The sequence below is a fragment of the Monodon monoceros genome, unplaced genomic scaffold, assembly GCF_005190385.1.
Source record: "Monodon monoceros isolate NGI ecotype Baffin Bay Population unplaced genomic scaffold, NGI_Narwhal_1 Super_Scaffold_20, whole genome shotgun sequence".
Taxonomy (NCBI): domain Eukaryota; kingdom Metazoa; phylum Chordata; class Mammalia; order Artiodactyla; family Monodontidae; genus Monodon; species Monodon monoceros.
This window is the reverse complement of record NW_021703777.1, coordinates 114,765,183-114,909,361: the sequence shown is the minus strand read 5'-3', so window position 1 is coordinate 114,909,361 and position 144,179 is coordinate 114,765,183. Positions and strand designations below refer to the sequence as shown.

At 38.4% G+C, this 144,179-nt stretch overlaps 2 protein-coding genes, 1 long non-coding RNA gene and 1 other non-coding gene across 11 annotated transcripts in view; 1 reads left to right on the top strand and 3 right to left on the bottom strand.

Annotated features, from left to right (window-relative positions):
• METTL14 (methyltransferase like 14) overlaps positions 1 to 19,746 on the bottom strand; it is a 64,317-nt gene extending 44,571 nt beyond the window's left edge. For 7 of the 8 annotated variants that reach the window (XR_003795532.1, XR_003795531.1, XR_003795533.1 and 4 more), the window contains exons 1-7: positions 19,548 to 19,746; positions 15,377 to 15,465; positions 11,488 to 11,575; positions 10,020 to 10,100; positions 9,572 to 9,659; positions 4,648 to 4,738; positions 3,300 to 3,441 (exon numbers count right to left, since the gene is read on the bottom strand). Coding sequence is in view for 4 of the 8 variants with exons in the window: in XM_029234795.1 (XP_029090628.1) it covers positions 3,300 to 3,441; positions 4,648 to 4,738; positions 9,572 to 9,659; positions 10,020 to 10,100; positions 11,488 to 11,575; positions 15,377 to 15,465; positions 19,548 to 19,613 (645 nt within the window). In the remaining 4 variants the exon portion in view is untranslated. The remainder of the gene's footprint in view (positions 1 to 3,299; positions 3,442 to 4,647; positions 4,739 to 9,571; positions 9,660 to 10,019; positions 10,101 to 11,487; positions 11,576 to 15,376; positions 15,466 to 19,547) is intronic. The other variant, XM_029234796.1, reaches the window with a different exon arrangement.
• A 39,537-nt stretch (positions 19,747 to 59,283) lies between these two features.
• On the top strand, positions 59,284 to 123,958 carry PRSS12 (serine protease 12). Its single transcript, XM_029235493.1, has 13 exons — positions 59,284 to 59,743; positions 73,319 to 73,457; positions 76,528 to 76,706; positions 80,668 to 80,818; positions 89,522 to 89,700; positions 91,461 to 91,602; positions 94,868 to 95,064; positions 99,218 to 99,359; positions 105,706 to 105,911; positions 109,478 to 109,556; positions 110,279 to 110,401; positions 121,211 to 121,491; positions 123,252 to 123,958. Exons 1-13 carry the CDS (start codon positions 59,284 to 59,286, stop codon positions 123,557 to 123,559), a joined length of 2,586 nt encoding a protein of 861 aa, XP_029091326.1. The 3' UTR covers positions 123,560 to 123,958.
• A 1,999-nt stretch (positions 123,959 to 125,957) lies between these two features.
• LOC114902832 lies at positions 125,958 to 127,035 on the bottom strand. Its single transcript, XR_003795606.1, has 3 exons — positions 126,634 to 127,035; positions 126,341 to 126,383; positions 125,958 to 126,108 (listed from the first exon to the last, which is right to left on the bottom strand). It is a non-coding gene; the product is annotated as an uncharacterized LOC114902832 (long non-coding RNA).
• LOC114903277 lies at positions 126,453 to 126,583 on the bottom strand. Its single transcript, XR_003795671.1, has one exon. It is a non-coding gene; the product is annotated as a small nucleolar RNA SNORA24 (small nucleolar RNA).
• Positions 127,036 to 144,179: the final 17,144 nt, after the last annotated feature.

Below are 144,179 nucleotides of genomic sequence, written 5' to 3'. Positions count from 1 at the left end.
TAACCACATAATCTATAATTTATCTAGGTAAAAATACATTATTTGACAGTGATAATGGAAAAAAAATTACAATAGGCATAAACCTATTCAGTTTTATACTTCCGACTTTAAGTCTTGATATATCTCATCTAATATTCTCATAGGAATATGAATTAAAATAAATATGTAATACGCACACACACATAATATTCCTACAAACGTCTATACATGGTATAGCTAAAGATAAGTGATGGCACACATCAGTGAAGAACATTAAGCAAATTACTCTCTTGACATTACAATTATAAATGCTAAATGTTGGTATTTTAAGAAAGTGCTTATATTCTTTTTGTTTTTTGTTTTTGCGGTACGCGGGCCTCTCACTGTTGTGGCCTCTCCCGTTGCGGAGCACAGGCTCCAGACGCGCAGGCTCAGCGGCCATGGCTCACGGGCCCAGCCGCTCCGCAGCATGTGGGATCTTACCAGACCGGGGCACAAACCCATGTCCCCTGCATCGGCAAGCAGACTCTCAACCACTGCGCCACCAGGGAAGCCTGAAAATGCTTATATTCTTAAACAAAACACACTGGCCTCTACTGACTCTCTAATGTGAAAAAGAATACCTGTGAAACCCGAATGCTTTTCTTATTTATACTTTATTTATATTAGCTACTGGCACTTTCTTTAAGGTATTATCACATAAACGTTAAGAGCTTAGGGCTCTGGGGCCAGACAAAACTTTTCAATATACATATAAAATGGAATTCCTTTATTTCAAAAACTCTGTTAGTTTATCATATATAATTGAAGCTCCTGTACCTTCACTGACCAAACCTTAGAGATTCGCTAGAGAAAATAAAGTTCAACCTAACCACTAATCATAGACATAATAAGATTAATTTTTCAATTTTCTTTTGACTAAATTGACAAAGATTGTTTTATATTATTAACCAATTTTGATGAGGATATGGTGAAATAGATATTTCTTAAACACTACTGGAAGGAATGTAAATTTGTGCAACCTATCTGGAGAAATTCTCAGCAATATCAAGAGCATTACATCTTTAACCTTAAGTTTTGGGGATACTATATACTGTATACTTTTCTGTTTCAACAATAAACACAGATTACACTTATCAGAGGAGAGGAAAAACTTTTGTAAAGTAAAATAAAATAAAAATAAAATAAATAAAATTGCCAGAGGTACTGAAGCTGAAAGGAAAAGCTTCAAGGAAGAAAAACTGAAGTTATTACATCTTGAAAAATAAGTAATATTAACAAGTTAATAATTATTAACTCGGAAGATGTGCAAGGATTCAAAGCAGTTCTCTATGAAACACCAGTCTAGAATTTCAGTCCTTTCCCTTCCCTACCTCTCTTCTGTGTTCAGTGCTCCTGATCACACTCTCCTCCTCGAAATTCCCTATTCCCTTGGTTTCCGTGACATTCATACTCTCTTGGTTCACCTCATTCATCTTTCACCCATTCTTTTCACATCTCTTTTATAATGTGCCTCTTAAATGTAAGTTTCCTGAGGATTTACAGTAAATCCACACTGTTTCTTAATTGAGACACTATCTCAAGACAAATTCATTTATTCTCATAGGTTTAATGTGCTAACCCTTTAAAATCTGTATTTTGAGATGATCAAATCTGTCTTTTAAGTTTCATAATCTTATTACAACCTCTACTTGAATGTCTCACATACACCTCTTAATCAACATATTCAGTATAATCTAATCGCTCTAATCCTGCTACTACTCTTAAATTGACTCTCTCAGCTGGTGATCTCAACCCATTTATCCCAAGATTCAAACTCTTGACTCATCCTTTACTCTTCCCGTATTCCCAATCACTAGATCTCGCCAGAAGTATCTACAAAACATTACTGAATTTATCACCTCCTTTCTATTCTTATTACCATCACCCTAAATCAGGGTCCCTTCATCTCCTAACTAGACTACTGCAACAGTCTTCTATCTGCTCTCCCCTCTCCAGACTTCATTTTCTCTAGTCTATCCTCCTCTACACACTAATCTGACCATTTTACTAAACTGGTTAAAGCCCTTCAAAGACTCCTTAATGCCTTTAGGCATTAAGCTAAGCTTCTAAGAAGACATCATCTCAAGACAGTCCCAATCTGTGTTCCAACATCAACCTGCATACAGACCTCCCTCACCCGTCTCTTTGCCTCCATCCCTCCTGCTCTTGCTGTTCCTTCTGCTTGGAATCCCAAATCCACCCTTTTCTTCAGCTGGCCAATTCCAGCTAATCTATCCATACATACTGTTCATGTGTCATCTCCTCTTTGTTTATGTCCCCCAGCTTCCTCAGCTTGGTCAGTTTTTCTCAGATCACCTTATGCAATCCTCTATTATTGAACTAACAATATGATAACGCAATTATCTGTTTAGGTCATTGTTTATTTTATCCCATTAAACTGTGTGCCCCTTAAGGCCAAATACTAAGTCTTATTCATCTTTCAATCTCCAGTACCTAGTTGCCTAGTACAAAGTGGTGCTGAATAAATATTTGTTATTTTTGTTATTGATCAGTAGAAACAGGTTACTTTATGTAACTAACTGAAGCTATCAGCTTGTTCAATCTTATTCAGGAAAATATAACATCACAATTATATAATACTGAATTATATCACAATTATATAATACATATGTCCCTTAAATCTATTATACTGTAAGTTCTTTAAAGAGTAGAAATTATGTTCATATGTGTGTGTCTGTGTGTGTGTGTGTACGTATACTCTGATGTTTACTAAAACTAACCAAATATGGAATGTTATCAACCAATCTGTTTTTAGACTTATTTCTAGCTATACATTCAAGGACTCTAAGACTGGAATTTTGAGTCTTCCACAGACGATTTACTCACTACCTGCTCAACTTCTGCCTCAAAAAGACAAATCAGGGCTTCCCTGGTGACGCAGTGGTTGAGAGTCCGCCTGCCGATGCAGGGGACACGGGTTCGTGCCCCCATCCGGAAAGATCCCACATGCCGCGGAGCGGCTGGGCCCGTGAGCCATGGCCGCTGAGCCTGCGCTTCTGGAGTCTGTGCTCCGCAACAGGAGAGGCCACAACAGTGAGAGGCCCGCATACCAAAAAAAAAAAAAAAAAAGACAAATCAGACTAAAGATATAATAATATTTGTTAATGTACCTTAGACCTTCAGCCATAACATATATTATAAATCTATATTTACAACTTCCTAAAAAAGTAGGGATATTTATAATATTACTTTCTGATCAGACATATATTTATTTGAAAAATAAATAATTCATTACAATGTAGAAAGTTTGATCATACATCATCCCAAGTCCAGCATTTTTCATTAGCAGTGATGCCAGTCTCTCTGTAATATTCTTCTAAAGGGGGTTCAAGAAGAATCACATCAAATTTGGGTGTTAGTTCTCTGATGTCAAAGGCTTCTATATCTGCTTGTAAGTACCTATTTGATTAAAGCATAAAATGTAAGAGATTTTCAAATACTTTACAATGGTAATGAAAGAAATTTCTTAAATATTTCCTAAACACTATTTACAAAGTCACCATGAGCTAATTACTGAATACCTTTTTATGGAGGAGTATCCTTCCTCAGTACAGACAGTAAACCATCTACCAGTGCTCTTCCAGAGGACATGGATACACTCACACCACAAAGTAAAATCACAGTCCCACACAAACATCCAAAATACAAACTTCTCTCATTTCTTATATTGAAAATCCATACTCAGATGAGTGTCTGAGCCCCTTTCCATTATCATCTTAATATTCCAAAGAATACCATATTACTTTTTCCACAATTGTTAAGTTAGAAAAACTATTTGTTAGTAAGTTTTAAATTCCTCCCTCTAAAAAAGTTTCTAAAAATGGACATAATTTTCTTTCCTTAGTTTGTGCCTTAGTAATATTGTTTAACAGTTTTTTCTAGCTACTTAGTATAAATTACTACTAGCCTTTACTTAATGGTTATTTCCACATAGTATGAAAGTATTTTAAATATAAAATACTTTAAATGTAAGAGTGTTTTTAAATAGGATGCATATTAGTCTACTAAAATTTTTGCCACAAACTCAGACGTCTTTGCAGTTCTTCTAATCATTAACAGTATACATTTTAGCAAACTGTTAAATGTACAAAATGTTCAAAGTAAGCTAAATGTGAAATAAAGAGAGTCTCCAATTTCAAAGACCTTAAACACATTTTTTTAGGGAAGCATTAGTCTGTTTAGCAAAGGTTAAAATGAATTTTTGTATTCCAAAATGTTAATAGCATCTCTGGTTGCTGAGTTATAATTAACTTTCATTTTCTTACTTTCCCTAAGTTTTCTAACTTTCTTCAATAAATAATTTTTGAGAAGAAAAGTCATTTAAAAACATTTTAAGATAATCAGGAATACAACAAATATGATTTTCTAAGAAAAAAATTTAAATTAGTAATTTAAAGTAAATTGTCTAGAAAACTGAAAATAAATTAAATGAGAACCTACTGTGTACTCAGCACTGGAGTTTCAAACTAATATATTTTACTATACAGAAGAAAGAGAATGTGTTAACCTTACAAAGATAGTAAATTTTTTTCAAACAGAAAAGGGGTTACATGATAAAAAGACTAACATTTTAAGCCTGAGTTGGGAACAAAAAACCCCACTTACATAGGAGGAGTGTTAGATTTAGCTATTAACTCATCCTTCAGCCTGATGAGCTCCCTCAGTTTAGGGTATTCTTCAAATCTGTCAGCCAAACCTGAAGAGGAAACATAGTAAATTCCAAATTTCAATACAAATGAGTATCAATGCATTCAAACGTGACGAGCCTGCTCAGAACAAAACAACACACAACCACCTCTTCATCCTCACATCCTTTTAGAAAAGTCTGAGGACTTTTAAACAATTCATATATACATTTTATATACCTAATGACCCTAATCCCACATGCAGGCAAACTCCCAGATGTTCTAAAGCCCAGATCAAGTCAATTAACCATTTAATTTCTCAAATTTATTAAATTAACTAACCTGCTTATAGCATCAAATTAACTAACCTGCTTATAGCATCAAATTTTGCCATTCTGTTCTCAGGAAAAGAAAAATTTTTCTTTCAATCATGCTTTTTGCATTTTCTTTTTACTCAAAAGTCTTTCTCCCAAAGAATCTAGTGATTGTTAAAATTTTTGCTTAGTTTCTTAGACAGTTATCCAAAGCAGAGAAAATGAGGATTTCTCTTCTTTACTACTGATGATCTTAAGTGGCTACACTTTATGGACACAATCCCAGAACAAATCTAGTTAAAAAGATAACGAGTCCCTAACAGTCATTAGTGCACACCTCATTCACTCTGATTACTTATCTAAATTGTACTACCAATTCCAAGGTAAGTCACTTTCTCTAAGAATATTTCCTATATCAATATTTATAGTTTTAAAGATCTCACTCCACATTATTATAAACCAAATCCTCAGATACATTTTCAAGCTTAGGACCTTGAAAAACATCTCCAAGTTCCATAAAGGTTAAAAACAGGAGACTTGTTCCCATGTCCTCAAAAATATTTAAATCTCTGAGCCTCAGAAGAGCTTTTAGGTAAAACAACATAATAACTGTTTAAACAACTGTAGGAGTAAGTAGGGCTTGAATATCGAAGATTCCTAAAAGTTTTTATTTTGTTTTTTCTTTCTTCCCTACAAGAAGCATATTCATGACAATATAAATTATATAAACATCTTAAGTTGAAAACCAGAAGTACATTTTAATAACTTTAATACCAAAGAGTAAATAAGTGAAAGATTTTATAAAGCCTCCTCAATCAGTGGTTACAGATCAAATGAAACAAGTTTGAAGATTTTAGTACAGTCAGGTTTCAATCACAATAGAGTCAGCTCTCAATCATCTACAAAACAGGTACACCTTTTTCTCAATCCATAATAGTTTCCTAAGTACATTTTCTTTGCCTTGGAGAAATAAGTATCTTAAAAGCAGAAAGTCTGACAATGAAATTTGGTTATATCAATATAACTTATCATAACTTCGAGGAGAAAAACAGCTTTTTGAAGTATAATTGATAAATAAAAACCTTATATATTAAACCTATATTTAACGTATGCAATTCGATGAGTTTGTACATATGCATACACCTGTGAAACCATCACCACAATCAAGGTAAGACATATCAATAACCTCCAAAAGTTTCTTTGTGTTCCTCTGGTTTTAGTGTGTGTGCATGTGCATGTGTGTGTGGTAAGAACACTTAAGTAAGATGAAATCTACCCTCTTAAATTTTTTTAAGTATTGCTGACTATAGTCAACAGTACTGCTGACTACAGACAATCTGCTGCACAACAGATCTACAGAAAAAATTTATCTTGCATAACTGAAATTTTATACCAATTGAACAACAACTCCCCATTTTCCTCTCTCTCTAGACCCTGTCAATCACTCCTGCATTCTCTGCTTCTATGAGACTGACTACTCCAGGTACCTCATAAAAGTGTATGTATTTATATACACATACTATTTTAGGTACCTCTGTAAGTGCATGCATATCTGTCATCCTATGACTGGCCTACTTCACTTACCATTATCATAACTTTTTGTGCTACATCTAAATTTTGCCTGTGAAAACATTAAAATCAGTTTCTACATGTTGCTTACAAACAAGAAAGGAAAAAATAAATTGGATTACATCAAAATTAAAATTTTTGTGTTGCAAATGGTACCAACAAGAAAGTATAAAGACGGGAATTCCCTGGCGGTCCGGTGGTTAGGACTCTGCGCTCTCACTGCCAAGGGCGTGGGTTCAATCTCTGGTCGGGGAACTAAGATCCTGCAAGCCGCAGTGTGGCCAAAAGAAAGACAACCCACAGAATGGGAGAAAATATTTGCAGATCATACATCCGATAAGGGACTTGTACTGAGAATATACAAAGAACTCTTACAATGTAATAATAAAAAGACAAATTACCAATTAAAAAATAAGCAGGGTTTAGACACCTCTCTAAAGTAGGTATTTAAGTGGAAAAATATGCATAGGAAAAGATTCTTAATATCATTAGTCACTAAGGCAATGTAGATCAAAACCACAATGAAATACTACTTTATACCACTAGGACTGCTATAATTAAAAAGACATAATAAAATGTCAAGGGTGGTAAGAAACTGGAAGCCTCACATACTGTTGGTAGGAATGTAAATGGTACAACTGCTCTGAAAAACATTTGGGCAGTTCCTCAAAAAGTTAAACATAGAATTACCACATGACACAGCAATTCCACTCCCAGGTATATACCGAAGAGAAATGAAAGCATACATTTACACAAAAACTTTACATGAATATTCATAGCAGCAGAGTTTATAACAATCAAAAAGTGGAAACAACACAAATGAATAAATGAAATGTGGTATGTACATACAATGGAATATTTGGCAATAAAAAGAAATGAAGTACTGATAATATGCTGCAACACCAATGGTCCCTGAAAACATTATGTTAAGTGAAAAAAGCCCAGTCACGAAATATCACATGTTGTATGAGTCCAATTATATGAAATGTCTAGAATAGGCAAACTGATAGACAATAGTCAATTAATGATTACTTAAGGCTGAGGGGCAACTGTGGGAGAAGGAATGGGAATTGACTGCTAATGAGTACTGAATTTCTTTAGGGGAGATGAAAATGTTCTAAGGATGTGGAGAAAGGGGACTTGTACACTGTTGGTAGGAATGTAAATCAGTGCAGCCACTGTGGAAAACAGTATGGAGGTTTCTCAAAAATCTAAAAATAGAACTACCACATGATCCAGCAACTCCATTTCTGGGTATATATCTGAAGAAAATGAAAACACTAATTCAAAAAGATACACGCACCCCAGTGTTCTTAGCAGCATTATTTACAATAGCCAAGAAATGGAAGCAACCTAAGCGTCCAGCAAAGGTAAATGGATAAAGACAATGTGCCATATATATACACACACACACACACACACACAATGTGGTGTACACACACATACACACACACACACACACACACACACTTATTACTCAGCCATAAAAAAAATGTGAAATTTTGCCTTTTGCAACAACATGGATGGATTGGAGGGTATTATGCTTAGTGAAATAAGTCAGAGAGAGAAAGACAAATACTGTATATTATCACTTATACGTGGAATCTAAAAAATAAAACTAGTGAATATAACAAAAAAGAAACAGACTCACAGATAAAGAGAACAATCTAGTGGTTACCAGGGGGAGAAGGAAGTGGGGAGAGCAAAATAGGGGGAGGGGATTAAGAAGTACAAACTTCTACGCATATAATAAATAAGCTACAAGGATATATTGTACAGCAGAGAAAATACAGCCAATATTTTATAATAACTATAAATGAAATATAATCTTTAAAAATTGTAAACCACTATTTGTACACCTAGAACTTATATAATATTGTAAATCAACGATACCTCAATTTTTAAAAAAAGTTCTAAAATTAGACTGTGGCAATGGTTGCACAAATCTATAGATATTCTTAAAAAAATCAATTATATTCTTTAAATGGGTGCACTGTATGGTACATGAATTCTCTCAGTCAAGCTGTTTTTAAAAATGTAGGGATAATGCCTTTGGTAAGCTTATCGGTAGACTGGACACAGCTGAGAAAAGATTCTGAGCTTGACGATATCTCAATAGAAACCTCAAAAATTGAAAAGTAAATAGAACAAAAATTGGAAAAAGAAAGCCAGACTATCTAAGGAATGTGGGACAACTACAAAAGGTAAAATGTGTAATGGAAATATAAGAAGGAGAAAAAACAGAAAGAGGAACAGAAGAAATATTTGAAATAATAATGACTGAGAATTTTCCCAAAATAATGTCAGACATCAAACCCCAGACACAGGAAGCTCAGAGAGTACCAAAGAGGATAAATGCAAAAAAAACCCAAAGCAAACAAAACCCAGCTATACCTACACATATCATTTTCAAACTACAGAAAATCAAAGCTAACGAAAAAATTCTGAAAGAAACCAGAAAAAAAAAAAACCAAACCTACTGAGGAACAAAGTTAAGAATTATACCCAACTTCTCAGAAACAAGCAAGAACAGGGTGAAGTAAAATACTTAAAGTGTTGAAAGAAAGAAAACACCAATCTAGAATTCTGTACTTTGCAAAATTAATCTTTCAAAAGTAAAGGAAAAATAAAGACTTTCTCAGGCAAACAAAAATTCAGGGGATTTGTTGCCAACAGGCCTGCCTTGCAAGAAATGTTAAAAGAAATTCTTTAGACAAAAGGAAAATAATGTAAGTCAGAGAATCAGATTTACATAAAGAAAGGAAGAGCATCGAAGGAGTGAATGAAGGCAAAATAAAAATGAGGGATAGTTACAGAACCAAAATGAAGGAAAGATGGAAGGAGGAAGGAAAAAAGTAACACTGCTTGATGGAAAAAGAGAGTGTACTAGAAGTACTAAGAATGGAAAGGGGAAGCCAAGCCAGGAAAAATAATTTTGTTAGAAATAAACCACAAAATGGATAAATTACATGCATGTAATCAACAGCTAGCAATAGCATATTCCCAACAAATCTGACATACCTACATCTCTGATGAAATTTTGAGGTCTATGTCCGGTGTCTACAAAATGTTGGCAGTAATCATTATGGGGATTTAAACTCTGTGTTCCCTAAAGAAAACATCAAAATTAAACAAACAGCATTCACTCTGAGGGCAGATACACTAACTCTGTACTTTATTTTTTATTATGAGGCCATACAAAATATAAGTTAATTGACATTAAAAAAAACAGAAAACATCACTATTAAAATAATAGTATTACAATTCAGTATCTACAGACATCAATAAAGCATTATCTCATCCTAAATGGGCAAGCATCAGAAGAATATTTCATGAATAATTTTAAATGACCTTTATTTTATAATAATGATCCCTCAGTAACTGAAAAAATCTTGAAAACAAGTATTTAAAATCTTTTCAGGCATAGAGCTGAAATGTGAAGTTATGGACGTGAAAATTATTTTTTTACCTTAAGAAAAGTACTAGAATCTTTGTAAATCTCTTCTTCATATGGCAAATTCTCTTCCTCCTGTTGCAGTTCTAATTCATCCTTGGAAAAGGAAGTATACATTTTATATATAAGAGGAGTATCTTACATATTACGATATCTCGAGTATTAAGACTCATATAAATATTTTCTTTCCCTAAGACACAATAAAGTTTTCAAATTACTGTTAAAGTCAAATATCGAAGTCAGGACTTCCCTGGTGGTCCAGTGGTTAAGAATCTGCCTTCCAACACAGGGGACACGGGTTGGATCCCTGGTCAGGGAACTAAGATCCCACATGCCGTGGGGGAACTAAGATCCCACGTGCCGCGGGGCAAGTAAGCCCGTGCACGCGGCCGACAGCTAGAGAGAAGCCCACAGGTGGCAATGAAGAGCCCACATGCCACAACTAAGGCCTGATGCAGCCAAATAAATAAATATATAAAATACAAATTAAAAAAAATTTTTTTAATCTAAAAAAAACTTGAAGTTTTTGCTTTCTCATCATTAGCTGTAACTAGTTATGCTTATAATATATAAAATAAATATTTATTTTTCATTCTCTTCAGTAATAATTGTCTATAACTACTAATTTTGTTGACTAAGTTATCTAGGATTATTTATCTCTGATATAATACCTTAAATATTAGAATTTAGCTCAAATCATGAAAGATATGACCACCAATGGGGCAATTTTATTTCTACTAGATCAAACCATATGAAACTGCTATTTTATAAGTCAAAAATGTTAAAATATCAGAAACTGTATATGGTTTGACCTAATATAATCACAAATAGTTAAGTTATAAGAGGATATACCAAATGCAACCAATACACAAGAGAATATCTATGAAATTAGATAATTATACCTAAAGATTTACTGAAACTATTTATTCTCTTCTCTATTGAATATAGTTGTATGACAATTAATTTGAAAAAAATGGAGGTAGGTTTTTTTGTCCTTAACTTTCTTCTCAACTACATATTGTAATTACAAGTTGAGAAGCTGGGTTTTTGCCTTGGGCCTCTGTCAGAAATGGTTCTACACTGCTGTCTAGCCCATGAGTTCTCAAAATATTTTAATTGTACTACCCTATATTGTTAACATGGAATAATGCAACTCAAAGAAGACAGTATTGTAGCCTCTCGAAATATGATTGAATTATCCAAAGTTTCTGATACATCTACCTCCTTACTCTTATTTAAGAATGCTATTGCCTAGTGCTTACTAGGCATTATGCTAAGTGCTTCATATACATCACCTAATTTAATCCACATGCTTCTTGTGTTAAACTGATATAAATGTCTTAAATTTACCTAATTACATCAACAATTATTCAGTATTCTGTCAAAATTCAGCTTGTCAAATTTTGTTTTCCTGGGTAAGACTCTATGGACTGTAAGGACTTATTTTCTTCTTGACCATAAAATTGTCCCATTCTCTACTTGCCTTATATTCTTCCATTTTGTCTTCATCTGTCTCTCCTTCATCCTGATACTTACGTTTTGCATTTGGAGCAGAGGTATCATAGGAAGCCCTGAAAATTAAAACTGAAATATCACTCACAAATACATACAAGATGTATAAATGTGTCCATTAATAATATTAAAGAACCGGTTATAAAAACAGAACAAGGCAAATTTTTCCTGACTAAACAGTATCTATTCACCCAGTTTATAAATCTTAAAAGTAACACAACCTGACGAATAATCTGTACTTTTTTTTGAGAAAGTAAACAAATAAGAAACTAAGATTTTATAAGGTATGCATGGCAAAAAGAAACTTCTACATTATGTATCATTCTAATGTGTCTTGAGCAAAACTGATGTTCTATAAAGGATCATAAAAGACTACTACAAGCAACTATATGCCAATAAAATGGACAACCCGGAAGAAATGGACACATTTTTAGAAAGGTAAAAAATTCCCAGACTGAACCAGGAAGAAACAGAAAATATAAACAGACCAATCACAAGTAATAAAATTGAAACTGTAATTAAAAATCTTCCATCAAACAAAAGTCCAGGAACAGATGACTTCACAGGTGAATTCTATCAAACATTTAGAGACGAGCTAACACCTATCCTTCTCAAGCTCTTCCAAAAACTACAGACAGAGGAACACTCCGAAACTCTATTAATCTCTATTAAAAGGATCATACACCATGATCAAGTGGGATTTATCCCAGTAATGCAAGGATTCTTCAATATATGCAAATCAATCAATGTGATACACCATATCAACAAATTAAAGAATAAAAACCATATGATCATCTCAATAGATGCAGAAAAACTTCGACAAAAATTTGACAAAATTAACACCCATTTAAGATAAAAACTCTCCAGAAAATGGGCATATAGGGCACCTACCTCAACATAATAAAGGACATATATGACAAACCCACAGCAAACATCATTCTCAATGGTGAAAAGCTGAAAGCATTTCCTCTAAGATCAGGAACAAGACAAGGATGTCCACTCTCACCACTATTATTCAACATAGTTGTGGAAGTCCTAGCCACGGCAATCAGAAAAGAAAAAGAAATAAAAGGAATACAAATTGGAGGGACTTCCCTGGTGGCACCAGTGGTTAAGAATCCACCTGCCAATGCAGGGGACACGGGTTCGAGCCCTGGGCCGGGAAGATCCCACATGCCGCGGAGCAACTAGGCCCATGTGCCACAACTACTGAGCCTGCGCTCTAGAGCCCACGAGCCACAACTAATGAAGCCCACATGCCTAGAGCCCATGCTCCGCAACAAGAGAAGCCACCGCAATAAGAAGCCCACGCACCGCAATGAAGAGTAGCCCCTGCTCGCTGGAACTAGAGAAAGCCTGTGCACAGCAACAAAGACCCAACACAGTGAAAAATAAATAAATATTTTTTTAAAAAAAGGAATACAAATTGGAAAAGAAGAAGTAAAACCATTGCTGCTTGCAGATGACATGATGATACACACAGAAAAATCCTACAGATGCCACCAGAAAACTGCTAGAGCTAATCAATGAATTTGGTACAGGATACCAAATTAATGCACAGAAATCTCTTGCATTCCTATACACTAACTACAGGAGATAAGAAAAATAAATTAAGGAAACAATCCCATTTACCAATGCAACAAAAAGAATAAAATACCTAGGAATAAACCTACCTAATGAGGCAAAAGACCTGTACTCAGAAAACTATAAAACACTGATGAAAGAAATCAAATATGACACTAACAGATGGAGAGATATACCATGTTCTTGGATCTGAAGAATCAATATTGTGAAAATGACTATATTGCCCAAAGCAATCTACAGATTCAATGCAATCCCTATCAAATTACTAAAGGCATTTTTCACAGAATCAAAACAAAGAATTTTACAAGTTATATGGAAACAGAAATGGCGCCATACAGCCAAAGCAATATTGAGAAAGAAAAACAGAGCTGGAGGAACCAGGCTCCCAACTTCAGACTCTACTACAAAGCTATAGTAATCAAGACAGTATGGTACTGACACAAAAAAAGAAATATAGGTCAGTGGAACAGGATATAAAGCCCAGAGATAAACCCCCCACACCTATGGTCAACTTATCTTTGATAAAGGAGGCAAGAATATACAATGGAGAAAAGTCAGCCTCTTCACTAAGTGGTGCTGGGAAAACTGGACAGCTACATATAAAAGAATGAAATCAGAACACTACCTAACACCACACACAAAAATAAACTCAAAATGGATTAAAGACCTAAATGTAAGACTGGACACCAAAAAACTCTTAGAGGAAAATGTAGGAAAAACACTCTTTGACATAAATCACAGCAAGATCTTTTTTGACCCACCTCCTAGAGTAATAAAAATAAAAACAAATGGGACCTAATGAAACTTTAAAGCTTTTGCACAGCAAAGGAAACCATAAACAAGATGAAAAGACAACCCTCAGAATGGGAGAAAATATTTGCAAATGAAGCAACTGACAAAGGATTAATCTCCAAAATATACAAACAGCTCATGCAGCTCAATATCAAAAAAACAGATAACCCAATCGAAAAATGGGTGGAAGACCTAAATAGACATTTCACCAAAGAAGACATACAGGTGGCCAAGAGGCACATGAAAAGATGCTCAGCATCACTAATTATTAGAGAAATGCAAATCAAAACAACAATGAGGTATCACCTCACACCAGTCAGAAAGGTCACCATCAAAAAAACCTATGAACAGTAAATGCTGGAGAGGGTGTGGAGAAAAGGGAACCCTCTGGCACTGTTGGTAGAAATGTAATTTGATACAGCCACTATGGAGAACAATATGGACATTCATTAAAAAACTACAAACAGAAGTACCATATGACCCAGCAATCCCACTACTGGGCATATACCCTGAGAAAACCATAATTCAAAAAGACACATGTACCCCAATGTTCATTACAGCACTATTTACAATAGCCAGGACATAGAAGCAACCTAAATGTCCAACAACAGAGGAATGGATAAAGAAGATGTGGTATATGTATACAATGGAATATTACTCAGCCATAAAAAGGAACGAAATTGGGTCACTTGCAGAGATGTGGGTCGACTTAGAGTCTGTCATACAGAGTGAAGTAAGTCAGAAAGAGAAAAACAAATATCATATATTAACACATATATGCGAAATCTAGAAAATGGTACAGATGAACCTATTTGTAGGGCAGGAATAGAGACAAAGTAGTAGAGAACAGATGAGTGGACACAGGGGGCAGAGGGAAGGGGAGGGTGGGATGAACTGGGAGATTAGGACTGACATATATTCACCACCATGTGTAAAATAGCTAGTGGGAACCTGCTGTATAGCACAGGGAGTTCAGCTTGGTGCTCTGTGATGACCTAGATGGGTGGGATAGCAGGGGGTGGGAGGGAGATCCAAGAGGGAGGGGATATATGTATACATATAGCTGATTCACTTCACTGTACAGCAGAAATTAACACAACATTGTGAAATAATTATACGCCAATAAAAAAAAAACTGATAACTACAATACTGAAGAATTCTAAATGCTTTATGAACTATCAAGTCAATACCACTTTTAGGGCAAAATGTGTTTTTTTTAATAAGGATTTTTTAAATAAAATTATAGATGGTATATAAGCTAATTCCTAGCCTAACATTCCATTTTCTAACTACTTTATAAATGAAAACTTACTGTATTCAGATAATAAGTATTTCATAATTCATGAGCTAACATAAAAACCAATGTTTCCTAAATCTGTATGCTGATACTTATAACAACACACTTCATACCTAGGATCATTGTTTATTAAAACAGTGATCCTTTCACAAATACTAACATGTCACTAAAAAAATATTCAACTGACCTGCAAGTTTCTCTTGTTTCAGCAATTTCCCTCTGCTCATCTTTGCTATTTAACACAGCACCAATACTGTCAGCACTTTCAGCTCCCAACTGAGAAAAGGCAAAAACCAAAAATTAGATGACAGTGTACTGAATAGCCTTCCTAGTCATTTGTAGCAGCATTTAATACAGCAAGTATTTAAAAAAAAAAAAAAAAAAAAAAACCCGTAACTACTGCAGCAGGCAAATGGACAAATTACCTTGCAGGAAAAACAGAAAACACCTTGGAGCAAAACCATGTTAATTAAGAATGATTTTGCCAGCTGAAAAGTATTTTATGCTTTCAGTTATTTTGAAATTACAACAATTAACTTGAGCCAATCCTCTACTTTTAAAGCAAATAATAAAACACAATTTAGCAGCAGTAGCAATAACAAAACAACAAAAAAAGCAGCTAACATAGTGTTTATAGTGTGATATGCACTATGTTAAACACTCTGCATCCATCAGCTCACGTATTGTACCTTATTTATTCCATGCCGTAATAAATACCTTTTCAGTTTTATTCAAGCCAAGTCTTTATAATGATTATAGGCACAATACTAAACTTTACAAAAACCTGAAAAATAGTGATGCAAGTTCGGGTTGGCAGTTCGGGAAATTTTGCAAAATACAACAAATGTAAACAAATCACTAGTTGAAATAGGCCTGGCTACATAGTATGGAATCAATTCATGGAAAACTTTAAAAGCCAAACCAAGAAGTATAGAATGCAATTTACAGGCCATGAGGAACCACTTAATATTTTTAAGCACACGAAGGCATGAGGAAATCTGCATTAAATAATCCCTTAGCTCAAGAAAGGTGAGAAGGCACACTACAATATTAGAGCTGCAAGTCCCCAGCCTTGATCTTAAACAATTACCACTGCCTCTTTAGACTACCCACTTCATGGCTCCCCTAAGGTTTCCCCAATGATAAATCTCTTCCAATATATCAACTGTTCCTGATATTTTAACTCTTCCATAAAATCTTCCTGACCCCTATTCTCTTTAGTCAGAAAACACATTCATTCCCATAGGTGGAATGCTTTATAACCTTCTTCCCAAGACTGAGTCGGACTCCCTTCAAATCTCAGATGAGTACATTTCTTCTGAGGGTCCTTCCATGAACACTATATACAGAATAGGTAGCCTCCTTTCCATTGTTTTTACCTCCTCATTTCCTCATTCCGATCATAGCACTTAATACACCCTTTTTGTTTTACTTTTATTTGTTTCACAGTCGCTATCATAACTTCCAATTTTTTATTTGTACAATTCAATTACTTTATCAGTTTACTTTTGTTTACTTCTCCCCCACTGAAATGTTAGCTCACTGAGGGGAAGAACTCTGTCCTGTTGATATCTGTATGTGCAGCAGCTACTATAACATCTGACTTATAGTACATGCTTATAAATATGTGAATAAACCAATGATTTTCTACCAAGGTGTAAATTAGAATACAATGTTTTACAAGAGGAATGCTTTAAATCAAATTGTGCTTACATATATAATTGTCTTCTCATGCTCCAACATTTTTAAAAAATTGTGGAATGACTGGACTAATAGACTTCCCATTGTGGTAGCACTAAATACATTATTTGAATAACTATGACAATTTGGAATCATTTGAAAGCATGTATAATTTTTTGAAACAAAGCTACAAGTTAAATAAAAACAGGTGTAAACCGTTGATGATAGCATCAATTGCCACAATCGTGGTCTGGGCCTATATACTGCATCCGATATCTTCATCCAGCAGCCAAGTCAGTCAAGCAAATTATACACACTTGAGCTGTGCTCTACTCTGACAGATCATCAATCAACAAAAATTTATTAAAAACTTACTTAGGGCAAGAAACAAAGTTAGGATAGAAGATTAAGCCAACAGGAATTAAATGCAAAGACGCTGCACGCAAACTGTTTATATTCTGTATGATGGTTAATAATATACAGTAGTGGGCGCAACAGTAAGGAAAATGGATGCTCAGAGGGAGAAGAGTCTAAGCCAGGGAGATCACAATAGGTTTCATCACAAAATTCTGACCTGGACTGTCACAGAGGATAGACAGAAATCAGAAAGAAAGGACAACTTTTAAAAATCATAAAGTATGTACTGCACAAATCACGTTCTGGAGAGTAATAAACCAGTCTGTCTTGTTCATACAGAGAAAAGTAAGTGAAAGAAAGGCTGCTAAAGTGGAAGTCTGTCATTGATTTTATTGTACATCCTTACTTAGGTGGAAAGGTTCCTATCCAACTGTACTAGGAGGCAGCCAGGTGTATTGCAAAGGCCTAAAACTGCAGCTTGCAAATGTAAAAGGTTTGTGGCCTTCAGCATGTAACAAATTTCCTGAGCTTTATTTTCTTCATCTATAAGACACAGATAGCATCTGACTGGTATGATCAAATATAATGTATGTACAAGCTTGGCAGAGTCTTGACACACAGAAAGGACTTAATAAATGGCAGCCATTATTAAATTCTGTGCAGTAAGTAAGCTCTCTGAGGGTAGGACCACCTATTATTATTCATAGCTGAATTGCCAATGTCTACAAAAGCTCCTGGCACATAGTAAGACACTCAACCAATCATTGTTTACGACTATTTTCAGTCAAACAGACGTCTGAATTCAAAACTAAAGAGTAAGAATCTTGGTGGTAACAAAGAGCTGCTGAACATTTTTGAAGATAACATAATAGAAACTGGGAAAAGGAAGGCTTGGAAAAGATACTTGATTTGTCCAAAATCACTATGCCAGGAACAGATCTGATTCCGAACGCCCCCTTTGTTTTTGGCCACGCGTTTGTGGGATCTTAGTTGCCAACCACGGATTGAACCCGGGCCACAGCAGTGAAAGCGCTGAGTTCTAACCACTGGACCACCAGGGAACTCCCTAAACGCCCACACTTTTAACACTGTACCATAAATCTTTTCATCCAATCATAAAAGAGGATAAGTCTCAGATTTCCATGTACTAAAACGAAAACTTATTACTGAAAAAAATAACAGTAAGATGCCTCATCAAAACCTGTGAGCATTTCCCCCATCCCTTTTACCGGTCTGAGTGGTAGAAAGTAAAACACAGCCTCTAACTTTAATTAAGCAGAGGTGTGCATCTGCATTTTCTGCATGTGTACTCTACTAATCAAGTGTTAACTTACTCATACACAAGAAGGAGTGAGGCCAAGATCTGGAGAGACAAACCTGGGTTTAACTTTCTTGCCCAGAGGTGAAGGAGCCAGGGCAAAAATTAACCTCTGGAGCCAATGTTTCATTATCCGATAAGTGAAGACAATATTACCTATTTCAGAGATTTGTTGTGATCGATACAGATTAAGAATTCAAACATTAGCTGCGAGTGAGGACGAGGATACCGTACACGGCAGGGTCGACAGCAATACGCATCATGCAGAATCTAAAATTTACACTCAGGCTTCTACCAATGCAGTCGTTAGACACTATCCCAGAGAAAATACCGTAAACCTGACCCACAATGAAGCCCCAATCTCAAGAATCGGGAGCTGACTACAAAGAAAGGCAAGACACAAACGACCATTTAAAAACTGAACAGAGGGGGGTTGCCCTGGTGGCGCAGTGGTTGAGAGTCCGCCTGCCGATGCAGGGGACACGGGTTCGTACCCCGGTCCGGGAAGACCCCACATGCCGCGGAGCGGCTGGTCCCGTGAGCCATGGCCGCTGAGCCTGCGCGTCCAGAGCCTGTGCTGCGCAACGGGAGAGAGACCACAACAGTGAGAGGCCCGCGTACCGCAAATAAATAAATAAATAAATAAATAAAAGTGAACAGAAATTCTGGAGGATAACAAGTCACTTTTCTTTGCGTGAACTGCGGTAACTTATACAGAAAGACCACTGTATTCTCATCATTGAGCACCACTCGGCGGCCATTCCATAACGGTTGCTGAAGACCAAGCGTGGCGTTCGGTTCAGCACCACAATGACCGCGAGGTAAAACAGGAAAAGATTCGGGGTACCCCGGGGGTTGGGAACAAGAGGGTAGGTGGGCGCAGGGATTAAGGTCGCGGGACCAGAAAGGACTGCACCGTGGCCAGTAAGGAGACAGAAAAGGGAGGAGGAGGTAACAGGCCGGCTGCGCACGCGCATTCGCGATCCCTCCCTGGTCCCCGGACCTGCTGCGCGAGAAGCTGTCGCCGTAACTTCTGCCGCTCCCGGATCTCCTGCAAGCGGCTGTCCATGTCCCAACTCTTGTTTTCCACTGCCTCGAAAACTTGGCAATGAGCGGACGAACCCCCGCCCAATTTTTCTTCGGAGACTGTGGAACACAAAATCCTCCGGGAGCTTCTAGCAGCGTGTACCCAGTGCTTTTTCCTCAATAGGTGTTTCCGGCGCGGCCGGAATTTGGCTCCACCGCTCCCGGAAGTCCCGCCTCCTTATGGACGCCTGCGATTTGACGCTGCCTAGAAGAGGCCCAATGAGGGTCCTGCGAGAGGCGTCTGTGGAGGCTTCGGCGGTCCAGAGCTGGGGCTGTTGGAGCTGTGGTGGCGAATCGCTGACCCCTCACTTTCCCCTTCCTGGGACTTGAGGCTCCCTTGGTCTTTCAGCACTGTTGCCACGTGGTGGGCCGTTTTGTTGATTCCCTTTTCCATTAGTTCCCCAGTTGCCAGTTCTGACGTTTTAATCATTGCCAGATACCCGTTTTTTCGTGAAAGCACTAACACGGGTCAGATTTCGGGGTTTGAACCCTGGACTGTCGTTTACTAGCTGAGTGGCCTTGTCTAGATAATCAACCTCTGTGAGCCTTTAATAAGAGTGCCTACCTCACAGAGTTGTGAAGATGGAAAGAATAAACACAGCCAAACACATCCCACCATGCAAGTGTTCATTAAGCTTTTTATTATTACTTTCCACTTGAGGCAGGGAACGGCAACTGCATCTGCCCGTGCTCTTCTCCACAACTTACTAGCCCTTGAGAAGTTTCCTATTTTACCATAATGCATTTTATGGATTCTTTAGAGAGGTGGGAGGGTGATAGTAAAATTTGTCTTGGTTCATGTCCTAGAGGTCAGAGGCTACGGGGGCCCTTTTTGTGCTTGTGCATTTGTCTTAGTTGGAAATAACCCTGAGATATGAAAACAAATAGCCTACTGATGCTTGTGGCGGGGGGGGCTCAGTGATGATTCTCCTTTCTTCGTAGGAAGGCAACAAGGACCAAAGTTGGTTTTTTTTTTTACATCTTTATTGGAGTATAATTGCTTTACAATGGTGTGCTAGTTTCTGCTTCATAACAAAGTGAATCAGTCACACACACATATGTTCCCATATCCCTTCCCCCTCGCGTCTCCCTCCCTCCCTCCCTCCCAGGACCAAAGTCTCAAGTTATTACCATTATACACCATATTTGTCATCTTATTCCAAATTCAAAGTAGCAGAAGTAGACTAAGACGTCATGTTGCCCCAAGTTTAATTGGAAGTTGTGGCACATACTTACGAAGATTAGTAACGAGTCTGTTCTTTGAGAGAGGATTTAATTTTTGAAAATAGTATTAAATCCTCCAGATCAAAAGCAGGTGGGTCAGGCTAGGCCAAAAGTGGGCAGACTAGGCTCTTACTAATTGTCATGTCTTTCTCAAGAACTAGCTCTGAAAGGCAATTTCAAAAGAGGAGTCCTAAAAATCCCTTGAGTAATGGCAGCACTGTTTGAAAAAGTATGTTAACTTCCAAGGGGCCTATACTGTAAAAGACAATACTAATTTGTACATATGAATTAAAGTGTGTTTCTTTAACAGTCAGCTGCATCACCTGCCAGTCAGGTAAGCTGAGTACTGATTTGAACTATTTTTCAGTGATGTGAATAGACATTTTGTTCACTCAAAAATTTATTATAGGGCTTCCCTGGTGGCGCAGTGGTTGAGAGTCCACCTGCCGATGCAGGGGACACGGGTTCGTGCCCTGGTCTGGGAAGATCCCACATGCCGCGGAGCGACTGGGCCCGTGAGCCATGACCGCTGAGCCTGCGCGTCCGGAGCCTGTGCTCCGCAACGGGAGAGGCCACAACAGTGAGAGACCCGCATACCGCAAAAAAAAAAAAAAAAAAAAAAATTATATTTATTGAGCATTTTATATGGCAGACACTGTGATGGACCCTTGAGTCTATCAAAGACCAAAAACCAAATCAGTTAGTTTTTCTTTAGGGAGTTTACTACCTAAAGGAGGAAACAAATTTTTTCCTGGTAAAGTGTAGTGCAGGTGCTAGTGGTATTTAAGCCCCATACTCACCTGAACTCTGCTCTGTGACGATGGTTGGGCTGGGAGTTTGCAAACTGTAGTTCCCAGGTTTCCTTGTCAGACAGCTTCCTGTAAGATTCTGGTAAGAATTCTGCACAGGCAGAAAATCAGAAGGTGGAACATGGGAAAGCTATTGTTCCTTAGTTCTCTTCCTCTCTGTTTCTGGTATCCAGGGCAGTGTCTGTGCCCTTTACAAAGTCCAGCACCAGCTGCAGCAACCCCTCCTTGGTGGTCCTGTTTTCCCTTTCCCTACACTCACGTGGCATCCCCAAAAGAGCATTTGCTCTTGGGCTCTGATAATACCACCTCCACCCTCTGTTCTACCAGCTCTAGGACTAGTAGCCACTTCCTGCAGTTAGGAATTTCTGATTTAATCTCACCTTCCCCTTTATGCTCTTTTAGCCGTCAACATTTCTCCATAGCAAATGCTGTCTGTTTAGAATTCCTTATTTGATTTCTGTTTTCTTGCCTGGGACCTGTACTGATGAAGATGCAAATGTGAACTACCTTTAGTATTTACAAAGTCTTTCGAATGCAGCAGAGGGTTGTCCCGGTTTCCACAAAGAAAGGGATATAACTCTGAAATCTGTCTCCCAACCAATGAATTTTAAAATACCAGACCACACCTGTGGAGTACTGTACATGCCTATCAGTAACATTTGTTCATCACAGCAACATAAGGACCATTAGGGAATGTGTGTGGTGGGGAGAAGGGGGAGAAGAAATTTAGAAAGTCCCCACATATAATTCATATTCTTTGAAAAAGCAATTTAACTTCTAGGCACTTATTTTGAGGAAGTAATGAGAGATCCACGTAACAATGAATGCATCTCCCCTGTTGAGCTGCATCCCATAGGCCTACAAGTCTTGTGCTTGCCCAGCTTCAAGACTAAGAAAGAGCCCAGAGTCAGCAACAGAGACATCAATGCATGGGGGAGACTACACGTCTGAAGCAAAGTCCTGGAGCAAAACCCCACCGGGTGCGGTGGAGGGCAGGCAGAACAAGGTGGCCGTCTTTGCTGTGGGGAAGGGAGGGAGATTACCAGTTACAGGGGAAATAGATGTCAGGTGGGCTCATTAGTTACCAGGGAAACCAGTAGAGGCGAATGCCCCTCCCCGCCTTTGATAAGAAGGCTAGCTGGGGCCTGGAGCAAGTACAAAGGAAGGTCAATCATGTGAGTAGGCTGTAGATGCAGCAGGCGCTGGTTGAGCAGGGGACACACAGAGAGCAAGAGAACAGCCATCTTGAGTGGCCTGACCATACATTCCCCCTAAGTTCCTTGAGAATGACTCTTCCAAATCTATGTTTCCAACTGCCTATTATCCATCTTACTAAAGTGTCCCTCACAATCTCAAAGTTAACATGGATATAACCTGAATTTGTCAGCCACCCCCATCTTCTCAAAAATAATTTTTAAATTCTACTCCTAAGGTGTTTCCTATTTCAGTGAATGGGATCAGTATCCACCCATTTTCCTAAATAAAAAGCACTCTACCTCTTCTTCAGCCTCCTTATCTACTCTGTGCCTGTAGTTCCACCCTTAACCTCAACCCTCACACACACACACACACACACACACACACACACACACACACCATTCTTCATTTCTGCAAACACAACTTCTGATGATACATATCCTGATTCATATCCTAATTTCGCTACCAGTTTCCAGCCTATCAGATTCTTCCTAGAGATTTGTGGAAAATTATAATTTTATCACTTCCAACTCTGCTCAAAATTTTTACATGTCTCTTCAATGTTTGGGGCAGTGCCGTCCAAGAGAACTTCTGTGTGAATATGTCTTCATTTCTTTGGGATAAATGCCTAGAGTGCAATTACTGTGTCATGTGGTAGTTGCATGTTTACTTTTTTTGTTTTTGTTTTTTTAACTGCCAGACTTTTCCAGAGCATATGTATCATTTTATATTCCCACAAGCAATGTGTAAGTGATCCAGTTTCTCCACATCCTTGTGTGCATTTATTATTTTACCTATTCTGATATTTTTTATACATACACACACACACAGTGTGGCTTACATAGCAATTTGATGAAGCATAGAACATTGCAGACACATTCCTTGTTTTGAAATGAAAAAACTTTCTGATGTTACTAAAAGCATCTCGTGGTTTTAATTTGCACTTCCCTAATGAATAATGATGTTGAACATCATTTTATTTCTTTATTTGCCATTACATACCTTTTCTGGTGAAATATCTCTTCATGTCTCTTACCCATTTAGTACCTGGACTGTTTGCTGTGTTTTAAGAGTTCTTTGTATGTTCTAGATATTAGTCCTTTGTTGCATACACAGTTTTCAAATTTTTTCTCCCAATCTGTAGCTTGTCTTTTTGTCCTCTTAACAGAGTCTTTCACAAAGTGAAAGTTTTAATTTTGATGAAGTCTAAATTTTATTTTTATGGATCGTACTTGTGGTATAAAGTAATAGGTAACATTTTTTTGCATGGAAATAAGCATCCTCTCCCTCACTTCCCTTGTCCAAATCATTGGCACATCCTGTAAGAAACAATTCTAAAATATAACCTAAATATGTCTACTTTTTCTCCATTTTTACAACTATCTCCCAGGTTCAAATCACCATCATCACTCAATTTATTTTCCTTCTTCCCTTCCTTCCCTATTTTAAAACTGTAAATTAGATCATGTGATTCCTTAACTTAAAATTCTCCAAAAGTTTCCCATTAGGCTTAGAGTGAAATCCAAATTCTGCTACAGCCTATGAGAACTTACCTCATCTGGCCTGCCCATCTCTGACCTCACCCCAGTATACGAACCTCTGATCTTCCTGCACCTCACCCTAGTGCCCTAAACTGCAGCCAAACTCTTTTCTGTTTGTCTCTCAAATACAACAAGCTTCATCCTACTTTTGGCCCCAGCATCTACAGGTCCCTCTTCCAATGTTTGTAGGACTAGCTTTTCCTCATTAGGTCTCTCCACAGTCAACTGCTCCAAGGTGCCTTCACTGATGGCCTTATTGAATGAAGCCTGTGTTTCTTTTATCACTTTGTGTTATTACTCTGTTTCACTATTATTATCTTTTTGCACTTGACCAGGTGAAGTTATTTGTTTACTTCATCTACCCCTACTTAAAGGTGAGCAGTGGCCCACCTTTATCAGAGCAGTGGCCTTCCCTTTCATATTCACCACATCTCAAACACCAAGCACATAGGGGTCATTCAAATACTATTTATTAAATGTTTAATATTTCCATTTTCTCTTTGAGTATTCAACTATTGGTAGATTCAGTATGTCCTCAGAAGGGACTATTTATAATATAATGTTTCTAATTAATTACAGAAACAAAGAAGGTGAGTTCTGGTTTCTGATAATTTCCACTCATGCTATCTACCACTAAGTCATGTCCTTTATTCATGTTTCATGAAGTAAATTAAAAATGTAGAACAATATATAACTCAAACATATCTTGATTCTAACTGCAAGACAGGATACTGTTATTGTGTTTCACAAGTTTCAGAAAACATGGAAATTTTTATCCTTTGACTTCACCAGTAATTCTATGATTTAAGCTAGGCAAGTCTGAACAGGTCTTTACTGCTTAGTGTCTTGCTGTGTTAAAAGGATATAACACAAGCTTACCTCATCAAGATGCTATGTAAAACAGTTTCTATTTATTCCAAGTACTGTATGATTTTGTGTCTATATTTGTGTGGAACAGCACATTTATTACACAATGGCATCAAAAGAGTTATGCCACAAAGCATGCCACATTCTTAGAGATACTAGTGGGATTATATTACATCTGTTAAATTAATTTTGGGGATTGTGTTGCAACTAAATCTAACGATAAATTTGGAATTTAGCTAGGCTGAAAAATTGTCTCGGATCATTTTAAATTGTGTTTTTAGAATAAGACTCAGTTATCTCAGGATAGCCTCAAAACTTTAGTAGAAAATCAGTGAAATATATCTTATAAACTTATAATTTTATAAAGTTTGTGTGTGTGTTTATTACATAATTAGAACATTGAAGACACACTCCTTATTTTGAAATGGAAAAACTTTCTGATATTATTAGTATTCATTTACTTGAAACCCTGTGGAACTCAACACAGTAATAGAACACAGGGATAGAAAAAAAACTGTCAACTTATCCAAGATGTAAGTCTGATTCTGAAAGGATTTTCAAAGAAGCTGAAACTTGAAATATACTCTACAGTTTCATAAAATGCATTGTGTAGAATTTTTAAAAGAATTTTAAAATGTCAAGAGTCTTTTAGTCACCTTAATGTAACTAGCAGTAATATTGTAATAGAATTCAGCAAAATAACAAATGTAATTTAATTTATAAAAGTAGAATTTTTATCTATAAATGTAAAGTAGGCTTTTAAAATTCTGGAGCCATGAAGATGAACTAGCTTTATGACTTGGATCAAGTGATCTAACCATCTTGTATCCCAGGTTCCTCAACTGTAATTCAAAGGGAATGAAATAATTCAGTGGTTCTCAAAGATTTTGGTCAAGGACCCCTTTACTCTCTTAAAACTGAGGACCTTAACGAGCTCAATTTATGTTTGTGAGGATTTATCAATCATTATTTACAATATTAGAAATTAAGACTGAGAAAAACTTAAGAATTTTTAAATAACTATTTCACTATATGTTAGCATAAACAATATATTTTATGAAAAATAACTATATTTTCCAAAACAAAAGATTTTTTTTGAGAAGAGTGGCATTGTTTTACATTATAAAAAACTTGTTTAATGTCTGACTTAAAGAATCGCTGGATTCTTATATTTTTTCCTGCATTAATTTTTCTGTCATATGTTGTTTTGGCTAAAGCATATGAAGAAAATCTGGCCTCATGCAGACATATGGAAAGGGTTTAAGCCTCTAAAACTTTAATATTCTTTTAAGATAACTATGGATATTTTTCTTCATACTGCATGGAAACTTGACATGTGATCATTTTTAAAGCCTAGTTGCTATGTGAAATCTGAAATCATAGCAATGAATTTTTCATATCAAAGAGTAATAATAACTTTTTGGAGAATGGCTTGAAAAATGAATAGAAATTATGCCACCCTTTAGCATACCACTGAAGAGTGATGTGATGAGAGCTTTTTATTCCTTTATCTTTATTTGACTACTTTTCATTATTGAATAATTCTTTCATTGTTTTAAAACATATTTATTTTTGGTGAATTTTCTTAAGGCTAGATAATAGTTAAATAATCTCTCTATATAGATGGGTAGTTAAATAGGTAGACAGTAAAATGACAAATACTGAATAACGTTAATTTAATCAGAAATTCTGTGAGTCTCTCTCAACTGAAAGATAGAAGTAGATTGGTGGGAGAGGAGAGAAGTTAGAACAGTGTTAGTGGCTAAGTACAGTCACAGTAATAGTAATAATAGAATAATTCTCTGATTCAATTCTACCGGCAGAATCATGGGAACCTAACTCCTAAATCTTTTGTTCAGGATCGAGAAGTGCCCAAAATGTCTCTTAGATCTATTTACAGTCTGAGTCTTCTTAGTCCTCTCTTAGCAGCCTCCCTTTCTGCTGCTGATAATGACCTCCTGGGTCCTATATCACCAGATCTCTGATCATCTGTTCTTCCCTGAATTGAAGAAACACCCTGCTCCTCATCTGTCTGTGCCACTAGGACATAATGTAACTCTCCTCAAAATGACGTTATTCCATTCTTCGTTTTATTTTGAGAGTTTCTTTCCATCTGACACTCTGGCTGAGAGGTTAAAGGTTAGATCCTGTTCTCTAATGATTTAGGGACCTTACACCTGAGCCAGGGAACAGCTACCAAAAGTAGCTAAGCCAGGGGCTTCCCTGGTGGTGCAGTGATCGAGAGTCAGCCTGCCGATGCAGGGGACATGCCCCGGTCCAGGAAGATCCCACATGCCACGGAGCGGCTGGGCCCGTGAGCCATGCCCGCTGAGCCTGCGCGTCCGGAGCCTGTGCTCCGCAACGGGAGAGGTCACAGCAGTGAGAGGCCCGCGTACCGAAAAAAAAAAAAAAAAAAAAAAAAAAAAAAAAGTAGCTAAGCCAGCCATTGCCCTTCTCAAGAATTTTACAGTTCTTCAAGGAAGTAGACCCAGCAAGTCCACCTGCTTTCACCATAAAAGTAGCTAGTGGATACACAAGTGGTACATGCTTTGGACCTCATTCTGGGAAACTTCCTGCCCAGAATTTTGTTCTACCTTGCTCTCTCTCTTGATTTTATTTTCTCTCAGTCTCAGATACTCCTGTGCCTGCATTCTCTCACTCTCTCTAGCCCAATTATTACTTGCTTAGTCATAAGCAAGTAAATTTGATCCATGCTCCAAAGGTTTAAACACTTCTCTGTGTCTCAGAATCATCTGAGAATATTTACAAAAGTTTTATTCTAAGGCTGTGTCTACCTCTTTTGAGATACAAAGGCTGTGTGTATGTGCCTGGAAGAGGAAGGAGGTGATGACAGGGAATGGTGACCTACAGATGAAGAGAGCTAGGCATTAGGAATGGAAGTTTGGTTGAAGGAAAAGTTGCCCTTTTCTCTCTCTTACATTGTTCTGGCCAATTATTCCCCATCCCATTGCCTCTTCAGGGCCTAAAAACAGTGGCATCAGCTCAGTGCCAGCCCAGGGTAATGACATGGTAGCATATAACAGCTAATGCAGGCAAGCTGGCAATGCCCTGAGCATTCATTCTACCCCTTCATCCCCTTCACCCCAACTCTTCGGCCAGATAATTACAGCTGAAGGAAACAGTTGCTGGAAAGAGCAGTGCCCAGGTTGGTAAACGTGTTAGAAGGTCTCCTAAGGGATAGGATTGCCTGGTAGATCATGGAAAGTATGGCAATGGGAGTGGTCAGTCCACATTGCAACATCAAAGACAAAGAAAACATTTTAGAAGATTTCTGAGAGACAATGCATATCACCTATAAAGAAACAAAAATCAGATTGACATCAGCCTTTCATTATCAACTCTAGATGCAGGAAGAGACAATGCATATCACCTATAAAGAAACAAAAATCAGATTGACATCAGCCTTTCATTATCAACTCTAGATGCAGGAAGATAATGTAGTAATATTTTCTTTCAAAGGATTTTAGCAAAACAACTTTTAACCTAGATTTTCACTTCTAGGTAAACTACATTTTGTTTGTTTTTTCCCAAGATTTTTTTTTTAACATCTTTATTGGGGTAGAATTGCTTTACAATGTTATGTTACTTTCTGCTGTACAATGTAGGTAAACTACATTTATGTGTAAGGGCTTGATAATACAAGGAGGCAAAAGTTTATCCCTCAAAATTCTTCTTTGAGAGCACTCTTGGAAGAAATACTCCATCAAGAGAGAAATAAATCCTAGAGAAAACAACTATATATTTATATTTATATTTAAAGGTGAACAGTAAGTTAATTAAGCATTGACTCAAGGAAAAGAACACAAAATAAACACTTAAAATATATTCATACCAATTCAGAACAAAAGTGCTAGATGGCACCAATATGGCCTGGTGAAGGGCTGGGCCAGAACAGAAAGAAATGGGCTGATTGGGGCTTCCCTGGTGGCGCAGTGGTTGAGAGTCCGCCTGCCGATGCAGGGGACACGGGTTGGTGCCCCGGTCCGGGAAGATCCCACATGCCGTGGAGCGGCTGGGCCCGGGAGCCATGGCCGCTGAGCCTGCGCGTCCGGAGCCTGTGCTCCGCAACGGGAGAGGCCACAACAGTGAGAGGCCCGTGTACCGCAAAAAAGAAAAAGAAAAAAAAAAAGAAAAGAAATGGGCTGATGCTAAGGTCCTTATCTTGTTTGAGGCAAGACATATTTGTTGATAAGCTTAACCAGTTTATAGGAAAAATTGATTCTAACCCTTTGGGTTTTAGGAAGAGATAATAAAGAACAAAAATAACACAATACATAACTTTTAAATTAGCAAAAGATAATATGCATTATCCTACAGGAAGTAGGAAAGGAAGAAAAGGATATGGCAATTGCAAAACTCTAAGTAAGGGATCAGAAAAGATTCCAAATATTACAATAATTTAAATCAATGTCAGTGGGTTAAATTTACAGATTACAAGGCAGAAATGTTCAGATTGGATTAAAAATATAACAATTTCTGAAAAAAAATATATTTCCTAAAAGAGACTCTTTTTTTTTCTCAGAGAGATACATGGGTGAGCTTTGTATCCTCATTGGCATCGGCAGCACTGTCCTCCCTCATTACTGGACATCAAGAACCTACAGCCAGATCTTCACCATATCTGTTTTCAAGATCATTGCCAAAGCTTCCTAGAAAGCTTGGTGTTGAGGTTAAGCTTTACATCAGAAAATTTCTCTTCAGAGCTCTTCTAATAGCATGTCAATCAGTGTATATAAGGCCCTCAAGCTCTGGGAAACAATGAGGAAAAGTGCCACAAAAGCTGTCAAACACATCAATGAAACTATTGGGACTGCCTAGTAAACAAGGGGCTGAGTGTTATGAATAGGAGATTGACAAACTGATGACAAATTGGCACTGAGAAGGAATTTAAATAGAAAAATTGTCAAACTAGGCATTCCCCTTGCTGTCAAGGCTGAAACTGCTGAAAAAGGGACTCCCTCTCCTATCTCATTACCAACTTATCTGGCCATTCAGATGTCATCTAGTCAGTTCCAGTTTTCAGTGTGCTCAAGAATGGATCTTACCAGCAACAAGCTCACATGCAGCATTTCATAATCCTTCCCTATCGGTGCTGCAAACTTCAGATAATCCACATGCACCAGAGCTGAGGTCTAACAAAACAAAAGAATGTCATCAAAGAGGAATAAGGAAAGATGCTGCCAATTCGGGGCATAGGGGTTTTTCTCTAAATGCCCTAGAGAATGGTGAAGCCCTGGAGCTGCTAAAGAATATCATTGGAAAGGCTGCATACATGGATAAAGTCGTTGACATAGATGAAAGTACCTCTGGTTCTTCCAGGGTTGGAAATAGCACCTGGATTTCAAGTCCTCTGTTAACTCTAGCTGGCATATCATATCTGACTAGTTATCAAACATGTACAAGTTTTTCATCAAGGATTATTTGGTGGTGTAGTGCTGTTATGTATTTAACATCCTTTTGACAAGGATGACTGGGAAACTTGAAAGAAGTTCCCCAGCATACAGTTTTCCAGGTGGTAGGAGTTGATCTCATAGTGACAAACCCAAAGCTAATTTCCAAGGTTATGATGAGAAGTCATGCCATTGCATCCTTTTTTTTAAAAAAATAAATTTATTCATTTATTTTTGGCTGTATTGGGTCTTCATTGCTGCGTGTGGGCTTTTCTCTAGCTGCGGCTAGCGGGGCCTACTCTTGGTTGCAGTGCATGGGCTGCTCACTGCGGTGGCTTCTCTTGTGGAGCACGGGCTCTAGGCGCGTGGGCTTCAGTAGTTGTGGCACATGGTCTCAGTAGTTGTGGCTCGCGGGCTCCAGAGCACAGACTCAGTAGTTGTGGCACATGGGCCCTAGAGCGCAGGCTCAGTAGCTGTGGCCCACAGGCCCTAGAGCGGAGGTTCAGTAGTTGTGGCTCACGGGCTCTAGAGCACAGGCTCAGTAGTTGTGGCACATGGGCTTAGTTGCTCCACGGCATCTTCCCAGACCAGGGCTCAAACCCATGTCCCTGCATTGGCAGGCAGATTCTTAACCACTGCGCCACCAGGGAAGTCCCATGCCATTGCCTTCTGCTCACAGTGAACCAGATCAGCTCTGCAACTGAGTCTTTTCAGGTGTGGTATTTGGTTCAGTCCAAAAGGTAAATTCTCATTGTTTCCCATAATTCTATAGATACTGAGATATTATTATTGTCAACATGGACAAAACAAGACCATCCCTGTTCCAATCTAAGTGCTTGGCCAAGTACAATCAGGCAACAAAGAAACCAAAAATTCCTTAGATAAGCATTACTAAGCTGAGGAGGACCTCTGCTGCTATTCTAAAAGCAGGCAGCCCAAGATAGTATAAATACCTCTTTTGCCCATTTACCTTTTGATATGCCCACTGCTAAACTGGAAACTAAGCTTGCATCTGGAACATGTTGGAAGTATATAGATTTTGTGTCTGGCTCAGTATTGTTATGTTATCTCATCTTTCTCCATGAAGCTATATACTTACAAGGTAGACCTTAAGGTCTTTGTAAGCAAGACCTCCTGTGGCTTTATGTGGTGAGAAAAAATTCAGTAACATACCTGAAATATTTTATAAAGGTCATATGTTAAGGGATAGAAAAAGAGATATCAGGTAAATATGAACAAATCTCTTTAAAAGAAGCCATGATAGCAAAATAGAATTTAAGGCTAAAGTTAATCTTTAAATAATCATATACCAGTAAACTGTAATTATATGAGTATATTAGCAACAAACAATACGGCTTTGAATTATATAAGGAAGCAGAAAGCACTACCGAGAGAAATTCATAAGTCAATTTAAGCTGGAGATTTTGTCATCCCTCTAAAAAAACTGATTGAAGAAGCTTTCAAAAAAATCAAAATTATACAAAATTATAACATGATTTATAAACTGAAATGAAGATGTAGAATCTTACACTCAACAGAGTATACATATTATTTTCAAATACATATGGAACATCCACAAAAATTAACCAGGATTAAGTCATAAAGATAGCTTTATATATTTCAAAGAATCCATGAAATATAGATTATTTTCTTTCATCATTTAACAATTTAATTAGGAATAAATACTAAAAAGGTGTCTGGAAAAAAATCCTATAATTCTAGGAACTAAAAATGATTAATAGCCCCTGGATTAAAAAGAAGAGGAAAAAATTTAAGGGAAATTTAAAAATTCTTTTTGGTGAATGAATAACTTTAAATACATTTATCAGAAAACACAAAAGATTGAGAAAAATAAAGAAAGAATTAAGCTCAAAGAACTGGAAAAGGAAACAATAGAAAACATATAGAAATAAGAAGGGAGGAGATAATACAAATGAGGAAAAATCAATAAGAAAGAAAGAAATCAATAGAGATGATAAACAATCAAAACCTATTTCTCTGAAAAGATAAAGTACAAATATCTGACAAAGCTGATCAACCAAATAAAAGAGAGTATAAATTAAATTTAACCCCCAAAAGAGAATTAACTATAGAAATAATAGAGATTTTAAAAACAACAAAAACTATACAACAATAATATCAAAAATCTAAATAAAAATATAATTTTCAGGGAAAAAAGTTGCCTGAGAAGAAATAGAAAACATGGATAATGTGCTAACCATGAAAGAGATTTCTATGTGGTAATCATTTCATGATGTATTTAAGTTGAATCATTATGCTGTATACCTTAAACTTACAGTGCTGTATGTCAATTATATCCCAGCAAAACTGGAAGAAAAAGAAATGAATGCACTGTACCCTGTTTCCACGTGACTCAATCTTGAATCAAAATCTCCCACAAGGGCTTCCCTGGTGGCGCAGTGGTTGAGAGTCCGCCTGCCGATGCAGGGGACACGAGTTCGTGTCCCGGTCCGGGAAGATCCCACATGCCGCGGAGTGGCTGGGCCCGTGAGCCATGGCCACTGAGCCTGCGCGTCCAGAGCCTGTGCTCCGCAATGGGAGAGGCCACAACAGTGAGAGGCCGAGAGGCCACAACAGTGAGAGGCCGCGTACAGCAAAAAAAAAAAAAATCTCCCACAAGTGAATCTTATTGTCAGACCTTAAATCACATTCAGAATTCTAACTGTCAGGGAATTTGAAACATGTAGATTTTACTTTCAGTTTCTGCATGTTATAAAATGTTTAGAATGAGATTGAAAAATTAATCCATAGGATCATACAATTTTTTGAGTTCTTCAAAACTTTCAAAGTAAAGATAATTCCAACTGATATAAAGTGTTCCAGAAAAAAGAAAATGAGGGAAAGCTGTGCAACTCATTTTAGGTCTCAATTCAAATTAACTTATTAATTATAATCTTCAGACCAATACTAGATTAGATCAGTACAAGAAAATAATCTATTAGCCCATTTCACTTATGAACAAAATGTGAGACCCTAAATCAATATTAGTTGAGTTCAACAGTGTTTTAATAAATAAAACATGGTGATGTAAATTTCATTCTAGAAACGTAAGGAGGTTCATCACCAGAAAAGATAGCAATACAATTTAGTACATTAATGACCTAAAAGGGAAAAAATTACTTCAGCATACGCAGAAAGAATATTTGGTAAAGTTTAAAACTTATTTATATTTTTAAGTGTTAAAAAATTAGGAATGAAAGATACTTCCCTTAACTTGATAAAAGCTTTTAACAAAAACCTATGAAAAGATTATGACACATTATGAACAGGGAAGAGAGGCTTGTTATCACAGGTCCCATAGTGAGGAGTTCTTAGCAAATACAATAAGACAAGAAAAAAGTAGTAGATGTATAAGGATAGGATAGAATGGATAAGTCTGTCACTGCAGATTATGGGGTGATCTTCTATTAGAAGACCTAATTGAATCAATAGGCAAACTATTAGAACTAATAGGAGAGGGACTTCCCTGGTGGCACAGTGGTTGGGAATCCACCTGCCAATGCAGTGGACACGGGTTTGAGTCCTGGTCTGGGAAGATCCCACATGCCACAGAGCAACTAAGCCCATGCGCCACAAATACTGAGCCTGCGCTCTACAGCCCGTGGGCCACAACTACTGAGCCCGTGTGCCACAACTACTGAAGCCTACTCTCCTAGAGCCCGTGCTCTGCAACAATAGAAGCCACCTCAATGAGAAGCCCATGCACTGCAACAAAGAGTAGCCCCCGCTCAATGAGAAAGCCTGTGCACAGCAACGAAGACCCAGTGCAACCAAAAATAAATAAATAAATAAATTAATTAATTAAAATTTATTTTTAAAAAAAGAACTAATAGAGTTCAGAAAGATTGTGCAGATGCAGGATCAATAATAGGCAACAATAATAATAGCAAATACGAAGTAACATGTAAGCACTTACTAAGTACTATATAAGAAACTTTATAAATATTTTACTTATACTAATGTATTTAGGTTTCATGTAAATATCAAAACAGTCTTCTGTATTAGCAGCACCCAACTAGAAATAAGTATGGAGAATATGGCTTCACTCACATTAGCAACAAAAACTACAATGTACATAAGATATAACCTAGTGAAGAAGTACTAATCCTTTACAAAGTACTTTTCAAATTGTATTAAATGACATAAAATAAGATTTAGGTAAAAAGAGAAAAGTAACATGTTCATGGACGGGAAAAACTACACTGTAGAAATATCATTCTCCATAAATTAACTTATAAATTCAATGCAGTTTTGATGAAAATTTTAGCAGGGTTTTGTGAGGAACTAGAAAAATAGTTTCTGTGCATGGAAGAATAATGGACTAAAGAAAGGGAACTTGTCTTATTGGATATATTAAGACACCTTATAAAACCATAGCAATAAAAACAGTATGGTACTAGTATAGGAACAGATAAAAAAAAATAGATGCAACAGAATACAAAAGCAATGGACAGTGCCTGTTATATATGAGGATGTGGAATGTAGCAGAAATTAGCATCACAAATCAGAGGGGAAAAGAGGGATTATTTAGTATATGGCTCAATACATAGGGAAAAGTAAATTTATTTATTTATTTATTTATTTTACATCTTTATTGGAGTATAATTGCTTTACAATGGTGTGTCAGCTTCTGCTCCATAACAAAGTGAATCAGCCATACATATACACATGTTCCCACATCTCTTCCCTCTTGCATCTCCCTCCCTCCCACCCTCCCTATCCCACCCCTCTAGGTGGTCACAAAGCACTGAGCTGATCTCCCTGTGCTATGCAGCTGCTTTCCACCAGCTGAAAAGTAAATTTAGATTCTTACCTCACTCCAAATACAGAAATAAATTCCAAATAGATTAAAAACCTAATTATAAAAGGCAGTATATAAAGTAATAAAATATATGAGGCTATCTTTGTGAACTTAGGATGGGAAAGGATGTTTAAACAAGACTAAAAAAGTATAAACTTTAAGAGTGGGTGGTAGAAATTGATGGATGTGTTCATATTAAAATTAAGTATTTCTGTATGAAGAGGATATGATAGACAAACTTAACAGGCTGGTGGCAGATTAAAAGATGTTTTCAGAATTTAAATCTGAAAACTGATTATTAACAAATAGAGTACAAAAGGAACTACTAAAATCTACAGGGAAACAATAATTGGACAGGAGTAAAAATAGACAATTCATGGAAGAGGAATTCTAAATAGCCAAAATGTGTATGAAGAGATGCTCAACTTCACATGAAGTCAGAGAAATTCAAATTAAGTCAACATAGTATTGGGAAAAATTTTAAAGTCAGCTAATACCAAATGTTGGCTAGAATGAGGAGGCATGAGAAACTTTATGCACTATTGGTGGGAGAGCAAACTCATAACACTGAGGGAAATTAATTAGCCATATATTCAGTATACATCATTCCTTCATCTGGGTTTATACTGTGTACAAGTTTTTAAGGGGACATTTATGAGGTAAATATCATTGCATTATTTGTGTTATCAAGAAGTTACAAGAAGCCTTGATATCTGTCCCTAGAGAAATGAATAACCAGAATGTGTGGTGTATACATGCAATGGAATACAGTACAGCAATAAGAAGTAGTTAATCATTTTAAGCAATATAGATAGATCTTAGAAATATAGAATGAATTCTATAGGGCAAAACAATTTATGTACATTCAAAACATACATGCATAGGGCTTCCCTGGTGGCGCAGTGGTTGAGAGTCCGCCTGCTGATGCAGGGGACGCGGGTTCGTGCCCCGGTCTGGGAAGATCCCACATGCCGCGGAGCGGCTGCGCCGCGCAGGCATGAGCCTGCGCGTCCGCAGCCTCTGCTCCGCAACAGGAGAGGCCACAACAGAGAGAGGCCCGCGTATCGGGGAAAAAAAAAAATACACGCATAGAAAATAATATATTATTTCTCAGGGTTATATTTTCAGATGCCTAAGGACATATATTGAATATACTATTGTAAACATCTCTGATGGGAAGGACAATGTAAATGAGAATGGGTAGGACAAAGGGGAAAGAATAATGAAATAAAATGAGAAGTGTGTTGCATGGACTTATAATAGCAGAAAATGAAATCTGTGTATTTGAGAGCCATATGACTCATGGATAATTAGCATATTTGTCCTAATTTGGGAGAGGAATAAGTAATGTTCCAAGCAAAAGGATGCACATGTTTAAAAACAGATTCTTGGAAGATTTGAGTGGTCTTATGTAGAAGACAGATGGATATCTGATTAGTATAAATTCTTGCTTTAAATATATTCCTCCATCAAAAGTGTTAGAAATTAATCTGAAATTTGCCTCCAGCAATCAGTCTGGGAAAGGAGTAGAAATTTGAAAATGTGATTTTTTAGTATTCGAAGAGAATTGCTCTGTAAACTGGAAAATGCAAAATACTCTGTAAAAAGTTTACGTTTTGTTGAGTTTCATGTAATCTGTCAGGTAGTAGTTTAAAAAGCATCAGTTTGTTTTCTTCTGATGGTATTATCTCATTCCACATACTCATTGACTAAACCTTTTATTCATCAATAAAATTTTCCCTATCATTTATTCTTGTGTGAACAATATACTACAAATTATAGCTTGTAGATGCTGCTCTGTCATGCTTAGCATATTGCATTATTCAATTGCTTTGGTATTCTTGGTATTAATCTTAGACTCTTTAATGTCTCCTGGGTATAGTGTCACTTCTGTCCACATTGTACTTAATAAATCATAGCCATGTCCTCTATATAATGAAATGAAGGTTAAATTCTATGGACTGTAATATTCAAAGAGCGCTACTTTTTGATAGTCCAACCTCATTTAGAAGCTTTCATGGATGTTTTTCTTGGTTAAATAGAAAGTGTTCAATATAACCATCTTTTCCTACGACTGTTTCACATTTTAGAAATAATATGATTTTCATTATCAATATTTTAAACAATATTCTCTAATCAGAGTTAAATATCTCTACTAAAATGTCTTGGAGCTTGTCAAAAATATTCCTATTAATGTTATATATATGTATATATATTTCTTATTGTTTCAGAATTTTGTGATTCTTATTCAATATTTCATATTCTTTTCTAACTCACTGAAAAGTGGGTCAGTGTACAAATGTTCTGAGCATATTAATGTTCTTCTTTCTAATGTTTTTCATGCCCTGGCAACATAAAATATGATAATATTTATAAAACACCCAGAGAAAGCCCTGTGAAGCTGCTTGTAGCCAGAGGTAACTGCCCTGCCCTGGACGTCTTGCCCCCACCACCCTGAAGCTGAAGGGGGAGCTATTTCCTACACACTTAACACCTATTTGTGCTCCAGCAACCCAATTGGAAAGCTCTGAATTAATGCTTTGAAATTTTTCAAAAGAAAGAACTTCTTTTCCAGCCTCCAGAGGTAAGATTAGTTCTAGAACATAGTGAGACCTCCTCTTTTATACAGAAAGAAGGAATAAAAGATAAGTTGTATGGCCCTTCAAAGAGTAGGGAAGACTCAGGGAAAATATCTGGAGACTACTTACTAGTAGTAGTAGTAGTAATGATTTATATTTGGAATCAGGACATCAATGTCTGTCTAGATTTATTAGTATTTAATGGACGCTAGCAATGGGGCAGGCATAGAAAGGTGACAGGCAAGCAGGAGAGGACACTTGGAGTAGCAATGGGGTGGACGAAAGGAGACTACGTTGCAGCTGAGACAAGGCCACTTGAGAACAATGATCCACAAACTGCTCAGTCTTTTTGTTGTTGTTGTTGTTTTTGCGGTACGCGGGCCTCTCACTGTTGTGGCCTCTCCCGTTGCAGAGCACAGGCTCCAGACGCGCAGGCTCAGCGGCCATGGCTCACGCGCCCAGCCGCTCCGCGGCATGTGGGATCTTCCCGGACCGGGGCACGAACCCGCGTCCCCTGCATCAGCAGGTGGACTCTCAACCACTGCGCCACCAGGGAAGCCCTGGTTTTGTTATTTTTAAAACTTCATATTTTGAAATAATTGGAAATTTACCTAAAAGTTTCAGAAATGTATGCAAACATCCCATATACCTACAGTTTTTGAGCACTTCCTTACTGACACATCAAAGTATTTCAGGCTTGTACTTTGCTAATCCTGACCCTGAAATAGACAATATTCCAAGGATCTTGGTCCCTTTTATAAGGTAATGGAATTTAAAATCAGGATCTGGGCACTACATGTTTTCTTTTTTGTGTTTTTTAAATGAATATAATGACGTGGCATAAGATGGAGATGAGTGCATGGATTTGTAAGTCAAAGCACAAGCTTCCAGTTTTGAGCAGCTGTGCTGCCAGATGTGTAACCTAGGGGCATTATCCTCTCTGATGTTTGGTTTCCTCATCTTTAAAAAAAATAGTAACAACAAAAACAATAATGATAACAAAGAAGAGAAGGATAATGATATATGGTTATTGTAATCTGATGGGTACTGTTTTAAGTTCTTATATAAATACACGTAATTTTCAAACAATATTATTATTATAACCATTTTACAGATGAGATAAATGAGGATCATAATAAAATATTTGTATCGTGAGGTTATGAGGATCATATAAAATGAAGTATGTGAAAGTCCTATGTAAAAAGCACTACAAATGTATATGATAGTTATTTATGTGAATATTTATACAGTTGACCCTTGAACGACATGGATTTGAACTGTTCGGGTTCGCTCATATGCTGATTTTCTTCAACAGTAAATACTACATTACTACACAATACAAAGCTGGTTTCATCTGGGGATCTGGAACCTCGGATTCAGAGGAACAGCATAGTTGGAGGGCCAACTATAAATTATACACAGTTTCGGACTAAATCCCCACGTTGTTCAAAAGTCAACTGTATATGTATACATATAATCACTCGATTACTTATTGAGTCAATCGGTGAGCATCTACTAAGTACCATACGCAATGTTTATGCTGAGTATAAAATAAAACAATATATATGTATTAAGTTTAACATTATATATACATATTTATATGTTTATAACCCCATGGAATATTTCTTTTAAAGTGCTGTTCAGGGCTTCCCTGGTGGCACAGTAGTTGAGAGTCCGCCTGCCGTTGCAGGGGACACGGGTGCGTGCCCCGGTCTGGGAAGATCCCACATGCCGCGGAGCGGCTGGGCCCGTGAGCCATGGCCGCTGAGCCTGCGCGTCCGGAGACTGTGCTCCGCAGCGGGAGAGGCCACAACAGTGAGAGGCCCGCGTACCGCAAAAAGAAAAATAAATAAATAAAATAAAGTGCTGTTCAACAGAAATATAATGTAAGCCAAAGATGTAATTTTGAATTTCCCAGTAGCCATAGTAAAATGGCTTTATTAAAGGACTAATTAATTTTAATTACATATTTTATTTCATCTAATATATCCAAGATATTGTCATTCTTACATGTAAATCAGTTATTAATGATATATTTTACACTTTCTATATTGTCTTCAAAATCCATTGTGTATTTTATACTTAGCACATCTCAGTTAGAACAAGCCACATCTTAAGTTTACAATAGTCACATGTATCTAGGGGCATCCATTGGACATCTAGGGTCTAGAATAATATACAAAAAACTGGGTGGGAGATGGGAGAAGGAAAGAGATTTATCTTTTACTATATATACTTTTGTAATTTTGATTCTTGTGTTCTGTGTACTTGTTGCCTACACAAAGAAAATTGAAAAAATGAATTAATAAATTAAAAGCATCATGTTTTTATCTGTGCATGTGTGTGCATTCTTCCATGTCAGTGGTTTTCAACTGGAGGTGATTCCCCCCTCCCCAGGGGACATTTGACAATGTCTGGAGATATTTTGGGTAGGTGGGTGGGGACTACTGGCATCTAGTGAGTAGATGTCAGGAGTGCTATTATATATCCTACTATGTGTGGCAGGGGTCCCCAATCCCCGGATGGCAGACCAGGCCACAGAGCAGGAGGTGAGCAGCAGGCGAGGGAGCGAAGCTTCATCTGCCCTCCCCATCGCTCGCATTACCACCTGAACCATCCTCCCCCGACATCCCCCCACCCCATTCGCGGAAAAATTGTCTTCCACGAAACCGGCCCCTGGTGCCAAAATGGTTGGGGACCACTGATGTATGGAATAGTCCACATCCCCCAATTAAGGATTATATGACCCCAAATGTCAATAGTGTTGAGGCTGAGAAACTCCATTCTATGTATGTGCTTTAAAAAGTAAAAATTTTGTTACTAGGCATTATCAAGGCCCTGGGTATGCAAAGACGGTTCACACATAGCACCTGCACCTCAGTGGCTCACAGTCTAGTGAGGGAGAGAGAGTAGGCAAATAATTTCAGGAATGTGATCAATTCTAGAATAGAGTGGAAACAAGGCATTAAGCAAGAGTTAAAGTATCTGTAAACATATTCACTAACTAGAATGCCACTTGTTTGAAACATCAATTTGGATTGAATAGTTGAAGTTGAAACATCAATTCCAGAAGTTATTTCCCACCAAATCCTCTAGGTTGACAGTGTAGTACTTTATTCAAAGGCTTTAATGTGCCTCTGTACCAATCTACTATCCATAAAAGATGTCTGAGAAGAGCCCTTAATTTGGTTATAACATCTGTTATTATATTTCTGTGCTGAGTACCACATTTTGGAACTTTAAATGGACTCTAATATATTTTTAAAATAACGTGTAAGTCATGAACTAATTTTGTTGCTGTCTGAAAGAGATGGCTATATTTTATAAGAACAACAGTTCAAGGGATTATCATGTTTTGCATATCTTCTCCCACGAACATCTCCATTTTACTGAGAGGCTCACAAGTTCAACCATATTTCATCACCAATCAAAGAAACCAAAGCTCAGACTCTGAAATCCATGGGCTTTGTTTAGGTTTTCTTAAACCTTAGGGCTGTCATATTTTTGCTTTGGTTTAGTTTTTCACTAGTGAGCTCACAAAGTACTGTACGTATCTGTTTGAAAGTCAGAAGAAATCTTGTGTCCTTCTCACTGCCTGCAAGCTACCAACACAAGAGGCTGCACAGGGCAGTGGTGAAGGGCAAGTGCTTTGGCATCTGGTAAGACCTGGGTCACCTCTTAAGGTGCAGCACATTACTTAACCTCACCAAACCTCGGTATCCTCATGTAAAATGGCTATCATGCAAGGGTTGCCAGATTGATTAAACTGAGATAGCATATTAAATTCATTTATCATTGCTAAGAATTAATCACGTTATGGGAACTGTTACTGTCCAAATGGCACAAAACAAAAAGCAGACAAAAAGCCACAAGTCAGAATAGAGTGCATGTGATTTCTCCACTAGAATTTATTCATGTATTCATAGTCATCATTTGCCTAAAAAATAAGTGATTCCCTATCTTTTTAGTTGACACCTTAATTAAACGGAGAAATTTGAGTACTGATTCGGCACTCTGGGTTGAATTGGTCCACATTTGTGTTCATTATTCATTTCTTGCTACCTTTCACCACTGTGCTGTTAGAACACAGTACTAACTCCTGTTTTTTGATGTCTGCCTCTTCCCAGCTAAGTTCACATTGTCTATTTAAAACCCAACTTTTTTTGAAAATCTCCCTTGTGCCCTCATTATCACACTAACTAAAGCTCCCTAAATAGTAACCTAAATCTCTTTAGCAACAAGCCCATCCTCAGTTGCTTGAAGAAATACACTGCAGCTCTACAGAGTTCATTTATAGACAGAGACAAAAGGCTTCTTCCTGATTGTAATTTCAACAGACCTAGTGAATGTAATGTTACTGTGGTAAAACATGCAGCTGCATTTTTTCACGCTTTCTAGAAAAGTCGAGATAAAATCTTATAGTCACACCACTCATATTTTATAATTTAAATCTCAGAGAGGTTTTGTTTCATTCAAAAAGCTGAAATTGTAAATTTCATTTTGTTTGTGTGAAAAGTTATACTGTAATTAATTAATTTTATAGAAAATCTTATATTTCTCTTCTATTATGTTAAAATATCCACTGGATGCTTAATTGAAAGATGCAATAGTTTTCTTAATCTTTTAATATGTTGATATTTTACACTACCCTATTTTAATGATAGCAAAAAATTAATGACCGACTTAGATATTAGAGAAGGTTAAATAACAAAGAATATAGGTAATTTCATTGTTTTTCTTATGATCAATATTAATAATGATAATATTAATTGAGTAGAGCATAAATAAAAGGCAAAATAATTATCTAGTAGCCTAATGACTTGAGACAGATAATTAAGGTTTCAATCCATCAAGGGAGATGAAGAAACCTCCAAGGTTAGCAGGTTTTTTGTAGAGAGGGAGGGCCTGGTTTCTGTTTTTCCCTTTGCCCCACAGAGGAAGATGAGAAACTGATCCAGGCTTCTTTCATCTTTCTTCCTCTGTTTTTCCCTTTATTCCATTCCTGAGGGGAAAATTTCAGAGCTGGTATGTCCATTATACATGTAACAGATCCCAAAAGAGCGATTTTTTTTTTTTTTAATGATAGAGCTTATATAGGAATGAGGAAAATACAAACGGTGTAGGGATAGAAAAATTTCAGGCTGAGTAAGCTATGGAGAAAAAAAATATCACAGATATGGACATGGGAAGAGACAAAGAGAACATTCAGGGGGAAAGTGGCTGAGGGGAGAACAATTGGGAATGTAGATGTTTAAAAATTACCATAGAAAATCTAAAGCATCAAGTGGATCATTTTATTTTTTCCCCAAAGAATGTGCTCAAGTTGATTCTTTATCCAGGTCTGGAAGGCTGTGAGAGAAAGTCGTTGGCCACATACCCAGCAGAATTTGAGCTGTTCAACAAACTACTCATCAGAAGCATCTGTCTCAACCTGTGACTTGCCTTCGCCCCGTACCTGGTCTAGAATTTTAACCTCTTCTCTCATTCCTTTAGGTGACACACCAAAGTGGATGGTTATCTTAAAAAGCTACAATTAAGACTGCTGGAGGTGGAGAAGAGGCCCTGAGGGTTCTTTTAGTCTAGCACAAAGGAATGTATCAAATCAACAGCAGGCAAACACTGAGGGCCTGATGTTGTCCATAAGACAGTGTTTGTGATAAGGGACTTGCAGGGAGAGGAGAGTTTGCAGCTTGTACACCTCTGGGTACGAATGGCTGGAAAGTGCCAGACCTGGGAATGCAGGCCCCGGGATCCCGTTCAGGAGGCATACTCCTACAGAGGGCAGAGAGTGCCCAAAGTGAAGAATATGGAAAAACAAGAAGTACAGGGTTTAGTTATTTCTTTCTAACTTATCTATTTTCTATAGGGCTTAACTTGGTTTGCTGTCAGTTAACAACCAAGATTGGAATGGACCTCGGTGGGGTCCTTACTGTCTTGAGCAGGCTGGTACGAAAAAGTAGGGATTACACTGCTCTCCTTCCTAAAATTTACTGTCTGGAATAGGAATAGTGTCTGGGGGCAGTTTTGAGAATCCTGAGCTAAGAATCCTGGGCTAATGCCTTCAGGGGTTACAGACTCACCAAACAGTCTCCCAGAACTGATTGGGATGAAAACTGATCGATTCCAACCTAAATCAAGGGCAATCATTCGGGTGAGTTGACTAGCCATTGAAACTTAGGGCAGAGTCGTGAGGAATTCTAACATGTGGTCTAATATTTTTAAAATGAAGGCCATTGTTTTAATCAACATTGTGGACGAGAGTCCTCTGAAAGGATATTTATAGGGAAAAAAAATGGACCGTGATTTTTTTTTTTTTTTTTTTTTTTTTGCGGTATGCGGGCCTCTCACTGTTGTGGCCTCTCCCATTGCGGAGCACGGGCTCCGGACGCGCAGGCTCAGCGGCCATGGCTCACGGGCCCAGCCGCTCTGCGGCACGTGGGATCTTCCTGGGCTGGGGCACGAACCCGCGTGCCCTGCATCGGCAGGCAGACTCTCAACCACTGCGCCATCAGGGAAGCCACTTGATTTTTTTTTTAATAGATTTATTTATTTTATTTATTTACTGTTGGCTGCGTTGGGTCTTCGTTGCTGTGCGCGGGCTTTCTCTAGTTGACACGAGCGGGGCTACTCTTCATTGCAGTGCACATGTTTTCATTGGGCTGGCTTCTCTTTTTGCAGAGCATGGCCTCTAGGTGTGCGGGCTTCATTCATTGTGGCACACAGGCTCAGTACTTATGGCACACGGGCTTAGTTGCTCCTCAGCATGTGGGATCTTCCCCGACCAGGAATCGAACCCATGTCCTGTGCCTTGGCAGGCAGATTCTTAACCACTGTGCCACCAGGGAAGTCCCTGGACCTTGATTAATTGGCAACATTAAATAGGTGGAGAAGAGGATGAAGACAGTCATAGATTCGTTCATCTATTCCTTCAAGAAATTAGTCATGAAGCCTCTATGGGAACTGTGCGAAACACCAGGGATTTTGTGGAGAGCAAAAGCGACAGGGTTCCTGCCTTATATGGAGCTTACCCTCCAGCGTGTGGAGTCAGATGACAAACATAGTAAAAGACAAAGATCACTTCAGATAGTAATAGGTGCTATGGAGGAAGGAGAACAGTTTAATGGGATGAAAAGTGACCTGGGGGGAGGTTGACGGTGAGTGTTTTAGGTACGGAGGGCAGAGACTCCCTGGGCAGGTAGATTTGATTGAGATCTAAGAGTTGAAGAGTGGCCCTGTGAAGACCCAGAGGAAGGGCATTCTTTGAAGAGGGAGTAGCAAGTACAAGAGGCCTGACATAGCAATGAACTTGATACACTGGTGGACAAAATCAACAACACCAACAATAAAAACAAAACAAAAAACAGTGTGGCCAAAGAAAGTAAACAAAGGACAAAAAGTCCAAGACAAAGTTAGTAGGATAGGCCACAAGGAAACAGTTCCTTTTAATCACAAAGAGAATTTAAAAGGAAGATTAAAGTAGAGGACAATTTAGATCCTGAGAAGACTCAGGAAAAATAAAAATCCATTAAAACAGCATTTTTGAGGATATAGAGAAAAGACAGTAACCCTGGGTGTAATGCCCCTATACTAGTAAAGACAAGATCTAAAACCTGGTTGACACTCAGTATCAGAAAGCTTTGGTTTACAAATGTGTGCTCCAGAAGGAAAGGCAAAACCCTCACTGCTGCTGTTGGCAGCAGGTAAGGATCAGTGATCAACCCAAACTACAATGTTGTAGCTGCCACAGTTGGTATTTGAAATCCAGCGGGAAATGGAGATGATTACCACTGATATCTTCATTAAACAACAACAAACTACATAGGTAAAATTTAATGGCCTAAGTGCTTTGGATTTTTAATAAAGTAAAAATGTTAAAACTCCTGTGTGAGAACCCCCAAAATTATCAGTGCATAATTTACTCCTTAGAGGTAATATTTCATTTGTTTTATGTTTCAAAGGCTTAACAGCACTTTAATTTGGTCTGAATTCCTTTGTCTACCAATTTGAAAGGCAAAGAAAGTTCACTTCTTTCCCAAAGAAGCTGAGATTTTAATTAACTACACATTATTTACTGGACTTTGGGGCCCCAAATACAGACTGGATGAGATTTTTTAAAGGTTAGCATGTTCTCGAGGATCTGTAGCAACTTTTCCTGACCAGTTCTACTTCAGCCTGGATTGTGAAACTGCATCTTGATTCAGCATGCTTTGGTAGGAAAAAACTGTTAGCCTTTCAATAATATGGGACAAACACTGAGCTTAGACAAAGGGGACAAAAATGAAACAGAAAATGTACCATCTGTTGAGTGGCCATGAAGTAGCCAACACAGCACTTTTCATATCCCTGCACAACAGCACTCTGGGGTGGCACTGTCACCCCCAGATGCAACTTGGAGAGAAACTAGCAAACGTCTGAGCTATTAAATGGCTGAGGAGAATTTGCTATAACATCCTTTGGTTGACAGTCTATGTGCTGTCCACCAGACAATATGGTATCCCCTATTTAGATGTAACAGTGACGATAAGAAGAATTTGTTTACTAATGTTAAGAAAAAATCCAGCTTATGAATGGTCATCTTAATTGTAACACACCCCTTTTCTGATGGAAAAGTTACCTATTAGAAATTTGCCCAGCAAAGTGGTAAGAATCTGCCTGCCAATGCAGGGGACACGGGTTCAAGCCCTGGTCCAGGAAGATCCCACATGCCGCGGAGCAACTAAGCCCATGCGCCAGAACTACTAAGCCTGCGCTCTAGAGCCTGTGAACCACAACTACTGAAGCCCGTGTGCCTAGAGCCCGTGCTCCGCAACAAGAGAAGTCACCTTAGTAAGAGAAGTCACCGCAATGAGAAGCCTGTGCACCGCAACGAAGAGTAGCTCCCGCTCGCTGCAACTAGAGAAAAGCCCGCATGCAGCAACGAAGACCCAACGCAGCCAAAATAAAGAAAATTTAAAAATTAATTATTAATTTAAAAAAAAGAGAGAACTAGATAAGAAACTGGATATAGAGTCAGTGAAAAATATTTATTGAGAAACTTGTAGTAAGTAATGAGGATCCGGAAATGAATAAGATCCAATAGCTCACTCAAGAGCTTTCTTAAGGAGAGCACAAATCCATCCAACCACTTGAGTAAAAGTCCTCACTATGAAAAAGTCAGTATATCTTTTTTTTTTTTTTTTTTTGCGGTATGCGGGCCTCTCACTGTTGTGGCCTCTCCCGTTGCGGAGCACAGACACCAGACGCGCAGGCTCAGCGACCATGGCTCACGGGCCCAGCCGCTCCGCGGCATGTGGAATCTTCCCAGACTGGGGCACGAACCCATGTCCCCTACATCAGCAGGCGGACTCTCAACCACTGCGCCACCAGGGAAACCCAAGTCAGTATATCTTTAAGTGATCATTTGGATGCCACTAAATTGGTGTACATTAAAGATCCTTGTATTACCTTTTGTGCTCTTTCTTTCTAAATATTTATCAAACATTTTGAAAATGAAAGAATATAGAAAGTTATAAAGTATAACATCATAGCTTCAAATTATAGTTACACATACTATTATGTATCACAATCAAAAATAAAAATCATGGCATTATCTATATTCTTAAAACTGATGTTATTGTTCAGGTTTTTCTGTTGATGTTCAGGGTTTTAAACATTTTAATATCTTCAAGAGATCTATGTCTTAACAGGTTTCTTCCTTCTGCCTTTATTATTATATGCCCTGTTGAGCTAGTTAAGTTCCAAAGGTTAAAATTATTCAAAGTTATTGTTGAGTGTCTGAGATAATTTACCTAAAACATTTCTGAAGACAAGCATTCCACAAGACACATGCCATTACATTAACAGCCGTTCTGTCACAGAAGGAAACCTTACTAATTAACTTCTTATTTCAGGCTCCCAGATGGAACCCAGCATCTTCCATAAAGTTGCCTTTGCTTAGACTCAGCTGTGAGCTGCAACAGAACTGATACTGTGTGCCAGGTATTGCTTTTCTTGTTGACTGTCTGACCATATTTCATTTTTCTGATGACCATTTGATAGCAAGGAACATTTAGTCACATGTAGAGCCTTTGTACACTGGGTAGAGGTTTTCTAAGCCTTCTAAAAATAAAGACTAGTCTCGAGTAGCATTATATTTTTATTTATTATTATTATTTTATTTATTTATTTTTGGCTGCGTTGGGTCTTCGTTGCTGCACACGGGCTTCCGCTAGTTGCGGAGAGCGGGGGCTACTCTTCGTTGCGGTGCACGTGCTTCTCACTGTGGTGGCTTCTCTTGTTGGGGAGCACAGGCTCTAGGCATGCGGGCTCTAGAGCACAGGCTCAGTAGTTGTGGTGCACGGGCTTAGTTGCTCCGCGGCATGGGATCCTCCTGGACCAGGGCTCGAACCCATGTCCCGGCACTGGCAGGAGGATTCTTAACCACTGCACCACCAGAGAAGCCCACAGAGTAGCATCATATTTTTAATGCCCTGAGTTTGTTTTACTACACAACTCAGCTATAATTACTGCGTATGAGTCTCTGTTTCAAAACTGTATCTATCTTTCAGTCCCCAAATGAGGGCAAAATGTCCTTCACAATGTAACTGTTTCATGGAAGGGTGGGGGCAAAATAAATTCTTTCTGATTTCAGTTCCACTAGAAAATTTTGTTTCCAGTTGTTATAACAGTGTTATACATAAATAAGCCTTTTGATGCTTTAGGGTTTTTTTTTTTAATGAGGGTGTGTAGGAAAGCAACAGTAAAGTACATAGCTTAATTGCTTAGACAAGAAACTCTGTTGCATTACAAAATGCCGGGAGTTGTTTTACAGATGGTGAATATAATTTAGCTGAAAAGGTTTGTAATCTTCTCATCAAATTAAACCATGGCTATTTTTGTTTTGTCTTATCTTTCTTTTTCTTTAGCAATATTCTAATATGGACAGCCTTACATGTGATACAATTGCAGGAGGCATCTTCTTTATCCAAATTCCTGCTCTCCTGGGACTCAGTTCAGGGGATGCCTGAAAGCCCATAATTCCTTTGACCATGCATTCTTTTGTCCCTGTTGAAAAGTTAATAACTCCAGACTGGCTGACACATTAAGTCTTATCAGGCAGCTGGTACACTTGGGAGTCTTTTACTAGGAGCCTAGATACCTGATTCATTGATACAATCTTTTTTTTTCTTGCAAACAGATAAAAAACAAGACTAGTCTGCTTATAATGTAGCATGGGAGATGCAATTCTGGGGAAATTAAGACAACTTTGCTTACAGCTGACCCTATGTTTCATGTAAAGTGATTGTTTAATTGACAATGCACTCCCAAAATATTTAGCATTTGGAAAATTCATGTAGTCACACTACAAATAAGTATCTGTTTAAATTCCCTGTCAACAGATCAATTTTGCAGAATGTAACTATGGTAGCCAGCCTCAAAGGCGGCGCCCAGCAATCTCCACTTCCTGGAACTCACACCCGTCCTGCACTGCACCAGGGTTAGTTTACTTTGTGAGCAATAGAATATGGCAGAAGTGATGGTATGTCAGTTCTGAGATTAGGTTATAAGAGCCTTTGTGATTTCTGTTTTGGTCACTCTTGTTCTCTTGGATCACTGGCCCCAGGGGAAGCCAATACCATGCTGTGAGTGGCCTTATAGAGAATTCCATGTGGTGATGAACTGAGGCCTCCAACCAACAACCTATGAGTGAGCTTGGAAGCAGATCCTTTAGCCCACCCAGGTCTTCAGATGACTGCAGCCCCATCACCACTTGGACTGCAACTTCATAAGACACCTTGAGTCAGAACCACCCAGCTTAGCCACTCGCAGATTCCTGACTCCCAGAAACTCTGTGGGGTAATAAATGCTTGTTGTTTTAAGCCACTAAGTTGTGGGACAAAAACTTATGTCGCTATAGATACTAACATAATTACCCATAATTACCCATTCATCATTAGTCTCCAGAATTCATAGGCTTGAAATACCTATGGAATATCATAATTTAGCATAAAACTCCTGCCAGATAAAAACGTATAAACTAGGTGTAGTAAACTCAAATGCTCAAAAAGTCCAGGCAGGACTTCCCTGGTGGCACAGTGGTTAAGAATCCACATGCCAATGCAGGGGACATGGGTTCAATCCCTGGTCTGGGAAGATCCCACATGTCGCGGAGCAACTAAGCCCGTGAGCCACAACTACTGAGCCTGCACTCTGGAGCCTGCGAGCCACAACTACTGAAGCCCACGCACCTAGAGCCCGTGCTCCACAACAAGAGAAGCCACTGCAATGAGAAGCCCGCGCACCGCAACAAAGAGTAGCCCTCACTCGCCACAACTAGAGAAAGCCCACGCACAGCAACGAAAACCCAATGCAGCCAAAAATAAATAAATAAAATAAATTTATTAAAAAAAAAAAAAAGTCCAGGCAAGCAGTGATCAATGGTGAATTGAGGACTGTTCCCTAAGTCTAAGGATGGAAACAGCAACAGACATTTGTTACCATGTGGGAATTAGGGTTGCAATGTTGCCAGATCTTTTGATTTTTCAAGGTATACATAAGTTGATCTCTTCCCAAGCTCCCAGATAATTAGTTCAAGCTAATCACAGTAAGTCTATCTTCCAGTCAGTGAATGTTTCAGGAACAGGCATGTGACCCAATAATGGTCTATAAGGTGTGAGGGGAAATCTCCTCAGAAGCTTCTGGGAAAGATTACTTCGCTCCTGAAAAAGAGGCACAGAAAGAGCAAGTCTCTTTTCTTCTTCTGAACATGGACTCTATCTAGATGTAATGTCCTGTTCTTTGCTGGCAGTCTGAAGATGAAGCCAACCCTAAGATGACCAAGTAGAGAGATACAGAGCCTGGCACCTCAAAGACATGGTTAGGCACTGAAGCAATCAACCTGGATTGGTTGGTATTTCCTATTGTATGAGATCATATAATCCTTTAAAATATCTGATTTTAAGCCAGTTTGATTTGAAGTGTCTTTTACTTGCAGCCAAAAGCTTTCTAATAGATACACAAGGGAGGTGGGTAGTCCTTAATTTTATGGATGAGCTACTGATTTTAAATAATGCATAAAGTTCAATTATTAAAATGATTCTCTACCAAACAAAATATTGATATATCTGGATGGCATGTCAATCTTGTTGGCTGCTAGTTTGTGACATCTCTTGGAGACAATACACTACCACATTATAAAAAAATTTTAAAAGCTTGTTTGCATTTTATTTGAGGATCTCACTTGTTCACTGTTTATTGGCTGACATTTTTAAAAAATTAACTTAAATTTTTTACAGCAGTTTTAGGTTTGCAGCAAAATGGAGGGGAAGGTACACCGATTTCCCAAATATCCTCTGCACCACTCATGCATAGCCTCCTCCATTATCAACATACCCCACCAGAGTGATTATATTTGCTACAGTTGATGAACCTACATTGACACATCATCATCACCGAAAGTCCATAGTTTGCATTACAGTTTGCTCTTGGTGTCGTACATTCTATGTGTTTGGACAAATGTATAAGGACATGTATCCATCATTATAGTATCATACAAAGTATTTTTACTGTCCTAAAAATTCTCTGAGTTCTGCCTGTTCCTTCCTGTCCCCACACCTCAACCACTGGCAACCACTGATCTTTTTACTGTCTCAATAGTTTTGCCTTTTCCAGAATGTCATACAGTTGAAATCATATAGTATACAGTCTTTTCATCTTTTCAGATAGGCTTCTTTCACTTAGGTGATATGCATTTAAGATCCCTCCATGCCTTTTCATACTGAGTAATTCTTTTTAGTGCTGAATAATTCTCCACTGCCTATTGGCTGCCATTTAAGGGCCAATCACTGTGGAATGCATAATTCTTTCCATTGGGGATTTTTTAATGTAGACAAATCTGGAACAATGTGTTTGTGATTGTAGAAATTCTGTGTGTACAGCATGCCAGGCTAACACATATTGCAAGAGCAGAATTTGGTTAGGGAAGATTTAATAGTTTGAACAGGGCTTTAAAGGATATGTGGGATTTTGTCAGACTGACAAAGAGTTTAGGTAACTTTGTTGTATAAGAGCCAGAAATTATGTGGCTGTTGAAAAGTTAATGCAATCATAGTGTGGTATTTGAAACAAGGGCGACATTTTTTTTTTCCACTGAAATCTGCAATGGGCAAATAATATCTGAGGTACTGTTTTTTGGGTTTTATTTTTTGCGGTACGCGGGCCTCTCACTGCTGTGGCCTCTCCCGTTGCAGAGCACAGGCTCCGGACGCGCAGGCTCAGCGGACACGGCTCACGGGCCCAGCCGCTCCGCGGCATGTGGGATCTTCCCGGACCGGGGCACGAACCCGTGTCCCCTGCATCAGCAGGCGGACTCTCAACCACTGTGCCACCAGGGAAGCCCTGAAGTACGGTTTTTAATTCTATGAGCTGCAGTTTACTGCCACACTTGTCCTGATAACTGTCTTCACATACTTAAATGATAGTCATTTGCTCATTGTCCAGCACTTAACAAACTGCTTCTAATTCTTACAACTTTGTAAAATAGAATTATCTCCATATTACAGACAGGCAAACTATATTTTAAAAGAGGTTAGCAGTGACTGATGGATGACGGGAAGCCAGGATCCCTGAATCCCATCTCCACTCCCCCCTCCCCCCCCAGGCCCCACCCCCCCATCCTCAGGCAATGAGTTCCCCAGAGGGCATTTATGCATAGTATGCAAGCCCAGGCAAGTGTGGACTTTTACAATTAGTGAAGGCTTTGATCCCAAACCCCAAAGCAGTTTCCTAGCAGTAGGCCAATGACCACACAGCTAAACAGCTTCTCTCCCTCCCTTTCTGCCCCAACCTATGCCCAAATCTCAACTTTATGGTCCTTAAGATTCCAGTGATGAAGTAGAAAAAACACTAAGCAAAAGGAGGGAAAATAGGGCATTGTTCGTCTATGCTTATACAGACTTATATTTATATCTCCCATGATAATACTATTAAGGGAGTCTAGCAGTGTGAATCAATTGCTGTTCTTGGATCTGCACACTCCCAATCAGGACGTCTCTTTCTTTTCATTTTTGTTTTTTTTAATGTTTATTTATTTGGTTGCACTTGGTCATGTTGCGGTTTACTGGCTCCTTAGTTGTGGCATGCAAACTCTTGGCTGTGGAACGCATGTGGGATCTAGTTCCCTGACCAGGGATCGAACCCAGGCCCCCTGTACTGGGAGTGTGGGGTCTTAATTGCTGCACCACCAGGGAAGTCTCAGGACGGCTCTTTCTTGAAGGTGAAAAGAAGGGGCAGAGAAAGGAGTCTTTAGTGCCCCCTGAAGCTAATGAATAATTTAACAGGGATTTGAACCCAGATCTGCTGGACTCTAAATTGACACCAAATCAATAGGAGAGTAGAACCAGAATCATAGCTGGATAAAGTAGGTTTCCACCTGGAGGCAACTTCTGGCTTAGTAGATGGGGAGATTTTCCTAACAATTTGGATTTTCTAGAGGTGCAGCGTGCTAGCTTCCAAGTAGAAATTTCCTTCACCCATAGTTTTCAAGAAATACTTGGAAGTACAATTGTCAGGATGTTCAGAAAAGGATTCCTGCATTTGACAGAAAGTTGGAGCTCTAAGTCCTTTTCAACACGAAGATTCAGTGCTTCCCAGATCACAGGCAAGCAGTTCTAGCCAGGCTTTTCTTTCAATCTGTTTACTTTTTTCATCTGTGGCCACAGCCCACCTGCAACTGAGGGATTTGAAAACCACTCATTATCCTTAGGCAGACTCCTCATGAAAAGTGTTTTAACTCAAAATAGCTAGTAGTTCATTGGCTTTCAGGTACCAAACCTGTTGAGAGGAGGAGAAAACCCATCAGCGAGAACTAGTACTCAAGTGAGCAGAGCTGGGGCAGCCGCGTGTTTGTCATCCTTCTTAAATGGGGTGCGGCAAGAGGCAGAAGCATGATAGGGAGGGGATTTCCTGCTTCACTGAGGCAGGCTTTCACAGGGTGACTTAATATTGGGGGTTAAGAATTCAAAGGCAGGGCTTGCCTGGTGGTTCAGTGGTTGAGAATCTGCCTGCCAATGCTGGGGACACGGGTTCAAGTCCTAGTCCGGAAAGATCCTACATGCCACGGAACAACTAAGCCCGTGTGCCCGTGTACTGAGCCTGTGCTCTAGAGCCCGCGAGCCACAACGACTGAGTCTGTGTGCTGCAAGTACTGAAGCCCGCGTGCCTAGAGCCCGTGCTCCGCAACAAGAGAAGCTACCTCATTGAGAAGCCCGTGCACCTCAACGAAGAATAGCCCCCGCTCGCCACAATTAGAGAAAGCCCATGCACAGCAACGAAGACCCAACATAGCCAAAAATAAATTAATTAATTAAAAAAAAAAGAATTCAAAGGCAGTTACTGAGGCTAATCTACCATGTTGCAGTTGGCACTTTCTGAGTACTCTGTTTAACAGTTCACATGTATTATCTCAACTACCCCTCCCAGAGATCTATCCTGCAAACGGGATTGCCATCCCCTTTTCACAGATGTTGAGCCTTTGGCTTAGAGCACTAAGGGAACTCACCTAAGATCCCATAGTGAATAGGAGCTAGAGCCAGCGTGACCCCCAGTTTGATTTCAAGGCCAAATTAACCTTTTTTCTTTTCTGTTTTTGGGAGCTATCTATATATTTACATCTATATTCATCATATACAGTATGTATAATTTGGGTAAGCCTGGAACTGAATCTGTAGAATTAATTTCCATATAGGGATTACACCAAGGTTAGAAGAGTTTTTAAAAATAAATGGAGGGCTTCCCTGGTGGCGCAGTGGTTAGGAGTACGCCTGCCAATGTAGGGGAAAACATGTTCAAACCCTGGTCTGGGAAGATCCCACATGCCATGGAGCAACTAAGCCTGTGAGTCACAACTACTGAGCCTGTGTGCCACAACTACTGAAGCCTGTGTGCCTAAAGCCGGTGCTCCGCAGCATGAGAAGCCACTGCAATGAGAAGCCCACGCACTGCAACTAAGAGTAGCCTCTGCTCGCCGCAACTAGAGAAAAGCCCACGCACAGCAATGAAGACCCCATGCAGCCAAATATAAATAAATAATTTTTTTAAAAAAAGAAAACAAAAAAGTTTTATAAAATTTTTTATTTATAAAACAAAAAAGTTTTATAAAATTTCATTTTGAAAAATGAGAAAAATAGAGATAAAATGCCTCTTAGAAGCATTATGAATACGATGAGTCAAGCAGAACTTTTCTTTTGCTCTTGGACACTGTATGTAAGGTCAACAGCCCTTACACATGGTTATATATGGTTAAATATAGAACACCTGTTGCAGTTGTGGGTCCTCAGACATCTTCATGGTGGAGGGCTGGCAAAGAAGAGTGTGGCTGATATATGGCAGAGGTGTAAACTTTACCTCTGCTGCCAGAGACGTCCTGCCAACAGAGGCCCTCGGCCCAAATCACTGTACCATTCATTTAGCAATTCATTTCTTATTTTCTGGATCTTTCTTTTATTTTCTTGTACTTTTAACCAAATACTATATGTTCTTTACTGTATTCCCTGCCACAAAGACCTGATAATGTCTTATCATTTTAAATTTCCCACAGTCCCTAGACAGGGACTTATATTATTGCTATTATTTAATATATTTTTTCTTTTATGTGATACAGCAATGCTCAGTGTTCTTTTAACAACTTTTTTTTGCACTTGGAATTGTCCAAGTAAATACTGCTTCTTTGCCATATGTTTGAACGCTCTTAGCTTTTCCAAATACCGGCAGTACCCAAATTGTACATGGAACTTTTCCAAAAGTTATTTGATGTATTGGTTTTGGAACTCTGTAAAAATAAAATGTACAATATATTGGTTGTATTTCTAAATCAAACTACACTATTCAGCCCATCATGTATGTAAAGTAAAAGGATCCCCCCAAACCACCATAAAATCAAATGTTCTTACTGTAACGTAGTCACCACAGGAAAGTATATGCACATGTATTCATGCCCCACCTCCACCCCTCAAGGCTGCAACTCCTCCCTGCTGTGATATGGGCTGGGAGACTCTCCTCTTCACTCCCATTTTTAGGTTTTAGGCTGACAAGCTGGGGAGAGTTGAACTCTTGGGCCCCGTATCACCGAGGTTGCTTGATGGAATTGGAGGTTGCAGAGGTGAAAAGAGAGATTGGGGGGCCTCGTGGGGCTTTCTAAGTGTTGTGATGGGAAATGCCTGCAAGATGTCACTTGTTTCTTTCTTTTCCCTCTCCTTGCTCCTTTGTTGTTGCTGAAGGGGTTGGAAAGCAGAGAAAGAATTGGCAGTGGGGTTCTCGCAGTTGTAACACAATGGAGTTGAGTTGCCTCCCCTTCACCTTTGGCTTTGATGTGTGGGACAGAGGGTCAGGAGCGTCTGAGGAGGGAGTTGTGGCTAGGTGGCACCTAATCGAGGTAGAAGGAGGGGACTTCTTCCCATTCCCCCAACACACATGATGTGACGGAGGTGGGAGGGAGAAATGCATTTCAGGGATTGGATGGAGAATTGGAAATCCCAAACATCTGCATGTTGGTAGCAGCGAGGAGAAATGAGAGAAGAGATTAGCAGAGGAGGGGAGTAATATGTAAAGAGCAGGTCTGTTTAAGTCATACTCTGCCTGTAAAGTAGAGGACGAAACCCAAATTGAGGCCCCTGACTTCACAGTCCAATTACAGACGTGCCATTTTATATTCTCAGAAAGATATGCTCTAAAATTGAAGCGATTAAATCCAGGTGTGGAATTTTCTGTGGGTAACTCCACTTTGTATGTGTCAGCTTTATAATCTGTTAAATGTTAAGTAGACCTTGGAAAATCTTCAGCTCCTCTTAGGTGTATAGGAAGCTGGAGGAGAGGCCAGACCAGGGTCCCTCCTCTTTGGAACTCAGTTCCAACCATCTTCTCTTCTACTTCTTTCTCGTTATTTTCCTCTCTCCAAGGTACACAGGTGTGTCAGAATTGGGTCTGCCTCCAGACCCCCAGGAAGTGTGAAAGCCACAGGTGTAGGAGCCATGCAGGGAAGGGAGGGCAGCAGGGTCTAAGCAAGCCAGCCAGAATCCCAAGATGAGCCTTCCCTGGGCCATGATGTGAGTGGCAGAAGGTGGAGAGCCAGTTTTGAAGGAAAAGTGTGACTCCTTTTAGAATTGTCACCTATTATATCAAGAATCTGTGATTGGTGAACTCTGTCGACCCTACTAAAATAAGTAAATCAACCTCCCCCAAAGAAGGATTTTTACCTTCACTCTCTTCCCCAAGTACAGTTTTAACTATGCTTTTGGAGTCAGAAAACTATTAGTTTAAAAATATATATAATAATAATAATGGGGTTTCCCTGGTGGCGCAGTGGTTGAGAGTCTGCCTGCCAATTCAGGGGACACGGGTTCGTGCCCCAGTCCGGGAAGATCCCACATGCCGCGGAGCGGCTGGGCCCATGAGCCATGGCCACTAAGCCTGCGCGTCCGGAGCCTGTGCTCCGCAACGGGAGAGGCCACAACAGTGAGAGGCCCGCGTATCACAAAAAAAAAAAAAAGAAAAGAAAAGAAATAGTGGGTAAAAATATCTTGAATAAAGATTTGATAAATACATTCCTGGATTCCTAATACCATTCACTTGCCCACTTCTCTCTGAAGTTAAATCAAATGTTTCATTAATAGGAGTGAACAAAATTAAAAAAAAAACAACAGATGATTCCAAAAGGTTAAACTAAGATAGATTATTATTTGAGCTGGGGGAAGGAAATTAATTCAGTTTCTAACTGAAATCTAGGTTTTAACAATAATCGTTTAAGTCATGCTCAAATTTTCTTCACAGTGCAGTATATACTATGGGACAGTAGTTCTACCCCGCACTGAAGCCAGAAAGTAAAATATTGCCTTCTTTACGGCCTTGCATTTTCTTGTTTAACTTAAGTGTCAGGAACAACTGATAGGGGAAATCCTAAGACATCCAGCTCCAGTGATTTTTTTTTTTCAGTGATTTTTAAAAAATTCTAAACCAACTTTTTTTTTTTTTTTTGGCGGCGGGGAGCAGTTGAAAGGGCTTTGCTAAGGTCGAGCTAACAGCTACAAAATTGCCGGCAGGCAGAGTCTACTTTGGAGAGGCGAAAGAGTAGGCTTAACTCAAGTCCCTTGCCGGGCAAAAACGAAGCAGGTGTTAGAGGGATGGCCTTTTTGGATAGGATGGAGACCCAGACGGATGAAGCCTTCTCTGGTTAGAAAGGAAATTTGGTATTAAGAGGGCCTCACGGAACCCCAATAATAACCAAACAACTGGTGTTTTTCAGGGCACCGGGTGGAAAGTGGGTGGCAGGAAGTAGAAAGGCTCAAGTTGCTTTCCCTGCGTCGGTTCAGGAACTTAATTTCAGCAAATGTTTACTGGAGCCTAATAAGTGTTGGCCACGGTGTTAAGCACTGGGATATAAAGTGGAACAGAACGTGGTCTTGTCCTTGAGGAGCTCACAGCTCAGGAAAATGGCTTCAGCATTCCAAGTAGGCTTTGATAACTTTCACCCCGGGACTTATCAAGGGAAAGTTGCAGGTAAACCCATCCACACTTTTAACGATTTCAGAATAGAGGAAACGAGGCGCGGCAAGGCGGTGGAGGAGAGATGGCTGCAGGGGCTGGTGGCTGGCTTGGCAGCCGCCAGACGCGGGGCTCTGGTGGTGTCGCCTGCTGGCAAGGAGCGGGCAAGACCGTCCCCCTCGTTGGCACCCTCGGGCTTTGCTCGGGCACACTGAGGCCGCAGCGGTGCCAGCAGCTGGTCCGGCCCGGCCGGGCGGGCTGACAGCCGGGAGCCAGGCAGCGGCCGCGCGGAGGTCCGGCTCCTGGGCGAGACTGAGCGCCCCGTGCCGGCAGCCAGGGGGCAGAGTTCCCGGGCCCGTGTCACTGCAGGCTACCTGGGGCTCCGGCCCCGCCACTGTGCGCCGGGTCCGCGTCTTCTCTTGGCGGGTCCTCTCCACCAGCCGGGGCTCCGCGGAACACAGGATTTCCCCGCCGGCGATCGCTCCCGAGGCGCAGGAGCAGAGGCACGGCCGGGGATCCGCGGCGGGAGGCGAGGTGGGGAGGGGAAGGCGGACCGCGCGCGGGGGACGGGAGGGGGCTGGAGTAGGGGATTCCAGGGACGCGCAGCCCCGCCCTCGCCCCCTCCTCTCCTACCCTTCAGAACCCGCGGAGCAGGGGGAGTATGGAGCAAACGCCGCTGCTCTGGCACCATGACGCTCGCCCGCTTCGCGGTGGCTCTGATTTTCGGGGCGCTTCCCGGAGTGGTCAGCTTTGATCCGGTCCTCAGTTATCCTCTGGGTCCCCAGTACCCTTATTACCTTCCTACCCAGCAGCGTCCACAGAGGACGCCTCTGCCGCGCGTCCCGCGCCCCCCGGCGGCGCTCCGGACCCCGCGCCTGCAAGCCCTCCACGCCCGGCACACGCCCGGGCCGCGCGCCGGGGACTGCCCCGCCGGCGAGCCCTGGGTCAACGTGACGGACTTCGGCGCCTCTTGTCTGCGCTGGGCAGAGGTGCCACCGTTCCTCGAGCGGTTGCCCCCGGCGGGCTGGGCTCAACTGCGAGGGCAGAGCCACAACTTTTGCCGGAGCCCCGACGGCACGGGCAGACCCTGGTGCTTCTATGGGAACGCCCACGGCAAGGTGGACTGGGGCTACTGCGACTGCAGACATGGTGAGTGGCCTCGGGGCAGCGGCGGCGACTTGGACTGGCGGGGAGCCACCCTAGCTAGGAGAGGGCATTAGGTGTTCCTTGAAGAGAGTGAGAGGGGGTGCGATTGAGGGTTTGCCTCTCAGTGTGACGGTGGGCTGCCACTGAGTTACCATCCAAGTACCTTGGTACCTTGACTTTGAATTAGTAAGGCGGGCTTCGTGTGTGAAGTGATAGTTTCTCTGGAAGCTGCTGCGCTCTGGGTTCCTGGATAAGGTCCTGTCTCTGCCGTGTATGTGTGTGTGTGTGTGTGTGTGTGTGGCCGCGCGCATGTGTTGGGAGGATGTGTGTTTTCTGGATCATCTTGCCTTCAGAATGTTACCATATTTACGTAGAAGAGGCAAAGCAAAGGAGGCGATAGTTTCTAATTACTTGTTTTGGAAAGGGAAATATTAAATCTAATATGACAATCAATAACCTTCCCCCCCCCACACCCGATTTGGGAAAACGTGGTAAAATTTCTGCCTTACTCCCACCATTGACATATATTTGAAAAAGTTTGGCAAAATTTCCTGGCCAAAATACAACTTGTCAAAATGATGTTCATGTTCTGGGGCACAGTGTGATAAATATCATCAGTGAGTGAAGAAAAAAGAAAGGGAAAAGAGATCGGAATAGTAACTATCTTGGGGAAGAAGCAACTTGATATAGTCAAGTGCGGTTTTCAAGAGTGCCAGTATTCAGCTGTATATGTTGTTTGTGGAAAATCGGGATCAACTGGTAAAGAGATAAAGTTGGTAAGATGTTTTGGTTTTGTGGTAATAAAAGCATCACATTAATAGATTTAATGTAAGTGAATAATCGGCCTTTGAACAGTGCTTTGTTTTGAGTTGGTGTTTTGTTTAACATTAGGGCTTTTTTTTTTCTCTAATAGTTGTGGGAAAAAAACCTTCAAAGTTTGGATTTTCTTTAAAAATTCTTTTTTTTTGGCAGCTCTCCATCCGAGCTGTGGGGCAGTGGTTTCACTAATTGTGATTCTGAGATATGTTGTACTTTGTACCTTTTGGAGGTAATTTGGAGGTTAACTTTCACAGGGCCATTCTTTCCCTTCAGAAATTTTTATTTATCTGTGCCTTCAATTGCATTAGTGCTTTGAGTTAAAGGAAAGTGATAGGAAGGTTAAGATCAATTATCCTTTATCCTAGAGAATGAAGTCATCGCTATACTTGTGTTTCACAGACAGAATGCCAATGTGGCTGTAAAAAATTTGAGGTGATATCAAGCAGAGAGCCCTAGCATTGTTTCACTCTTTACTGTGAGAGATTATTTGTAGTAAAATCTCATGTTTAGCAAACACTGACCGTTTTTTCATCTTTCTATTATTATATTTCATATTTCCTATTGTATATACATAGACATAAATAAGTGTATTTCAGAGTTAAAACACTAGATCTATTGTGCTTTCTGACACATAATTCTTTTCACTTTATATTCCAAATGAGGAGAGTAGCTTGTTCATTGATTCTCCCCACCCCCTTGTGTTGAAGAGAAATTTAAACCTAACAGCAACACACTCTTTATGATTCCTTTGTGTTCATAGTCAATTCTCACTAGACAGAACTCTGAACACTGCGTAATAGTGTGTGTACTTCCTGGAGTAAAGTGGTTGAACACAAGAGAAACAAAAGAAAACACCCAAGATGGGAGATAAATTCTCTCCCCGCCCCACAACCCCCCAAAAAAAAAGAAAAAGAAAAAAAAAACCAGGACAGCAATCTGCTGGCTATGTAATAATTTAATTACTCTCACAGGCTTAGTCTTGCTAACCCATTCTGTCATTTACTCCTCACATTCTGATTGGATGTAACTCATACCTTCAAAATGACTGGCATATTCTGAACCTATGACTTTTTTCGTTCCACATTTCAGTTAAGAGTGTGAACAAAGCTGTCATGGAGTGGTGAAAAGAATATGGAATTGTGCTTTAGAAAACACTGGTGTCCGCTTTGGCTCTGCCAGTAGCTATGCAGTGTTGAGTAAGACTCAACCCCCAGAGCTTTAGTTTCCTTATCCGGAGGAAGGCAGCTTTGAAACAGATTTATTCAAAAGACTTTCCCAGCACTGAGTATGTACCAAAACACCCCGGCCTGATAATAACAGGTAGGATTTATTGAGCATTCACTCTTTGTTGGATGCTGAGCTAAGCATTTTATATATTAGTTTTCTCATTTAATTCTTTAAAAAAAACCAAAACTATTTATTTATTTGGCTGCGCCGAGTCTTGGCTGTGGCACACGGGATCTTCGTTGTGGCATGCGGGATTTTTTTTTTTTTTTTTAGTTGCGGCATGTGGGCTTCTTATTTGTAGCATGCACGTGGTTTCTAGTTCCCCGGCCAGGGATCGAACCTGGGCCCCTTGCATTGGGAGCGCAGAGTCTTACCCACTGGACCACCAAGGAAGTCCCTCATTTAATTCTTATAGCAACATTATAAGATAGTGCACATTTCACTCCACAGCTCATTTTATTCTTTAATTATATAAACATGTAGAAATATCTGTACTGTCTAATGATCCTATTCTTGTAGTTTAAAGACTAGTTTAAAAAGAAAGAGCAAGGAAATTATGTTTGGTCCAATGTACATGATTTCCAGTCTCTTCTGACATGAGAATATCCAGGTTTTTCTTTTTCTTTTCTTTCTTTCTTTTTTTTAACCAAAAAAAAAAAAAAAAGGACAAAAGGAAAGAAAATTAATTGTAATGAAATCCCTCCTTTAAAAAATAAACTGGGGCTTCCCTGGTGGCGCAGTGGTTGGGAGTCCGCCTGCCGATGCAGGGGACACGGGTTCGTGCCCCGGCCTGGGAGGATCCCACATGCCGCGGAGCGGCTGGGCCCGTGAGCCATGCCCGCTGAGCCTGCGCGTCCGGAGCCTGTGCTCCGCAACGGAAGAGGTCACAGCGGTGAGAGGCCCGCGTACCACAAAAAACAAAACAAAACAAAACAAAACTGGAGGCTAGAGTCGTGTACCTGTTTGCATCAAGAGTAATGAGGAAGTTGGTGCCCCTGAGGTGGAGAGTTGGTTGAAACCAAGTTGAAGGGGTGGCAGGGGGATATCAGGTGAGCCAGGGCAGGGCGTGGACACTCCAGTGGCTCAAATATCTGAGAACAAGAAAGATGATGCCTGGGCCCTGGTGGTGTGAAACTTGCAAATTAGTAACAAAGAATCATTTGGGGGATTCACCCTGTATCAGCCCTGGGGTTAGTTCTTACAATGGGCATTAGAATCACGTGGAGGCTTATTCAAATGCAGATACCTGGGCTCTAGCCTTCAGAGACCCTGATTAAGTAAGCTAAGGAATTCGGCTCAAGAATGTGCATTTCTAATGAGCAGTCAAGGTGATTTGGAGGCTGAAGACCCTTTGTCACAGTCAGGGAAAACCTTGGGAGGGCATCAGGACCCACCTAAGCTGTGTAGCGGTGGGTGATCATGTCAGCTGAGTCTACCATTCTGTGACTTAATCCCGCTAGATTTAGGATCAAGCGTAAGGCAAGCCTATGGTAACTTTTTGTGTGGTTTTAGAAAATGGTTTTGTTTGACCAGTGTGGGATAATAACAAATTAGTTCACCAGAATATGATTATTAACTGAATGTGAGCCAGATTATTTTCACATTTCTATAGGAAGAATTAACAGGCAACTGATTCCCCCCAACAGTACCTTGCAATAATTTGGAGCTTCCTGACTAGAAAGAGGGATCCCTTTTCCAGTCTCCAGTTGGTGTGGCGGGTGGGGCAACTTGCTTGCACTGTGCTAGGAGCTCCTCTTTGTTACAAGCAGCCAAGTGGAACTCAACCATAGGTGACCGATGACTGATGGGTAAAATAGGTATAATAAACGATAATGTTCTAATGATTGAGATTTTGAAACAGGAGGGAAGGGGCAGGGCACAACCTTTAAAAGAATGACGTAGCCACAGGACATGACAAAAACTGGGTAGACCAACTAGGTCCAAGATGGCGGAAGATTTGACTTCCAGTGGACCTTGAGCCTCATTATATGCTCACTGTAATATATTAGCATGCTAAATGACACACCCACCCATGCCTCGGCAGTTCTGAGGCTGATCAAAGATCAAAAAGTGAGCAGTGGCCCAATTCCTGGAAATCCCATCCTCCCACTCATTAGCCTATGAAATTACCCAGCCCATAAAAACTAACCACGCCATATTTCAGGGCTTCTCACCCCCTGAGATGGCCCACATTCTATCTGTGGAATGTGTTTCTCTCTAAATAAATCCACTTCTTATCTATTACTTTGTCTCTCACTGAATTCTTTCTGCACTAGACGTCAAGAACCTGAGCTGTGTGATATCAATTAAAAGACCATGGGTTCAAGTCCCAGTCTGGGTTTTGGCCGGGTTTGAGTCCCAGCACGTGGGTTCAAGTCCCAATCTGAGTTGAATGGTTTCAATTTTACCAGAAAGAGCGATTCATAGATCTGACTTTTTGTCGTGTCATGCAGGTTAGTTCACCCAAATCTCCTGATTCAGAGAGAGATAGCGGACTTGTGGGATGTTACAGGCTGTACTCTTTGAAGTCCATCTGGTGTTTGAAGTGAAGGTTAATTTAAAAAGTTGGTAGAAAGCAGTCCCTTTTTAAACTTTTTTAATGCTGCGTCTTGATTCTACGTAGCAGGCGCTGAAAAACATTTATTAGCAATAACAGATTTGATACATTTCCTGTCTGGATTTTAAATATTGAGCTCACTCTGCTTTTCAGGCTAAGGCAGATATAAAATACTTTGATCTGGGGCATTATCTGACTTTTTACTAGTGTGAATTTTTTTTTTTTAAGAAGAAAATTAGATATCCACTTACTACTGCCTTTTATGAGAGATTATCCTGGACTCACAAATACTCTCTCTGCATATATATGCAGTCCTTGGTGTGTTTGTGTGTGTGTGTGTGTGTGTGTGAAGTTAACTTTTGCAAAAGTAATTTGGTTTATAACTGGGAAGGCAAACCTAAATATCAAACAATAAGGTATTACTCAGAGATCTCTTTATTTAATGGATACTCTGCAGCTCCTAAAGTGATAATCACAAAGATTGTCTATAAAAAATGGAAAAATGCTCACAATAATGTTAAGTGGAAACTATGGATACAAAATTTATATACATTATGACTAACTGAAAACAAGGATGGCTGTGAAAAGTTTGGAAGAGGAAATAGATGATAATTACGAACTTGGGTATGAGTGTGGCTTGGATCAGTTAAGGTGGTTTTGGTGGCAAAGAATAGAAAACCCAATTCAAAATGACTGAAGAAATAAGATTTGTTGTTCATATTACAAGAAGTCAGGCTCCAACATGGTACAGCTCTATTTCTCTGCTACTCTTGATTCCTTTATTTTCAAAGTGTGGCTTTTATCCTTAGGCTAATGGTTATTCCAGATTTCATATCGAGATAGAACAACTTGAAGAAGAAAGATAGAGCCCCCTCTTCATGTATGTCCCATTGAAAATGCAAGAAGACCTTCCCAGAATTCCACCGCCCCCCCCAGACTTCCTCCCGTATTTCATTGGCCAGACCTTCCTGGCACTATCTGGGAAGGAAAATGCAATTACCTTGCTTGCCTAGATTAGTCAGAATTGACCTCTGAACACATGGGGACAATACTGGCAGGGAGAAGCAGGTAGTTATTGGGGAGAACCAACAGTCTGCCAAGAAGTGTGGTTGAGGTTTGTCCTTGTTGGCCTGCACCCCTCAGGCCTGCAAGCCCTGTACTTGCCCAGCCTCCTGACCGAAGAAAGGGCCCAGAGTCAGCGACAGAGACATCCATGGTTTAATGGATGGGGGATCTTACATCTCTGAAGTAAGGTCCTGGAGCAACATCCCACCATGTGCAGCAGGGGGTGGGCAGGACATGGCAGCAGTCTTTGCTACAGGTGTGTGTGTGTGTACGTGTGTGTGTTGTGTATGTGTGTGTGTGTGTGTATAGGGGGCTGGGGGGTGGGAGGAGTAGGGGTGAGGGGGGGGGATGAGGGGGTAGAGAGGGAGGTTACCAGTTACAGAGGGAATTCACATCAGGTTGGCTCATTGGTTACCAGGGAAACCAGCAGGGGAGCACGCCCCTCACCACCCCTTTGATAAGCTAAAACAGTCTCTAGCTGGAGCTGAGGCAAGTGTGTAGGCGTTTACTGTTAGGCTCTATGATTAAGAGGGAAGGTCAGTCACGTGAGTAGGGTGTGGGTGAAGCAGGGAGTGGTTGAGCAGGGGATGTACAGAGAGCAGGAGAGCTGCCGTCTTGGGTGGCCTGACCATACAGTCCTTATACAGGTATCCCCCACTTTGTGAAAGTTTGCTTTATGTCACTTCACTTTTACAGAAGACCTACATTAGTACCTGTTTCTGCTAGAAAAGAAATCCAAAGAGAATTTTTGCTCGTATGAAAGAGCAAAAGGTGAAAGGTGAAAATTGAAAAGAGCGTTCAGTGTTTGTTTTGCAGTGAGCCATTATAGAGGCAGCGCACACCCAGAGCAGTGAGAGTGGCGCCCCTAAGCTCCTTCTCCAGGAACTACGCTCAGTATCTCAGCATCAGGCTGCCGTCAGGCTTTGAGCTGTGTCTGTGAGCATGTGTGCTTTTTCTCAATTTATTTTGTGCATCTCTTAGCAAGATATGTCGTAAGGTTAGTTACTTCTTGGCTTTATGTCATTTTGGCTTACAAAAGGTTTCATAGGAAAATTCTACTTTTGGATAGCGGGGAAAACCTGCATTGGGGAAACTTAATGCAATTAGAAAATAGTTATAAGTAATGTAAAAAATTACACCGTGAAATGCTTCACGCATTTTTTTGGCCATATGTAGATGAATAACATTTAGACATTGATTTAATTGGTAGAGCATATTTACTTGTTTTAAGATGCTATTTGCAGCTCTAGCAATTTATGTCTGAAATGAATAATTCCATTGTTAAGAATATGGATGTTGGTTCAGTTGTTAGGTAATTTAACATTACCTAATTAATTTAATTCTAATTTTTAAACTTTTTCCCCCTTGAGTTAACCTGTAAAGAAGGAAGTCCTCTGAAGCCTGTCCCTTTAGTCTGCATAGCAGATGAGAGTTTAGCTGTGCACTATATGAACAATTGTTGTAGACTGCCTTCTTCATGGTTGACACGCTGTTGCTAGAAAATCAGGAAATGTTGATTTTTGCCTCCTTTGCATCTAACTTTTCCAGAGCAGTCACCTCCTCTCACCTCCTCTTCCTCTTCCTGAAAATTAGCACAACAATATTAATAAAAATTTTATTGTTTGCAAAACACTAAAGTAATGAGATTTGCCTGCGAGAAGCCATGTACACACATTCAGCTTCATGCTTTTTATAAGGATCACCATAGAGACACAAAGACTGAGAAATGCTGATTCTTGTAGAAAGGCAAGAGTAGATTTCATTAAACATTTACTGAGTTCACACTAGGGGCGGAATTTACAAAGATGAATAAGAAATCACCTGTGTCCTCTAGTTGAGGACGGCCACTCTCTGGTTGAGATGTCAGGAGAGTACTAAGCATTTTTATTACCTTTCCTGTGATATGTACTTTGGGAGACAGCTACGATTACTATTAAGTGTAGTTTAATTTCATCATTCAGAGTTGTACAATAAAATGGTAATACCCATACCAAGTGTTTATGTGTGGATAGTTCAGAGACAAACTGTGGAATTTCCTGCTCCAGTTATTTAAATGCATGTATTGTTAGTGTACCATAACTTAACCTTGCATAGAGTCTTCTTTTATATAATATTATATAACATTTTAAACCCACAAATAATCAGTAAGATTTATAAATTTCTAATAAGCCCACTGTAAATGGGTAGAATTGCTTACAGAGGATATGCTTTCATTTTGAACCAGACCAGTTCCTATTTTTTCTCAGCACTAAAGGTATCTACATGAATAATAAATGAACAATTAATATGAATTATAGATGTGAACTAATGGAGGCAAATATAGTTCAGTTGGGTAATAGTTCAGGGGAATACTTCGTACGTTAAAAGATGATTTGATTTCATTTTGACATGGCATGATTTGAATAAAATCTATTTCGCAATGCTAAACTGGTTTCAGTTATGGGTAAATGTAATCATAGACAAAACAGAATACCTCAGTACCATCAAATAAGGTGTAGGAAAGAAAACCCATCAAAATTAATGTAACCCCCCCCCACTGTACTTGAAAAATTCAGCTAACTGCTGCCCAATTCAGTTGTTTTTAGGGAGTGTGATTTTTTGTCTGTATTTTATAATTAAGATAGGAAATGATCATTTAGTATATTTTTCCAGTGTTGCCTTTGGTATAAGACAAAAGATTATGTTTCATTGTCAAATATGTGTACTAAATTGTCCAACATGTAATGGGCTTTTTTCTATTCTTTTAAATAGTTCATAAACTGAAATTTCTGCATCATTTTCAGCTTCAAGTATAGTTTTTGTCAAGGATCTGAACAATAGCTTGATGTCACCAGCATGGATTCTTTCTGATTCCACCAGAACAACAGAAATGACTAAAATTAATTACTTTGTGCCTCTCTGAAGTTCAGTAATAGATGAGAAAGGATCTCATTAAAGTAAAAGAACATTAATTTTCTTTTACTCATTTATCAAACTGTGATTTTAAAAATATTTATTATTAATTCTATTCAGAAAACACTACTGGGATGGATCTTTGTTTTTGCTGTTTTTCTTTGTCTTCAAGTGAGTGCTATTCTATAAATATATTTTAAGGAGTTAACTAAATAGGCATGTCTTTTCATTTGGTTTATTTTGGAATGAGCTGGATTTAGAGAGCAAAGATTGCTGACCTATTTGGTTCCTTTCCTAATATTTCTTTTAGGCCTTCTTGAAGTATGGAGTATGAGAAGGGAGGTTTTGCCAGCTGTCCAAGGAGGGGTAATACCATAATGGCTCTATTAGTTTGCTAGGGCTGCCGTAATGAGTACCACAAACTGAGTGGCTTAGACAAAGAAACTTATTATTTCACAGTTCTGGAGACTAGAAGTCCAAGGTCAGTGTCAGCAGAGCCATGCTTCCTCTCAAGGCACTAGGGAAGGATCTGTTCAAGGGCTGTCTCCTAGCTTCTGATAGTTCCTTGGCTTGTGGAAATTAGCTGCAACCTTCAGGTGGCGTTCTCCTTATATGTGTCTCTGTCCAGATTTCTACTTTTTTTGAGAATATAGTCATGTTGGATTAGAGCCCTCCCTAATGATCTCATCTTATCTTGCCCATCTGCAAAGACCCTATTCCAAGTAAAGTCATGGGTATTCATAGGCGCTGGAAGTCGGTACTTCCACATCTTTTGGGGGAATAGTATTCAGCCCATCACAATAGCCTTAAAAACTACAAAAGCAATGAGACTTGTGAAGACAATTTTAATCTAGTTAGCTGTCCTTCTCTAGATTACCTTGTGTCGAGAGAGGCTGATAACATGGTTAAAGAGAGCCCCTCGGGAACGTCTCTTTGTTTTAGCTGTTTTTTAGCAAAGTTGTCTCTTTGTTTTTCCGTTTTTTAGCAAAGTTGTCCACAAAGCAAATTTCTGTAACAAAAATCTTTTATGTTCCTTTTCCTTTATAAAACTGGAGATACATTTACATAGAAGAAAAATAATAGTAAACTAAAATGACAGTAAACTCAACATTTTTGGCAGGGAATTAAGGTAGTAGAATTCTTACCATTGTTGTTCACTGGCACATTTTGCCTTTAGGTAGCTGTAATAGCAGCAGACTGGTACAGCTGACTGGGTTTTGTTGTTGTCGTTGTTGCTTTTTGCAACAATTCATTTCATGAACTCTGGGGCTCCTCTCCATGGTGTGCCATCATGCATAGCTTCATAGTTCCAGACTTTCTTCTGTTACTGGTTTAGCCTATAAACTTGCAATGCTTATTACAGTTGACTTAAAACCTCTGTTTGAGACTTCAACTTTTAAATTATTGTTATTACCACATTTTAAAAATAGGAATATTTAGAATAGAATATTTTCCATCAAATTGGCACATGAGAGACTTTAAGACTGTGCAGCCCTGGATTCACTGGGGTGTGGCCCAGAGGCATTAGCAGAGACTATGAGGGACATCACAAAGTCCTGGGCTGGAGTAGGAGACTGTGAGCGAAGGAGGACTGACCGATCAATTTTTGATAATAAGAGACTGTGACAGTGGAGCAATATCGCCAAAGAATTGGTCTAGAATTTATCTGAAGAACTTTATGATTAGTAAGGTAGCAATAGAAATGAGTTTACCAGGCTATGAGCTTTGTGGATTGCTTTATTGTTTCATCCTCTCTCTCTCTCTCTCTCTCTCTCTCTCTCTGTTTTTTTTTTTTTTCCATTGAGCTAAGGGTATTTCCTCTTGTAATTGTGCACCTATAAATGTGTGCAAATATATAGTTCTCCTACACATTTGTACAGCCGATGGGACAAATCAGCCTCCACTGGAGTATCAGCCTCAAGTGTAGATCACCAGAAAGCCACTTCTCTCCTGTTGTGCAGTGTAGAGAAACTCTTCAGGCTGTCTTATGCTTCTGCCTGGCTAGTTTATCCCCATGTAATGTTTGGTAGATTAGTTGTAATACTTCAAATAGAATGGTGAAAACCAACATGTCAGAATGCATAAACTGGTAGCTGAAGTACTGAAAGGTGCTTATTACATCACAGGGTCTTTTCTCAGATTGAGAGACAAGGGGACCATAGCAAGGGTGGGAATCTAGGAGGTCATGGCTCTGCAACTGCTCAGTTGATTGGGTCCATAGCTTACACATCCATAAATAAAGGGAAATGAATTACAGTTCAACCATCTCAAGCATTCTAAGAGAGTCAATGAAGCAGGAACAGAGTAAAACCAAAACCAAACAAAAACTACTGCCTGTCTTAAATGTGCATAGTGTGAATTGTGTGTTCATGCATTTATTATTTTAGGCATATTATTAAGCTGCTTTTTTTTTTTTTTCTTTGCGGTACGCGGGCCTCTCACTGTTGTGGCCTCTCCCGTTGTGGAGCACATGCTCCGGACACACAGGCTCAGCGGCCATGGCTCACGGGCCCAGCCGCTCCGAGGCATGTGGGATCTTCCCGGATCGGGGCACAAACCCGTGTCCCCTGCATCGGCAGGCGGACTCTCAACCACTGCGCCACCAGGGAAGCCTTTAAGCTGATTTTTTTTAAAAAAAGCTCTTTCAAAAAATTATTAGAAGAATTGTGAACTTCACAGAATTACATACCAGTAAGAAATACTCACTTTGAGTTCAAGGTAGATGATTACTCAGAATATTTTGGAAATTTTTATGGCCTTAAGGAAAGGATAAACTGTGTGGAGGGCCGCTGCTAGGAAGGTGTGTGCCTTGGGGATGTTGGTGTTGGGAATGGATTCTGATAGAAAATTAATTAGTCATTGACATGCAAATTGCCTTTCCAGAATTGCAAATATTTGTCTTCATTTGTTAAAGGAAAATTGGATGAGCACTCCACCTTTCTTGCCATATAGCAGATGCAGCTAAATGAATCCAGGCTTTCACAGCATGTTGGGAGCATCTGGGCAATGATGGTGGAACTGATAGTTGGCCTGGAAATTATTTCCAGTGTTATCATTTTCATTATAATGATGTTATGGTAACAATTATACTTTATGCAGAGTCTTTGCCTTCTCATTTGTAGATGCCTTAATCATTTAGATGATACGCATGCATCATTTCTTCTTGATAGTTTTTTAGTGATTTAGGCAATATTTTACATTTTGTTATGATTACTTAACATGCATAAGTAGAGTTCCAGTTTGTTTTCATTACTAGAAATTTCTTCCACCGCTTTCACGTGAATAATTTGGTGGTGGTGGTGGGGAATTAATAAACAGATAATAGATTAAATATCATTTCAAATAAACATTTGTTTCAGGTGAACAAATGAATTCTTTGAAATAAACTGCTGGCATTTGTACTGTGCATAATATTATGTGGGTCTCTATAGAAGACATTTTGTGATTAAAAGAAATCATTAAAGTTCGTTAAACTCTTCAGACATATTTCTTTAAAAATATTCTGCAGTTCACAGTTTTCACCGAGCTAGACAGGGCTTCCTCTTGCTTGGTCAAATTAAAGAAGCTTAGAATATATGAATGATTTTTAGATTATCTGCCATATGAACGACCCACACCCATGTTCTCTCCTGAATAATCAGGATTTGGCAGTGCTGTGTTTGCCTCCATTTATTATTGTCTTTTGTTTGACACTTCTGTTTGACAATTTTGATACAAAATTGACACATTGTCATGAGAAATAGGATATGTTTCTCTTAAATAGTTACAGTTTTTAAGGATGATTATGTGGAAAGTAATAATGGTAGATGACTAGGCTAGGGCAAATGAAATGTATGGATGATTTGTGAATCTAATGTTTTCGGAAAATCATTATAAAGCCATCCATAATGACTTTGAAATATGCAAAACATGCCAGAAAATTTTGGTCGAATTTAATTTCTTAATTTCTTTACCTATGAAAAAAAGTCCATCCTAAGCGACTTTTCACAGAATTTTATGAAATTTTTAAGTTGTCTGAGTTTGATTCTGTCTCTGCAAATGTCCCAATTGCTGCCCATCAGTCAGTACCCACTCTGAAAACCAATGACAATGAGAAGAGAAATGTAGGCCTTTGATCCACACTTCTTTAAAAAAACTGAAATATATTTGATGTATGATATTATGTTAGTTTCAGAGGTACTGCATAGTGATTGGATATTTGCATACGTTATGAAATGATCACCACGATAAGTCTAGTAACCACTTTGATCCACACTTAAGGGATAAGACTTAAAATATTATTTTCCCCAGGGGTGCTTGAATTTAAATTTTGACTCTTTCAAGACTGAAAAGAATGACTCAAATCGTGGACTGTGGAGCAGCTGAGTGGGATGGTATGTAAGGGGAAGTGAAGTTCCAGGGCCATTCAGTTACACCAAACTACTCTACTTAGCGGCAGTTTCCCTAAGACTAACTTTAGACAATGTTTTCAACACTGAACACCTTTCTGAACTTATAGACATAAGCTTTAGACTTGTCACGACTAGTGCTGGAGGCTAAAAGGGGAAGAGCATTTTATTCTTCTTTAGTGGAAGAACAAATCAGATAGAAGGAAGACATAACAGCCAATAACAGGTAATTTATAAACAGAACATTGAATTTAGTTTCTCTGTTTTTTTAAATCTGTGACCTCATGTGTAGATGGAAAGTGATCCATAAATGATAAGAACTTAATATGTGATGTGATCTAATACTTGGGATGCAATTATCAGCCATTAGTCATAGTCTTCCAATTTTTCCCTTTGAAAATCATAATTGGACTTTGCCTAGATAAAAGAAAGTATCATTAGCATTGACATCAGGACGTTAATTACCAAAACCAAAAAAAGAGCCTGCTAAATCCTCACTTAAAGAAAGAAACACATGTTGTGAACAGCGAGAGACTGGATCTCTCACCACTTCAGTGGAAAAATCATGTTATCAGTATGTTCAAATGATTATTTGCTATTAAAGGATTTTGGGATTCTTTTCCACTTTAGGGTCAGTCCGACTTCATGGTGGCAAAAACGAGTTTGAAGGCACAGTGGAAGTGTATGCAAATGGAGTTTGGGGCACAGTCTGTAGCAGCCACTGGGATGACTCTGATGCATCGGTTGTTTGTCACCAGCTGCAGCTGGGGTGAGTTCGCCCATCCTTGACCAAATCTGTCTGATGATATCTGAGAGGAATGCTGGGCACCCATCGTTACTGTGGAGAGGTTACATCTTCCTTCCTCATTCTCACTTTCCTCACTCTCATTTTTCTCAGAAGAGATATAAAGAAAGGGCCCCAAATGGAAGGAGTGAGTTCTCTTACATACAAATGCACTTCACTTGTTACTAGCCCTACTGACTAGGAAATGGACAAATGCTAAGTGGTCCAAAGTTCAAAGCAGCTTTTGGTCTTTGACTTTAACAAAATAATTGTTCAGTGCTAGGAAGCAAGGAATTTGGTCCTAAGAGTTTTACTTTCTCAGCAGCCTGTGCAGCCTGAGGTTGCTGTCATTTGCTTTTAACTTTCTACCTTGAGCCACCCACAAATTCCATTTGTGGGTATGTGAAGGAGGTGAGGTTCACTCGTGCTTTCATCCCATGCTGGGTAAGGGGTGATATCCTGGGACATAGGTTTCTGTGCCAAGGAGGTCCTGTAATAGATGGCAGCTTCGCTCAGCTCCAGCAGCATCCACTGTCCTCTGAGGAGCTGCCGGCCCTTCCACGACTGTAGGCGCACTTAAAATAGGTTGGTGTATGCTGACGCCCACCAGGCCCTGCACCTTTATGCCTCGTTTCAAGGGGTTTCCCAGGGGCAGAAGGTTACATTTTGGAACAAACGTTTTTGGTTTTTGTTCTTATTCTTATTGTTCTGTTCTTGTGTCTCATTTATTTTTTCTAAGTATACATGCCCTATATTTTTCTTGGTCTTTATCACCAGAGATCTTTAGAAAGCACGGAAAAGATCTTGTTATGAAGGTTAAAAGAACTGAAAGAAAAGTTTTCAATTTGCAAATATTTTGGATTAATAATCAGTGAGTGGTAATATCTAATGTGGTGTCACAAATGAAAAGGTTAGTCAACTCCAGTCAAATCAGTAAGAATTAAATTAAATTAATTAATTATTTATTTTTGGCTGCGTTGGGTCTTCGTTGCTGCACGCGGGCTTTTCTCTAGTTGCAGCAAACGGGGGCTACTCTTAGTTGCGGTGCACAGCCTTCTCATTGTGGTGGCTTCTCTTGTTGCAGAGCATGGGCTCTAGGCACGCAGGATTCAGTAGTTGTGGCACACGGGCTCAGTAGTTGTGGCTTGCGGACTCTAGAGCGCAGGCTCAGTAGTTGTGGCACACGGGCTTATTTGCTTTGTGACATGTGGGATCTTCCTGAACCAGGGCTCGAACCCGTGTCCCTTGCATTGACAGGTGGATTCTTAACCACTACGCCATTAGGGAAGCCCCAGTAAGAATTTTAATTTTCCAGCTTCCTGTCTTCCCACTAGGAAGGTGGGGAATGAGTATTTAGCAAAGGCAAACCTTGAGGGCTTAAGTTTTGTTCAGACTTGTGATGCTATTAGCGTAACAAATAGGGTTAACGTACTTAATTAGTTAACTAATCTTAAAAAATTAGTGTTGGAATAAATCAGGATAAAAGAAGGAAGAAGGGGAGAGACTACAAAGTGTTAGTGGTGTTTAGGATGTTAATTACTGATTTTATCAATGAATATTTTGTCTGGCAAACAGTCACTGGCAGGTGGGCAAGTCATGAAGAATGTTGACTTGCTGCTTTTTCTTTTGAGGGCCTGGAGATGTAACAAATTTGTAGGCTGCTGTCAGTATCTTCCTTTATGTACGTTTCTACCTGTGCTTTTATTATCCCTGAAAATCAGGGAAGAATAAAATTTTCTATGAGATTCTGACATAAAACAAAAAAAGGTACAAATGAACTTATTTACAATACAAAACAAATAGAGTTACAGATGTAGAAAACAATCTTATGGTTACCAGGGGGTAAAGGGGGGAGGGATAAATTGAGAGATTGGGTTGGACATATACACACTACTATATATAAAATAGGTAACTAATAAGGACCTTGTATAGCACAGGGAACTCTACTCAATACTCTGTAATGACCTATATGGGAAAAGAATCTAAAAGAGTGGATATATTTATATATATAACTGATTCACTCTGCTGTACAGCAGAAACTAACACAACATTGTAAATCAACTATACTCCATTAAAAATTAAAAAAAATAAAGAAAACAAGAACATTGCAATGGAGATGTGAATTACAGTGGTAGGTTACTAGTCTCTTGATTGATGAAAGAATGTAAACTATCTTTCTGCAAACATAAACTTCAGATAAGCTGATCTGATTCCTTCTATCATCTCTTAGTAGTGCATTAATAAAAAAGGATTGCACAATAAGAGCAGGGCGACCCAGCTTTATTGCTGTTAAGACACATTCATATTTTAGATAAACCCCAAATATTTACTGTTTGGTTAATGGAAGCTGTTGCATGAAGACAGTTCTAGAGATTATCATGTTATTCGGATAAGCATTTAATCTTTTAAAAGTGTAATACCAGTTTTGTACATATCAGAGTTAAAAATATGTAGATTATATGAGTTATTATCTTATTAATTGGTTTCAAAGTCTTGCTAGCAAATACTATATATAAAGTTTAAAAAATATGAATGGATTGCCTCTCTTGATATTATCTTGCTTAGACATGGTAATAATAATCGTTTTGAAAATGAGAGCCTGAAATACTGGAGTATGAAAGACTCTTCAAGCATCCAGACTTCTTTTACATATCAGAAGGCGGAGCTTAGAGAGGCTTTAGAGTGATTTGCAACTGAGTTCAGACTAGAATCCAAGTCCCACTGGGCCACATGACACACTTCTTCCACAAAGCCACCCAGGCTCCCTCTTTATTTATATCTGTAGTGTTTGCCCATTTTCTTCTAAAATCAGCCATAAATAGTAAAGGCACATGCCTACCATTAGTTATTCAAGATTAACTTAAAAGATTACCATAGGTAATCAATCCAGGTTCTGATCTGATGTTTTGATTTGCTTGAAATTTACATAATGCATTATGTTTTTCTTTTTCTTCCATATCTGTCTTTATTGATTTCTTCCATTTTTAAAAGTCCTGGTGCTTTGATAAAAATTAGCCTACATTTGATAAACCTAACCTTATCATTGTACTTACAGAGGTAAAGGAGTAGCAAGACAAACCCCATTTTCTGGACTGGGCCTTATTCCCATTTATTGGAGCAATGTCCGTTGCCGAGGAGATGAAGAAAATATACTGCTTTGTGAAAAAGACATCTGGCAGGGTGGGACGTGTCCTCAGAAGATGGCAGCTGCTGTCACGTGTAGCTTTTCCCATGGTAAAACAAAATATTTATTCTCTTGCTTTACTGTTATTGTGGTTTCAGCCTGATTCCAGATGATAAAAGTGTCTCAGTTAAATCATTTCCTAAAAGAGTTTAAATACAGACCTAAGTGGAACCATCATAGTCTATCTCCAGCCTAATTAGATAGTCTTCAATAGGATTTCATCTAACAGTTGGATTTCCGTTTGACCTCACTTTTTACGTATTTTCTGTTTTATCTAATTTGCTTATAGAAATATTATATACTGTATATGAAAACACTTATTTTAGTAACGGAAAAATGTGATGGAATCAAGTTAAAAATCATCTTGAAACCAAACATAAAATATAGCAATTACAACAAAATATTCTCACTTTATAGAATGGAATAGAATCATGGTACCAGTGTTCTCTTTTGAGCTGTAGATGGCACATTTCATAAAACAAATTGCTTCCTTGGATAAGAGCTCCTCCTAAGCACCATGTACTAGGCATGAGGTGATTAGGGTATGGTTTCAGTATACAAGTATGCATATGTTCATGAGAAAGGAAGCAGAGGAGGGAATAGCTGCCTTTCACAATGGCGGATGGGTTTTCTGGGGTCCATGGTTGTTTTAATGTGTGACCACAACCTGAGGCTACCACACTGTCACAGTATCCCTTTTACATTTTCCTTGGAGACAGCAGCCTGACCAGATGTCCCAGGTCTTAGAATGCCAGCAGCCAGCACAGGGCAGTGGTTTCTGTTTGAGTGCAAGTATCAGGGGAGGAATTGAAAAGTTTCCACTGCAAAACATACAGAGACCCAATTTAGGGTCATTCCTGTGAATTGGCTGGAAGAACCAGTGGAAATGGTACAGGATATGGTACGGGTGTGTGCTCAGAGAGCTACAATCCTTTTGTGGGTAGGCAAGGTGCATGTTACATCTTTTTTTTTTTTTTGCATGTTACATCTTGATGTCTTATAAGTTTTTCCTTTTCTTCCTTTGCCTCTCCACCTTTGGGTAATACTACTTTTGGCAAATACGTGTTTACACATTGCTACATCAGGGATGCTGTGAATTGGGCTAAACAGTGCACTGCGTTTTGTAGATATTGCTTGCATTCTATGTTCAGCCCAATTGATAAAATATGTTTAACATTTTTCAAGTAGTGAAGTAAGTAAAATCTTGAAAACAATCTCTTTTTTCCAGGATCTCTATCTACTTTAAAAAAAACCTAATTCTATTCTCTGTGATCTGTCCACTTGTTTATTCTCTGGTTGCAAAGATAAATTTAAGGTCGGTTGTAAGCGTATATAAAACATAGAAGGTTGAGATAAATTAGAAGTGAGAGTGAAAAAAGATGCTTTTTTAAAATTTTTTTTTATTTTAAGATACTTTTATGGTAAATTAAATGAGACTGTGAAAGCAAATAGCTCAGCAAACATGGAGTCCATCTTAAGGCATAGCGGTAGACTTTTAATACATTCTTTTAGTTTGGAATTTACATTTGGCGTCTTGGCATCTAGTACTCTTCCAACGCTTACAAAGTAGAAGATCGTGTGTGAGTACTGGACGTAGGAAATAGCAATCTAAATGAAACGTCTGGGAGTTTTATTTATCCATAAGTTAAATATGAGTCAATTACTTCACTGAAATCTTTTTCAAATGCTTTTTTTGTGTGTGTGTATTTGTTGGGAAGATGTGAGATGTTGACTAAATTTTGTCTTTGAGCTTCTCTATATTTTCACAATTACTTATACAACCAGTGGAAAAACTATATGTTTTAAAGTAAAACATGACCTTAAAAAAAATGTAAGGTAATATGCGACAATGTTTCTAGGTTGTAGGTGATTTTAAATTTCCTCTTAAAAAATTTTGTTTTTCTGTTTTCTCCAAGCTTACCATGCAGATGGGGGGAGGGGAGGTAGAGGAGAATATAATAATTTAAGAAATTTATACATTTTTTCCATTATTTTTTCTATATTTTCCAAGCTTCTTAAAGGAAAAATAAACATAATAACACGCAAATTTAAGTTTATTAGCATAATTCAGTGATCAGTCATTATAAGAACCTAATATACAATATTGAGACCAGTTTTTTTTTTTTTTTTTTTTTGCGGTACGCGGGCCTCTCACTGTTGTGGCCTCTCCCGTCGCGGAGCACAGGCTCTGGACGCGCAGGCTCAGCGGCCATGGCTCACAGGCCTAGCCGCTCCACGGCATGTGAGATCCTCCTGGACCAGGGCACGAACCCGTGTCCCCTGCATCGGCAGGTGGACTCTCAACCACTGCATCACCAGGGAAGCTCAGTTATGTTTATTAAACCTGTCTTTTATCCTTTTACAAATTACAAGTGTTAGTTGACTTATGTAAGAAAACTATATTACAAGTATTAGTATATGAGTAGATGCAAATGTGCACTATTCTAAATCCCTCCTCAAGTGTGATATTTGAATATAAATATGAATGTCTAAATACCATTTATTGACGCCACTAACACTGTGGAAGAATTAGGAGCATATTTCATGTGGATAAATGATGAACATTTGGCAAAAGAGTCAACTAAATTTCCTAATAGGGACCCAGCCTGTTCTGAAACTTTTACCATCTCATGTCCTTTATTCCAGAAAAATTAGACTGCCATACTGTTTCCCCAATACATACAGCTTTGTGCTTCTATGTTTTTGTTCATACTGTTCGTTTTGCCTGAACTGCACTTCCCCCGTGTCTGACTTCTGAAATCCCATCCATCGTCTTGGCCCTTTTCAGCTACCAACTTCTTCAGAAGAGATTCTCTAATTACCCCCACTGGTGAGCAAGCAGCCCTTCCACCTGAACCCCTGCAGGGTCTTCTCGATGCTGTCTCATCTGTACTCATGTTGTCCATGTCCTGAGGCAGTATACTTCTTGAGGGTAGTGTCTGTGCAGTGCCTTTCTGCCTAATACCCATTTAATAAACTGAATTGAATGAACAGATATTGCTAATTATTTTCCCTTGTTTGGGATATCCTTTCTAGGCTTTTAGTTATCACTTACCAATACACTCAGTCAACAAATATTTATTACATGCCTCTGTATAGCTGGGTATCTGAGGTACACAGGCAAAAGGGAAGGGCATTCCCTGTGTCCTCAATTCTAGACCAGGATAAAGAGGGAGAAATTCAGGGACTTCCCTGGTGGTCCAGTGGTTAAGGCCCCATGCTCCCAATGCAGGGGCCCTGGGTTCTATCCCTAGTAGGGAACTAGATCCCGTATGCCACAACTAAAAGATCCCACACGCCACAACAGAGATCTGGTGCAGCCAAATAAATAAATAAATATTAAAAAAAAAAAGAGGGAGAGAGAAATTCAGAAACTGATTTAGCTAGATAAGAGCACTGTAGACTACAATACGGAATTTGCAGTGGGAATCCTCTGGTGGTTCTTCACAGAGTATGTACTGATTCATACCTAAATGAATTTTCAATATTGTTTTTTGAAGGTGTTGGTTGTGATGTCCACCAACTTGTTATAATGTGTTAGATGTTAACTTTGTCTTGATTTCTATGTAAATGTAAAAATATTTCTATGCTGAAAACAAGTATCTAATAGACATAAGCGCCATTCTTAATAATTACATATTGGTAATGCTCAAGTTACTGTAAATAAAAAACCAATGCCACCACCACAATGGTGGCAGCAACCCCATAAAAATCAAATGGGTTTCCAATAACTGCAGTTTTGAGTGTGTCTTTTCTGGTTTCTGAGGTCCTTGGGGGAAAGTGAACTTAGACTATTTCCTCTTGAGAGCTATTTGTATGAGCGTAATTCAAGTTGAGGTATTTTAATTGGTAGAGAGTACCATAAAATATATTAGACATGCGTGGGTATGTCCATATCACTTAATAAATATAACTTAATTATAGAGAATGGCAAAGAAATAAACTATACCTGATCTTCTCTCCCAGTGTGAATCCGTAGGTTTACTTTGTTGTTAATTTCACGTTGTGCAGGCCCTGCATTCCCCGTCCTACGCCTTGCTGGGGGGAGCAGTGCGCGTGAGGGCCGAGTGGAGCTCTACCATGCGGGTCAGTGGGGGACTGTCTGTGACGACCAGTGGGATGATGCAGATGCAGAAGTGATCTGCAGGCAGCTGGGCCTGAGGTTGGTCTTTCTTGTTCTTGTTTTGTTTTGCTTGAATTTTTGAGTTTATTATTTCCATACCCAAAGGTAGGTGTGTTTATTTATTTATTTTTTTTGCGGTACGCGGGCCTCTCACTGCTGTGGCCTCTCCCGTTGCGGAGCACAGGCTCCGGACGTGCAGGCTCAGCGGCCATGGCTCACGGGCCCAGCCGCTCCGCGGCATGTGGGATCTTCCCGGACTGGGTCACGAACCCGTGTCCCCTGCATCTGCAGGCAGACGCTCAACCACTGCGCCACCAGGGAAGCCCGGTAGGTGTGTTTATATTGCAGATTTCTTTGAACAAATGGAAAAAGCCACCTTTTGATCTTTGTATTAGGCTGTAGGCTCCCTGAAGAGAACGGTTATGTACTCTTAGGTCTAACCTATTTGTATCTGAATTCAGCTGATTTTATATCCCTAAGAATCTAAGCCTTTTACCACTTTTCATCACGAGCCTTTACATTACTCCCAGGTAATGACTAGCATTGTCAGCTGCAGCGCCTTAACCAGAGTCATATGATGAAACTAGTCGTTAGGCTTTAACTGAAGTTCAATTCCTTTCCTCCAGATACTGTCTAAACTTTTGACCTTTGCCTCCTTATTTGTGAGGTATGTGCTTAGAACAAAGGATGTTTATTAATGTAGAAAGGAAATAATTCCTGTGCAGGATATGGCAATGAAGCATGTGCGATAAAAACAGCAATATGAAAAGCAACATTAAATGTTGCTTTAGTTGTGATTATTTTGGAATAGTATGTTATAATTTTGGATCCTCTAACCCCTGTCTTTAGTGATGTTGAACATTGATATAGCAAGCCTAAAAGTTTCTCTAAAATTATATTAGGGAATCTTTTGAAAGTTGATATTTTACTTTAAATTAGAAAAAAAATTATTTAGCATGTCGTGGCAGGTAGGGGTGGGTGGATGTGGAGGCTTCTAAATCTTCTGTATGTATCATTTTGTCCATTTAAGCATAATCTTTGACACTAGAGCATGAATTTTGTACCTTGAACCATCTACAGTAATTTTTTTGCAATTGTTTTTGCAGCTGACCTCCCTATTTTTCAAAACTGTATGTTAACATTGAAGTCTTTTAAAGCAAAATAAAGACGTTCCAACATTTTACCTCTAAATACTTCAGTATGCATCTCTTAAAAATAAGAACATTGTCCTACATAGCCAAATTATCATTATCACAACTAATATAAATGGTAATCATTCTTAAATTGTCTAATACCCTGTCATGCTCAAATTCTCATAGTTGTTCCCACCATGTCCTTGACAGATGGTTTGTCTGCAGCAGAATTTAGTCCAGGACCTTGCAGTGCATCTGGATGTTATGTCCCTGAAATCTCTTTTAATCTAGAACAGCCTCTTGTTTTTCATGACACTGTCTTGTTGAAGAGACCAAAAACCAAGCCAGTTGTTTTGGAGACTATCCCACCTTCTGGATTTGTCTCGTTTCTTCCTCCTGGTATCATTTAGCCTACTCCTCTGGTTCTTGTAACTCCTGAAATGGGAGGCTAGGTCCAACAGCTTGATTAGATCAAATCAATCAAGTATTTTGGCTAGAAACCATCACAGGTGATATGTTCTCATCTTGCACCTCATCAGGAGCCACAGAACAGCTCTGGTTTTCTCCACTGATAAGGATAAGGTTAAGCACTGAATTAAGGTGGCATCAGCCTAATCCTTCACTGTAGATTACATTTCCCCCCTGTAACTGATTCTGCAACCTAAATGCTCTTTCACAGTTTATGCATGGGAAAGGAATAAACATGCAAAGTCCTGTGTCCATAGGGCTGATAATTACTCGTGGTGTATGACCTGACTTGTATGATCATTTTCTTTGGATGGGTCAGGAATAGGGCCAACTAGCTCTTTTTGAGAAAAACTGTTATTAATCATTAAATTTTGAGACTAGATTTTCAAAACGTTCTGACTGGGTATCAATTTCAAGACCAATTTTTCTCAAAAATTTAGATGGTGTCAGAGTCAGCATAGCATAAGATTATGAGCATGTGCCCTGTACTCAGAATGACCTGAATTTGAGTTGTAGTTCTGGAGATAAGAAAAATTGCAGGATATCTCTTAGCTGCAGTTTCCTCATCTGTAACACATTTCCGGATGTAGAGTTTAGTGGTTTTAAAGCAGTTAGCACACATAGTAGGTATACAGTATACATTGACTATAATTGGGGACTTATAGCTGAAAGATGTTATTAAACATTCAAAGAAAAATGTTATTAAACATTTCAAAGTAAGCTGGACATTTGGTAGGAGATCATCAAACACCATTCCTCTATCTAGAACTTCTATTTAGTTAGCTGTATCTATGAATTTCATATTTTTAAAAGACTCTAATGTGGATATATGTGTATTTACTGTGTTACCAATTATGGTATCAGTGGTATGCTAATTGATTTTCGTGTTAGTTACTAAAAAATCAATGTCTTTGCCAAAAATACGAGAATTTTAAAGGTATAGTAATGGCATATTTAACATTACAAGTTGTAGTATAGATTACTCTAAATTTAAGGTATAAGGCATTTATTATTATTTATATATTTCTGTGGGAAAAGGCAAGCTTTTGTTGCTTAGAAAAGTGTGTAGAAAATTTAAATGACACTAAATTTTAGTTACATTTATAGTTATTCTAAAAATTCATGTTTTAACGTAGAGTTCTTTCTTGAGAGCCAAATTTTCTTTTTTCACTCATATAAACTGTTGTTTAAACAAAGACCATGTTGCAAACAGGAGTCTACTACATGGTAAGAATGTACAGATAGAATCACAAGGAAGACTATATTAATGTTGAACACATGCGTGGGTTGAGTAAAGTGTTTACATCTTTCTCAGGCATTGGCTCACTGCTATCTTTTGTATGGAAGATTTGTGTTCAGAAAAATGATTAAAAGGAAAAATGTCTTCAAATATTCAAGGCAGCAAAGATCCTCCACAAGCCTATGTAATCACCAACAATCCAGCTTGGTGGAGATTTGTTTTTATTATAAGTACTCCAGGTTCTGAGCTGACATTGTTCGTTTGCTTTTCTTTTCCTTGATTTTATACTTCTCTCATACGCTTGCAACAAAGCAATATTCTGCAGCTGCTCTTCCCCTAGAATTTGTTTTGCTCACTTAAAGGCACAGTACTTTCAGATGAAGTAATTTTTAACGTTACAAGGTTGATAGCAGACAGCATAATCATAGCTTATCTCCATTTATGATTTGTTCTTAAGCAAATTTCATCTCAGTCATACTTGCCTTGTCGAATTCCCAAAGGGAAACTGCACCATGCCTCTCTGGAGTGCTAGTTACAATTTCTTTGTGAGATGCTGTCTTTGTTGACCCGCATCTTTTAATGGTGTCTGTAGATTTTGGTAGCTGGCAAGCTTCCTAAAACGCAAAAGGAATTACTGTACTTATGATACTGAAATTTGATTAGCCTAGAACTCAGAGAAAGATGAGCAGGAAAGGAGGCAGCCTGATGTTAGAAAATTGAACTTGAGAATGCATATGTACACAGTGAAGTTTCAGGTAGAGACATTTTAATTGGAGTTCCTTTTGTGCACTTAACATCGAAGCATTTCCTAGGTCTTTTAGAACTCTTAAAAGCATAGTGTAGAACTGTGACATCATATTTTATGTGTGGATATGCCATAATTTACATAAGAATTTAAAATTTTTGAACACTTTTTCTTCTTAGGTTTTTTTTTGCTATAAAATTATCATATAGAACCATACTACTGAGTGGTCAGAATAAAAATTCTTCTGGTACAATTAAAAATGTTTCTTTGGGGCTTCCCTGGTGGCTCAGTGGTTGAGAGTCGGCCTGCCGATGCAGGGGACACGGGTTCATGCCCCGGTTCGGGAAGATCCCACATCCGTGGAGCGGCTGGGCCCGGGAGCCATGGCCGCTGAGCCTGCACGTCCAGAGCCTGTGCTCCGCGACGGGAGAGGCCACAACAGTGAGAGGCCCGCGTACCGCAAAAAAAAAAAAAAAAAAGTTTCTTTCTTTGTTCTCTTATTTTACTGTTTATTAATTTCTAAAATACTTTATAAACATTACTGGTATGTGGAATTATTGAGCAGGAAAGAGGCCTTATATAACAAGATAAGAAAGTTAGGCCCTCTGAGATTACTCAAATCCCCTAAATCATACTGTGAGTGAGGGACAGAATCTTGAGATTTATGGCTTTCAGTGTAGGATTTCTTTTCTTTCATGTTACACTGTTTGCAAAATAGGCAGGTGTTAATAAGAATACATATGAATATAGGGCTGAAAGAAATAGGTAAGTCAAGAGAGAAAAGTTAATTGTAGGAAGAAACAATGATGAACACGTTTTAGACAGACTGTATTTGCGATGCCATAACCATCTCTCTGAAAATGCCCCAGCAGACTGCAAGAAAGCCAAGTGTTTCAGGGTCTGCTCTGTAGCCAGACAAGCCTTACCATCTCATGGCGGTGTAATGCTGGGCTAATTATTAACTTCTGGACCTCAGTTTCCTCATTTGTAAATTAGGGATAATAACATCATGGGGTTGTAGGGAGGATTAAAAGAGTTAATACATATAAAGCTGTTAGACCAGTGTCTGGCATGCAGTAATCATTCAGTGTACTTCAAATATCATAATTGGAGATGGAGGGGGTTGTTTTCCAGGGAGAAATATAGGCTATTGATCATTAAAAATGAGCTTCTTTCATCCATATGTTACAAGTGACACAAACTGATATTTGCAGTCAGAGGACCAATCTTTTATAACCTAACAAGTAATTATCTTGCATGATAGAATTGCCTGACTCTATTCTGTGTCTATTCAAAGTAGTGGCTAAGCCTGGGGATTGAGTTAGTCAGATGGTACTATTTATTTGCTTTTTTTTTGTATGGAAAACAAACAAACTTTATATGAATACAGTCAGATTAGCTAAGTAGGTTCAGGAATGTTTTGGGTAATGATCAAACATAGAATCAATTCAGTGTTTATTGGGGATTGCTGCTATGTAGGTCAAACAGCTTTACAGAAAATAACCTAATAAATCAGTGTATTATATCAGAGAACCCCACAAATTTATTCTGTGGTCAGAGGGTAAGAGAGTAGGTAACACTGGGACTATTACTACAAATGAACTGCTGGGGCTGGTGTGGACATAATTTCCATAAAGGAAGGACAGAGAATACACAGCTTTATCGAATTCACATAGCACTTATTTGCCTTTAACAACCCAGGAGTTTTTTTTTTAATTTTATTTACTTATTTTTGGCTGTGTTGGGTCTTCGTTTCCGTGCGAGGGCTTTCTTTAGTTGCGGCGAGCGGGGGCCACTCTTCATCGTGGTGTGCGGGCCTCTCACTGTCGCGGCCTCTCTTGTTGCGGAGCGCAGGCTCAGTAGTTGTGGCTCACGGGCCTAGTTGCCCCGTGGCATGTGGGATCTTCCCAGACCAGGGCTCGAACCCGTGTCCCCTGCATCGGCAGGCGGACTCTCAACCACTGCGCCACCAGGGAAGCCCCAACCCATGCGTTTTATGCTGCTTTCCCTAGTATTGCACGGTCTCTTGAAGGGCAGAGTCATCAATTTCTTTGGTATTCCCCTGAGAGCCAGCACAGTCCAGGGCACCAGGAAACACTAGTGCCTGGCTGAAGGAATGTGTGTATTTATAAATATTATAATCTTAATTTTAATAGACTCAAAAATTAGCTAGGAAACGTACTTTGTTTTACATCATTGTTTCCTAGTTAGTTTCTTTTTTGGTTCTTGAATTTATTATATTAGTTTTTCTGATGAGTTTATTCTAATTAAACATTTTTGTGATCATTAAAATAATGTTTGTAAAGAATGGAAAATATAGAAATATATAAGGAAGAAAATAAAACACCCAAATGGTGTTTTAAGACTGCATTATAGGACTTCCCTGGTGGCACAGTGGTTAAGAATCCACCTGCCAATGTAGGGGACATGGGTTCGAGCCCTGGTCCGGGAAGAACCCATGCTGCGGAGCAACTAAGCCATGCACCACAACTGCTAAAGCCCGCAAGCCAGAACTACGGAGCCTGCGTGCTGCAACTACTGAAGCCTGCACGCCTAGAGCCCATGCTCCGCAACGAGAAGCCACCGCAATGAGAAGCCCGCGCACCGCAACGGAGTAGCCCCCTGTCGCTGCAACTAGAGAAAAGCCCACGTGCAGCAAGGAGGACCCAATGCAGCCAAATTTTTTTTTTTTTAAAAAAAGACTGCATTATAACATAGATGACTTTCCCCAGAGTCACTGTTTGGGGCTTCTGCTCTCCCATCCTGTGTCCTCCCTTAAGGAAGGGACACAGTTCAGAGGCAGTTAATCAGGCCTTTTGTTTTTTCCTAGGACCTCTATCACATAATCTTTAACATATTTGAAATACAATATATTTCAGTTACTCTGTCCAGCCCATCTCAAGTCACTCCCAACTAACATATTTTAGGCTTGGTTTGTTATTTTTTTCGTGAGAATAAAAAGGCTTTAGTTTGTAAACTTTTAGCCTAAATATTTAATGAAAATGATATTAAGGATATGTAAGAATGCATTCTTATTGTTTTAATTTGACCATTGTAAGGTTGAGCATCTTACCATATGGTCAGTGGCCATGGGTATTTCTTCTTCTGTAAATAGCCTGTTCCTCTCCTTTGCCCTGTTTTTTTATGTTGGTCATTTTGTCTTTCATTATGATAATAATAGGTTATTATTTATTTCTAGGAGTGTTTTTTTTCTTTGATTGTGGTTACATTTTACAAATATATCCTCCAGCTTGTTTGCCTTTTGACTGATTATGGTGTATTTTGCTATACAGTAGTTCAAATTTATATGTGATTAAATTTAACTTTTTTAGTCTTTGTTTTCTGACTTCTGGGTTTTTTATTTTTTATCCTGCTCAGGAAATTCTCTTATTACCAAGGTTATAATAACTATGTTCTTCTTATTTCATTATATTACTTTTTAGCCATCTTCCTTCCTTCCTCCTTCCCTCCCTTCCCCTTTCTTTCCCTCCCCTTCCCTCCCTTCCCCTTTCCTTCCCTCCCCTTCCCTTCCCTTCCCTTTAGGTCTTTAAACCATCTGGAGTTTATTTTTTGTTTCTGTTATGAGTTTGGGATCAAATTTTATATTCTCTCATATTGGTCCCTGGTTTTCTTATAGCACCTAATCTTGGCTCAGTGAATTATACCCATTGAAATTTTCTTTAACAGATCTTTTTCTTTCCTAGCATTTATCCCAGGGCAAAGATCCAAGGAGGCTGTTAATCTGCCTTTCTCCAAAGCTTTCCTATCTGGCTTCCCCATGACCTGCATTAGTCATCCTGTCTCCTCCTCTGTTCTCCAACTTTCAGTGTTCTCTAAATCAGTTTCCATATTTGCCTTCATTAATCTCTTTCCTCTAGAGCAAGGGTCAACAAACTTTTTCTGTAAAGGGCCAGATAGTGAGTATTTTAGACTTTCCAACTACTCAACTGAGGTTTTGTGTAGTGCAAAAGCAGCCACAGACAGTAAGTTGGGAATCAGTGTGCCTTTGTTCCGATAAAACCTTATTTCTGGACAGTAAAATTTGAATTACATATATAAAAATTATATTCTTGTTTTGGTTGTAAATTCTTAAGATAGTTATAATGTTATAAGAAAAGGGCAACTTAAATAATGGGGAATAGATGCAGAATCATCGAAAAACAAACTGCAAGTATAAATGCTCTAGTCTAAAAATTCAAAGGCTGAAAGGGGCTGAAGATGCAATTTCTGAAGTCATTAACCATTTTGACAGGCAATCGTGATCTTCATTTAAATCTGGGGTTCTAGAAGATGATGTCGTGTTGAATTGTGGGAGAAGTAAATTTAGTCAAATAAATTTGAGTGAAGAGGTATTTGGCCGTGAGTAACAGAGAACTGAAGATAACAGTGGCTTAAACAAGAGTTTACTTCTCTCTTAAGAGACCAGAGATAGCTCAAGGCTGGTATGGTGGTTCCACAGTCATCAGGGCCCCAGTCTCTTTCTTGCTTGCGGTTCTTTCATTCTCAGTGTGGCACCTTATGGACCAAGATAGCTTCTCAAGCTCTAGCCATCACCTCTGCCCTAACAGTCAGCAGGAAGGAGGAAGTGGGACAAGGATACTTCCTGGAAGTGATACATGACACTTTTACCTAAACGTTATTGGTCACAACTTAGTCATATAAAATGAGCACAGAGCTTCAATTTGGGATGGTTAAAAAGTTCTGGAGATGGATGCTAGTGATAGTTGCACAACAAGGTGAATGTACTTAGTGCCACTGAACTGTACACTTAAACATGGTTAAAATGGCAAATTTTATGTTATGCATGTTTTAAAACAAACAAACCAACCAACTTCACTGTAAGGAAGGGAGGGTGGGAAATGTGGTCTTTATTCTGGATAGCCATTGTCCTCCCAAAACTCTGAGGTTCCATTACTAATGAAGAAAAGGGGAGTAAATATTGGAGAATAACTAGCAGTCTTGGAAAGATTTGTGATAGCTGAAAATATAAAGATCAACAAACAAGCAAACAAAAAAGAAATAGAGCAATTCATGTGTGACCTATGGAGTGAATTGATAAGGGAAATTATGAATTAATCATAATTTTACCTTTGCCAGCAGCAAAAAAAGAAGTCAGGCCAACCTTTGGTCTGACTTATGTTCTTATGTTTGTTCAGCGGCATTGCCAAAGCATGGAATCAGGCATATTTTGGGGAAGGATCTGGCCCAGTAATGTTGGATGAAGTACGCTGCACTGGGAATGAGCTTTCTATTGAGCAGTGTCCAAAGAGTTCCTGGGGAGAGCATAATTGTGGCCATAAAGAAGATGCTGGAGTGTCCTGTACCCCTCTAACAGGTAAGAGCTTCACCCCATTAATCTTAACCAACTCTTGCCCCCAGCACCATTTGGGCTTACCTTCCCTTCTCCTCAATTTAGCTGATATTACTAAATGAGCTTACAAATAAAGCCCCCAAATAAAGCTTAAAAAAAAAAAGTAATACAAATGATACATTAAAATGCTATCTCCTTATTCATAGATATTTCTGAATTTTTCAGTTGCAAGCTATACAGTCCTATAAAGTTAGGTGGGAAAATATGATCTTGTTGCAATATATAGTACCCAGTAGTCAAAATCGGTGTGCATTGATAAATTTTGTGTGTTAGGTATTATAATTCTATATTTAGTCCATTCATACATTAACCTATCTGGATTCTAGGAATATGTTTGTAGCTGGTAAAACCATATTGATGGGATTGTTGATTAAAGCACACTATTGAAGAACCAAGTTACCTTTGCTGTGCTCAATATTCAGACTATTCCAAATCACAGCATGCTTGTCAAGATATGTCTTGTGTTGCAAGAAGGACATTTCTGAGTGCAAATGAGTGTATGTGTATGTACTTACATGTTTGGGGGGAAGAAGAGGGAAATGGAGAGGCAAGAGAGGCTGGGTCATCACAAATCTGTTGTTTCTATAGTAAAAAGAGCTTGAAGAAAAAAATTGGGGGCTTTAATCTTTCTTTAAAGAAATCAAATGAAACACTTCTTAGGGACTGTGAAATGCTGAAGTTCTACTTTTTTATTTACATAGTTCTATACACACTGTTGTTTTTATTAGAATAACACATTTATACACAATAGAAATATAAAATTTACACCAGATTATAAGCCAGAGCACTTCATTCTCTTGAACCTCCATTTTTTCCTCTTTCAAATGAGGATAGTCTTGTAATGTTCCTGAGATGCTCAGATGAGATAATAGTTGTAACAGTGCCTTGCAGACGGTGAAGTTTTACATTTGTAAGTGATTCTGTTGCTAGGAGACCTTCATTTACTTTAAAAGATCCCAGAAAGTCATGAGAAGTATGACTTTTACCCAAGATTATTTATGTTTCATTTGGTAGGGGGGGTGTTTGGATTATTTTGGATGGAAATAGCTTTTTAATATACTTTTTTGGGAATAAATGTATTGTATTGTGTATCTGCATAGAAGCTTTTTATGGAATTCTCTGGGAATTAATTATTCATTGAATTCACAAGATTCAAATTCAGGTTTGTATTATTGATAAAAGAACAAAGGGAAAACATGAACCCCAGTTTTGTAACTTATGAATGCCTAAGGAATAATAAATGCCTTGATATGATAGATCACTCTTTAACCAGAATAGCTTTTTCTGTCTCCATATTGCAATATTTTTTCATTCACAGTTAAAGTTTTGAACTATTTCCAAGTTACTATTTTTTTTAACTTTTAAATTTAAATGACTAATACTGCTCATACTTAAGGAGATTGAAGCCATAGGAAATTTCCCAAATATGATTTAATCTGGAAAAATCTAAATAACTACTTTGGAGTTATATCAGAATATGTTTTTCTACTTAGAAACAGGAGTACAAATAAAAAGGAAAGACTATTTTGTTAGGACAGATATGTGTTATGACTTTTACTCCAGAAACAATCCAGTGACCTCAGGTCATTGAGCACAGTTCTAATGGAAGTTTAATGAAAGGCCTAGAGAGAGATCTGAGTAGGGTGATATTTCTCGTGCAATTAAAATGTTGTTCTACCTTTTTTGATAATTATTTGATTAGTCTCTATGTCTCCTTGTCACAGATGGGGTCATCAGACTTGCAGGTGGTAAAGGCAACCATGAGGGTCGCCTGGAGGTGTATTACAGGGGACAGTGGGGCACTGTCTGTGATGACGGCTGGACTGAGCTGAATACATATGTGGTTTGCCGACAGCTGGGATTTAAGTAAGATCCATTGACAGGAGGCAGCTAAATGCCAAGTTATATTTTTAAGAGTCTCATTTTGTAATCCTTATTTGTAATTTCTATAATACTAAAAATATATGTTCACAATCATTATCTACCTATCTATTCTACCTACCTTCCTACCTACCTTATCTACCTTCTCTATATGGAAATTCAACAACAAAAAAACCAAAAACATTTTCTTTGATGATGAATAACCATATCTTGCTGTTTATCTCATTTGCCTTGCCTGCCACCACCCCTCTTCTTTTTGTTATAAATTTATTTATTTATTTGGCTGCATTGGGTCTTCCTTGCTGCACGTGGGCTTTTCTCTAGTTGCAGCAAACGGGGGCTACTCTTTGTTGTGGGGCGCGGGCTTCTCACTGCTGTGGCTTCTCTTGTTGCAGAGCACAGGCTCTAGGCACACGGGCTTCAGTAGTTGTGGCACGCGGGCTCAGCAGTTGTGGCTCGCGGGCTTAGTTGCTCCACGGCATGTGGGATCTTCCCGGACCAGGACTTAAACCCGTGTCCCCTGTACTGGCAGGTGGATTCTTAACCACTGCGCCACCAGGGAAGTCCCACCCCTCTTCTTGAATAATGGAGCCATGGATGACTTTTAGGTCTCATTGTGTCTTTTCAAGTAAGACTGTATGCTTTGAATGCTCAGTTTTATTCTGATGCTTCACTACTATTGGATGTTGTTAGTACTGACATCACTGTATCTAAAATTGCAGAGAAGTCCAGTGTCAAATGCTTTGGTATTACATTATTTCCTTTCTCAGAATGTGATGATAATTATCACTTTTATTTGAGAAAAACAGCTTTCTTGTCATGAGATGACCTTTAGAACTCACCCTTGACCTCACTCTCTTAAAAACTGAGTATCACACTTTGGGCGATACATTTCATGTCACACACATAATGCATTCCAGAGTAAAGACTTAAGTTGGTTGAAGTAACTGCAAATGATGCCTTTGAGCTAATATCTGAATGAAACCCATGAATGCCCATTCTTTCTTGTTTTCCATATTTCTGTGTCATGCTTGAAGTAATTGTCTCATGCTTGAAAAAATGAGCAAAATTATTTCATTTCAGCTTGAGATAGAGCTAATTGAAAATATTTATTAAACCTTAAAAATATGCTTTCATTCAAGCTAGGTATGACCATGTTTAAACGTATATTTTTAAGTTTGTAAAAGTAATATAAAATTTTAGAGAAAGTTTGGAAAATAAAGAAAATAAAAATCTACCCCTTAAAAAAAAATACCCCTCATTTTTCCATTCTTACACCATCATTATTATAACTTGTGTGTATAACTTTATAACAGCTCTAGTAGTAAATATGTAATTTTCCTATTCATGTTTTTTACTTTTATATTATTACAGTCATAATTTTTAATAACATAATAACTATTGAATGTTCATACTATAATTTACTTAATATTTAGATTAGTTTAATTTTTCCTGTTATAAATAATGACATCATGAAGATATAGATGCATGTTATTGACTAATATTTTGAATTTTCATGGGCAGTGCAGTTATTATTATATAATTGTCAGGTCAAGGGGTATGACATGCCAGCCAAATAAATATTGTTGTTTAATTAATAAGAATTACTCAAAAATATCATTTCATCTGAGCAAATCTCTGTTAGTCTGAGAACTGTATCCTGTCGTCACAAACTTAGAAAGATTCAAAAATACTATTATTTACTATTTTCATATTTTCCTTATTAATTAAAACAATTGAGTGACTGATTTTTTTTTCCATATTTTATTTATTTTGTTTCACAAATACATTCAGTTTTTCTTGCATATACAGAGTATCAGAACTTAATGATTTTAAAAATGTTCTCAATATTTGTTAAAAGTTCTAAATGTGTTAGAAGGTAGAATAAGCATGTGCTACATTTACATTTTAGTTTATGGAGGAGTTTCTGAAAGAAAATACTCTTTTGGAATGAGAAAGGGTGAACTCTGGGTTTCTTCATACAAATGAAATCCTAAAGTAAAGTGACCTCCTGCTGTCTGTTATATAGTTGATATGCACAGATGGTAATCACATTGATGCATTTTGTGGAAACATGGTATAAGTTGAAAGTGATAGCAATATGGGATTAGGGATAATTACTTTTCTATCTAAGACTTGATTAGTCAGCACAATAGAAGTCTTAGAATGACTCATTCAAAGTTGCATTGTTTTAATTTATTGAAATGTTTATCTTGTTAAATAAATTTAATAAATAAGTGCATGGTAAAACAATTAGGAAAATTCATGGGGAAACAATTAGGAAAATTCATCTTTCAAACATAAAGATCTCTTCATATTCTTAGTACAGAAATAATAAAAACATTCAGTGGTGGAAGTGACTGACATAAAATTTATGAGTAAAAGTTTAATTATATAGACCGAGAACTGAAAGACACTTCAAATATCTTTTAGCCCAGGAATTTCTGGAGATTTGTTTGTATTCTACAGAACAAAAGAAAACAAAATTGAGGGGAGGATGAATGAAGGTAGAGACTGACTTAGTTACCAATTTTTAATTTTGCAGATCTTTCCTATTTCTATTAATACATTTAGGATTTTTTGTAGTGTAGTGTTACAAATAAAGTCAATTGAAACACAAATATATTTATAAAAATCTTAAAAGTCAGATTTATGTAACCTTATGAAAAGCTAAGAACATTGTCATTAATCTGATTTTGATGGGCTGAAATCCAAGTTTCATCATGGTTTGGAAATGGTGCTTGAGAAATCACTGAACTAATACACACTTTTTTATTTTGGAAGAGAGGATACCAAAGAGGCCTAGAGAAGCTAATGAAATCAAATGAGCTTTGATGGCTCTTCAGAGGCTGATATAAGACACACATTCTTACTTTCTGGTCCACTGTGTTATTTCCATGGTCAGGAATTTGAGGTTTATCTCTGTCTGCATTCTCTGTGGTTGGTGGGTTAAATTGTAGACAAAACACAAGAATGGTTGGGAAAAAAGGATTAATTATCCACTAGTTAAGCAAACATTGTTGGTTAACTAGTGGATTAGTTAACCAACATTGTTAAGATGATCAAAATATGTGATGGAGATTTAGCAGATTTTTTACTGCTCTGAGAACTGAGTTCTCAAGATAGGAGAAAGAACAAATACTTACCCTCTGAAGTCATGCCACTTAATTAGGTTGTTTGTTTTATGTTTTATGGTTCCTTGAAACAAGAGACAAAAGTTCTATGCACAGTGTTTATTTTATTGCCACAGATATGGCAAACAAGCCTCTGCAAACCACTTTGAAGAAAGCACAGGGCCCATATGGTTGGATGATGTCAACTGCTCAGGAAAGGAAACCAGTTTCCTTCAGTGTTCTCGGAGACCCTGGGAAAGGCATGACTGCAGCCATCGGGAAGATGTTGCTGTCTCCTGCTACCCTGGCAGGGATGGACACAGACTGTCTCTGGGTGAGGTCCTGCCACAGCTCTTGAGTATCCGTATTTCAGTAGCCACTACACCTCTATCCACTGGTCTGGAATGTGAAGCATTTCTCATCTTTGTCTATTTTTCTTTTTTTTGTCTGTTTCCCCAAATGCTCTAATTTTTAGTAATTTGCATTCAGAGAAAAATAGTCTTTTGAGTCTTTCCACCAATGTTATAAATTTCTACTCCTAATTTTTCTTTACCTGTAAGCCTAAATTTCTCATGTATCTGAAAGATGGGTTAAAGAAGTCACGATGTCCATTCCACAACTGATTAGTCACCTATTCTGCTTCCCATTTACCTTGAATTCTAATGAACTATTTGAAAAAGGATTAAAAATAAATCAGAACAAAACAATAGGTCTCTTTCCCACCCTCCATGATTCATTTCTTCTTTAGTCCTGAGGCCTTGTCAATCATTGGTTACCAACCAGCGTTTGCTCTGTCCTAACCTAGATCTTTCAAGTTTCTCACTGGGCTCATAGGTGGATTCATTGGAGTAAATAGTCCGCCCATCTTTCTAAGATACCCTGTTACTAAAAATCCATTAGTGTCCTTTATTACTCCCTAGTTCCAAATTTCTTCAGACTTACGGCCGGATAAAAGGTACCTAGCTCATCTAACAGTCTTAAATATTTGTAGATGAAGGTCCTTTTGTGAGCAGAGAGCAAATAACTATATATTCTTGACAGACTTAACATCCAACAAGGAGAGCAGAGTAAATATGAATGAAAAATATAGAGGGACATACTTAAAAGACATGCCAGGACTCTACCATAGCTCTATTTGTATCTATACATGTATTTTTTGGTGCATAGATGTTAAAATAACCACAGGTGGTTCTTAAGTTTCACCTCAGGCTTGAATCAGCCCTTTTTGTATCCTCCTGTTTTGAGACTGTGAAGATGGAATCTTCACATTATAAAATAATGGAACGTGTTGAATCCCACAGTATTAACTGTTTTGTGTACTTAAGTTTGTCAAGGTATGTGGTTGATTCCTCATTGTACTCTATCCTGTGAGATCATAGTGACTCACTGCACTAATCTAGCATTACACCAGGTAGAAATACAGCCTTTTACCCCATCCCTTATGGGTCATATTTTCAATTTTGTTTCTTTTTGTTTGTTCTCTTCCCTTGCTCCTTTCTTCTTATAAAGGATTTATGATCCTCCCAGGATTATGTGATCAATCATTGCATGTGGTTGGGGGAGATAGAGCCTATTTGCTAGAACTGGACCCTCTTAGCCCCAGAGAGCGGGTATTTGGATCATGGAGTGATATGTTCAGGCACATTCCATCAGTGTTCCAGGTGATGAAACACATACAGTTAGGACATCTAATCCTTTCAGTTCCCCTAAAAATCTTTAATTTTCCAAGGGTGATAATTATTAATAAAATATGGGATCATTATTATGAATTCTTTGGTCCTAATTTTGGTAATATATCTATTAACCATTCATTTGTTCAAAGGATATTATATCTGAGCCAAATTATCCTTTTGGAATAGAATCAGATTACCATTTATTCATCCAAAGAGATCATTACTTTCCCACTTATCAAAAAGGACTGCATAACAAAAAGAGGAGATCATGGAATAGTGGTATAAACAACAGCATTTTAAAAACAATTGAGATTTTTTACTTCCTTGGCACTGTGATAAGAGCTGTTAGACTATTACAGTTTTCAACTATTTGAAGGGTAACTTGTGGACCTTAACTTTAAATGTGAATGAAACTTTTCTCAAAATTAGTAGTAGTTCAATAGACACTTTCTAATTTTGGGTGTGTGGTAGATGGAATGCTCAAAAGCAATATTCTAGGTCAGTAAAAGTAATTTTAGTAAGAATGCAGTTAATGCCTATGTGAATTGGGGGAAATTTGTGGGATGGTCAATGTGTAGATTTCTCATTTTAATACTGCTTTAATTCTAAAGTTTAGAGTATTAAATCTTAGCAGAGATTTCTTTCACAGTGAGAGTGTCTCTTACTCAAATAAAGTTTAACTTTTAATTTAATTTATGCTAGATTTTATCTTTTTTCTAGGAAAAATATTATTTTCTTAAGATAATGTATTAAATCAGTGTTACAGGAAAATTGAAATAAAGAAAACTACTGTGATCAGAGTTTGAGGTATATAATTAAAGATGCTGTATACCCACAGGACTGTTTAGTTTTCCCAAGCATTTTATATTTATTTAAGATTTTAGAAATAAAACATGTATATTATTATTGCCATAACAGATAGAACTTAAGCAGTAGGGTGGTATTGATAGAATGGCTTCTGTCATTCAGTTTCCCTTCAGGCATTGAAAATCCAATGATTTTATAAAATGGATGGCTAAAATTAGGTTAAGAATACCGTATTATTATTTTTACAAAGTATGCAACTTAGGCTTTAAAAACACTTTATCATTTTTATTTTTATGGTATGTGAAAAGCTGCCCATAAAACAACTAGGGTGGAATGTGGAGGTCTAATTCCATGTACATATGATTTCTTAATTTTGCACCAAAGATCTAAAAAATGTAAAAACTGAAAAATTTAAGAATTTCATCTGTTTAAATTTTTTCATTGAGGATCACTTTTTGGCCTTGCTCCTCTTGCAGAGAATCCCCAAATTTCAGATACAATAATAAGAAATGTTAAGTTTCAAATACACTGTGTTTTGTGACACAACTAAAACACCAAGATTTTCAGCTAATGTAAGCAGTGCATCGAGTAGGCACTCCACAAACATTTGTTGATTTTGACTTTGCTATGTTGATTCTACTGTGATGCCTGTTCCACGAAGTATGATCAGGGACAGAAATTAGAGAGCCAGCAACTCTGGGGGCAACAAAGAAGAATCAGAGGAATCAAAGTAGGATGTGTCCATCTTGCCAACAGTATTTTCCTTCAGTTAACAAATGTTGTCTAGTGATTACATATGTTGGTTTAAACACATATATAATGATACTCTGTTCATTAGCTGCTTACTTCACCTCCTTGGCTCTGCTAATTTCACTGTGTTTGATGGTATTCCCTAAATCCTTATCAGTCAATCTTAAGGGCTCCGAAGCTGGAGACACTTCTAGTAACTAGGTAATCTAAAGCATGTATATTACTGTAATCAAGTATCACATACTGGGTGGCTTAGACAACAGATATTTATTGTCTCACACTTCTGGAATCTAGAAGTCCAAAGCTGAGGTTGTCCACAGAGGTTGGTTCCTTCTGAGGGCCGGGAGGGAAAGATCTGTTCAAGACCTCTCTCCTTGGCTTACAGGTGGCCATTTTCTCCTATGTCTCTTCACTCTGTCTTCCTTCTGTATATTTCTGTGCACAAATTGGGTTAGAGCTGCCTCTAATGACTTCACAATTCGACCCCTGGCAGTATGCAAGCCATAGTGAGGACTTTTGATTAAACAAAACCATATTTATTGGTGTTGATAGAGATGTGTGAAAGACTCTATAAACCACTTTATTTGCATAATTTAGATAAATCCCAATTTGCTAGAGGTCAGTTTCTCAACTTTTACATCTTAATAATTTTTATGATTTAAGCCCTTCCTTTGGAATCCATAGTAAATAGGAGGGCTGAGATAGAAATTGTCCTTGTGCTTGCCTTTTTTTTTTTTTCTCTTCCATCATTCAAGTTACTCATGCATGCAAAGGTATATCTGAAAATCCTGCCTAAAAATCCTAGCTTTGGAGTATAAATTTCTAGGTGTGTTCATGGATAAGTGAGTAGTAGATGTAGAACAAAAGCAACTCCAAGTTAATGTCTTTTACTAACTGGAAGTTAGTGGTAATAAAATAATCCACTTTTTTACAGTGATATATATTCATTTATTCAAGAAACAGCTATTACGTGTACTCTATACACTGTAATGCCGGGCACCGCTCCAAGTGCTGGGAATACAAAGTTAGACAGGATCAGCGCTCTGACTTCAAGGCTACAGAAGATATTGCAAAAGTAGATACAGTTTTTTTTTTTTAATTGGTATCTCTCCTCTTTCTCTCTCTCCCTCTCTCTCTCTCATTGCCCAGCTGATTTTTAGCTCCTTTTACAAACAAATAGTACTTTATAAAGTCTCTCATGCTTTAGTATCAGTTTGCTTGTTTTGGCTTTTCTAATACTTTTGAATCATGACTTAGGTTTTCCAATCAGACTGATGGATGGAGAAAATAAGAAAGAAGGACGAGTGGAGGTTTTTATCAATGGCCAGTGGGGAACAATTTGTGACGATGGGTGGACTGATAAGGATGCAACTGTGATCTGTCGACAGCTTGGCTACAAGTAAGGAAAACCTAACTCTATTTGGGATGTTCATCTGATGAAAATTTCTGATTTTTTATCCTTGTTCTTGCCTAAAATTAACTTCTGTGATTCAATTGAAAATACTGGCAGCATGCTTATTTGAGTCAGAATTATAAAGAAATACAAAGTAGAGTCTCTTTAAATTTTTCTATTCTCACAAGAAATATACATTATGTTACTTAAGAAATGTAGCTTTTATCTAGTAACAAATAGTCTAATAACTCTTGACTATTCATTCTACTGCTTCTGTCAGCCAAAGGTGTTAACCTTTTCTCTGTGATTTATGTCGTAACACAGTAGCCTTATAAGGGATTCTACTGTTACTGAAATTACAGTTGGTTCTTGTTATTTGCAGTAGTTACATTCTTTAAAGTCACTGTGAACATCGAGTTAGAAAATACTGAGCCATTGCTTCTAGAGCTGAGGCTGAACCAAGCCATGTTCTGCCTTCTTGTTTTAGCTCTTGTGCTTGCAAACAATTGCCCTTTTTGCAGTCTCCTAGTGCTTTTTTTTTTTTTCCATTTCTGTACCTTTTTGTTGATGATTTCCCTGTTTAAAATGGTCCCCAAGAATTTTGCTGAAGTGCTGTCTAACATTCTTGAATGAAGGAATGCTGTGATATGCCTTACGGAGAAAATAAGTGTGTTAAATGGGCTTCATTCAGGCATGAGTTATAGCACGAAAAATGTGGCACTAAATGAGGTGAGAAAGGACACTTATTTCCAGTTTGAGAGCTGAACTAGAAAGGCAGTTTATCTCCTTGTGAGACCTCAGCTGGGCAACTCAAATTTTTTGAGACTTTACGCATGTCTGCAAATGACTGTGAAAGGGCTGATTGATTTTGGAGTTGCAAATATATGGAACATGTTACAGTTTAGAGGGTCATGAAATTTAAGCTAATATACATAATTTGCCTCGCTTATATTGTATTACTAATAGTGGTTTGGATTTTAAAATATATCCTTAATTACACATCTATGTGTATCTTAAATATTGATAAATTTAACTGGTTATTCCTATGCAGAATACATTTTTATTTTAAAAATTATTTCTATTTTGATAAAAGTTCAAATGTTTTTTTTTTTTTTCCCTAAAGTTTTAAGTCAGAGTTTGTTTTTGGTTACTCAGATACTACTTCAATTTACGGTTCAGTTTTGGACCTAGTTGCAATTCCAGTTGTCCTATGGTCAGTGCGTCCATTATTTGTAATATAGATTTTCAGTATTCAAAATTGGTATGTGACATATTTTCAGCTTTCAAAATATGGGGTAATAGAGGAAGGGAGGAAGCATCTACATTAGATGCCTAGATGAATTCAGTCAACAATTTAAGTTTCCTTTGCTCACTACATTTCTAACATTTTGTTCTCCATTTGAAAAAAAAATGTATATATATATATATATATATATACACACATATATACATTATTGTTCTTACATTACATGCCCAGTGAATTTCCTTACCTAAAATCAGCCATTAAAGTATATACTGCTTGAGACTGGTTTTTTGGCTTACTTTTATTTTTTTGGTAGAGGTGATCCAAGAAACCTAGCATTACCTTTGGAAATATGAAGGAAAATATGAAAGAAAAGGTCAAATTTGATCCTTGAATTGTGTGTCTAAAGTCATGTTTAAGGAAAAAAATTTTGTAAGAATATTCATCAATGCATTTTCACTTTGATTTCTTTCTAAATTTTTCATTGCTTTTTACTTATCATTTAGCCCATTTTACATTCAACTCAAATGGTGAATTTAGGTAAGAACAATCTAGATTAAGTGAACAAAGTTTGTAGCAATTTTCAATACTATTTCTGTAACAATTATCAAGAAAAGCATTAAAGGAAGATCATACTTCATACTTGTTTTTAAAATAAAGCCTCTTAACACATAATCCAGTAATTTAATGTAACTATGACAAATTGGATAGACATCTAGTGCACAAGCTACAATTTGCCATCAAATAGTATTTAAAAGAAAATCATTTCGATATTTGATCAATCTAAATACACTTGAACGTTTTATAATTTTCCACCAAGGGGAGATGGAATTTCATATAAGAACATATATATAATTGTAAATAGGTATGTGATTAGAACAGGTTTTTTTTCCCCCATGTTACTTCGAATTAATAAAAGTCTTTAATAAAGCAATTTATTTGTAGAAATCAATCCAGAAAACTTTGAAACTATCAAAAGGCTTGAGTTTTATTAATAAGAATTCCAGAGAACTGTCCCCCAGCCAGCTATATCACACCTGAGGATTAGTCCTTAGAAACACTGAGAATCAAAATAGCATTAGAAAGCTTTTTCATAATGGGAGAAACAGAAATGAAGTAATAAAAACCAGGAACATGAATGGTAACTAACATAGATATGCTTAGAGTGAACAGAAAGTAAAAGGCACTCTTTAATGATGTATTACATAATGTCTGACAAAGTCTAGCATATGAACACATTGTTTTTAGAGGGTTGAGAGAGAATGTGTTGCTATCAGTTAGCCTCGTTAAGAAAGACTAAATAGCCATGATGGAAATTCCATTCTATCTGAACTTTGTGTGAATCCATTAGCATATATTTCAATATGACATTGTTTTTGAACTGTGTATTTATTAGAGTAGTATCCCTTAAAAGAATTTAAAAAATGATGTACCCCTATTGTCTTAGTAGAGACCTAAAGTTAAGTATATCTAATTTTTATCTTACATTTAAATAGCTGCAAAGGATTTAATTTCTGGCATATTTGTATATGACATTTAAAAATAGAACAGTTACTTCACTCTTAATTATATCCAATAAAATATAAATATAGTGCTTTGATACTCTGTCATTCATTAAAAAAATACATGAGCAAGCTCTTTTTTCACCTTCACAAATTTTACATAGTTCCTTTTTCTCCTTGAGATTGTGGTTTAAATTTTCTTTCCCCACAGAATCCTAATGTCCTATGTTTTTAAAAATGTGTGTGTATGTGTGTGTGTGTGTGTGTGTGTGTGTGTGTGTGTACACACATGGAGAGAGTGAGAAAGAGAGAAATTAATTCTTCTAACAAGTTCCTCTCAGGATTTTATGATTTCTAGTACACAACTAATTAAAAACAACAACAAAAAATGAAATTTGATAAATAAGTATTAAACATAGGAAAGAAAAGTTGACCAAAGCTTCCGTTTCCTAGACTGAGGGGTTGGGTTTTTGGTCCTTGGATAAAATTTATTTTGAATTGTTCTTTTGGCCACTTTAGAGTCCTTTAAATCTTGGAGCAATGCACTGTGATTGGATTTGGGATGAGTGAAAGATATACCTTTGTTTTGCGCAGTGGGAAAAGGGAAATTTTGAAAGAGAAGTTGACCTTGACTTTAGCAAGACCAGTTTTAGGAGAGAATACACGTGGGTTTTGATGATCTGCATATCAGTTTCCATAAAGTCCTTATATCCCTTGGAAAGTCATCACCTACTCCCAGGAGCACTTGATACTCAGTTTAAAGACTAATGTGTTAGAGCCTATTGTCTCATTGGAATTCTTAGCTATGAATTACTGCATGCTTGTAGTCCAGTGAGAAGTCTCTATAGGTGACACAGTCCTTAATTATTTTTTAAAAAGTCAAAAAAAATTTATTAGATTTCACTATATCATTGAAAATGTCTTTAATTATGTACTTTCATTAGTTAAAATGTTCTCTAATTCTACTTGTTGATATATCTAAAATGGTGCATTCTCTTTAGCTTGTGCATTGATTGGTAAATTACTAAGGAATCATCCTTTTGTTTTATTTAATGAGTCTAATTTTATTTTCTACATGTTTACTTCCATCTGTCATCTACTTTTATGCTATTTATCATGCTTTATTTTCTGTTCTTTGTGTAATCTTCGGTTTTCTGATTTGCAAACAATCCAATTTTCTTTCTTTCCTTTTTCTAGTTGTCTGGAATTTCAGCATTGTTGTTGTTTTACTAGAAATTTGAAAAAAATTTTAGCAAACATACTGGCATATTTTCTTACTAATTTCAAAAATTATTTGTAACTTCCCCTTCCTGAAATACATCAAGAGATTTAGCATACTGTTATTTACCTTCTATCTCTACTCATCCTCACACCCAAAACTGATGGGAATCATCTGGGATATTAGTTTCAGGTTGCTATTAGTTTTTAATTTTCTTCAAAGTATACCTATTTGAATTTTAAGTTGCTCTACATTACGCATGCACATATCAGCAATTATTTCCATTTTTTAAAAAGATTAATAAAATAATTCCTGACAATTCTGATTAAGAAGGAGAGAATACAAGTAAACATTAGAGAAAAGAAAAGGAATATAAGCACAGATACACAGAGGGTTAAAAATTGTAAAATACTATGAACTACTTTTAGCTAATGAATTTGCAAATCTAGATGAAATGAACAATTATCTAGGAAACTGTACATTTTCAACAAAAATATAATTATCAAAATTGATACAAAAGTTTTTTTTTCACCAACACTCCTTATTGTCCATCTCTTTGACAATGGCCATCCTAGTAGGCGTGAGTGGTGTCTCACTGTGGTTTTGATTTGCATTTCCCTGATAATCAGTGATGCTGAGCATCTTTTCACGCGCTTGTTGTACATGAGTATATCTTCTTTGAAGAAATGTCGATTCAGATTCAAAAAAGAGTAACTTTAGAGTTACCTGTTTGATCTTCCATGACTGTAAGCATTTTTAATGGGTTAAATCTTATTTTTATTTGCAATTTATGTCAGAGTAGCAGTTACCAATACAGAAGAAATGATGGGGTATATTTTTGAAATGAGTGTACTGCCAACTACAAGCATGTGAGGCCAGGTCTCATTGCTGAAAGAGGATTATTCAAGCAAATTCCTCAGATAATTCATATCAGTAAACTACTTTGCCTGAGTTCCTTGCATAACTATAAGGAAAGTATAATAACCTTATCTTAACTAAGTAGAATATTTTAATGTTAGAAATCTGGTCCATATTGTCATTTTTAATAAGACAGTTTCTTTTGATTTAAAACCTGTCTTTTGCCTGTTTTTCTATTAGGGTGCTGGTTTTTTATTCTATAAATGAAATTTGAGAGTTATTTGTATATTGTATGCTATGTCCCTCTATCAGAGAATGCATCCACCAACATATATATATATATATTCGTCAACTTTAAAACTTATCTTTTCACTTTCCTGTGGGTGTTTTTTAGTAAAGTGGCATTCTTAATTTAATTTTTGTTGAATTTATCAATCTTTTAATTTAAGGTATACATCTGTGTCTTGTTTAATAAGTCTTTCCCTAACTTGAGGTTATAAGGATAATTTTCCTATAATTCAAACTTTAAAACTTTCCCGTTCTTATGTCACTAATTTAGCAGGAGCTGAGTTTTGAATATGGTGTTAGCTTGAAATATTTCACTAAAAAGATTTTGTGTTTGGATATTTAAAAAGAAGTAATATATTATTTAAAAAAACAGAAACCAAAGAAAAGTGATATACCAAATTAAGTCTGCCTTCTATTCATGATTCCTGGTGTTCTCTTTCTCAGTTAAAAATTGTGCTTTTGTACTTCTAAAGTAGGCTTTAAAAATTCTTAGCTCCCTAGGTAATTATTTAATTCTCGTAATTTTCTTGGAAATACTGTACCAATTTCTTTTTTATTAATTTTTATTTATTTTTGGCTGCGTTGGGTCTTCATTGCTGCGTGCGGGCTTTCTCTAGTTGCAGTGAGCGGGGTCTACTCTTTGTTGCAGTGCGCGGGCTTCTCGTTGCGGTGGCTTCTCTTGTGGAGTACAGGCTGTAGGTGCGCAGGCTTCAGTAGTTGTGGCACGCAGGCTCAGGAGTTGTGGCTTGCAGGCTCTAGAGCACAGGCTCAGTAATTGTGGCACACAGGCTTAGTTACTCCGCGGCATGTGGGATCTTCCCAGACCAGGGCTCAAACCCGTGTCGCCTGCATTGGCAGGTGGATTCTTAAGCACTGCACCACCAGGGAAGTCTTACTATACCAACTTTAAGAGAGTACTATGCTCTGGAAGGGAGTAGAAAATTTTGAGGTGATTTTTTTTCCTGATTAAACTAGAGTTTAAGACTACCATAAATTTTTGACATGCCATTAAATGTGACTTTCTTAGTAGGAGCTAAGATGTAATCAAGAAGTTCTGAGATATGAAAACAAAGAATGTATAGTTATTACGCGCTCAAGCTTTTTTTTTTTTTTGACAGAGTCATGAAATAAGTGTTTTAATGTATGAGTTAAGAAATATAATTGAATGAGGGTATATGTTGTGATTTATTCAATTGTATATTTGACTGATTCTCCACATCCTCAAGAATGCTCTGTTTCCAGGGGTCCTGCCAGAGCAAGAACCATGGCTTATTTTGGGGAAGGAAAAGGACCCATCCACGTGGATAATGTGAAGTGCACAGGAAATGAGAGGTCCCTGGCTGACTGTATCAAACAAGATATTGGAAGACACAACTGCCGCCACGGTGAAGATGCAGGAGTTATTTGTGATTATTTTGACAAGAAAGCATCAGGTAACAGTAATAAAGGTACGTAACCTTCTGGGGCCTATACAAGTCAAAGAATACAAAGCCACACTTCATTATTCTAAGCAGTACTTTGATAATGAAACTCCCCTCCGTAAGAATATACTCAATCCCTTGTTCCTTCTGCTTGTATTTAGAGGCAGTGGTTCTTGACAAACTTTACTGGATGGGACTCACAAGGGACAGCAGGGTTCAGGGGCAGGAGTGGATTTACAGGATTTTGTAATCTCTGAGATTGTCCCCTTTTGACATTCTTAGCCATTTCTAACTGTTCCTTCTCTGGATGTAATAAAACTATCAAACTTGCTGGTATTCTTGAAGATTCAGAATTTATATTTGCTTCATAAAAAGAAGAAATGAAAATTTAAAGATGAATCAGAGAAGGGCACTTCTTCTACTCTTATTAATATCTTAAACAGCAAGGATAATTTTTAAAATTAATTGCAAAAAGAAAATTATCTTTTGTAGATTCTACTCTCTGAAATTTAAAAATGTAAGGGGGGACTTCCCTCATGGCGCTGTGGATGGGACTCCGTGCTCCCAATGTGGGGGGCCCGGGTTCGATCCCTGGTCAGTGAACTAGATTCCACATGCATGCTGCAACTAAGAGTTCGCATGCCGCAAATAAGGAGCCCGCAAACTGCAGCTGAGGAGCCTGCCTGCTGCAATTAGGGAGCCCGTGAGCTGCAACTAAGGAGACCGCCTGCCGCAGCTAAGACACGGCACAACCAAATAAATAAATAAAATTTAAATAAAAATAAAAATGTAAGGAAAATAGAAGTAATCTTCTAGTATAATACAGTAATGGATGTGTCATACATATATAAATAGAAGAGTTCTTAAAAGCTCTGAGTTTAATTTTTATGAAACAAATACAGCTTTAAATGAATAAGGGGGAAAACTAGCTCTTTTGGAGAAAACTATGGTTATGTTTTATGAAAAGAACAGTCATTTATTTATGTGGATTAAGAATCCATGGTTTGATACTTAAGATTTTCTTAAAATCAAGTGCATCTAGGGCTTCCCTGGTGGTACAGTGGTTGAGAATCTGCCTGCTAATGCAGGGGACACGGGTTCGAGCACTGGTCTGGGAAGATCCCACATGCCGTGGAGCACCTGGGCCCGTGAGCCACAATTACTGAGCCTGCGTGTCTGGAGCCTGTCCTCCGCAACAAGAGAGGCCGCGATAGTTAGAGGCCCGCGCACCACGATGAAGAGTGGCCCCCACTTGCCACAACTAGAGAAAGCCCTCGCACAGAAACGAAGACCCAACGCAGCCATACATAAATAAATTAATTAATTAAAAAAAAAATCAAGTGCACCTGTATCTGAGCATTCTCTTTTTCTAATATCTTTTAATAACCATTAAAGACAATGCAATAAATAAATTGGATGTTGTTAATATGATTCTTCACTATCTGAGGGTCTTTTGAGTCTGGAGAAGAATATTTATAACCCTTTGTGCTTTGTTTTATATATATATAATATATATACACACATATATATTACATGACATAAATATGATTTGGTAAGCCAATTTTTCCTAAGTATTGACTATAATTTAATGTATTAAATTCCCTCCAATAATTTAAACTACAGTTACAAAGTGAACGTAATTAATTCTTTGGATTATGGAAAATTTCTTAAGCAGCAGAAAAGCATAAAAATTCAGTAATTGTAAAATGTTCTACCATATTTCTATGTAAACCTATTTTAAAATATGAAATACCATATTTATTTCTTCATTATTAATTCATTTGTTTTAATGCCTTCCAAAGGTGTAGCACTGCTTATTTTGATACCTTTCCATGGTCTTAATGCTACCATATCTGAAATTAAAAAAATTCGTCTTAGACCAGCTGGATTACTGAATCTGGTTTATTATTAACCTGTTGACTTTGTGTGGAGGCTCAAGACCTAATAATTTCTATAAGGTGATTCAAACCCAAGCCAGTGGTTACTGGTCATCTGATGGGATCCTTTTATAAATGAATTTCATTTTACTTTATAATTTTTTTATAATAATGGGTTTTATGGCTTTAAATAGATTTTGATTTCTTGCAATCTTCTTCTTTACTCCAGAATGATGTAAACTTCCAGCTCTGCTTGCTTAGTGTTACATCATTCCTTGTCATGGCATTATATACATTGACCTGACTTGGAACATTACTGGAAACTTCTGTTTTTCTGGTATCTTATAATTTGCAGTGTCATGTAGAGGACTCATAACCTAAGAGATGAGGATTAAGGTTTGACAGCCTGTCTCTGAGATCCTTTGACAAATTAATGATCTTGGTACACATTGTTGAACCTCTCTCTCCATGAAGAAATAACTAGTGCTGATTCCATATTGGGCTCCCTTCTACCTGGTTATTATGGGACAACATTAGTGCTGACTAGACTTTCATGGTCTTGGCACAATTCCTACCCTTCTCTTCTTACACAGATAGAAAAACAGTATATATCTATACTTTATACACGTGTACTTAACCAAAGAAACAGCGTATCCCCATATAGATTCTCCTACTTTCTAAAATTATTTTTAAAGCTAGTCATAGTTTATTTACTCTTCTTTTATACACCACCTTTTCATATATTTTTAGTTTAACTCTTCTTTTTTTATGCTTTTGACAGAATTCTGTTATCTTGAGAAGTTTGACTATATATATCCTTAAATACAATTTGCCACTTAAATTGGCTTAGTAAATCCTTTCCATATATTAACATGCTATATGAGTAAATGTAAATTTATGTCAGAATTTCATCCTGGGAATGTGCTTTGCTCCTATGAGTTACATTTGTGTATGTGGCTTGGAAGAGCGTTGTCTGTGAAAATCAAATAATTCAGAGCATTGTTGCTTTTTGTAGTTTTCTTGTTTAATATTTCTGAACTCCCGAACAATCTCTATAATCAGCAGAGGAGGAGATGTGGGTACCACAAGGATGATGTACTAGACAGGGCCAAATCATTCAGCAGCCTGTGAAACCTCTACAGAGCTGATTGTAGGAAACCTCATAAAGTTCCTTGTCTACTTGTGAAATTATTGTTGCCTTGGTTAAATGAGAAAACAACTTTTAATTTTTATTATAAGATAGGACTTCCCTGGTGGCACAGTGGTTAAGAATCCACCTGCCAATGCAGGGGACACAGGTTCGATCCCTGGTCTGGGAAGATCCCACATGCTGCGGAGCAACTAAGCCCATGTGCCACAACTACTGAGCCCACGAGCCACAACTACTGAAGCCCACATGCCTAGAGCCCATGCTACGCAGCAAGAGAAGCCACCGCAATGAGAAGCCTGACACTGCAACGATAGCCCTTGCTCGCCGCAACTACAGAAAGCCCATGTGCAGCAGTGAAGACCCAATGCAGCCAAAAATAAATAATATATATAAATAAAATAAATAAATTTTTTAAAAAGTTTAATTTTTATTGTAAGAAAAATAGCCTATAATTTGAAGAGAAAAAGCACTTTAAAATAGAGGAAGCGTCAGGGGAATGTGTCACTTGTGTCTTTACCCCACTATCAGCAATATGATAGTTTAATTAAAACCTCTTTCTGCTTCAGAGTCTCTCTTATCTGTTTGTGGTTTGAGATTACTGCACCGTCGGCAGAAGCGGATCATTGGTGGGAAAAATTCTTTAAGGTAAAAGGTTCTTCAAATACAGATTACACTGATAATTTCACTGTCCTTTGACTTATATTTACTTTATATAGACCATGTTCTTCAAATCGCTATCCCCTGATTTATGAGATAGATGGGTTGCTGAAAAGTTATGTGGCAGAAACAAACGAATTTAACAGGAAATCTGAAAAAAATGTATAACTACAAATTTGTTTAATTTAGAATATATTTGTTTTGGACTTGACTCATTTTAATATAATTTTTTTATTTGTTGAATTTACTAGTGGAAAACCAGTACTTTGCTTATTAAATACTTCTTCCGGGGAATTCCCTGGTGGTCCAGTGGTTAGGACTCGGTGCTTTCTCTGCCGTGGCCTGGGTTCAATCCCTGATCGGGGAACTAAGATTCCACAAGCCAAAACAAAAAAAAAACTTCTTCAGGCTGCTTAGGTGAGGGAGAAAATATGCTTCAAATCATGAAATATAAAGAAGACACAGATTGTTTCCAAAAACGTCAGAATTTGGTGGGATGCATACACATGCTATAAGCAAGTCTTCAGGGTGGTCTGCTCAAAGTTGTAAGAATATTCATTCTGAAAGTAGGAAGGGAGTCTACATCCTAGAATCCCCTTTTTACTTCTTTCCTCCCACATGCAAGCCTTCTAAGTCCTTGTTTTGCTGGATGACTGTCCTTGCTTTTCGGCCTTTTATGGATATTGATGAGTGGCTTACTTTCTTCTTAGGGGTGGTTGGCCTTGGCAAGTGTCCCTCCGGCTCAAGTCATCCCATGGAGATGGCAGACTCCTTTGCGGGGCCACACTCCTGAGTAGCTGCTGGGTCCTTACAGCAGCACACTGCTTCAAGAGGTATGTGTCCACCTTTCCAAACAACTCGGTTTGGCTCTTATTTGCCAGTTCTTCCAATCCCTTCCTGCTCTACAGCGTGCTAGAAACTTGGGGTGTCAGAGCCAGGCTGTAGGCCTTCCTTGTCTCTACCAGTGGCACTGTGGAAGTGAGGGGGAAAAATCAGGAGCAAACAGAGCTCTCAGGAAGCTACTTGCTACCTGGTGTTAAAGCAAACTCTAGAGTTAAGGAGAAGACAAGATCGGTTTTTGAAGGGGAGGCAGCTGTGTTTGTGCTTCCCCCAAGAACATATCTGAGGATGAAATCATATCCCCATATCGCTAGAAGAGACCTCAGATTATTTGATTATGAATGGTAAGGAATAGGGAGTCCAGGTTTAGTGTTTTGATTTGGTGTTTTGATTTGAATTTTAGAACCTTTGGGTCTTCTTGGTGTTCTGTGTCTTTTAGATTTCTCTATTTGTACCTGTCAGGTTGCATCCTGATTATTTCCGTTTGTCCCAGGAATTTTATCAGCCCAATCTGAAGTTTTCCCAGTTCAGAGGGGAAGCCATGCAGAGAGATTCAGTGTGCCAGAGTCACCCTGCTTATGGTGACAGCACCTGCACTAGAACCTAGTGGTCCTTTCTCCTTGTCCTGTGCTCTTTTGTGGGCCCTGGCTAATGGCCATTTCCTCAGCATAAATTTTAGTATTTAAAAATGTATACCATTGCTTAGCAAATATTGATAGTTATTGAATCAAGGTGATGAGTACAAGGGGTTTCACTATTCTGTGTACTTAAAAATACTCATAAAATGTTTTAAGTAAAACACGTACCATAGTGTTGAAAAATTGTTACAACCAAAAATTTGTTTTGTATTTTATCATATGTGAAAATATATGGCTTCATTGTGTATTTACAATCCATCCATGTAGATTTTAACTGCCATATGAGTGTTAACTCCTATTGTAAGACGAAACCAACCTCAGTTTATTTATTCTCCTACTGGTGGAAGGTTAGGTGGTTTCCATTCTTTCATTATTAAAAAACAATGTTGCATTAGATATCCATTACGTGTCTCATTGGTACAGACATGTGGGAGCATTGTGCTGGGTCCTGGAGTATGGGTGCCGTTCAATTTTACTAGACACTACCAACTTATGATCTAAAGTAACTGTATCAGTTTATATCAGAGCAATGTGTAAGTTCCTGTTTCCTCACATCCCTACCCCAACTTGATACCATCAACATTTTCAATTTTTGCCAGTCTTAGAGTTTTCGGATTTCTTTTTAATTCTATTTTCCTGATTAGTGTCTTCCTCTTTCATGAATTATTTGTTCACATCCTTTGCTTATTTTTCTATTCGATTGTCTTTTGTAATTGATTTAAACATATTTGGGGATATATTCTTTGTACAGAATCTTTGTTATTATGTGTTACAAATAACTTTTCTCAATCTGGGGCATGTCCTTTCCCTAGTTTAAGGTTTCTTTCTTATGAAGATGTTTTAATTTTAATATATTTAAATGTGTCAATTTTTAAAGTCTTATAAAAGCTTTGTATATCTTATTTTAAAAATTCTTCTTTAGCCCCATATGAAGATGGTAGTTTTTTACAAAAAAAAATTTACAATTTTGCTTTTCCTATTTAGATTTTTAATCTGTTTACAGTTTTTTTGGTGTGTGTGTATGGTATATGGTATAAGGAAGGGACCTAATTTTATATTTTTCTTTATGGATAGTTAGTTTTCCCAGTACCTTTTAAAACTAAACATTCCATTCTTTACCAGCTGGTTTATGTCAACTGTGTTGTTTGCCAAGTTCTCATGTATCTTTGTTTCTAGAATCTCTATTCACTTCCTCTTATCTATTTTGATAAATATTATGGAGTAATATTCCATGTTCAAGGTGCTGCAGAAGACACAAATCTGTATTTTACATAGCCTTTGTCATTTCTGCGGTAATAATTGAGTTTGAGAGTTCACCTATATACCAGTGGGTTTAATATAGTCCTGTGTTACATGAATGGCACAGACAATAAAGATTCATTTATTAACTTAACAAAAAGTTATTGAGCCTGTAATGTTCCCAGGAATGTGCCATGCGCTAGAAATATCTCGGAGAATAAGATGGATAGGACCCTTGGTACCATGAGTTTTTAATGCAGCTATAGGAACCCAGAGGAGGGAGACATATGGGATCGAAAAAAGTTTAGAGCACCATTTTTAAAGTGTGGTCTTTTCACTGCAATATTAGGTATTGGGTTGGCCAAAAAGTTCATTCGGGTGTTTCTGTAAGATGTTACGGGAAACCCCGAATGAACCTTTTGGCCAACCCAATACATTCAGCTTATTAAAAATCCAGATTTCTGAGCCCCTATCCCAGATCTACTGAATCTTTGGAGCTAAGACCCGGGAGTTTACATTTTTATCAAGCATCTTTGATGATTCTCGTGAACGTTAAAGGTTAAGACCCTCTTGCTCCTGGATAGAATAGAATGTGGTCTGGACTTTTGAAGAATGATGATGAGGAAGGATATAATGGAGTTAACAGGATACTTATCCTTGCCCTATTCAACATATTAATCACTAAACTGAAACGGGACACTGATGATAAATTAATCATATTTTTGATGCCAGGAGATTGGGAGGGACACGTAATATCTTAGAAGACTGGATTCATGGTGGCAAAGAATATTGGTAGGCTGATTCTAATAAAAAAGTAACGTGGAGGGCTTCCCTGGTGGAGCAGTGGTTGAGAGTCCGCCTGCCGATGCAGGGAACACGGGTTCGTGCCCCGGTCCGGGAAGATCCCACATGCCGCGGAGAGGCTGGGCCCGTGAGCCATGGCCGCTGAGCCTGCGCGTCCGGAGCCTGTGCTCCGCAACGGGAGAGGCCACAGCAGTGAGAGGCCTGCGTACCGCAAAAAAAAAATAAAAAAGTAATGTGGAATAAAGAGGAAGTAAAATGCTGCCTTTAGTTCAGGAAACCTGGCTTGAATGCAGCACACGTGAAAAAGACCTTATGGGTTTTAGCATCCTGCAACCTTAATAGTCAGTGATGCCATGTGGTTGCCCACAAAGTTAATCAGCCTTGGGCAGCCCTGACAGAACAGCGCCAACACAACAAGACGCTTGCTCTTCTGTCCTGTGCTCAAGCTGTTGTAGGGGGCAAAAGCACTGTCGCTATCAAACAGAGAGAACTGTGCTCAGTTCCGAGTGCCATCCTCTGACAAAGTGACATGGTGCACTAAGGAAGGCAAGCAGAAAGGCGAGAGTGTGGAATCAGATTAAATTCATTACCTGTTACTTCAAATACCACAAATGCTAATGAAAGGTAATTTTCATTTTAAAATAGGAAAGAGGTCTGTTGTTTCCTTTTTATTTCTTTAACACAAGACAAAGCTGGGATGGGCTGTATGTGGGAGGAGGAGTGAGTTCTGTTATGAAGTCTGTTCAAGCAAAGAGGCTGGATTCGTGTATTGGTAGAGGCTGGAGGTAGATAACATTTCGTGTTGAGAGCACAGTGGTGAGAAAGAAAGCATAAAGCATATCTGAAGGATGCCAGTTATTAGTTAGGATCGTGGATCTGCAATTTGTATAGCGGACTTACAGTAAAGAAGCAGGAAAGGTCTGGAATGCCAGGGTGCTGAATCTGTTTCATTCACTAGGCAGTGGGAAAACACTAAAGGTTTTTGAGCCTTGAAATATGATCATAGAGGAGTTTTAGGAGATGTATGGGATAGATCTGGGGGCAGGGGTCTGTGAACAGGCTTCAAATTATATGAGAAATATTTGCATACATGCTTCTGTGCCTTTTTCTGGAGTGACTCAAATTGGTCCATGTTACCAAGTGATTAAACCGACTGTGGTAGGAACTGGAGGGAGACTGGTTATAAGGCTATTGTAATAAAGATAGAAGGTAGAAAAGGAGGGAGAGAAGGTAGAGACCCTGATAGAAATCAATAGAACTTGGTACTGTGTAACCAGCGACTGGGATCTGGCCATCAAGACCAAGGTTACAGTTCCAGCTCCTCCAACTGTTAATTGTTTCACTTTGTGGGAATTATTTTAACCTCTGGGATCCTCAATTTTCTCATCTGTAAAATGAAGGCAATAACGTTCTACAGTGAGGAACAAATGATCTGCAAAGTATGTGAAAGTATTCTATAAACTGTAAAATTCAAAACGAATGTTGGCTCTTATTATGTTGGGGTTCACAAAAAGGAATCAAAGATTATTATGAGCAAAAGTAGAGAATTCAGGATGATTTTATCCCACTGACTAGTGGAGAAAAACGAGGTAGGAAACTGCAGAGAAACTGGAGAAGCCCGTCTTGCGCTTAGAATTTAAGCAAAATAATTCAGTACGTTCAGTTTAGATTTTTCTCCTCTTGTTCAAGACTCCTTCTCTTTCAAGTAAATCTTTCTCTGCTAAAAGTTATAGACTTAGGGGTCCAAGGCTTAAAGTATTAAAGTCGGGAAATTGCCCAAAAATTCCACTTGAGGTTGAAAACTTTGATCTGACTTTTGAGTTCCCTCAAAGGTCTTTTTTTTTTTTTTTTTTTAAGGTACATGTTTGGGTTTGTTTGTTTACATGTCATTATTCCTCCCTTGACCTGATCCTTCTAGATTATTGCTTCAAGTCAGTAATGGTCTCATTTGTGTTTATAAACCAAGTGTCTCGTGTATTACTTGGCACATACCAGACCCTCCTAAATGATGGATGCAGGATGAAAGTGGGGGCTCGGTTGCCAGGTAGTGGGTATGTTTAAGGATGTTGGACTCTTTAGAGGATGGTGGTATTTTAAATCTAGATCAACAGATAACTCCTTCCATACGTCGTTCTGAGTCTCTTCCCATTATCTGTATGGTACAAAAGACAGCTGATTAAAAACAGAGGAGCAGATTATGACACGCAACTTTTTGACGTACTTTGGATAGACCGCAAGACTCTTTTAATGTGAGTAGGGAGAAAATTGTTTCGCAAAGGTGTTACAAATTCATCTGACTTGGTTTGTAACCTTTACCGGATTTCATAGACTTGTTCTGAAGTGCCCAAGGAGGCTACACCTCACATCTTTATTCCAGGAAGTTTATTGACAGCCATAAGGACAGTTACCAGTGATTAGAACAAACTCCAAATTTTGTCTTCTGGGTTCAGGGACTTTGGATGAAAACAACCCTCCTTTAATCATCAGAAACTCTGAAGTTTGCAAAAAATAGTTTTCCTCTGGAATTGTAGACACTGTAGTACAGAAGCAATGTGGTCAGGTTCTGAGAGGTTACCATTTTTTAGATTTCTTGGGAGTCTAACTTAAGACCCACTGCTAGGGGACCTAGATTTCATATTTTGAAATTATCTCTCTCACCCCCGTTTCCTTTCTGTTTGTATCTCTGCTGCTTTAACTACTGGACTTCAATATATAAAATAGCTTCTTGTTCATGGGGCCTCCTTTGGTGCCTAAGTCTTGCAGTGATGATGTAGGCCAGTGCTCTTGAATAGCCATTCTGAACGATAGGCATAGCTTGCTGTCACCGTCTGTGTTACTTTATTCTACGGGATGACATTTTTTTATGTTTATTTGTTTTGCCCCCACAGAGTAGTCACTCTTTTATGTAATCCTTATATCAGAATAATCTAGGAATGATGGCCTGGGGATGATGAGATCAGAACATACATAGTTACTCACATCCACCATCCTGTTACACTCATTTCCTATAGAGTTGTCTCTGTATGATGAGGGTACCTTACTGGAAGGCTGACAGTTCTAGTAATCCAGCTCTACATTCATAGCTTTCACGTATTGTGAGGTGTCCAAAACATTCTTTTATGCCAACGTTAACGAGGGTAACTGAGGTAGTTGGTGAATCACCATTTAAAGGCCTTCTATCCCATTTTTCACATTTTTCCTAGTGTTAATACAGACTTTGGAATGCAATATCCCATTGGCAGTTTGAAGCAGAAACTTGGATAAATTAAGTTTTTCTGCAGTTGCCCTATGAATTTTACACAATATAAATTGCTTGCTTTTGCTATTTTCTACTTTTTTTTTTTTTCCACGCTATGTGGCTTGCAGGATCTTAGTTCCCTGACCAGGGATCGAACCCCTGACCCCTGCAGTGGACGCATGGAGTCCTAACCACTGGACCGCCAGTGAACTCCCACTATTTTCTACTTTAAATCATTACTACAAGTACTGTAAAATGACCCTCTCTCTATGGTGGTATGGCAATATAATTGAGAGAAAAATTCCTGAATGTTAAACTAATTTCTTTTAATTGCTTGTTCTGATAACAAATGCCACTTTGGAGGAAAGAATGTGCCCAAAACAAGGATTCTTTCATTTCTGTAATTCTTCTGCAAATTTGATTTGATCAAGAATATAGCTTTACCTGATTTTATCTATTTGACTTTTTTGCCTAGAATCACCAAAGAAGCTGGAAATTGTCAGAGAATGCTGCTCTGAAAATCAGAAATATCTAAATTATTAGACATTATAATTAGAAAGATGAGACACAGAGTAATGGGACTTTTTTTTTTTTTTTTCGGTATGCGGGCCTCTCACTGCTGTGGCCTCTCCCGCTGCGGAGCACAGGCTCCGGACGTGCAGGCTCAGCGGCCATGGCTCACGGGCCCAGCCGCTCCATGGCATGGGGGATCCTCCCGGACCGGGGCACGAACCCGTGTCCCCTGCATCGGCAGGCGGACTCTCAACCACTGCGCCACCAGGGAAGCCCCTAGACATTTGTATTCTTAAAAGTGGTACAGGTGATTCTGATGAACAGCCAGTATTAATGAGAACATTAGATCTTTGTGGAGACTTTTTTTAAAAAGTAACTTTTGTGATGGTGTTGTTATAACGTAGGAATTGGTGAGAGAAGGTCTCATTTCTGTAAGTTCGGGATCAGAGTGTATGTATGTGAACAGAATGTGTCTTCCAAAAGAAGTCATTTAACATATATTTATTAAGAGCTTTCTCTGTGCAAACCACTTTGCTTGGTGCTGAGGATACAAAAGTGAGCATGACATAGTCTTTACACTTAAGGAGCCTTTAACTGGGGAGACCTGACATCTTAACAAGTTGTAGAAGCTGTTATAAACGCTCTGACGGTGCTACTGGGAGTGTTCAAAAGAAGGATTGGCTAGCTTTCAGGGAGGGCAGGAAGAGCTTCCTAGGAGCTCTTGAGACTTGAAAGATAAAATCAGTTTTTGCCATGTTAGGATGAGGGGTGGAGGGAATGATATTGCAAATAGTCTGAATAAAGACAGGTTTGTCAGATGCCTCTTCAAGTGGCCAGAATGACAGGGACACAGACACGAGGACGAGGGTGGTATCAGAGAGGTGGACAAGGGCCATTCTTGGATGGGTTTGCCTATCATTTAAGGAATTTGAACTTTACTATGTAGACAGTGAAGGGTATCTATCTGGAAGGGTGTCCAGAAGAGTAGTTATATTATTAGATAGAAACATTGCTCTGGCTGCAATGTGAAGGATGGCTTGAAAAAGTTGAAACTTGAAGCAGCAAGGCCATTTAGCAGACTGCTGTAGTAATCCAGGCATGAAGTGACTCGTTAAGGCAAGATTTCCCAAGACTTTAAAACTGGGATATTTAAAAAATAAATTTCCTTGCAGTAGTAATGTCCTGTTTCTTTGTTCACTGGCTGAAGACTCAATTTTTAGATAATGTAGGATATATTTATATAGCCAGTTTAGATGCAAGGATTATTTTAACTGTATCACAGCTCTTCTTCAAAGAATGGAAAATATTGTTGCAATAACTTTTTTTTTGGTTGAACAGTAATGTAATTATCTTAAATATAAAAAGTTGACATATAAAGGGAATGTCTCATAACTCGAGCTTAAAAGTTATAAGCAACACAAGAAACTGCATTAAAGAAAAATTTAAAAATAGGATGCCTACTTTATGCCATAGTATTTCTCTAGACCAGTGTTATCTACTAGGTATATAATGTGAGCCACAAATACAAATCATGTATATAAGTTTAAAGTTTCTAGTAGCCACATTAAAAGATTAAAAAACCAATGGCTGAAATTAACTTCACCCATATGATATATATCATTATATATGATATATTTCATTTAACTCAGTATATCCAAAATATCATTGCAAAATAGGATATAAAATTGAGATATCTGATAGTCTTATTATCTAGAGAAACAATATATTTTATATTCTTTTTTCATAGTAAATATTTGAAATCTTGTGCATATTTTTGTACTTTTAGCACATCTCATTTTGGACCAACTGCATTTCAAGCGCTTCATTAACCACATGTGGCTACTGTACTGGACAGTGAAGCTTGAGATAATTTCTTAAATTCCATTCCAAAGATATATGAAACATTTCAGCAGCACTTTCAAGGATGCATTGATAGTTATTCTTGTTAGAAACATAAATCACTTGGGATTTTGCTTTAAAACCTGAATATATTAATGAGTCATATTGAATTTTTATAATGCATTAGTATCAATACACAGAAAGTAGAAGTGAGAGTTATTTAAATATGTGATTATTCTTCATGACTATTACTTTTTAGAGTTTCAGGATATGAAATAATCCTCAACTTAAAGTTTGAAGTGGAACCCATAAGAAGATAGTCTCTAGGTACAATATACGAAAAGCCTTCTGAACTTTAAAGATATGTGATAATTTAAGGTTGAAAATGGAGAATTTCAAGGAACCACAGTTAATTATTAGTTTCATAGATCACTGGTAGGTGGTTGTATAAGCTAAATCATCTTTGTTGCATTGTTCAGTTTTTTGAGCTGACACAGTTAAGAAAATCACTTTATATATTGCAATGTTGTCAGAGCCCTACTTAGGGCTATAAGAATCTTTGAGCAACTTATAACTTCCAGAATGTTATAGGAATAAATGAAAGGTTATTTCAAATAGGCAGTCACTAGAAACTTCCAGTGTTTGAATACCACTTCTCTAAATTCACATTCAAGAACAGGCCCCGTTTCCAGTGGAAGATATTGAAGTTTTGATTAAAAAAAAAAATTAAGGTGAGAGCTGTTAAATGTTTGTTTTTCCCTTTGAATAGTCAGATGCTAGCGGTAAGTAGGTGGTGAGTTGATGAAACCAGAGTTGGAGTTTTGGCAGATCAGGGAAAGAAGGATTGAGAGTTTTTGCAAAAGAGTGATGATGGAATCCAAGCCTTGTAAGAAGTCATAAGCAGAGTGAGAATGACATTAAAAAACTAGTGGGGCCGACGGATTGAAGTCCAGTGGGGGTGAAGAGCTGTGGATGGAGCTGTAAAACTGTAAAGATAGGAGGTACTTAAGTATGAGTAGAGCTGTAAAACTGTCAAGATGAGATGCTTGAAATCAAGACTTCAAAAATGTGTAATATTTGGTGAGTATGAGCTGTAGGTGGGGGGCTGAGATCAAGTAGAGAAAACACTCTCTGCAGGTGAGGAGGTTAGGGAACTAAAAGGGAAAGGTGTTGGGAATTAAGTCATTGAGAATGTTTTAAGTAGCTATAGAGGCAAAGCGAGCAAGGTGCTATACTCTTCAGTGAGGAAGAGGAAGTGATCAGGAGGTGGGTTGGATGATGTATTTTAGGTTGGTGGTTCTCAAGTGGGGACAATTTGCACCCTAGGGAATATTTGGAAATATCTGGAGACATTTTTGGCTGTCAAACTGGGGTGTGTGTATGTGAGTGTGCATGCTACTGGCATCTAGTGAATTGAGGCCAGGGATGCTTCTAAACATCCTACAATGCCAAGCACAGCCCCTTGCAACAAATGATAATCTGGTCCCAAATGTCAGTAGTGCTGAGGTTGAGAAACTGCTTTAGGCAGATGTATCAGAATCAAGGTATGCTGGCTGAAAAACAGGCTGAGAACTGTCAATCAAGTAAATATTGTATTTCTATTTTAATTGAATAGTTCCTATGGAAAAAAGACACATTCATTAAAAATAAACATTCATTCATTCATTCACTAAATCAACAAACATATGCTGCATTCCTACTTAACTGGCATCACTATTCTCAATGTGAACACAAAGATCCCTGCCCTTGAGTACCGTTTGTTCAAGGTCGGGGGGGGGGGGGGGGGAGGCAGAGAACAATAAATACAATAAACAGTAAGTTAGATAATTTGTTAGAAAGTAGTGTTTAATAAAAAAGGAAAAGTAAAGCAGATTAAGGATATTGGGAGTGCTGGGGGATGGGAGCACAAGCAAGGGTGGGTTGCAATTTTAGATGTCAAGGTAGGTCTTACTGAGGTGATGTCTGAACAAAGATTTAAGAGATGAGAGCATATAACGAATGTATGTTGCCCTGAAGATAGTTTTGGTTTGCATTCAGTTCACAGAAAAGGGGAGTAAAGTGGATTGTGCTAAGTGCTTTGGGGGATACAGAGTTAAATCAGACATACTTTCTGCCCTCATGGAATTTCAGGATGAACTAACAATCTTGGAAATGATAGAAAAATGATGACAGCAAACACAGGATGGTAATTTTGCCCTATACTCTTTGTTCCTGTTTTGATCCTTTTTCATGGTGGGGAAATGACAGGTTAGTGATTAGTCCTTACTTTCCACATTTGCTCCTTCTCAGAAAACAGATGGTAACCTGGGTTAAATAGTGAAATGAATGAAGAAAAAAAGTGATGACAGTGGGTTTAGAGTGTGAGCCCGAGAGCAGTGGGATCAGAGAAAAGGAAAGGAAGGTTAAACTTATAAAAGGGATTAATGATTTGGAAGAAAGACTTACAAGCACCTCTATTAACCTTCCTGGCTGACAGTTACCAATTTACAACATTTGAAACAAGCCTCCCATTAGCTCTCTCTGCCCCCCAGGTATGGTAACAGCACTAGGAACTATGCTGTTCGGGTTGGGGATTATCATACTCTGGTGCCGGAGGAGTTTGAGGAAGAAATTGGAGTTCAGCAGATTGTGATTCACCGAGAGTATCGACCAGACAGCAGTGACTACGACATCGCCCTGGTTAGATTACAAGGACCAGAAGAACAATGTGCCAGATTCAGCAGCCACGTTTTGCCAGCCTGTTTGCCACTCCGGAGAGAGAGGCCACAGAAAACAGCCTCCAATTGTTACATAACAGGATGGGGAGACACAGGTAACAAATAACCCAAAGAAACAATTAAAATCTGGGCACCTGCTTGTGTCTGGGATTATCCATACATTTGAGTGTACAGTGGGTAGCAAAATCTTAAAGGGGGTTCAGGCTTAGTTGTTTGGAAATTCTGCCAAGTGTGAGATGCATGCGTGTAATCTGGATTCATACCCTGAGGGTACTGTGGTTCCCATTAGAACTTAGACCCGACTCAGGACTTGGGCCTAGCTGTCTCTATTTTAAAAAGTTTTCCTAATGACTTTGATGTAGCTACCCCAGCAAAGGGCTTTGGTGTTTGATGGTTTCTTTGTTGTAATGGAGCCCTTTATCAAAGTAAATCTTATGCAGAATTCCTAAATGAAGAACAGACAAAAATCAGAGCTGCTGAGGTTCAAGAGGAAGGATCCAGCTCACTTACTTGGGTTTCTCCTTCCACAACCCCCTTCTCATTCTTCCCACCTCCCCGTCCCCGAGCAGGATAGTGTTCAGCTTGTGCTCTTCTCAGGCAAACAGCTTTCTGCATTGTCTCGCTAGAGTTAACATCAGCTAGTGCTTGCTCAGGGTGGTCTTCGAAACATCTAGGTCTCACCTGGATTAGGTGCTCGACTCACAAATGACTGAGTAAGGAGAAATGATTGGGTTGACTGCTCTCCATTAAAAGTAATTAAAACTGAAAAGAACATCAAATAAGTATTTCTACAGGTGATAATTTCAATAAGGTTATATTTAGTAAATATAAGTATTTGTTTTCATTTTATCCCATGCTACATTAAATCTGGGCTTTAAACTTACATTATTTCATAGCAGCAAAATATAGAACATCTGTAGCAGATACACAATACTGAAAAAGCTCTGCGACCAATCCTGAAATAAACCTTAAAAAGTGGAAACATTTCCTGAATGATATAATAGAATCAGGTCAGAGTAAATGCCTTCTCACGACGCTATGCTGATCTGAGGCAAACTGAAGGCTGGAGTATAGCTGTTGAAATTACTACTTCATCAGGAAAGGGAATCAGTCACCTCCCTTTAGACACTACATCTGAATAGAGATGACAAAGAAAGTAAATTTTACAGAATGTTTTATTATGGATGAATCACTCCAGTTGAGTAAATAGGATTGGAGAATAATGTGGAGTTTAGATCCAAGAAAAGGCTATCATGGAGAACCTATCAATTATACATTTTAGCCACTAAATAGAGAATGAATGGCTTACTAGTAAATAGAATATGTTAACAAGTGGCTAAACTTCAACCTGTTTCTATGTAAGAATGTTGTTTCTGAACCATCTTTATGAAATGCCATGTTTCTCTTGAGGATAGTAATTGCCACCTTATGTGCTTATATAGATTTATAATTAATCCTCAAGTCAGTGAAGTAGATGAGTCCTAGAGCAGTGGATTTGCTAATACAGAGCCAGCATGAACGCACCCTTAGTGTTTTAATATACAGAATTCAAATTCTAAAGCCTGCACAAATGTGCTTTCTGTAGGTTACCTTTTTCTACTGGGCAAGTCCGTAAGCGTTACTATTCTTCAAAAAATGCGGTACTGAGAAACAGAATAGTGAAGGGTTAGAGTATGGTTAAGTGCAAACAATAAAAAAAATACCATTTATAGTTATCACCCACTTAAACTACACTAATGCCACAATAGGGCTTTTTATTTTAATAGGGCTATTAAATGTTCATTAAACTGTTAAATGTAGCTCTTTTCACTACCATCTTTACCTGGCATCTAATTCAATTATTTGGCCTGCATAGGACGAGCCTACTCAAGAACTCTACAACAAGCAGCCATCCCCTTACTTCCCAAGAGGTTTTGTGAAGACCGTTATAAGGGTCGATTTACAGGAAGGATGCTCTGTGCTGGAAACCTCCATGAACACAAACGTGTGGACAGCTGCCAGGGAGACAGCGGAGGACCACTCATGTGTGAACGGCCAGGAGAGAGCTGGGTTGTATACGGGGTGACCTCCTGGGGATATGGCTGTGGGGTCAAGGATTCCCCTGGTGTTTATACCAAAGTCTCAGCCTTTGTACCTTGGATAAAAAGTGTCACCAAACTGTAATCCTTCATGGAAACCTCAAGAAAATAATATTTAGAGAATCTGTTGGAAACTTTCCAACATTGGCATTTAGCTGAGATGCCAACTAGTGGGAACGGAGATCCGTGTTTCTGTGTTTCGTGTTGTCGTAAGAACTGTGCACCCCTTTGCTGCTTGAGAATTTGTGATGTGAACATTTTGGCTACAGATAACTCAGTGTAGTAATGATTATCCTTATTTAGCATTGTTGCCTACCCAGATTAGTTTAATGGACACTAAATTCATTATTCTCATGAGTATTGTCTCTGCCTGTTTCTCAGCATTCTCCAGAGATTATTGTATATTGATTGTGCAGTCAGGCTGTTTTCACATTTACTTGGATCGAGAACTCCTTTATAACTGAATCAATATGGTATATATTCATATAAAGAGCCTACATTTGACATAAAAAAAAACTCTTTACTATACTCAAAATAAGCGTGGCAGGCTTCCCTGGTGGCGCAGTGGTTGACAGTCTGCCTGCTGATGTGGGGACACGGGTTCGTGCCCCGGTCCGGGAAGATCCCACATGCCGCAGAGCAGCTGGGCCCGTGAGCCATGGCCGCTGAGCCTGAGCGTCCGGAGCCTGTGCTCCGCAACGGGAGAGGCCACAACAGTGAGAGGCCCGCATACCGCACCCACCAAAAAAAAAATAAGAGTGGCATTGTTTTCTGTTCATGTAATTTTTTAAGCTCAGACTTTTTTCCTTAGGCTGATAAAAATATCAGACCACATCTTTCTGGCCTTTCGTGAGATAATCGAAGGCCAAAAAAGATAAAGGAATTCTATTATAAACTGACTGGAAAGGAATATCATTGTCACAGTACATTCCTGAATAAAGCCTTTGTACCAAGCACTATGGCAACTAAAGAGAAAAACATTCTAGCTATCTTGTATGTTGTTAGCACACTTCAGCATTCCTGAAAACATAAGAATGCCTTCAAATTGTTTAATGCACAACCTAATTCAATCTGCTTGATTACTTTTAATCACTTCAAATTTACAGCTTGGTAAAAAAATGTTTTTTCTTTAGCATCATGCTGTTTTCCAGACCATGATTTAAGAGTGCCACCTACTGCAACCTTCTGGTAACTAACTTAAACCTGCAGACTATCCTGATACAGTCCCATCTAATAAAAATAGACTATTAAAAATGTTTTCCCTGTCTATAGTTTGGGAAAGTCTAAAATAACTGTTATGTTTAATCCATATACCACTTATGTGCTAGGTGGCTATGCACCTCATTGACAATTTATAAAAGGTAAGATTTTATAATATTTCTAGTTTTCAAATGGGTTAACAGGCAGAGGCCAAGATGACACAGCTGTTGAAAGGCTTTGAATCCAAACTCCAGAACAGGAAGAGTCCCAATGCAGACAAGAGCATCTCCTCCCACCCCTCTAACCCATGGTTCTCCTGTCTAAAGGTAAGTTTTCCCTCCGGCTGTTTTAAGGGATAGCTGCTTATTATGTATCCTACAGGGCATTCTTGGTAGCAGCACAAAATCTTTGCCCAAATATAAAAGCTAAGCCCTCAGGATACTTGAGTAGACTGCTATCATGAGTCCTTCTCAAAATCCCAGGTAGTAAAAAAAGGTGAAGAGGTGAGTACAAACTATAGGATTAAGAATGCTTAAGTAATCCTCTTAAATGGCTAACTCGCCAGGGAGGGACTTCACCCCCATCCCTTTCCCTTCTGTATCATATTGCATCCCTTTTGTAAATTCTGAGCTATGTAAAACAACTGGTGCTAACCTGAAAGTGCTTTATAGTTTACTACTTTGCAGAACTGCAATGCAGTTCAAGTAGAATAGCATTAAAACGTTTTCTAAACACTCATGACTTTGATAAAGGAAAAACCTGCCATGCAGGTGAGAAAATTTATCTTCCTGAAAGTTCCTCATGGGCCATCCTTGTAATTGAACTACAGCGCTGATGCAAACATTTATATTGGCTTTTTAACTAGACCAGAGGCTGGCAAACTTAAGGAACAGATAGTTAACAGATGGCCTGCAGTTTGCTCAACCTTGAGGTAGAATGCTTGGTTCATAAAATATGCATTTATTATAGCTTAATTTTCTCGTTAAATGTTAAGTGTGAGTTTTAAAGATGCACGTGTTCAGCGCACATCTGTGTAAATAAAGTGCATAGCTTTTCACTGTGCAGTTTCCTTAATCTTCTGTGTGGTATTAAATGACCCTGCTCTCTTCCTCAGGGGTAAACTGGTTTTTATGTATAACAGTTTTCTCCAAATAACACCTTACACAGCAATACTAATTCATGTTACTTCCACTCGAGCTCCCAACAGTGGAACAGGAGGTAGCCTGTTCACTACTTGTAGTTACCTTTGCACTTATTAGTCATTCAGTCAGGGAACACTGACATCTGTACAAATCGAGCATTTTATTGATATAGCAAGGAAGCACTTCTTTATTCTCCATTTAAATACCATACTTGAGATTTAAAATCACATTTGGCAGTGTACTTCAGGATGCTAGTAAGACTTCACCCATATCGCTTTGGATTTCTTGACTTCTGCAAGAGAAGAAAACCAGCTTTATAAAACTCTAATTTGTGTACTTACCTCATGGTGCTGAGTCTTAGCAGCTACTTCAGTTACTTTCTATTCAGTTGGCTATTTACTCTTTTAAATTACAAAATGCCAGCAAAATATACCAATTTTGGCCTTCCAAATAAGGTTAGCACTAAGGGTTTCAGATTCAGAAATAAATAAATAAATATATATGTATATATAACAGGAACGTACCTTGTTGTTTTCCATCATCCACTGGAACAATTAGCTCAGCTTCCTAAAAACATTTGAACAGTAGTTAGATGTCTGCCCAATAACCCAGTACCCTCCAGATTTTTAAAGTGAAGAATGTTACTTGTGCAAGTCAGAATCTGATACCAATTAGATGGTGACAGCTTTGCCAATAAACAAGAATATGCTCTTCCATGGCTAGGAAGGGAGACTGCCACAGCTGACAGGTCCCAAAGATACATGGAGATTCATAATCCCAGAAAAGACCAGCAAGGACAACTACAGATACTACTCACCACCTGGATCAAACTGGCGGGTTATCAGGATGCGGTGTTATTATTTCATAGTGTCGGAGTAGATTCAAGATGGCCACATGACACCAACAGCAGAGCTAATGACCTTAACCGGGGTCATCAGCTGCATTTAACCTTTGCCGGAAGGCCCACGGCCCACGGGCGCTAGTTTTCCGACTCAGCGCCCCCGGTTGAACGTGGCTGCCCCGCGAATCAATGAACATTTAAGCCCACTCAGGAGTTTGAACCTAGAGGTTTTCCAAGCTGACGTCGATCTACTTCTACAAGACTGTTGTATCTCCTGCATTTCAAACTTGGCCAAAAGTTCTGTCTTAAGTATTTTAGCGCACGAAACACAACGCAGTACTTCCACCTAAACTCGACGCTTCCCGGATGTAAAAGGCCGAATCCTTCGCCACACGCTCTCTTATAGAGCGGGTGACGCTATTCCGGGGAAAAGCCGCGAGAGGTGGGGCCTACGCGCTTTCTCCCCGCCCCGCCACGCCCTCCCAGCTCCGCTGAGGTTCCACCCCATCCGTTGGCCACCGCCTTTCATTTTTTTTTTGCGGTACGCGGGCCTTTCACTGTTGTGGTCTTTCCCGTTGCGGAGTACAGCCTTCGGACACGCAGGCTCAGCGGCCATGGCTCTCGGGCCCAGCCGCTCCGCGGCATGTGGGATATTCCCGAACCGGGGCACGAACCCGCGTCTCCTACATCAGCAGGCGGACTCTCAACCACTGCGCCACCAGAGAAGGCCAGGCCACCGTTTTCTTGATGGCCCTCCCCTTCCTCAGCTTCTCCACCCCGCCTCGCCCCCGCGCTAGATCCGGGCTGCTCACGTGGCCTCCGATTCTGACGCGTGCGCATTCAGAGCTGCCAAAAGTTCTCGCGAAATCAGGAAATCTTGCTGGATTCGCGCGTCCGCTGAGTGAAGAAGGCGGAAGGGCTGTTTTGTTAGGAGAGTTACTTTACAAGTCACCCTTGTTACCAAAGCACCAGGTTCGATAGTTCTCTGCTTAACCTTTTTGTTGGTTGATTTTCATGGAATTAGTTTTTTTTTTTTTTTTGGTCTCTCTGCTAATAGACTCCGTATTTTCCCGTGTTCCGCCGACATTGCTGTTCCTGAAGCGCAGGTGTCAGTGGTCTGCAATCAGTTTTTGTTTTGTTTTGGGGGAGCCTAATCTCTTAGGAGTATTTGCACTCTATTGAAAGCCTTGCCAAACGATTTTGTAAACACAAGATTAGGAAAAGGAAAGGGTATTAGACCGGACGAGCGTGCGGGAGACCCTTTTACATGCGTGTGTGAACGTTTCCCGTGTTGCCTTCGGAGCCAGGGTTTGTGGTCCACAATCTAGCCGCTCCAGAGCGCCTGTTGACTCTTGCAAGTGGACACCTGGGTCTTAACTTCCCAGCTGTACGTTTCTTTGGGGATGCAGCTAAAAATATGGTAGGTCTATTTCTTGAAAAGGGGAATTACAGACGTTTAGGAATAGTTTTAGTCCTAGATATGTGCTTGTTAAATGCCATTTAAATTTATTTTCTATTTTCCCTTTTAATTTTCCTCCGGTATGAGACAAAAAGGTGGATCGAGGTAAAGCTTTTACTTAGTAGTGGACCATTTGGGGCACTGTGTTGCAGCAGTTGCTGTCAGGGATAATGTTATCTAGCGATCTGGTGAATAAAGTGCTACAAGAGAGATCTGTGAAGCTTCATGAAATCACTACATACTTTTCTAGGGGAAAGAATTTAGGGCAAAAATTTGTTATGGTTAGGGTTGGAATGGACAAGTTTATAGGGCATAAAATTTGAAAGAACTAAAGTTGTTTTTAAGGCTCACTTTTTCCTTTCTTCACCTTAACTTTACTCTCTTCATGATACTAGTGAATGGAAAGAACTACACAATAATAAGGTTTAAATAACATCACAGTGGGAAATTTTGCCAAATTAGATTTGATTTAGAAACTCTAACAGCATGTGTTGTTTTGCTAGGCCTGGTCTAGCAAAATACCACAGACAGGATGTCTTAAACAACAGTAATTTATTTTCTCATAATTTTGGAGACTAGAAGTCTGAGATCAAGGTGTCCACAGGTGTGTTTCTTCAGAGACCTCTGCTTGACCTGTAGATGGGCCTGTTTCTTCACATCCTCTTCTCTCTGTGCCTATCTATAACTTAATATCTTCTTATAAGGACACCGGTTATATTGGATTAGGGCCTGTCCTAATGACCTCTTTTAACCTGAATTATTTTTTTAAAGACCTTATCTCCAAATATAGTCATATTCTGAGGTACTGGGGGGGTGGTTAGGACTTAAGCATAATGAATTTCAGGAGGACTCAATATAGCCCCTAACACCATTCACTTACGCTAACCTAGTAAGATTTAGTGAAGATCTTAAAATGAATGTTTGTGTTGGGTTAAAGTGCTAAAACACTGGATGAATGAGAGAGAGGGAGAGAGAGAGAACCCTCATATTTTGTTTATGCTCTTTTCTCCATCTTGAATGTCTTTCCATCTATTTCCCATCTATTTTCTTTTTTTCTTCCTGTAGTTGACATAACGTTAGATTAGTTTCAGGTGTACAACATAATGATCTGATATTTGTATATATTCTGAAATGATCACCACAGTAAGTCTAGTTAACCTCCATCCTCATACATAGTTACAACATTTTTTTTTTCTTGCAGTGAGAACTTTTAAGATTTACTCTCTTAGTAACTTTCAAATGTACAATACACTATTATTAACTATAGTCACTATGTTGTATATTACATCTCCAGGAGTTACTTATTTTATAACTTGGAGTTTATATTATGAGTCTATGGGTGGTGGTGGTGGTGGTTGTTTTTTTGATTCCACATATACGTGAGATCATACAGTGTTTGTCTTTCTCTGTCCAATGTATTGCATTTAGCATAATACCCTCAAGATCCATCCATGTTGTCACAAATGGCAAGATTTCATTCTTTTTTATGGCATAATAGTATTCCTTTGTGTGTGTGTGTGTGTGTACCACATCTTCTTTTTTCATTCATCCATCAGTGGACACTTAGGTTGTTTCCATATCTTGGCTGTTAAAAATAACCCTTCAGTGAACATGGGGGTGCATATATCTTTTTGAGTTAGTGTTTTGTTTTCTTTGAGTAAATACCAAGGAGTGGAATTGCTGGATCACCCTCTAGTTCTACTTTTAATTTTTTTGAAGAACCCTCATACTGTTCTCCATAGTGGCTACACACCAATTACATTCCCACCAACAGTGCATGAGGGTTCCCTTTTCTCCACATTCTTACCAACACTTGTTACTCCTTGTCTTTTTGATAATAGCCATACTAACATGTGTGAGGTGATATCTCATTATATTTTTGATGTACATTTCCTGATGACTAGTGACATTGAGCATCCTTTCAAGTGCCTCTTGGCTGTTTGCATGTCTTTGGAAAAATGTCTATTTAGATCTTCTGCCCTTTTTTTTTTTTTTTTTTGCGGTATGCGGGCCTCTCACTGTTGTGGCCTCTCCCGTTGTGGAGCACAGGCTCCGGACGCGCAGGCTCAGCAGCCATGGCTCACGGGCCTAGCCACTCCGCGGCATGTGGGATCTTCCCGGACCGGGACACGAACCCGTGTCCCCCTGCATCGGCAGGCAGACTCTCAACCACTGCACCACCAGGGAAGCCCCTGCCCATTTTTTTTTTTAATGGATTGTTTGTTTTTGCTATTGAGTTGTATGAGTTTTTATATGTTTTGGATATTAGCTCCTTAGCAGGATATATGCAAATACTTTCTCCCATTCAGTAGGCTGCCTTTTCATTTTGTTGATGGTTTCCTTTGCTGTGCCAAAACTTGTTAGTTTGTTGTAGCCCCACTTGTTTATTTTTGCTTTTATTGCCTGTACTTTTGGGGTCAGTTTCAAAAATTCGTCTCCAAGGGACTTCCTTGGTGGTCTAGTGGTTAAAACTATGTGTTTCCAATGCAGTAGGCATGTGTTCAACCCCTGGTCAGGGAACTAAGTTCCCACATGCTGTATGGCACTGAAAAAAAAAAAAAATCACCAAGACTGATGTCAAGGAGCTTACCACCTATGTTTTCTCCTAGGAGTTTTATGGTTTCAGGTCTTACATTCAAGTCTTTAATCCACTGTGAGTTCATTTTTGTGTATGGTGTAAGATAGTGGCCTATTTTTAATCTTTTGCATGTGGTTTTCCAGTTTTCCCACCACCATTTATTGAAGAGACTGTCCTTTCCCTATTGTATATTCTTGGCTCCTGTGTCATAAATTAACTCATTGTATATGTGTGGGTTTATTTCTGGGATCTCTATTCTGTTCTATTGATCTATGTGTCTCTTTCTGTGCCAACACTATGCTCTTTTGATCACTAGAGCTTTGTAGTATAGTTTGAAATCAGGGAGCATGATGCCTTCAGCTTTGTTCATCTTTCTCAAGATTGCTCTGGCTTTTTGGGGTCTTTTGTGATTTCATACAAATTTTAGGTTTGTTGTTCTATTTCTGTGAAAAATGCCATTGGAATTTTGGTAAGGATTGCATTGAATCTGTAGATTGCTTTGCATAGTATGGATGTTATAACAGTATTCTTCCAATCCATGAGCATGGATACTCTTTCCATTTGTTTGTGTCTTCAGTTTCTTTCATCAGTGTATTATGGTTTTCAGTGTACAGGTCTTTCACCTCCTTGTTGAATTTATTCCTAGGTATTTTATTCTTTTTAATGCAATTGTAAATGGGATTGTTTTCTTAATTTCTTTTTCCAATAGTTTGTTATTAACGTGTAGAAATGTAACAGATTTTTGTATATTGATTTTGTATTCTGCAACTTTACTGAATTCGTTTATTAGTTCTAACAAGTTTTTGGAGGAATATTTGGGTTTTCTATATATTAAATCATGTCATCTAAAATAGTGACAGTTTTACCTCTCTCCAATTTGGATACCTTTTATTTCTTTTTCTTGCCTAATTGCTCTGACTAGGACTTCAAATACTATGTTGAACAAAAGTGGTGAGAGTGGACATCCTTGTCTTGTTCCTGATATTAGATGAAAAGTTTTTAGCTTTTCACTGTATGATATTAGGTATGGGATTGATATATATGGCTTTTATTATATTGAGGTACATTCCCTCTATACCCACTTTTTTGAGATTTTTAAAATCATAAATTGTTGTTGAATTTCCATCTGTCAAAATTATACTCAGCTTTAAATACCTTGCTTAAATATCTCTTGTTCTATGAAACTTTTCATAACTCCAACTGAATTTGATTTTTCCCTTTTTGTGACTTAACTAGCATTATAGTACTTAACTAGCATTTTTCTTGTCGTATGTTTTCTCCACTATATTATAAACTCCTCATGATGCAGGTCAGTTTCTAACCATTATTTGAAGTGCCTAGCAGAGTGATTCACATTAAATGGGCACTAAATTGCATTAGCAAATGCTTTGAGGTACTCAGTATGTATTTCAGGAATTGAGTAAATTTTATATTTATTTTAAAAAGTCACTTCTCTCCAGGAGATAAAGTTTAATCCCCCTTTCCTACCCCAACACCATCTTGAGTATGGGCTGTGCTTAGTGACTTGCTTTCAAAGGGTAGGGTAAGGCAAGAGGGGGAAAGCATAACTTTACAGTAGAGAAATCTAGCAAATACTACCTAAGCCAGGTAATCAATATCAACATCAGTGGTAAGTCATATTGATTGTGTGTACCCTGATAAGATGTGATGAGAAGAACACTTCATCTCCTTCTGTGTTATTCTTACGCAAAGCTCTAACCCCAGTCTACTCAGGAGAAAAACATCGGACAAAATCAAATTGGTGGACCTTCTACTAATTCCCTAAACTGTACTCAAACTGTTGTGGTCATGAAAAACAAAGTTTGTGAAACTGTCACACCAGAGGAGATGAGACATAATGACTAAGTGTAATGTTGTATCCTGGCTGGGATCCTCAAGCAGAAAAAGGACATTAATGGAAAACTGATGAAATTTGAATGAAGTGTGGAATTTAGTTAATAGTAATGTGCCAGTGTTGGTTTCTTAGTTGTGACAGATGTACGCGGTATTATAAGATGTTAACAATAGGGGAAGTTGGACGACGGGTGTCTGGGAACTCCCTGTACCATTTTTGTAACTTTTCTGTAAATCTGAAACTATTTAAAAATAAAGTTTAATAAAAGTCATAACTTTCTAGTCTGTTTTCATTTTAACAAGTGGTGCTTTAGTGATGGTTTTTGTCTACTGTTAGTGTGAAATTTGTGGCTAAGATGGCAATATTTCTAAATTTGGTGGGATTCCGAGATCATACCTAATGGATTTAGCCACTGTTCAAGCCAAATCTTTGAGGCTTAGAGTGAGTTCTCAGGAGAGATAATGTGGTAATAGAGAGAAGGTTTAAAAATTGATTGTAAATAAAGGGTAGTTTAAGGATTTTAAAGATAGACTGTGAGGTGAACCTGTTACACTGATAAAACGGCTGGAAAATATTTCAATTCTGCATTTGATACATGAACTGAAACCGTTCATTATAGAGTACTCATTCTTCAACTATACTACTTCTCCCTTTTTCCTTTTAGGGTTTTAGTTTAGAAACTATGGTAATCATCAGGGAAACAAAAGTAGCATAACTGCACATCTCTCATGACTGTTGAGATAAGTGGGAGGAAATATAGTCAGGAAATCGCCTGTGGGCTTACTTTCATCTTAAAATACTTTGGGAATTTAAACTTGCAGTTGGTGTGTACTAGCAATGTGGTACTACTGGGAACAAAATTGTAATAGAAGTATAGTGTCTAGACAAGAGGAGATGAGAGTTCTCCCCTATCTGTAGTGGAATATTTTTTTTCAGTTCTGAACACTTTTTTCATTTGTTAAACATTTACAAGACTCCAGCAAATGTTTGTTGAGCAGACATGGCCCTTGCCTCAAAAATACAATGGAATTAAATAACTTACAGTCAGTGATATCACAATTTTTCCAAATTTTTCAAAGCTCGAAGCCTAGGAGCTATCTTTGATTTCATTCTATCCTCAATGTTCAATTTTAGTGTGTTTCTATATCATTCAATGTATTTGTTATCTATTGCTGTGTATCAAATTAGCCTAAAGCATGGTGGATTAAGACAGTAAGCATTTATCATCTTGTACAATTTCTGCAGATCAGGAATCCAAGAGCAGCTAAGCTGTCTTAGTGTATCTCTTGAGGTTGCATTCAGGATGTTGCCTGGGGCTGTAGGATCCTCTTCCAAGGTGGCTCACCCCTGAGCTTGGCAAGCTAATGCTAATAGTTGGCAAGAGGCCTCAACTCCTCAGCATGTGGATCTCCATAGGTCTGCTCTAGTGTCCTCAAGTTACAGCAGTTTGGTTTTCCCTAAAGTGAGTGATCCAAGAGACAGTCCTAATGTTTTTCTCAGACCTAGTCTGAGAAGTTACATGCCATCACTTGTTAGAAATGAGTTATTAACTTCAGCTCACACAAAAAGGGAGGGAAATTAAGCTCCATTTCTTAAAGAGGGGAATGTAAATATTTGTCGACACCAGTTAAAACTGCCACAATCAGAATGGGTGAGGTTGTGTTGCAGTTACGAACAATCCAAAGTCTTTGTGGCTTAAAACCACAAAGGTTTGTTTCTTGTAATGCTCTTAGCCATTTAGAGACTCAGACTAATGAAACCTTCACCATTTGTAATATTTCTAGGCAACATGAAGGGAGAAGGGAAGGTAGAGAATCACACTTGTTATTAAAGTCTTCCATTTTGAAGTGGCATTTGTCATGTTGCTTCATATTTCTGGGACTAAAAAGTTTCATGGCCATGCATAACTTCAAAAAGGTGGGGAAATGGAACCCTGCTATGTGTTTAGGAGGAGAATCAGAAATCAATAAACAGCACTAATGATTTCTACAGTTGCCATGTTATAACCTTTTAACAATTATTTTTATATTTACCTTTTCCTTTTCTCTATTGTCATACTAGTAATCTAAGACAACATGTGTGATTTGTATCCCTACTTTTCTGATTCTCCCTTTCCAATCAACTGAGTATATTCCTGGAAGATAAATTTCCTGAAATAGCATTTTCTCCAGGTTAGTCACTTGCTACAGAAATGGTAATGGCTTCCCCAGGTCAGATTCCTAATCCCTGGACAACATACAGTGTATGTTACACTTAGCGTGCTCATCTCGATTTTTTTCATGCTATTTCATAGTGTAGACTGTATTTCCTTCCTATCCATCCATTAAGACACATTCCAGTTTTTAATTTTTACAGGAACCTTTCTTCTAGAACGTCTATTAGTCTTTTCCTTTTCTTGCCACCCTTAATATTTATTCTTAGTGCCTTATGTCTTAAAAAGTTGTACTATGTATCAGGCCCTGTTCTAGGTGCTGGGGCAAGAGCAGTAAACAAAACAGACAATATTTTTTACTCACAGAGCTTCTGTTTTAATGGAAGAAAACACACATAAATGGATATTAGAGTTCTATCAGAGGAGCAGAACTACTAGCAAAAGGTCAAATCACAATTGTCAAGTGGAGGAAGCAAGGAAAACTGGCAAGGATGAACTGGAACCCGTGAGAATGGATTGGAATCTTCACTGATTTCTCCCTGGTTCCCAGGGTTCAACTTTGGTGATGGAGGTGATCTGCAGGAGGGGCTAGTCCTTTGTCACAGAGTCAAGAGTTGCTGACATTGGAAGAGAAGATCTGGCAGGAGTTGAAGGTTTGGACCTGACTGCTACCCAACACCTATAGGATGTGTTGGTAGAAGACGTGACAATGTGCACGATATGCAACACTGCCTCGTGCCCTGCACTGGCCTTCCTCGTGTAAAAGTATAGGACTTTTGCTTCACTTCCACCTACCAAATCTCAGGCAGAATGTCTCTGTGGTCCATGCTATCTTGGAACTCTTCAGGGAAGGAAGTGGAAATGCAGTACTAGCTTAGCTAAGTTGACAAAATAGAAATCAACCACAATAAGTAAATTATGTGGTACGTTAAAGTCAGTTAAGTGCTGTGGAGAAAAACAAAGAAGGGGATGAGGAGTGTTTGGGGGGTAGGAATTGTAATATTAAAAAGATATCACTGAGAAGGTGACATGAGGTCAAAGACTTGAAGGTGAGGGATTGACATGCTGATATGTGGAAGAATGTTCTATGCAGCCAATGCTTCCTGAGTGGCACCAAACCTGTGTGGTAGACAGCATTTTACAAGGCTCTTAGTGATCCCCACCTCGTGTCACTCCCTCCGTTATGCAGTCCCCTTCCCTGGAGTGGCAAAGGGATGAGATGTCACTTCTGGGGTTAGGTTATAAAAGACTCTGATCTGTGTCTTGCTCCCATTCTTTCTCTTGCCTTTTTGGATTGCTTGCTTTGATGAAGCAAGCTCCTATGCTGGAGAGGCCTGTGTGGCAAAGAACAGAGAGTGGCCTCTGGCCAACGTCCATTAAGGAACTGGGGCTGTCAGACCAAAAGGCCACTGAATCCTGTCAACGGCCGGGTAAGTGAGCTTGGAAGTGAGTCTTTAACAAGCCGAGCCTTAAGCTGATTACAGCCCCAGCTGTTGATTGCAGTTCTGTCAGAGACGCCGAAGCAGAGAATCCAGCTAAGCTCTACCTGGATTCCTGACCTACAGAAAGTGTGTGAGATACGGTTGTTTTAAGTCAGTAGATTTTGGGATAATTTGTTATTCAGCAATCAATAACTCATATACTTGATGTAGTCAAGGAACAGAAATGAGACCAGTTTGGCTGGAGTGGGGTAAGCAAATAGGAAGTGAAGTTAGAAAGGTAATAGGCTACCTAGGGCCTATATAAGTCATCGTATGGTTTTTAGGTTTTATTTTGTTTGTTTGAGTAACCTCGGTAACTGCTGGAGAGTTTTGAGTAGAGGAATGACATGATATGACTTTGGACTTACATGTGCTTTCTTGAAGCTCTACTGAGAAGAGAGACAGAACAGTGGTGGGGAATAGGGTTGGAGCAGGTACACCAGTTAAGCTAGTGCAATAATACAATGAGAGAACAGTGTTGGCTTAGTGGTACCAGTGGAGTAAATAAACGATTCAACTCCGAACAGATTTTTACAGTAGAACTGATAGTATTTGAGGACAGATTGGACATAGGATATAAGAGGAAGGGCGAAGGGGTATGAGAAAAATGGCTTCAAGCTTTTTTGATTATTTGCTGAGATGGAGATGACTAAGGAGTAGCAGCTTTGGTGGGAGGAGTACTCAGGAAGATAGTTTTGTCTGTGTTAAGTTTGAGACGCCTTTTAGACATCCAAGTAGAATTGTTGAGTGGGGAGATCACTATATGCGCATGTTCTGGGGAAAGGTCTGGGCTGGAGAAACAAATGTGGGAGCTGTCATGGTGGTGCTTAAAGCCATGAGATTGGATGCTAATACCAAGGGACAAAGTATAGATAGAAAATAGGATCAAAGACTGAACCCTTGGGCAGGTCCACAGGAAAAATACCGGGAACCAGCCAAGGGGACTGAGAAGTGAGGTAACGAGAAGTGTGGTATCCTGAAAGGCAAGAAGAAAGCTTTTCAAATAAGAGGGAATGATCAACTGTTCATGGTACAAGTAAGATGGGAGTTGAGAAATGACTATTGGATTTGCTGTGTGGAGGTCATTTGGGACCTTGTTAAGAATAATTTCAGACAGAAACAGACTCACAGACACAGAGAACAGACTTATGGTTGCCAAGGGGGAGGGGGGCAGTGGAGGGATGGATTGGGAATTGGGATTAGAAGATGCAAACTACAAACTATTATAAATGGAATGGATAAACAACAAGGTCCTACTGTATAGCACAGGAAGCTATATTCAATACCCTGTGATAAACTATAATGGAAAAGAATGTGAAAAAGAAAAAAATATATATATGTAACTGACCACTTTGCTGTACACCAGAAACTAACACAGCATTGTAGATCAACTATACTTCAATAAAATAAATTTTAAAAAAAAGAATAGTTTCAGAGAGAATGGGAGGGGCAGAGTTGGTGACAATGGATTTAGATGACTCATCTGAGGAGTTTTACTATAAAGGGGATGAGAAATGGGGCAGTACCTCAGAGTGATGTAGGATCAAGGGTGGGTTATTTCTTAAGCATGGGAGAATGTAAAGTGTTTTTGTATTGATGGGAAATATCCAGTAGAAATGAAAAAATTGATTATATAGGAGAGAGTTAGTAAATTTCTTGGTTGATGAGGTAGGATCTTGTGCACAAAGTAGGAGTTAGTCTAAATGGTAGTTCAAGCAATTTTTCATCCACTGAAGCAGGAGTAGCAGGGTACAGATACTGGTAAGTGAATGATGTGCTGGTGTGAACTTTTGAATAGTCTCTTCTATTAATTTGTTCCCTTTTTTCAGAGTAATAGAAAGCAAAGCCATCAACTGAGAGTGAGGACGAGGGAGGGAGTGTTGGATAGTTGAGGAGAGAGGAGGAGATATAATTAGGAGAGAGTGTGAATAGACTAGGAAATGTAGTAGGATTCCCAGGCCACTTTAGGGGTCCACTTCAGTTCTTGTAATGAATTTAAATTGGTTTAAATAAAAAAAAGTCACGATTGTATATTTTCTCCACACTAAGCTCAGCTGCATAGGTGTAGATGTAAAGCTGACAGAGAGTTGGAAATAACTAAGGTTGGGGTTTGCCAAGAAAGTTAAACAAAGTGACAAAAAGGAGAGGGAACATATGAATGGGAGAGATTATGCTGATTTGCCATGGAATTTAAGCTAGATGAAGAGGGATGATAACACATGAGCAGAGTGAGGGACACTGAAAATGTAAGTAGGACTAATGAGCTTTGAGGTGATGGTGAGTCACACTTTGGAGCTGGGGTACTATTAAGTAAATGACTTCATGAAATGTCTATAACACATATTGGGAGATTTAGCAAGAAACCTGCTGAGCCTTTTATGGTTTAGCATGACAAACTGGAGTCGCCAGGTGTTCAGTGATCTTAAATTGGCCTCCATTACCTCGAGTGATTGCTTGCCTTTGTTGTAGAAATGTGCTTGTTGGTGAGATGTTGCATTCATGTTTCACTAAATATTTAACATCTCAAAACTTGACTTTCTTTTTTCCCTTCTCAGACGACTTGCGATCCTTGGTCTTTGGTTTAATCTGTTTTCTAATAAGGCCTTAAAAAATTTTTTTTTGGCTTGCAAGCCTTTATGCAAGAGATTATTTAATATATAATATAGAAATATAGTACATTAAAATGAACGATCTTATTACTGTTTTATAGTATTTATAAACTAATATTTGTAAAATATCTAATGCTTTTATACTGGACATATTAACAAATTGAAAATGATCACTTGCTAAAATTCTCTTTACTTGTTTTCCTTTATTTACCCCTATAATATACTTTATAGATCTTCCATGATGTCAGACATTTACTCTAGTGCACTAAATATTATTAATACCTATATCACTGAAAAGACAAGCTTATGTGTATGCAAAACTTAAGGGAATGGAAATGACAAGCATCCAATTTTTATGAGTCCACGAGGTGGCGCTCTTACCCTATTATTTAAGCCTGTGTTTAACCCTAGATTTTATTTTACATTTCAAAATTTTTATTTATTTTATATTGGAGTATAGTTGATTTACAATGTTGTGTTATTTTCAGGTGTACAGCAAAGTGATTCAGTTATACATATACATACATCTATTGACATATACACGCTATATATTTAAAATAGATAACCAACAAGGACTCACTGTATAGCATTGGGAACTCTACTCAGTATTCTTTAGTAACCTAGATGGGAAAAGAATTTGAAACTCTAGGTTTAAAATGAAATACATCCATTTATTATTGTACGTGAGTATATAAATGAATGTGTGAATAATAACATGAAAAAGTCAGGATATATAATGGCTCTACCAACCTACCCTCTGGCTCTGGTTTTATATAATAAATATCTATACTGAATATTGAAAACCTTATATTCTGAAAAGGAACAACTTTCCCCAGATGCATAAGAATATAATTGAAATACCACACACCTTTTTATATGCAAATTTGATATATAGGTTTTTAAAATACTAAATTAATCAAGTAGGGAATTGATTCATTTCTTATTGTCTGAAGTATTTAAGTTGATACATTTTTAATTTGGAGTGTATCAAAGTAGACAGTGATTCTGTTGGAGAAGAGAAATATTTTTGCCCAATCTACCAGAGGGTAAGGATGTAATCGTATTCATCTTACCTATAGCAGTACTTGGTCCATGAATGTGAATGTTTGTTGAATGAGGAAGCTTGGATGGTAAAGGTGAAAAAAAAATTTGTGGGAAATTATATGCGATCTTCAAAAGGAAAAATAAATTGCTAGTTAGTATATTTAAAGCAAAAATGTTTTTTGATTTGGGACATATCTTACCTCTGTCTTTGCCAAAAGTTTTAAATTGAGGGTTTTTTTTTTTCCCTTTTGTGGGAATATATTTCAAATGTTATAATGGAAATCATTTTACAGAGAACATTTTATGACAAACTTTGGAACTGATCCCTATTAGTCAATGTTTATAACTGAAATAGATCTTCACTGTCTTGATTCTCAGTATTGGAGGTCCACATTCTTCATGAGACTGTAAGGACTATATTGATTAATTTCTATTTGATCCTCAAAGCACTGATTGGACTCATACAATGCTCCCTGAAAAATTTTAGTTCGAGCTGAATCTAGAAAAATCTTAACACTCTTATTTTTTAAAAAATGAAAAGAAGAGACTTCAGGTGGCATGTGGGAATACTCCAATTTACTATATAAGATGTTTTAGTAGTTATTTAATAATTCTATCCAAGTAAATTTATAGAAAATGAAGTAAAATTAGAACCAGAGAAATGACTTTTATATTTCTTTAATATAAAACCCTTTTTACTTGTATGATAATTTATACAAATGGGTATTATGTCTTAGAAATCAGAAGAGTCCTGAAAGAAATCCCTGGAATTCAGTACATTTGTTAAAAGCAATAAGAATTTTGGAATACTCATCGTTCTTTAGGGCACCGAACAGTAATGACTGAGAAGGTGTAAGGAAGGAAATATAAAATGAACAGACACTAAAGGGTTCTGAAAAGAACAATTATTTGCTATTATTACTTCCTTGAGGTAATTATAATAATAATGATAATAATGGTAACAGCTAATGTTTGTTGAGTCTATATGTGTTCATTAAGTCATTTCTTTGTCTCAACAATTGTATGAGAATGTACTATTATCTCCATTTAACAGATGAATAAATTGAGGCACAGAGAAATAATATGATTAGCCTAAGCTTAGCTCTGGGATTTGAGTGGAATCTGGCTCAGGTCCCCATTCTTTTTTCTTTTTTTTTTTTAAAAATATTTATTTATTTATTTAGCTGCACGGGGTCTTAGTTGCAGCAGGCAGGCTCCTTAGTTGTGGTATGCAAACTCTTAATTGCAGCATATGGGACCTAGTTCCCTGACCAGGGATCGAACCCAGGACCCCTGCACTGGGAGCGTGGAGTCTTATCCACTGTGCCACCAGGGAAGTCCCTCAGGTCCCCATTCTTAACTGGCATGTGTTGTAAAGAATGAAGAATGATGTTAGGTATAAGGTAAATTTAAATCTGGGTTCAAATCTCACATTTTTGACTTTGCTTCTTGTGTGACTTTGGGAAAGTTATCTGACCTTTCCATGCCCATTTCTTCATCTGCAAAGGAAGCTAGAAGATGAGTATTGTTTGGGTAATTTATATGAATAGTCTGGTAAATAGAAAGCACTACTTAAAGGCTAGAGGTTTTTTTGGTCTTACATTTAAAATTTATTTTGCTAATTTTAGTTCTTTATTAGGAATTCATTATTATTTAAAGTCTGAACTTGTTTCTTGTTATTTAGAAGAGAGACACAGCATTGTAAGTCTTTGCATGATGGGGGAAATATATATCTTTGTTTATCAAATTTATTTATTTTAAAAATATTTTCATTATTTATTTATTTGGTTGCACTGGGTCTTAGTTGTGGCAGGCAGGTTCCTTAGTTGTGGCATGCGAACTCTTAGTTGCAGCATGCATGTGGGATCTAGTTCCTTGAGCAGGGATTGAACCCAGGCCCCCTGCATTGAGAGTACGGAGACTTATCCACTGCACCACCAGGGAAGTCCCTATTGAATTTATTGATTTGTAAAAAGTTATACTTTTTTCTAACACTTAAATGTAAACAAAAATATGCCATGTTAAAACTATCATCCTTTGCCTTTTTTCTTCCCCAGTTATTTATTCCTAATAATTAATTAATTCAATAAGTATTTATTGAGCACCTATTATGTGTCAGAGATTAGACATGTAAATGTGGGGATACACTGATGAAAGAAAACAAATACACTTGGCTTCATGAAGCTTATTTGAGCAGTAGAAGACAACAGATGTAGTAAAATCAGTAAATTATATAGTTAGTTTTAAGATAATAGGTGCTATGGCAAAGCAAAAATTAGACCAGAGTGATGGGAATCAGGAGAGCTGGGAAGGGTGAACTTTCTATAAGGTTGTTGGTGTTGACCTTTTAAAAAAGATGATATTTGAGCAGGGACCCAGATAAATTGCAGGAGTCAGCCATGTGGACATCTGAGGGAACATTAGCACAGAGGCTCTAAGATAGCAAGGAAGTCAGTGCAGCTGTCACACTGGGGGACAGGGAAACAGGTCTCAAATGCAATGAACATCAGGTCACATAGGACTGCGAACTCTGACTGAAAAGGAGAGCTACTGCAAGACTTTTAACAGAATAGTGTTCTGACTTAATGTGTAAAAAGGTTATTTTGGGTGTTGAGCTGACAGCAGATTATAGAGGACGGGGGTGGGGGGGGGGGGGGGGAAGCAGGGAAGATATGGCAGATAAAGATGATGCTATCTCAGAGCAGGGTGGCAGCCGTGGAATTGGTGAGAAGTGGTTAGTTTTAGGTAGAATTGAAGATAGAGCCAACGGGATTCTTGACAGATTGAATGTGGGGTGTGCTAATCAAGAGAACAAATATCCTAACATATCTACAGGTTCAGCCCACACTCAAGGCAGTATCATAAAAGGGCATACCTCTTAGGGTGTGTCCACCATAGGATGGAACAGATTATTTTGTGGGAGGATGAAAATCTGCAGATGTGCTCTGTCTGCAGACTCATGCCTAGTAAATCACCATGCCTACCCACGGCTCTTCTTTTTTTTTTTTTTCTAACATCTTTATTGGAGTATAATTGCTTTACAATGTTGTGTTAGTTTCTGCTGTATAACAAAGTGAATCAGCTATACGTATACCTATATCCCCATATCTCCTCCCTCTTGTGTGTCCCTTCCACCCTCCCTATCCCACCCCTCTAGGTGGTCACAAAGCACCGAGCTGATCTGCCTCTGCTATGCGGCTGCTTCCTACTAGCTATCTACCTTACGTTTGGTAGTGTATATATGTCCATGCCTCTCTCTCGCTTTGTCACAGATTACCCTTCCCCCTCCCCATATCCTCAAGTCCATTCTCTAGTAGGTCTGTGTCTTTATTCCTGTCTTACCTCTAGGTTCTTCATGACATTTTTTTCCCCTTAAATTCCATATATATGTGTTAGCATACAGTATTTGTCTCTCCCTTTCTGACTTACTTCACTCTGTATGACAGACTCTAGGTCTATCCACCTCATTACAAATAGCTCAATTTCGTTTCTTTTTATGGCTGAGTAATATTTCATTGTATATATGTGCCACATCTTCTTTATCCATTCATCCGATGATGGGCACTTAGGTTGTTTCCATCTCCGGGCTATTGTAAATAGAGCTGCAGTGAACATTTTGGTACATGACTCTTTTTGAATTATGGTTTTCTCAGGGTATATGCCCAGTAGTGGGATTGCTGGGTCATATGGTAGTTCTATTTGTAGTTTTTTAAGGAACTTCCATACTGTTCTCCACAGTGGCTGTATCAATTTACATTCCCACCAAGAGTGCAAGAGCGTTCCTTTTTCTCCACACCCTCTCCATAATTTATTGTTTCTAGATTTTTGGATGATGGCCATTCTGACTGGTGTGAGATGATATCTCATTGTAGCTTTGATTTGCATTTCTCTAATGATTAGTGATGTTGAGCGTTCTTTCATGTGTTTTTTGGCAGTCTGTATATCTTCTTTGGAGAAATGTCTGTTTAGGTCTTCTGCCCATTTTTGGATTGGGTTGTTTGTTTTTTTGTTATTAAGCTGCATGAGCTGCTTATACATTTTGGAGATTAATCCTTCGTCAGTTGCTTCATTTGCAAATATTTTCTCCCATTCTGGGGGTTGTCTTTTGGTCTTGTTTATGGTTTCCTTTGCTGTGCAAAAGCTTTGAAGTTTCATTAGGTCCCATTTGTTTATTTTTCTTTTTATTCCCATTTCTCTAGGAGGTGGGTCAAAAAGGATCTTGCTGTGATTTATGTCATAGAGTGTCCTGCCTATGTTCTCCTCTAAGAGTTTGATAGTTTCTGGCCTTACATTTAGGTCTTTAATCCATTTTGAGATTTTTTTTGTGTGTATGGTGTTAGGGAG

Coding starts and splice junctions, on each gene's coding strand:
- PRSS12 (XM_029235493.1), top strand. CDS start 59,284: ATGACGCTCGCCCGCTTCGCGGTGGCTCTGATTTTCGGGGCGCTTCCC. Junction 105,912..109,477: donor ATCAGGTAACAGTAATAAAG/GTACGTAACCTT, acceptor TTTCTGCTTCAG/AGTCTCTCTTATCTGTTTGT. Junction 110,402..121,210: donor GCAGCACACTGCTTCAAGAG/GTATGTGTCCAC, acceptor TCTGCCCCCCAG/GTATGGTAACAGCACTAGGA.